The following is a 144,179-nucleotide window of genomic DNA, read 5'->3' as shown; positions in this document are numbered from 1 at the left end:
CATTTTCCAGAAACAGAAAACAACAAGAAGCCAGACCCGAGGGAATCAGGCCCTTGGTCAGGACAGCGTGGCCACTCCAAGGCCCTGGGCAAGGGGATCCAGCTCAGGGCCACCTGTGGGGCCCAGCAGGCACTTGCCCAGGCCCTTGGTCAGGACAGCGTGGCCACTCCAAGGCCCTGGGCAAGGGGATCCAGCTCAGGGCCACCTGTGGGGCCCAGCAGGCACTTGCCCAGGCCCTTGGTCAGGACAGCGTGGCCACTCCAAGGCCCTGGGCAAGGGGCTCCAGCTCAGGGCCACCTGTGGGGCCCAGCGGGCACTTGCCTCCCTCAGCTCTCACCCTCACCCTTGAAGGGGTAAACTGTCACTGATTGTGATGCTTAGTTTTTTATTATTTATTTATTTATTTATTTATTTATTTATTTTTTATTCTTATGTTAATCCCCATACATTACATCATTAGTTTTAGATGAAGTGTTCCATGATTCATTGTTTGTGCACGACACCCAGTGCTCCATGCAGAATGTGCCCTCCTCAATACCCACCACCAGGCTAACCCATCCTCCCACCCCCCTCCCCTATGTGATGCTTAGTTTTATATGTCAACTTGACTGGGCCACAGGATACCCAGATATCTGATTAAATCTTATTCTGGGCGTGTTTGTGAGGATGTTTCTGGGTGAGAATTGGTAGACTGAGTAAAGGGGATTGCCCTCTTGAATGGGGTGGGCTTCATCTAATCAGGTGAAGGCCAGAATAGCCCCAGAGGGCTGACCCTCCCCTGATTTACAGAGAGTTCTTGCTGCCTGACGGCCTTCAGACTGAAACATCAGCTCTTCCTGGGTTTCAAGTCTTTGGATAGGAAGTACACCATCGACTCTTCTGGTTCTTAGGCTTTTGGACTCCGACGGGAACTAAACCATCCGTTCTCCTGGGCTTGTCAACTCAGGGGCAGGTATGGGGCCTGCTTGTCTCCATACTCATGCAAGCCAATTCTGTATAATCTCTCTCCTGTCGGTTCTTTTTTGGAAGAACACTAATATACTGACAAGTTCAGCTCTCTCCCTGCACTACTCAGCTAATAGCTTTCTTTCTTTTTTTAAAAAGATTTTTTATTTGTTTGAGTGAGAGAGGGAGAGAGAACGAGTATGGGGAGGGGCAGAAGGAGAGAGAGAGAGAGAGAGAGAGAAGCATGCTCCCCACTGAGCAGGGAGCCCAATGCGGGGCTTGATCCCAGGACCCGAAGATCATGACCTGAGCTGAAGGCAGACGCTTAACAGACTGAGCCACCCAGGTGTCCCTTAGCTGATAGCTTTCAAATGAAGATGTTGCTTTGGGGTAGTTTTGAAAGACTCAGGCTGGTGATGATTTCAATGTCAAAGCAAGGAAGTGGTCAGTTTTGTTAGTGGCTTGTTATTGTGCCGATTTAGTGAATTTATGAATGGCAGTGGGGAGGAAGGCCTGCTCTACTCCTGTTTGGGGAACGGGTACTCAGTACTCCTCGTTCTGTGTGGAGTGTCAGAAACACAGGCATTACGGGGTCAGTTTTGTTCTCAGTCACATGTACGGTCTCAGACATTTCAAGACATCCCAATGCCTGTGGAGCTGGTAACATAAACTCTAAGGTCTCATGTGGTCCTGACATACAATGATCTTTCGACACTAACCCCAACCATCTATATAGCATCACTGACCAACTTGCTTTGAAATGGGAAAGAGCGGCCCCTGGGTGGCTCAGTTGGTTAAGCGACTGCCTTCGGCTCAGGTCATGATCCTGGAGTCCCGGGATCGAGTCCCGCATCGGGCTCCCTGCTCAGCAGGGAGTCTGCTTCTCCCTCTGATCCTCCCCCTCTCATGCTCTCTGTCTCCCATTCTCTCTCTCAGATAAATAAATAAAATCGTAAAAAAAAAAAAAAAAAAAAGAAATGGGAAAGAGCACCGGGTTCCGACCCCATGCCATCTTTCTTACCCAACTACAGAAATACTTCTTGGCTTGAAATCTCACTTCATATGTGGGCCTGAGGCATTATTATTATTATTTTTTAAGATTTTATTTATTTATTCGACAGAGAGAGAGACAGCCAGAGAGGGAACACAAGCAGGGGGAGTGGGAGAGGGAGAAGCAGGCTTCCTGCCAAGCAGGGAGCCCGATGCGGGGCTCGATCCCAGGACCCTGGGACCATGACCTGAGCTGAAGGCAGATGCTTAACGACTGAGCCACCCAGGCGCCCCCGGAGGCGTTATTTTTAAAGGACTTCAGACACTGCCTTGGTGTTGCCCCTGGATGCTAGGAGCAAACTTCTTCAGGGCACAAAGCTCAGCACCCTTAACTCCAGGAAGAGGAGGAAAAGCACAATCTCTGAACTAGTTTAGGCGCTCTGGGCGGTGTTCACCGACTCCGGTCAACTGAGAAGGCAGCTGATCAAATATACCAATTGTCCAGTCTGAATCCTTCGTTCTTTTTCTTGTAAGAGCCGCTAGAAGAAAAGCCACCCAACCCAACGGAGTGTTCGCCCAAGAGCGCCCGCAAGTACCGACACCGACCATTAGGTGTCACTGTTGCACACAATATGTACTGACCGGGGCTCCCGACCGTTGACCGCGCTCACACGTGATCCGCCTCTGGCTTTCTGCATCATCGCGGGTTCCCCAAAGTCTGGCAGTGCCCATCCTGAGGCCGGTAACCAGTCAACCGTTGGCGATGATTATGAAATATAGGGAAAACTTACCAGTACTTTGCACCCTGGCAGTTACAGCTCTTTGTGATGGCAGATGTAAAAGAGCCGGTATTTGGAGCAACTAGAAGGGCAACTAAAATCTGTTTTTATGCTGTATTTTTAAATTCACAATAGACTATGTCGAATGTGCAGGAAAATGACAGAGAGTATTGTAACAAACACTTGAATTGCTATCTTTGCTTCAGTGTTTCGCTTTGTTTTAAAGAAATGAAACCTTGCCAATAAGTTGTATCCCCATTCCCCGCTCTCCAGAGACGATCATGATCTTGGAATTGGTGTTTTTCATTCCTGTGCCTAGTTGAATGCCATCGCTATATTTATATGTATTCATAAACATTATATAGCATCTTTCTATATGTTTTTAAATCTGATGTAGGTATTTCCATTTCCATTATATCATCTGGCGAGTTGCTCTTACCACCTCAGCCATCACTTTCCATTTTGGAGGTTTATTCCTGTCGCTGTAAGTAGCTCTGATTCATTTATTTGAGTCACTGTATTGTATTCCATTGAATTTCTACGACAACCAATTTATAAAATTATTGGCTGTTTTCCTTTTTGTTATCATTGCAGATAAGGCTAAAATGACTATTTAAAAACTTTATTTAGGTATAACTTACATACCATATAGTTTATCCCCTTTAAAGTATACAATTCAATGATTTTTTAGTAAATTTACAAAGTTGTGCAACCATTACCACAGTCAAGTTTCAAACATTTCGCTCACTCCCTTAAGACCCTGGTGCCCGTTTATAGTCAATTCCCAACCCAGCTTAGGCAACTACTAATCCACTTTCTGTGCAATGACTGTTCTCACACAGGTCTCTGTGCTCACGTGCAAGAGTTTCTCTGTCCACCTAAGAGGGCAATTGCAAACGCCATGGGAACATGCATTTCAGTTCTCAAATTCTGCCTCATTGTGCTCTATGTGCTTGAATCAACTACCACTCTTAACCAGTGGTGTGTGACTTCTTCTTTGGCCACATATCTCTTTTGTCCTTTTCTTTAGTTTTGCTCTTTTCCTTGACAATCTGATTTTAGCCATACCATTGTTTCAATTTGCATTTTCCTAATTTCTATCTTTTGGTGTTGGGTTTTTGAGTTTCCTCTCCTGTGAATTGCCTATTCGTATCCTTTGCTCATCTTCTAATTACCTTTTTCCTATTGATTTGTAGCAGTCTTTTGTATATAGTGATAATTTTTTTTTCAGTTATATGCTTTGGAAATATCTTCTCCCAGTCTGTGGTTTATTTAAATTCTAGGGACTGGGGCACCTGGGTGGCTCAGTCGTTAAGCATCTGCCTTCGGCTCAGGTCATGGTCCCAGCGTCCTGGGATCGAGCCCCGCATGGGGCTCCCTGCTCCGAGGGAAGCCTGCTTCTCTCTCTCCCGCTCCCCCTGCTTGTGTTCCCTCTCTCGCTGTGTCTCTCTCTGTCAAATAAATAAATAAATAAAAATCTTAAAAAAAAATAAATTCTAGGGACTTCTGTTGAGCAGAAGTTGTCAATTTTTATGTAGCCAAATAATCAACAATTTCTTAGTGGATTGTGCTTTTCATGCCTTATAAGAAGCATCCCAAGGTTACAAAAATAGTCTTCTGTTTTTTCTTCTAAAACTTTTAAAGTCTTACATTTCACTTTAGGTCTTTAATCTACCTGTAATGGGTTTTCATGTGTGGTGAGAAATTGTTTTCTCCACGTGGACATGTTGTTCCTCTATCAAACCCTCTCCCGTGTCAACCTTTGTTTCTGGTCTCCCTATTCTGTTTATCTGTGCCTTTGCTAACACCATAGCATCTCCCTTATTATAGCTTTAGAGCAAGTCTTGATATTTGAATGTGACCAAGCTCTATGAGGGCAGGAATTGCTGACTGTTTTGTTAATGACTGTGTACCCTACACAGCTTTTCAAGCTAGAGTATACAGTGGGTGCTCAGTATTTGTCGAATGACTACGTGAACGACTGAATGAGATAGGGCAGGTCTCTCCTCTCTGTTTGTCTTTAGGAATGTCTTAGCTATATTTCGTCCTTAATTTTTCTGGATAATGTCAGGGTCAGTTGGTCAAGTTCTATGAAACACCTTACTGGAAATTTTATTATAATTTTTTTTGAGTTTATGGACTAATTTGTGGAGGACTGACATCTTGGTAATACTGAATCTTCCCATCTAGGAACATGGCATATCTCTAGATTTATTTAGGTTGTCTTTATTTTCTGTAGGAGTGGAGTGACTTGTCATTTTCTCTACAAAGGTATGCGTGCATGTGTTATTGAAATTATTCCTGGGTACCTTGTAGTTTTATTGTTATTACGAATTGGTTATTTTTTCTTTATTATTGGTGGTATTTATGTTTGTATGAACAAATCTTGAATTCCCTGAATGTTTTGTCTACATCTATTCGGATGATTACATTTTCCCCTTTAATCTGTTCATGTGCTTCTCTAATTTTTTAATGTTGAGCCATCTTTGCATATGGGAAAAGCCAGTTACTTTTCTCCATTAGTGCTGACCAAAAGAAGTTTCTGGGATGACGGAAATGTTCTGCTCTGTCCAAGAGAGTAGTCATTACACACATGTGGCCATTGAGCATTTGAAATACAGCTACTGTGACTGAGGAATCGAACTTTACATTTTACTTAATTTAATTATAAATCTAAATAGCCACACATAGCTCATGGTTGCTATACTGCACAAAGTCTAACTGTGTGTGTGGTGCTGGCCTGGGATGTAGCTTTGGCTTTATCTTCCCTGTTCTCCTCACTAGAATGGGCTCTTCAGGAAATGTGATGAACGATGAAGACTATCATTTTCCCTAGAGAAATATAAAAAAGCGACTGAAGCTGAACCCAAATCACGATGCACATGAAAAAGACACACGATGGCCGGATCAGCCACCACCCCCGAATCTCCTGCTCTGTGCTCCTTCTCAGGAGCAGGGATTGTGCTCTATCTCATTAGAACCGCATCCACTGAAGACCCTTAACATTGTTTTTTCTTTGGAAAATAATGTGCATGTGCATTGCATCATTAAAGAAATACATACTCATTAGAGGAAACAGGAGATACAGGAAAATGACTAGAAAAAAATCAACTGCTTAACGTTTTGGTGTACTTCCTTCTGATATGCTTTCAGTATAGAAATTTTTGTTGTTGGTTTGCAGATGTATAGTTGAGATCATTCTCCAGAGATAATTTAAAATTCTGGGTTTTTTCTTCTTGTAAAATTTTAACATGAGCATTTCCTCAGCTTATTACAAACTTTGTAAACATCATCTGTTAGAACTATATCTTTCATAGTGAGAGACTACAATTTACTTTTTTTTTGCTGTTATAAATATAAATATCTTTGGCTTAACGTGTTTTCACCATTTCAGAATTTACCCATAGTGGAATTATGAGACACAAGCAAAGTAATTGATATTTTAAGGCCTCCGATGCCTGTTGCCAAATTGTTTTCCAAAAGGACATGCAAATTCATACCCTCCCCAGGAATGCACGAGGACCTGACTTAATAACCCCCTTCCACCAGCAGCACCTTACCAGCAGCTTGATGGGAGATCGGTTTAAACTCCTCATCTTTGGTTAAAATGTTTGTTTCCTCTTTGGTGAACCATCTGTTCAAGCAATTTACTTACTTGGTCAGCAAGGTCTTAGTCTTTTATTTTATTAAAAGATTTATTTATTTATTGAGAGAACGAGAGCAGGGGGAGGGGCAGAGGGAGAGGGAGAGAGAGAATCTCAAGCAGACTCTCCGCCGAGCATGAGCCCGGTGGTGCGGGGCTCGATCCCAGGACCCTGAGATCATGACCTGAGCCGAAATCAAGAGTCTGACACTTAATCCACTGAGCCACCCAGGCGCTCCCCGCACCCCCAAGCTTTCTCAATAAAAAATTTCAGATGTACAAAAGTGAAGAATGTTACAACTTATACCTAAGCATCTACTATTCAGATTTTACAAATGCTGACATTAGCCATTAAATGCATCAAGTCTTTAAAAGGATGTGAATATTATAGATATGAAGTCCTCGTTCTGACTTTCTGAATCTTGTCATCTGTCTTCTCTCTCTGGGGGTAGCCACCCTTTTAAAGCTGACGTCTACCCTCATTTCTACTTGTTCATACTTGCACCACATACATAGATGTCTGAAAATACACACTATTTGGCATTTAAAATACTATATAAGCGGTACCAAATGCCAGATAATCCTGCTGGCAACTTGCTTTTGTCACTTTGCAACATAGCTGCGTTGCAACAGACAGCTTCGGTTATTTTAACTGCTGAATGGATTCCATGGTATGAACTTAGCCCTATTCACACACTGTTCCCCCACTGGTGGACATTTACGTTATCTCCTCTATTCTTCTTGCATTACAAAGCATTCACATTCTTGGCATGGGGATGAGCGCCCACAGGGCATCTCCCTAGAGTAGTATTGCAGACAGGACACATCCTCAACTTCTTTAGATTCTACTGACTCCTCCTCCTGCCGGGTTTCAGACCTGGTTTTCCTACATTCTCAACAAAAAGGTATTGGCAACTTTTCCACTGTTGCTAACTTGATGGGTGTGAATCTCATTTCCCTGTGGTTTAATCTATCTATCTATCTATCTATCTATCTATCTATCTATCTATCTATCTATCATCTATCTATCTATCTATCTATCTATCTATCTATCATCTATCATCTATCATCTATCTATCATCTATCATCTATCTATCTATCAATCATCTATTATCTATCTATCATCTATCATCTATCATCATCTATCTATTTTTCTATCTATTTTTACATTTTAACTACTTAAAAAAATTTCAATTCCAGTGTAGTGTTGTATTAGTTTCAGGTGTACAATATAGTGATTCAACAATCCATGTATTACTCAGGGCTCATCAAGATAATCCTACTCTTAATCTTCTTCTCCAATTTCACCCATCCCCCCACCCACCTCCCCTCTGGTAACCATCTGTTTGTTTTCTAGAATTAAGAGTATGTTTTTTTATTTCTCTCTCTCTTTTTTCCTTCACTGGTTTGTTTTGTTTCTTAAATTCCACATATGAGTGAAATGATATGGTATTTGTCTATCTCTGACTGGCTTATTTCATTTAGCATTATACACTCTAGCTCCATCCATGTCATTGCAAATGGCAAGTTTTCATTCTTTTAATGGCTGAATAATATCCCATTGTATATATATACCATTTCTTTTCCCATTCATCTATCAGTGGACACTTAGGCTGCTTCCATAATTGGGCTATTGTAGATAATGCTGCTATTAACATCAGGGTACATATATCCTTTTGAATTAGTGTTTTTGTATTCTTTGGGTAAAAAGCCCGTAGTGCAATTATTGGATCTAAGGGTAGTTCTATTTTTAAGTTCTTGAGGAAACTGCATACTCTTTTCCACAGAGGCTGCACCAATTTGCATTCCCCCCAGCCATGCATAAGGGTTCCCTTTTCTCCACATCCTTGCCAACACTTGTTTCTTGAGTTTTGATCTTAGCCATTCTGACAGGTGTGAAGTGATAGCTCATTGTGGTTTTGATCTGCATTTCCCTGATGATGAGTGATTCTGAAGTATCTTTTCATGTGTCTATTGGTCATCTGCACGTCTTCTTTGGAGAAATGTTTGTTCATGTCTTCTGCCCATTTTTAAATTGAATTATCTGGTTTTTGGATGTTGAGTTGCCTAAGTTCTTTATATATTTTAGATACTAACCCTTTATTGGATATGTCATTTGCAAATATCTTCTCCCATTCTGTCGGTTGTCTTTTTTGGTTTTGTTGCCTGTTTCCTTTGCTGTACAGAAACTTTTTATTTTGATATAGTCCCAGTAGTTTATTTTTGCTTTTGTTTCCCTTGCCTCAGCGGACTTATCTAGAAAAATGTTGCTATGGCTGATGTCAGAGACATTACTGCCTGTGCTCTCTTCTAGGATTTTCATGGTTTCAGGTCTCACATTTAGGTCCTTAATCCCTCTTGAGTTTATTTTTGTGTATGGTGTAAGAAAGTGATCCAGTTTCATTCTTTCGCATGTTGCTGTCCAGTTTTCCCAACACCATTTGTTGAAGAGACTTTTTCCCCATTGCATATTGTTTCCTCCTTTGTCAAAGATTAATTGACCATATACTTGTGTGTTTATTTCTGGGCTTTCTATTCTGTTCTATTGATCTATGTATCTATTTTTGTGCCAGTAGCATGCTGTCTTGAGGACTACAGCTTTGTAATATAACTTCAAGTCTGGAATTGTGATGCCTCCAGCTCCGTTTTTCTTTTTCAAGATTGCTTTGGCTATTTGGGGTGTTCTGTGGTTCCATACAAATTGTAGGATTGTTTGTTCTAGTTTTATGCAAAATGCTATTGTATTTTGATAGGGATTGCATTAAATCTATAGATTGCTTTAAGTAGTATAGACATTTTCATGATATTTGTTCTTCCAGTCCATGAGTGTGGAATGTTTTTCCATTTCTTGTGTCATCTTTGATGTCTTTCATCAGTGTTTTATAGTGTCAGAGTACAGGTCTTTTACCTTTTTAGTTAAGTTTATTCCTAGGTATTTTATTATATTTGGTGCAATTGTAAATGGGGTTGTTTTCTTAATTTCTCTTTCTGTTGCTTCATTATTAGTGTATAGAAATGCAACAGATTTCTGTATATTGATTTTGTATCCTGCAACTTTACTGAATTCATTTATCAGTTCTGGAAATATTTTGGTGGAATCTCTAGGGCTTTCTACATATAGTATCATGTCATTTGCAAATAGTGAAAGTTTTACTTCTTCCTTACCAATTTATATGCCTTTTATTTCTTTTTGTTCTTTGATTACTGTGGCTAAGACTTCCAGTACCATGTTGAAAAAAAGTGGAGAGAGTGGACATCCTTGTCTTGTGTCTTGTTACTGACTTTAGGGAAAAAGCTCTCAGTTTTTCCCCATTGGGTATAACTGTGGGTTTTTCATATAAGGCCTTTATTATGTTGAGGTATATTCCCTCTAAACCAACTTTGTTGAGGGTTTTTATCATGAATGGATGTTGTACTTTGTCAAATGCTTTTTCTGCATCTATTGAAATGATCATATGGTTCTTATCCTTTCTCTTGTTGATGTCACTGTGGTTCTAATTTGCACTTTCCTGTTTACAGTGAGGCTTAGCTCTTTTCTGCTGAGCCTTGGCTGTGTGTTTTCCATGTCTGAGAATTGCCTGTTTGTGACCTTTGCCCAACAAGGGTCTCTTACCCCTCTAATCCATTCTTTACACTTGCTGCCAGAGCAAGCTTCTAGAAAAGGCAGTTCTGACCAGACACCCACTCTGTTTAGCAGCCCTGGGCCTCTCTAAGCCCCAAACTCATAACATGGCCTCAGACTTGCACATCCAGCCAGTACCTCCCAGTGTGACCTTCGTGCAGGCCATACTCCCTTCCTCTCTCTGGACCCCAGGCTGCCTGGACTTCTGTCAGTTCCTCAGATATGTCAGGTTTTTCCTGCCACAGGGCCTTTGCATCACATTTCTCTGCTCGTGCCCCACATCCCCTCCAAACTCCTGAATTTCTCCACGCTCAGAACAGCATGGAGCTTCAGGGTTCCTTCACCGGTCACTGCCCTGGTGGCAGCCTCCCTCCTCCCGGGTCCTCACATCGCACCCCGTGAATCCAAATCCTGGGAGTCTGCTTGTCTTGTTTAGGGCAGGACAAGGCCCTGGGCTCACAGGTGCTAGATCTCTCCCCTCCTCTTTCCCCTCACTAAACGGGGGGGGGGGGGCACATCAGTCCCATCTCCTCAAGCTGTTGCTGGATACAAGTGGGTCAGAGTTGGGAAGAAAAGATACCGTTTCTAAATATATCAAGGCTGTAAGCTGTCACGAGATTTAAAAATACACATAATGACAAATATTCGCCCCAAAGCTGTCTGAGGTACCAGACTACTTGCCGTTCTCTTTCATGGCTAATGAAGACAGCTTTCTCAGAATGTTATTAAATCTCATCTACACTGTGCTTCACAACAGAAAAATCAAATCATGGTGCTGTGTGATTAATACTAGACCAAGAGAGCCTGAAAACCATGCAGCTTTTTTTTAAAAAAAGATTTTATTTATTTGACAGAGAGACCCAGCGAGAGAGGGAACACAAGCAGGGGGAGTGGGGGAGGGAGAAGCAGGCTTCCTGTTGAGCAGGGAGCCCAATGCGGGGCTCGATCCCAGGACCCCGGGATCATGACCCGAGCCGAAGGCAGATGCCCAACGACTGAGCCACCCAGGCGCCCCCATAAATGCAGCTTTGCCAACCTGCTCGACGTCCCCCCCACCAGCTTTCCTGAGATATTAGAATATTGTGTGAGTTTAAGCTACACAATGTGATGACTCGATTCTCTTCTATGGTATGAAATGATAACCATGGTAGGGCTGGTTAACATCTCTACTCACACATTTACCTTTTTTTTGTTGTGTGTGGCGAAAACATCAAAGATTTACTCTTTGAGCAACTGTCACGCATGCCACACAGTCTTGTAAACTAGAATCACCACGCTGTGCAGTAGATCCCAGAGCTTATTTCATCTCATAGCTGGAAGTTCGTGCCCTTTGACCAGCATCTCCCCAGGTCCCCCAGCCCCCTCCTTGGCTCAGTTTGCCAGCTTGGCTTTTTTGGATTCCACATGTAAGTGAGATCATAGGGTGTTTGCCTTTCTCTGAACTGTCTCACCTAGACGGGCTCCGTGTTGAATCACCTTGCTCCACACTGGCCAGGAAGAGCCGCTGTCTGACGGTCACGGTCACGGTCACGGAGCACCTCCTGTGGGAGCTATGGAAACCTGCTGTTCTTTGAGAGTCAGCCATCCTTGGAGCTAACGGTGGAGGTGGGAGGGGGCTTTGGCTGTGACAGCCAGAGAAATGCACCCTCAGATCCCTCACTGCAGGAAGCACAGATGACTGACAGGCCCAGCTGCTCCCCTCTGGGTCCACCGCTGTGTCTGTGCTGAGGCCCCTTTTCCGACGAGCTGCTCCCGGCCAGGGATAGCATGACGGGGGCACTCATTCAGCCCCTTTCCTGAGAGACAGATCTCCTCTGTTCCACAGCTTTCTTTCCAGGACCCTGAGCAAGTACTGAGCCCGGCTCAGCCCTCCTTCCGGCCCCTCTCTCCTTCAGGGGCCAGGAGCTGCATTGCCGTCCAGAGGTTCTCCTGCCTTGTCCTGCTTCTTCCGTCCTTATCCTCCACAGCTCTGCCCCCGGCTGCCTCTCTCACCCATCTCAGCACCTCCTTCTCAGAGGACCTGAACCAACACAAGTGTTGCCAGGAGAGGCCCAGGGAAACGAGAGGCAGTTAAGGACAAGATGGCGCACCCCCAGCGAGTAAAGAGGCTGCCATTCTGAGTGGCGTGTGAGGCAGAGAGACCCTGGTATGTGGTGGCAGCCCAGGTGCTAAAGATCCCACCAGTGGTGACACGAGGAGAAGGTCCTGGCGGTCAACCTGTCCTTCAGATGCGAAGACGGGAAAACGATGTCTACAGGGGGTGCATCATATCGAGGCCTTCCAGAGAGATCCCAAGGACTAGAGGCTCTTAATGAGGGACGGAGGCCGGGCATGAGAGCCAGAGCGCCTCTTTGTCTCCCGTAGAGCAGGAACTGACACTGCCGAACGGTGAACGCGGGACCTGTCAGTCACATAACTTCAGAGACGCTGAAGTACTTGGTCCAGGCAGGTCGGTCATGTTGCCAAGATCATCGCTCTGGCTGGAGAGCCTGGCCCACAAGCATGCGGTGGGGACCCCGGGAGGGATGTCTCCCAGGATGCTGGCTCTGCAGACTCCCCCGAACGCTCTGGGCTCGCAGAGGTGGCCAGCCCTTCCCTAGTGAGAAATGACATGTCCCTGTGCTGAAGACACTGCAGAGGCCTCTGTCCCACAGAGCCACCCTCACCCCTTCTCCTGCCTGGGAACTACGGTTCAATCCCAGCGGAATCTGGTTGTCTACAGACTGTACTTCACCAGGGAGAAAGATGATTATATCCCAAAGGAGCTGCAAGAATCAGCTCGTATACTGGCAGGAGCTAGGGAGGATCCCTGCCATTGGATTTTCGGGGGTTTGATTAAGGGAGCTAGGATTTAAGACTGGATAAGTAGAATTTATTGATTGGAGGCACTTTATTGGACACATTTAACACCCTAGCAAGGCCTCCAGAGGAGGGGGCCAAGTCCTGCTGAGTGGCTGTTAGGAGCGGCCAACTCTGAGTGAAGTGAAAATGCCTGAGTTGCCCCAGATGGTAAAGGAAGGAATACAGAGACAGAGGGAACTGGTCATGCTGGAAAACCTATCTTATGTGAGGCCGGAAGACCTGCCAGAGACAATGTTCACGGGAGGGCTCTGGGCTTCCCCAAGGCCATCAGGAATGCCCTGGTGACAGGGACTCAGCGTCACGAGGAAGTTCAGTGGTGGCTTTCCTCTGCAGCCTAGGGTGGATGGCAAAAGGGCTGGGCTCATTAGTATTCATTTTCCAGCCCCATGAAGTAATAGAGGTCAATGGTAGCACTTAACCACCAGAAGCTGGGAGTTTGCAATGACTACAATGACCAGCAAGAGGGAAGGGGTGGCCATGGGGACTTGGCCAGCAAGGAATCATGGAGATGGCTGGTAGAGCACAATGACCCTACAGCCAACAGGGTTGCTGCTCAACATCTGTAAGAGAAAAAGTCAAGAATGGAAGAGCAGAAAGCTAAGGGAAGTTGCCTAAATAAAGCCGTGGCCCCTTCTTCAGTTCCTGGAACAGAGTCTATTTTCAGATTTTCAACCCACTAACTGAAGAAGTGGCCGTGTCCCTAGGAAGAAGGATCCTCTACAACCATGACAAATATATACAGTAATATTCTCCTGGTCCTTCCCTAAAGGGACCTGTAGCCATTTACTCAGGTGACTGTATACTGGGAAAGAACAATACCCAGACATTTTGAGAACTATGGACACAGGATCTGAGTTAACTTTAATACGCATGATCTGAAGTGTCATTGTGACCCTCTGTTAGAGATGTGACTCACTGAGGTCAGATAATTAGTGAAGTTCTGGCTAAAGTCTGGTCTACGGACCTATCCAGGGATCATTTCCCCAGGCCCTGAGTATATAATTGGAATCGATACACTTGGTGGTTGAAGTCACCACCATATTGGGTCCTTGGCCTGTGGGACTTTCCCCTCTCATCCTTACCACCTCCACTCCCTGCCAAGAAAGTAAATAAAACACAGTATTGCATCCTGGGGGAAATGGTGGAGATTAGTAAAGCCATTGAAGACTTAGAGTGCAGAGATGGTGGTCCCCATCCTAGCTGCATTTCCTTAGCAGTCTGGTTCCTGCAGACACTGGCTGGATCCTGGAGTCCCACTGGAGACAACTGTAGTTTCAACTGAGTACTAGCCCTAATGTCAACTGTTGGGTCACATACAATACTCCGCCATAGCAATACAGGTTAATAAGGTCTCAAGGACATGGTATGCAGTCCCTGAGCTGGCAATGCATTCTTTCCTATTCCAGTTAGGAAAGAGGATCAGAAACAATTTGTAGTCATGTTGGATGGAAAATACTTATTTACGTTTTGCCTAAGGGCTATGTGAGCTCTCCTGCCTTCTGTCATGATTCAGTCGAAAGGAATCTGAGACGCTGATCCACTGCACTGATGATGTCATGCTGATCAGGGGGGAAGAGCAAGAGGTGACCAGTAAGCAGAAGCCTCGGTAAGACAGGCTCCCCAGAGGTGGGAGATAAACCCTATGAAGTTTCAGGGACTTACCACTTCAGTGAAGTTTTTCGTACTGGCCAGGGGCATGATCAGATGTCTCCTTCAAAACAGGGGACAAACTGCCGTATTTTACTTCATCTATTCCCAAGAAAACACCGTGCCTGATGGGCTCCTTTGGGTTTCGGAGGCAGTACATTCCACACTAAGACTCCCGCAGTCCGTACACCAGGTGACATGAAAGGCTGTCAGCTTGAGTCGGGTTAGGAGTGGGAAAGGGCTTTGTAGCAGGCCTAGGAGGCAGTGTAAGCAGCCCTGCTGCCTGGACCATAAGATCTACGAGACCCTGCGGTGTTGAAGGTGTCAGTGGTGGAACGAGACGCAAGGTAGAGCTGATGGCAAGGCGCAGCGGGAGACTCCCAACACAGACCCCCAGACTTTGGAGCAAGGCTATGTTATCCACAGCAGAGAATTATACCTCTTTTGAGAAATAGCATGGGGCCTTGGTTGTGGGGCACCAACCCACCATGCATCTAGAACTGTCCATTATAAGCTGGGTTCTGTCAGACCCATCAAATCGTAAAATCGGACGGGCCCGCCATCCGTCCATTTTTAGGTGGAAGCAATCCATCCAGGATCAAGGCCAAGCAGGACCAGAGGGCACGTGTAGGCTACATGAGCAGGTAGCCAGGCCCCATGACACCACCAGGAGCCCTTCCCCAGCTCACACTTAGGGCCTTAAAAAGGGGGTGGGTCCTATATGACCAGCAAAGGAGGAAGAAAAAGCCCAAGCTTGGTTTATGAATGGGGTCCGTTTGGTACGTGGGCGTGAGCTGAAAATGCCGGGTGGCTACTTTACAGCTGCACTCAGGGTGACCTTGAAAGACAGTGGAGAGGGAAAATCTTCCAGTGTGTGGAACTGTGAGCAGTGCAGCTGGCCATCCACTTTGAGTGGAAGGAGACTCATACTGATCGCTGGGCAGTAGCCAATGGCCTGGCTGTCTCATCAGGTGCTTGGAAAGAAAAGAACTGGACGATGGGAGAGAAGGGGGTGTGGGGTAGAGGCATGTGATGGCTACATGGGAGGGGGCATGAAATAAGATTTCTGCATCACACATTATGTCCACTGGAAAGCATCACTACAGAAGAGGCATTGAACGACCACAGAGGCAAAACGACTTAGTTGACATGGTCAGATGTTGTTATGGACCCCTCGGAACTGCCATGAGGGGTACACGAACGCAGTGGCTATGGCGGCAGTGATGGAGGTTACGCACATGCGCAGCAGAGGAACTGTCACCAAGGCCAATGGAGTTACTGGCTGCCTCTTTCTAACCTGTCAGCACTGGAGGCCAAAGTCGATCCCCTGATGTGGTCTGGTCCTTTTCCTTAAGGACGACAACCAACCCCTTGGTAGCAAGTCAACTACATCTGGCCCATTCTGTCATGGAGGGGCCAGCGTTCTTCATAAAGATAGATGCGCAGTCTTGGTGTGGGTTTGCCTTTCCTTCCTGCCCACAGAGCTTCAGCCGGCATCACTGCTGGGGGCTTCGGGAATGCCTTACCCATGAGCACAGAACCCACACAGTCAACATGAGACAAGGGGCTCCTCTTCTGGAGAGAGGGGTGCAGGAGCGAGCCTGGAGCATGAGCTCCGCAGGGCGGTCACGTACTGCACCCGGCGGAAGCAGGGGCCCGGGAGAAGCCTGTGGAAGCCCCCCCCCCGCACCCCCCGGCAGCCCCGCTAACACACGGGCTGAGCAATAGTGTTCGGAAGGGACAGGGGCCACCCTTCGGGAAGCAGCTCAGGCGTTAAGTCAGAAACCTCGACCGGCAGTGTCCCCAGCAAGAGCAGCTGGGGCTAGGAAACCGGGGGGGGGGGGGGGGGGGACACACAAGTGGCTCCACTCACCATCCCCACCCACGACCCGCCGGGGGGTTGCGTGCTACTCTTCCCCCAACTTTGGGCCCTTCGGGGTTGCAGGTCCTAGCAAGTCCCACTGACCTGCAAGGTACTGCGGTGGCCCAGCGGGGGAGGGGGCTCCCTCCTGATCCGCGGGGGGAAGAGGGGCCCAGGGAGGCCACGTGCGTGGGGCCCGGATGCTCCCCGCGGCCGCCTCGGGCCCTCTCCCGCGGAGAGGAGGCGCGGGTCGCGCCGCCGGGCCCCCCCCCGAAGACCTGCCGGCGGCGGAGGAGGGAGGCGGCAGCCCTGGTTGCGGCCCCCGCGGCCTCCGCAGGGACGGGCGCCGACCTCGTGCTCGGAGCCCGCGGACGGCGGCCTGCGGCGCGCACGGCCGGCCGGGGACGGCGGCAGGCGCTCCGGCCCCTCTGCGCCCCGCCGCCCCGTCCGCAGCGACGCTTCCCGCCGCCGCTCTCCGGCCCCCGGCCTCCCGGCTCCTCAGGCCCAGCCCACGGGGGCGCGGGGCTCCTCGGACGCTCCTCCAGCGGCGGCGGCGGGCGGCCTCCCGGCGGCCCCGCCCGGAACGTGCGCAGGTCCCTCCCGGCGCTCCCGGCCCCGGCCTCCCGCAGCCCCGCCGGCCTCCCCGCGCCTAGGCGGCCGGGGGCTAACCCGGGCGCCCCGGGCTGGGAAAGCTCTCCTCTTCGGCCACTTCTCAAGGGGTGACGGTCTACAAAGAAGTTTATGGATGTTAGAACAAAAAGCAGACTTTGAACCCAAATCGATTTTGCTTTATGCAAATTCAGCACATTGTTCTCGTTTTTTCTCGGTGCTCCGGATCCCTGAAAGGGTCGGTGATGGATTGGGGAGGGGGGGGGGGCGCGGGGCGGTGGCGGGGGAGGAGAGCTCGGAGCTTGGCATCTGGTGCTCCTTGGCCTCTCCTGGGCGGGATGCGGGCCCTCAGCGGGGCTTGCTTTGCTGCAGTTGCTATTGTTCGCGAGGATGGTGGGGAGGGGTCTGACTCAAGCTTAAGGCCCCAGCACAGCTAACATAAGTGGTGGGTGGATGCCCCCCGCCGGAAGGCCTGTATTCGCACGCCGTGGAGGTGATGACTTCACGTGGGTTTTCAAGCAGTCCCTCCTGGGATGGAATTGAGAGGGGCCGCTGGGGGGCGGTGGGGGGTATGCTGACGGCTCCGCTGGGGCCCAGGACCCTTCCCCCAACCCCCCAACCAACCGTGGCTTCCTCCGCTCGGCATTCGTGGCCTGTGATCAACATCAGGTGCTTTGGAACCCACCAGACCATGCTTGTGCCGTCTTTTGGAATTAAAACTTGAATCCTCTGCTCTACTAGTTTCTTTAGAGCAATGGAACTATCAGCCCTGTAAGAGAATAGTTCTGAAGGGAAAACTGAAAACAGCTTAAACTTCTCTCTGTAAAGTTTTTTCCGGGTGAGCAATGTTTTCAACTTAAAAATGTTCCCTTCTAATTATGCCTCTGTTTATTCAGCAGTTAGGAACGGTGCCACATAGGGCTCAGCTGATGAGAGACGCCCTCATGATGTGCTTAGAAAGCAAGAACGTGGAGCCCAAAGGAAAGAAACCACACGTGTGCTTTCCCCAATGCGGCATTAGGTGGGCAGGAATCCACTTTTTGAGATACCCTCCACACTCCCTTCCTTATTAAAGAGAATATTGATTGAAAGACAGAGGGAAAGAAAGAAAGAAAAAAAAAAACTGATGTCAGATTTAGGAATCCATCCAACTTAAAAAAAAGAAAATCAGATGCTGCTCAGCATACCACAAATGCAAGATACAAAGAGTGCACTATTTAGAGGAAAATGTACCAGCTTTTAGGGAACTATAAGGTCAATGCTCCTTACTTGCCCATTTCCTTTTCCCTCCCACTTCACCAATATACCACTAAAACCAGTTCTGAAGTGATTAAAAGCTAATGTTCTGGGCATTTAGTAACATCCCTTGACTGATGAGGTCTCTCTTATATCACAAAAGCAGAAGCCAGAGAGCATTAAAGTGTGTAGTTTTCAATAAAGGTAATGCTTGCTCACTTACACAAATTTATTCTTCTGAATTTCAGCATATGCTATTTAAGAGGGAATCTGAAAACAAAATATAACAAGACCACTCTCAAAACAAGTGGGTAACATATACAGAAGGGACATAATGAGGCAGATGGCATGATAGTCCAGAGCCTTGGGAGATCCCAAGGGTAACACTGGGTCTTGTTCACTCTTACATACCAAAACCCAGTATGTTTGGCACATAGGACTGCATTTTTTGAATGAATAAAAAAGAAATTAAATTTCTAAATCAAGGTTTAACTTGAGAAAGTCGGAACGTCTGATAGTTGCTTGGGCTTTGTCCGCATAAGATGCTTCATAGTGAGTGTAAGCAGAGGCATTAACTTTACATATAAGAGAATTACTAGAATTAAACATATTTTAATGAAAACACACTTAAGACTGGGAAAACTAAAGGTGGGTAGCTCCCTGGAGAATTCTATTTGTACTGCAGAATTCAAGCCACAAGAAGGCCTCTTCATGGTACATAAGTGCACCAATTTCACACTGAGCTCCCTAGAAGGACAAGATGACAACACAATGCTCCTAAACCCAGGATGACCTCACGCAGTTACCTTAATTCAATAGTATTACAGTTTGAGAAGAAAGCCAACCAGATATACTGGTCAGCAGGTATATAGTGGTGATAGAAGAGGAATTGGTATATATACTACTAATAGGAAGTTGTCAAATACTAGTTAGCAACAGTGTGGATAATGGAAATTCCCCAGTAGGATGATGCTTTAGATATGAAAAGGTTTTACCTTACACCTGATAATTACTAAGGGAGCATCTAGTTGGTAATTTGTTTTGTGTTTCTGCTTTTCCACTTACTTGCCTTTCTCATGGGTGTTTGTTCATCAGAATGGGGGAAAGGTATTGAAATATGTATCAGATGCTTCCCCTCCTAAAGCTTCTTTTAAAACAAATTTGTTATTTTAATTTACATACAATAAAATACATTAATATAAATTGCATAATTCTTATGTAACAAATGCATCCATTTATTTTTTTTAATTTAAATTTTGTTAGTTAAAATATAGTGCAATATTGGTTTCCGGAATAGAATTCAGGGATTCATCACTTACATACAACACCCAGTGCTCATCATAACAAGTGCCCTCCTTAATGCCCATCCCCCATCTAGCCCATCCCCCAGCCACCTCCCTCCATCAACCCTCAGTTTGTTCCCTATCGTTGGCATTTAAGGTTTGTTTCCCTCTCTTCTTTTTTTCTTTTCCCCCTTCCCATATGTTTATGTTTTCTTTCTCCCTCCCTCCCTCCCTTCCTCTTTCTCTGTCTTTTTAGAGATTTATCCATTTCAGAGAGAGAGAGAGAGACTGCACGAGCGAGGGGGTGGGTGGGGGGGGGAAGGGGAATCCTAGGCAAGCTCCACACTCAGCACAGAGCCCAACGCGGTGTGCGGTGTTCGATCTCACCACCCTGAGATTATGATCTGAGCTGAAATCAAGAGTGGGATGCTTAACAGACTGAGCCACCCAGGCACCCCCAAATGCATCCATTTTTCAAGGTTCTGACAAATGCAGACACCCATGGAGGCTTGCCATAATCAAGATGCAGAACATATGCGTCACCCCAAGAAAGTTGCCTTGTGCCCCTTTTCAGGGAATCCTATCCTACCGCTCCTGGGGGCACTATAGTTTTGCCCGTTCTATAATGTTATGCACACGAGGTCATGCAGATGTTCTCCTGTGTCTCGCTTCTTTCACCCAGCAAAAGGCATTGAGAGTCATTGATACCATTGCAGTGTTTGTTGCTTTTTAATGCTGAGTATTCCCAACATAGAGGCCGTAATCTGTTCATCCCTTCCCCTATTCGTGGATATGTGGGTTGTCTCTACTGTTGGGCTACTAGGAATACAGCCGCTCTCAGCTTCATGGACTTCCATTTTCATTTCTCTTGGGCCAGTTACTCAAATTATTTTCATGGCTCTTTTTACTTATCAAATCAAGCACACACTTACTCTTGCTTCACGGAATGGTTCAAATGACCCTTCCCTCCTGTACTCCCCTTTCAGCCAAGTGAGCCTGCGGATCTCTGTGGGACCCCTGTGGTTTCTGGGTTCCGCCAGGGCTCAGACGGTCTTCTGCCCTGTGGAGCATCTTCCCCCCTCTATCGATTCTCACCCGCCATTTGAGACCCCTCTCAAATGCCTCCCTTTCATGAATTGTCCTGGACTCAACCATTGGAAGTCATCTGTCACTCCACGGAGCTTTGACCCTCTGTGTTCAGCCCTTGCCTTATGTTCCATACGCCCTATAAAGTCCTGTGAAGTCATCACAGGGAAAAATGCCCCGATAGGTAGAGAAGGATTGGTTCAGGATGGATTGTTAACACTGAGAGAGAAACTAAAGTTTAATCTCAAACATTAGAAAAAATGGTTCTATAAAAACAACTGAATGAGCGAGTCCTAAACCACTGCTCCTAGGGCAAATAGAGGGCGAGGTTCCCACAGCCTCTGGTCACGTTTTCATCAGCCAGTCGATACACGACCTTGCTTTATATGTGTTTCTGTTTAAAAAAGATTATTGATTCACCAACACCGAACCCACAGGCCACGACACTAGGCCTTGGGCTGAACAAAGCGCATTTTCCCCGGAAGACGCATGGCAGCCTGCTCGCCCTCGGGAGCACTCACTACACAGCACCTCGGCGCTGTGCTTGGGGACCGTTTAAACAGCCAAATCGCCAACAAGCAGTACACCGATGCGGAAAGCGCGGCACCGACGAGACCGTAAACGCGGACCCTTGTTTAGAGCAGGAAAAGCCGAAGCAGGAAGGCAGAGCGTTGGCACTTGGTCTGACCTCAGCCCGGAACGTGAGGGGCAGGGGCCCCGCATGTTGCCCGCCCCGCACACGTCCACGAATGGCCATAGTGAGCCGGCAAATGCACAAGCCACAGAATCCGAGAACAGTGAGGACTGACCGTGTGTGCACACCTATTCCCCTTGCTGAGCTCCAAGGTGGCGGCTTTCCCTCCCTTGTGTGACAGGCCACCTGGCCGGTGGCAGGAATGCGCTCCTGAGAAGCATTTGAGGGAAGGAACAGAAAAATGAAGTTACGCTAGGTCGCTGAATGTATAAGGTGAACTTAAACTTATTGTGCGTCTGGTGCATGCCACGTCCACGTTGGGAGCAGGCTGCACGGAGGTGAACACGGAGAGGGACCTTGGCCTCCCCCGTCCGAATAAGATTAGGAAGACTGGCAAAGGAGGGAGAGAGGTAAAGTGTCTCCTAAAATAGGAAGACGATTCCAGAGACAGAACTCATCGCTCACTGTAGCCACCTTGGAATAAGTAGGAATAAACATCAATTTCGTTGAAAGCAGAACTGGAGTGAGACTGCCCCATGTGGAATTCTGGTCCCGCGTCTTCCCAGCTGTGTGACCCTGGGCAAGTCACTTACTCTCCCTCTGCCTCAGGTCCTGGTCTGTGGAATGGGGACACCATAACATCTACCACTTGGGCTCTTCTGAGGATCACACGAGCTCGTATCTGTAAAGCACTGAGGAGCGTGCCTCATGTAGCAGGCGCGCGTTGGTCAGATCTAAAAAGATGCATAGCGTCCAATTTATCTGCTGAAGCAGGTCCTATCAGATCAATCTGATTGTGAGAGAAACAGAGAAGTGGAATGTGAGGTAGTTACTTCTGTGTGGCCAGGAAAATGCGGTCTTGGCCACTCAACGGTGTGCCGAGATGTTCTGACCCCACGGCAGTGAACCACGGTTGGTCCTGAGGCGAGAATCAGCACGGCCATTCTGCTCAGCGCTCTGGTGAGTGAGGTACAAACCTACTGGAAAAAATGCCCAGATACGTAGAGAAGGACTGATTTAGGATGGATTGTTAACACTGAAAGAGAAATTAAAGTTAATAAAAGTTTATGTTAATATTTGTGTAGAGCCATTACAAAAAATGGTTCTATAAAAACAATGTAAAGTCAACAGTCAGGAGATATGAGCACTGATGGGTTGAAAACAGACAACAAGAGCAAAGAGCAGAGGGAGTGACTGGAGAGCATCATCCCAAGGTCAGCGAGGTTCCATGGAATCACTCTGAAATGCGCACGCAGGGTGCTGTGCTGAGTACCACGGTAGGAAACCTCCCGTGTGCCCCCAACACATGCGCGAAAGCACATGACACGCAAGTGCCAGGAGACAAGTGTGAAGCCCGTTCCCTACGTGCATCAGGATGCCAAAGGTCCCATGTCCCACCGGAGTTCATAAAACATGGTTAGAGGAGGCTCGCCACTATGTGAACGTGTATGAGGAACGAGGAACGGCTGGAGGTAGTTATTCTGTCTAGAGAAGACGAAGCCGAAATGTTACTAAACTGCACTTTGTGAAAATGACAGGGAATTTCTTTCTCAGCGTCATGCCTGTAGAAAACTGAGAACGAAGAATCAGTGAAACTCATTACAGTAACAAAATCCTTTTATTTGTGGATGGAGGAGTCTGTCAAAATGCTATGAAAACGAGAGCCTTGTACAACTCCAAGGGGGTCTCAAGATCTCCGCACTGCAGCAAATGTAGATTCCACAGCACAGATGCTCAGAAAAAAAAAAAAAAAATGACAGTTGGTCTAAAGTTTTCAGCGAGTCCTCCTTATTCTTTATTTCACTTGCCTTAGAATGTGGGGGCCATTTGTTTCATGTAATGTGAACCCATTGCATTTAACTGTAGGTTATTAATGGTTATGAACGGTAGGAGAGGTTGTGGTGGAGAGAAATACAAGTGGCAAGGTTCAGAAACTTAGCTGTATGTTCTTGCCATTTGATATTAAATATACTTTGGGATACTTCACGATCTTAAGAAAGAATACCTATTATTCACTGCAATGAGGTTGCACGGCTTGCTTCTCATTCAGTCGCTTAGTAGAGCTTGGCTGCTTAGGTTAGTGGCCTTCTAAGAATGTCTAGACTGTTCTGTGATATGTATCTGGTTCTTCAGCATGTGGGCTTGTGAAATAATTCTATTAAAAGCCAAAAAGGTAGTCATCATTAGGCTCCAAGCCGAATTGTATGAAATGTATGCTTGTTTCATGGTGTGCATCACACAGGAAGTCTTGGTCTCTGCTATTATTCCTTTAGTCAGAAGGCTGCCTTCTCACCTTTCTTGCTAAAGGGGAGGAGAGGGTTATTACACTGTTTGCATTTAATTTTCTTTTTTCCTTCTTCTCTTGACTTTTTTTTTTTTTAAAGATTTTATTTGACAGAGAGAGACACAGTCTAGAGAGGAACACAAGCAGGGGGAGTGGGAGAGGGAGAGGGAGAAGCAGACTCCCCGCTGAGCAGGGAGCCCAATGGGGGGGCTCGATCCCAGGACCTGGAGATCATGACCTGAGCCGAAGGCAGATGCTTAACTGACTGAGCCACCCAGGTGCCCCTCTTGACCAGTTTTCTCAGGAAAAAATATTCTCCCATATCCCTCTGCTTCAATTGGGAGATTAAAAAAAATTTTGAGAGGTGTCTTTGAAGAAATTATTTATTTTCCTGGAGAAATAATTTGTTATACTCCATCATAAAATGTACATTCTTTAGATAGCTGGACATACAACAGAAATATAAACACACCTGATCTTCAGGTCAGTCTTTGATAATTTTATAATCTTTGCAAAGCAACTAACCTTTTGACATTAAAAGGCAAGAATTTAATCGCAGTGACTGAAATACCAAATTCTGATCCACTGAGATGTCCCTAGCCCAATTCAGAGAAATAATCGCAAACTTACCGTTTCATTTACTGATACTGTTGAGAAAAATGCATCAAAGTCCATTCATTCAAAAACATAACCCAGTTTAAGGACAACAAAATTCCTAGTGAGAAGGGGTTGGCTCAGCTAGTTTCACATTCAGTGCCACAGTGAGGCGGGTTAAACATAATTAATATAATTATCTTCATTTAACAAGGCCGAGAAATAAAAGCAAAGAACTAATCTAGGGTTACAGGGTAAATCTAGGGAGATGCCCGAATTGGTCTTCAACTGTCCTGATTCTTACGATTTGAGTGGTCTATCTAGGGAACAAGGTGCCATGGTGTTAAAAATGCAAACACATTGAGTATAGAATTGATGAATCACTGTATTATACATCTGAAACTAATATAACACCACATGTTAACTCCACTGGAATTTAAAAAATTAATAAAAAAAATGCAAGTGCTTTCATAAACTTTCTAAATAACTAGGCAAGTCAGTGAACTATTATAATGTAACATGGCACTTCTATTTTTGAACATACAATATAGGAAAAAATTTATAGTTGCAAAGACAATGCATTACCAAGCATTTTTGTATGATTACACTTCCTTAAAACAAAACAAAACTACCAAAACACACTGGGGTAGGGTGGGGGAATCCCACTTCAACAAATATAAAGCTACAAAATTCTGTTTTCTTTAAAAGTCTTTTCTCTCAAGTTGCCTTATTTTCAGATGGAAGTAATAAAAATTAAAATGCAGCCCTAAACCATTTCATCTTCAAATAATACGGCTATAATAAGTGTAGCTTCTAAAAACTGGAGCCCAAAATATGTTCATTTGTCATAGAGAAATGTAAGTATTTTGTAATATTATAAGGGAAACTATGCTAATACCCAGCATGAAGATACTAAATCTGGAATGGCCCTTGGTGCCATTACAGATCCAACAGTCTTTTCCAAGGCAATTCAGCCGACTTCAATTACTCATGGACTGGACATTATTACACCTTACACCACTCACTTCTTAAACCCATCAACGCTCACTGGACGGTCCCATCAACATTCAGCTGGGATAGAGGTAATTGATGAAATGTCAGTGAAGTCTGCTATTTATAACGCTTCCATTGAAATACGTTTGAAGTTAACAGCTAATACGGTTTTGACTGTCCATGGATTTGATTTTCTGCACAATTTCAATTCTCTAATATAAAGTCAATTAATATGAGGCTACAGACTGGTCTAGATCAGTCATTTCAAAAAGTAAGTGGAAATTTTAAAAGAAAAATTAACTTTCGTATTTCCCACAAAAATCTGCAATACAACATGCGTCTTTGTAGGATGTATTAGTTATAATAGCAATACGGGCCACTGTGCTGTGAATATAAAAGTCTTCCTGAGAAGCCCAGGTTACATGAACTGCTAATTGCCCACCTCACCTTTAAATATAGAGCATGTCAGCACCCAAGGATAATTAGTGATGAGAAACAGAAGTCTATCGTTCTGAGGTTCTTCGTACCTGTAATTCTATTTTAGTGCAATAATTCCTGAAGGTGGTTTCCAGACCACCAGCCTCATATTCCTTGGCAAAGAATATTTCTGTCCCACTAAGTTTAAAAGACCAACGGAGGCAAGGCAGGGCTTTCCACAGTTATAACAAAGAAATCAGTGAATGCTACTTTGCCGTTTTCAAGCTCAGAAAAGCTGAGTGATGTTTTCTGAAAATTCTTAATATAAAGGTTCTCTCCAAGAGAAGCACCACTGAGATCCCCAGCACCTACACATTATGGAATAAAACAGATCTTAACTGAATGACTCCCCAGGCCAAATGGCCCAAGATATCCTGTTTTCAACGAGGTAAACTTTAAAACCCCCAAAAGAAACTAAAGGAAAAGCAGTAACTATGAAAAAGCAACATTCATTATTTTTGGCTCAGTTTGAAACACGGTCGCTCTCTTTCATTAGTTAAAAAGCTTGGGGGAACTGAGAACAATAATCCAAGAAATGCAGCTGAATGCCATGATGTCACGAGAAGACTCTAGAGAAGAATGAGTTTTCTCTGATTTCAATTAGCTATCAAATGTGCTGCTGGGGTATAAATTGTCTTCTATCCCACAAACTTTAAAAACAAGTCACAAAATCCACATTAGAATATAAGTTTTTTAATTTTTATAAATAACTTATCTGTTACAAAGATAGTTTACCCAGCTAAATCACAAAACCATCAACTCAAGATATCCAAATTACGTTTTATTAATAAAACAAGTAAAAACTGATTTATCAATCTTCACATAGAACTGCAGATGAAGCTGAAAAACAAGGCCTAGTTTTAAAACAAAATGCATCAAATGTAAGGGCTTTGGGTCTATGGTCTAATTAACTAGGATTGTCATATTTCTTCCCATATACAAGATGCAAAGCCCGGAAGTCAAGGCTTCGACATTCATATAGATCACCTGTAATAATCCTGCTTATTTAAAAAATATCCATTTGCAGACATTTACAATGGGTGACAGTCAACATTATCTCCTACCTTTTGCTATATTTCAGCACTTCCCTTAGCCCCATTCTAAGCACTGATATATAATTTCATAATTCTGTTTTTTAAATGCATACTGTTATTTCTTTTTCTTGATTTCATTTAGTTATATACATTCCCGATCATCTGAATATTTATTTTCCTTATAAAAATATATCATCAAAATAAAGAGATGCTTGAGGTTGCTTCAGTGTTCAAGTTTGCTTTTCTTTTTTCCAGCTTTCCTTCAGTTGTCCTAAATATGACTAGCCTCGTTTTATAAATACACATGATACTGCCACCAAGTCAGGTTTAGAAACGGACTGCCCCGACAGTAAAGCAATTACGCTTCTCCCCACACCAGGGCTGTAGGTTCTGCTGCTGTGGCTGGTTTTGAAAACTGTACTTTCCCCATAGTAATCTCTTGTGACAGTTCTGTGGGACACCAGGCAGATGAAGCAAGCTTAACCTTGTTGCTCTGTCAGTGGGTTAAAAATACCTTTCGTTTTAAGCTTCCCTGTGGAAGATCAGTGTGCTGTGTGACCCACTGCTGAAGTCAGCAGATATAGTGTGACTTAGAGAGACGCAAGTCTTGTAGTACATTTCCTGCAAGTCAGTGTGCAGCATCCCCACGTCTTCACAGAACATTGGCACTCACGAGGGCAGAGTAGAGTAAGTAGAGGAAAGTTATTTTGTGCACAGTTTCATTTCATTAATGCTTTTTTATTTTAAGGCATTGCTTCTCTCAGGTAAGGCTTAAAAAGGGACATGATCGTGCTTAATCACTAAAAGGAGAAAAGAAAATTAGTTAACAAAAGACTATTACACTATACATATAGAGATATAAGAAAATAATAAAGAAATCACTGAAAGCAGACTCGAGAGATCTGTACAGTAGGAAAAGCTTTGGGATATCTCACTGCACGTTTGTACAGACAATGCATGCTGCTTTCCTTTTCATCTTTAGGCCCCAGATGCTGGCTTCACAGAGTGGAGACGTTTCAGGGAAGACAAAGACGAGGCCACGAGTACCACAGATTCATGAAGTTCTTCCCCTACTCATTGGCACCGTGCGGCAGCAAACAGTTTTTAAATAGTTACATCTTGTTCCTTTTCTTCATGTTTGTAGTGTTTCACCGAAAGCTTTAAAAAAAAAGCCATCGTTCTATTCCTTCCTCCTGTCAAAATTCAGTAGTGACATGAGGGGGAAAAGGTCCTGGGCACACCTCGGCATTAGTATATTGAGAGTTATCCACAAGGGGCTACTGGTAACACTGTACGTGCTTAGGCAGCAGGCAACCGGCTCTCTCAGCAGATCCCCTTTCATGTGATGAATTTCAACTGCCCATGACATTAGACTGAGGTATCACTAGCTCTGTGGGCTGACATTTAACATTAGCACAACACCATCTCGTCACACCTTCAATTTGACAAAATCCTATGTAGCAGTGAAACTTTTCCCCTGATGACAGACTCGTTTCTTGAACTTCCAATGTGGTTTTAGAGCTACAGGGCCTTTTGGCTCAGAAGTGCCTTGGCATCTCACACTGTTCACAGCGGATTAAGGCTGGATGGTTCAAAAAAGTACAGGCGGTACAATTCCACTGAGCCCCCTCATCATCTTCTGTGTCTTGAGTCTTTGGTGTTTTGACGGTGGACCTTTGATCTGTAAGGAAGCAAACGAATTGTCTTAGAAGCCAAAAAAAATGGCAAAGTCATAAATGACTGGCAATGTGAAGCACCATCTGGACTGCACAGCACGGAGCAGCCTGTTAACCAAATGACACGTGCGCTCGGGTCCCCCACCTCTAGCAAGCCGGTGCTTCTCTGCTGGGGAACACCAATACGGACACGATGGCGTCACCTCACTGTCTCCTTTAGGGGGAGGAGGGCGTCATTTTCTCCAGTTGAGAACCGGAGAAAAGGGAAATCAATTCATAGGGGACCCAACAGCAAAGATTCCTGTAATGTCACCGCAGGACTGTGAAAAGGTGTCCTACCACCATACTGACAGTGAGCCTGTGCTTCATTAAAGTTAGATTTGCGTTCCCCACTGAAAAAGTACTTATATTTCTGTTTTCTACCAGGAATGGACATTTTTGTCAAATGTTCCCTGTTTGCTAAAAATGTAAGCCATGAACACCACAAATAAAAACAGAAAGATGAGCTAATTTCTAAAAACCTTAACTATATATCAACAATAGATTTGGAGAAGCAAATCAGTGTAAAGATTCTACCACTCTTTATTTCTCAGTTTATTTTAAAACCATATTTATTACAGAACACTTAGAAAAAACACTAGATTGAGGGCTGCGAGAATGGAGTTCCGGAGCTGGCTCTGCTGCTCACTCATGACTTCTCTGTTCTGTGATCTTAGATAAACCCACATACCCTCAGGTCTGAACTCTCCTATAAAGTGAAGCCACTGCAGCCTTAAGAGGCCAATGTTCTAGAGTGTTTGAAAGGATTAATGTATGTTAAATATAAGGAATAACTACATTCCTTCAAGGCTGTGTCTAAGATGAAATTACATTTATGGAACTACTTTTTTTTGAGGGGGGATCCCATTAGAAATTTAGGATAATATTCCTACAAATTAGTTTGGGGAGGCTTAAGGTAAAAGGAGCATGCATTGTTGGAGCTCTCTTGTCAAGGTTTACAATATAAAGATTCAAACGATGTTAAAACACTGTATACTAAAATTTGCAAATTCCACCTACTCTACTGAGTTGGTAACTAAATGGTATCTTTTCTGATAATTTAAAAGATAAACTTACTGTATCTAGTAGGCAAAATAGAGGAAATCAAGCTTTTATAACAAATCTAAAATAATTAAGTGATGTTTGGTATTCTGCCCTCTTTATTTTTTAAAATATATATTTTAAAGATTTTATTTGAGAGAAAGAGCATGTGTGCATGTGCACACAACTGGGGGGGTGGGAGACAGAGAAGGAGACTCCCCGTTGAGCAGGAAGCCCAACTTGGGGCTCTTGGTGCTCGATCCCAGGACCTGATCCCAGGACCCGGAGATCAACGACCTGAACCGAAGGCAGACGCTTAACCGACAGAGCCACCCAGTCGGTCCTGACCCCCTTTAGCAGCATCTTATTTACTGATTAGTCTTTTTTTTTTTTTTAATATTTTATTTATTTATTCATGAGAGTCAGAGAGAGAGAGAGAGAGAGAAAGGCAGAGGCAGAGGGAGAAGCAGGCTCCCCGCCTAGCAGGAAGCCTGATGCGGGACTCGATCCCAGGACCCTGGGATCATGACCTGAGCCGAAGGCAGACGCTTAACCATCTGAGCCACCCAGGCGCCCCATCTTATTTACTGATTAGTCTTAAGGAACACTTTATTGCAAAACTATCAACTTTAGGCATTGGTCATAATTTTTAGGCATCGTGACACTTTTTGCCACATTCAAGAGCAACTTGAGAATGCTATTTATAGAACAAATACTTTCTTTAATTGGGTAATATAATTGAGTAATAAATTTTCTTTATATTGAGTAATTTAAAAATATCTAAGGCTTATGTAAGTTAAAATATTTGAAAAATCAAGGATCTGACAATACTTAGGTAATATTTCTTAAACCACATTAAAATAAATACTTAAAGGGGCGCCTGGGTGGCTCAGTCGTTAAGCGTCTGCCTTTGGCTCGGGTCGTGGTCCCAGCGTCCTGGGATCGAGCCCCGCATCAGGCACCCTGCTCGGCGGGAAGCCTGCTTCTCCCTCTCCCACTCCCCCTGCTTGTGTTCCCTCTCTTGCTGTGTCTCTCTGTCAAATAAACAAAATCTTTAAAAAAAAAAAAAGTTAAAATTTTGACTTTTTACCATAGAAAATGATTTTACACTTCATACCTGGGAAACATTTTATCGAATGATTGTTTTAATCTGGGGATCCACCCTACTTAATAGAATTTTGGTCTCACTTAGGTGTTAGAAAACATTCCCACCTGACACATTTAAAAAGCTTCGTCTATCCTTTTTAACTACAAACGTTTTTAGGAAAGTGGACTATTTGTATTAACACTTTATTATTAAATACTAGCACCTTCTTCGTTATTTAAGTAGTATCTAAAGTAATCAATAGGGGACCTACATTTTTTTTTTTTTTAAATGAAAAATCTCCAATGGTTTTCTTATATCTGCACAATTGCATTTGGTACTTAAACTTACAAATCTTTTTATTAGAAGTATTTGGAAACCAGAATTTAAAGAGGAAGTTAGACTGCAAAGGATGGCTTGTGATTTCCACACTAATTTTAGCTGTTAAAAACAAAACAAAACAAAACAAAACACTGCAGTGTAAAGCAGAAGTGCAAAATTTTTTCTAACTAAATAAATCTCTATAAATGAAACTAATAATTCTCTATTTTAGCTGAAGGCAAAAATGTTTGATTCTCTATTTCTCCAAAATAGCATAAATAGATAGAAGCACACAAAAGCTTCTATCTTTTGTGAGAAAACTTTTAATAGATTTTTTCTTTTTTCCCTTTTTTTGGGTAATAATTGCCATATTTCATATTTGACATATTATAAACTTTTTAAATTGTAGTATAGTTGACATACAATGTTATATTAGTTTCAGGTGTACTGCAGAGTGATTCAACAATTTTAGACATTATACAATGCTCACCACGATGTAGTTACTATCTGTCACCGTACAGAGTTATTATAATATTGACTATATGCCCTACGCTGTACCTTTCATCCCTGTGACTTACCTATTTTATAACTGGAAGTCTGTACTGCTTACTCCCCTTCACCTATTTTGCTCATCTCTTCCCACCCCAGTGACCATTAGTTTGTTCTCTGCGTTTATTAGTTTCCATCTGTTTTGTTGTGTTTGTGTTTTTTGGATTCCACATGTAAGTGAAATCATATGGTATATTATCTCTCTTATTTCACTTAGCATAATACTGTCTAGGTTCATCCATGCTGTTAAGAATGGCAAGATTTCATCCTTCATTATGGCCGAATAATATTCCATTGCATGCACACACACCCCACATCTTCTTTATTCATTCATTTATCAACGGACACTTAGGTTGCTTCCGTGTTTTGGTTATTGTAAATAATGCTGCAATAAACACAGGCATGCATGTATCTTTTCAAGCTAGTGTTTTCATTTTCTTTGGGTAAATACCCAGCAGTGGAATTACTGGACTGTGTGGGATTTCTAATTTTTGAGGAACTTCCATACTGTTTTCCATAGCAGCTACACAAATTTAAATTCCCACAAACAGTACACAAGGATCCCCTTTTTCTCCATATCCTCATCAATACTTGTTATTCCTTGTCTTTTTTAAATTAAGTTTAAAATTTTTATTTGTCTTTTTGATACTAGCCACTCTGACTGGTGTGAGGTGATATCTCATTGTAGTTTTGAGATTGACATTTCCCTCATGATGAGTGATACTGAGCATCTTTTCATGTCGCCATCTGCATGTCTTCGCTGGAAAAATGTCTATTCAGGTCCTCTGCCCATTTAAAAATTGGATTATTTGGGGGTTTTTTTGGTGTTGAGTTGTATGAGTTCTTTATATATTTAAAATATTAATCTCTTATCAGATATATCGTTTGTGAATTATCTTCTCCCATTCAGTAGTTGCCTGTTTGTTTTGTTGATGATTTCCTTGCTGTGCAAAAGCTTTTTAGTTTGATAATTGCTTTTGTTTTCCTTGCCTGAGGAGACATATCTAGAAAAATGTCCCTAAGGCCAATGTCCAAGAGATGACTGCCTGTGTTTTAAGAGTTTTATGGTTTTAGGTCTTACATATAGGTCTTTAATCCATTTTGAGCTTATTTTTGTGTATGATATAAATGGTCCAGTTTCATTCTTTTGCCTGTAGCAGTCTAATATTCTCAATTTATTGAAGAGACTTTTTTTTTTCTCCATTGTATATTCTTGCCTTTGTTGTAAATTAATTGATGGGCACTCTATTGTTTCATTGGTCTGTGTCTATTTTTGTGCCAGTACCATATCTTGAAATCTGGGATTGTGATACTTCCAGCTTTGTCCTTTCTCAAGGTTGCTTTGGCTATTTGGGGTCTTTTGGGTTCCATGCAAATTTTAGGCTTATTCTAGTTCTGTGAAAAATACCATTGGTATTTTGGTAGGGACTACATTGAATCTCAATGTAGATTGCTTTGGTAGTACAGACATTTAACAGTATCAATTCTTCCAATTCATGAGCATGGTGTATCTTTCCATTTGTTTATGTTGTCTTCAATTTCTTTCATCAATGTCTTATAGTTTTCAGAGTACAGGTATTTTTTCCTCCTTGGTTAAATTTATTCACAGGTATTTTAGTTTTCTTTGATACAACTATGAATGGGATTGTTCTCTTAATTTCTCTTCTGCTACACTGTTGTTAGTGTATAGAAATGCAACAGACTACTGCATATTAATTTTGTATATATAATAAAATTCAACTTCAATGAATTCATTTATTAGTTCTAATAGTTTTTTTGGTGGAGTCTTCAGGGTTTTCTATATATAGTATCATGTCATCTGCAAATAGTGACAGTTTTACTCTTTATCAATTTGGATACTTTCCTTTTTCTTGTCTGATTGTTGCAGCTAGGAACTACCAGTTGAATAAATGTTGAATAAAAATGGCAAAAGTGGGCATCCTTGTCTTGCTCCTGATCTTAGAGGAAAAGCTTTCAGTTTTTCACCAATGATTATAATGTTAGCTACCGGTCTGTCATATATGGCCTTTATTTTGTTGAGGTATGTTCCCTACAAACCCACTTTGTTGAGTTTTTATCATGAAGAGATGTTGAGTTTTGTCAAATGCTTTTTCTGCATCACATTGTTAATGTGGTGTATCATGCTGATTGATTTGTAGATATTAAGCCATCCTTGCATCCCTGGAATAAATCCCACTTGATTGTGGCGAATGAGTGTATTGTTGAATTGCATTTGCTAATATTTTGTTGAAGATTTTTTGCATCTATGTTCATTTGGGATACTGGCCTGTAATTTTCTTTTTTTTGTAGTGTCTTTGTCTGGTTTTGTTTATCAGGGTAATGCTGGCCCTACAGAATAAATTTGGAAGTTTTCCTTCCTCTTATTTTTTGGAATAGTTTGAGAAGGATACTAACTCTTCTTTAAATGTTTGGCAGAATTCACCTGTGGAGCCATCTGGTCCTGGACTTTGGTTTGTTAAGAGTTTTTTGATTCTGGATTCAATTTTGTTACTAGTAATCGGTCTGTTCAGATTTTCTGTTTCTTCCTGATTCAGTCCTGGAATAGTGTTTATTTCTAGGAATTTATCCATTTCTTCTAGGTTGTTGAAATCCTGGCATAAAACTTTTCATAATCCTTTGTATTTCTGTAGTGTTGGTTGTTACTTCTCTTTCATTTCTGATTTTATTTATTTGAGCCCTCTCTTTTTTCCTGATGTGTCTGGTTAAAGGTTTATCAATTTTGCTTATGTTTTCAAAGAACTAGATCTTGGTTTCATTGCTCTTTTCTATTTTTCTTAAGACTCTATTTTGTTTATTTCTACTCTGATCTTTATTATTTCCTTTCTTCCACTAACTTTGGGATTTGTTCTTTTTCTAGTTCTTGTAGGTGTAAAGTTAGATTATCTGAGATTTTTCTTGTTTCTTGAGGTAGGCCTCTATCCCATAAACTTCCCTCTTAGTACTGCTTTTACTGCATTCAAAAGAATTTGAACCTGTGCTTCCATTTTCATTTGTCTCCAGGTTTTTCCTCTGTGATTTCTTCACTGATGCATTGGGTTGTTTAGTATGTTGTTCAGCCTCCACATATTTGTGTGTTTTCCCAATTGTTCCCTTGTAATGACTTCTAGTTTTATAGCATTGTGGTTGGAAAGATGCTTGACATGATTTCAGTCTTCTTAAGTTCATTGAGACTTGTTCTGTGGCCTAACATGTGATCTATCCTGGAGAATGTCCCATGTGTACTTGACAATATGTATTCTGCTGTTTTTGGATGAAATGTTCTCTATTTATCTGTTAAGTCCATGTATTCTAATGGGTTGCTCATAAGCCACTGTTTCCTTTTTTTTCTGTGTGGAAGATCTCTCCATTGATATAAGTGTACTGTTAAAGTTCCCTACTATTATTGTATTACTGTCAATTTTTCTCTTTATGTCTGTTAATATTTGCTTCATATATTTAGGTCCTCCTTTGTTGGGTGCATGAATATTTACAATTGTAATATCCTTTTGTTGATCTCTTTATCATTACATAATGCCCTTTTTTTGTCTCGTTAGTCTTTGTTTTAAAGTCTACTTTGTCTGATAGAAGTATTACCCAGTTTGTTTGCTTCTATTTGCATGTCTTTTTCCATCCCTTTCTTTTCAGTCAGTATCTTTAGGTCTGAAGTGAGTCTCTCGTAGGGAGCCTATAAATGGGCCTTGCTATTTTACCATCCAGTCACCCTATCTCTTTTGACGGGAGGATTCAGACCATTTACATTTAAATTTTTTTTTTTTTTTTAAGATTTATTATTTGAGAGAGAGTGAGTGAGGGCGAGCACACAGAGGGAGAGGGAGAGGGAGAAGCAGACTCCCCACTGAGCAGGGAGCCCGATATCTGAGCCGAAGGCAGACGCTTAACCGACTGAGCCACCCAGGCACCTAGACCATTTACATTTAAAGTAAAGTATCAGTAGATAGGTATGTACTTATTGCCATTTTGTTGTTTTCTGGTTGTTTCTGTAGTTCTTCTGTGTTCCTTTCTTGTGCTGATGACTTTCTTTAATGTTATGCTTAGATTTCTTTCTCTTTATTTTTTGTGTATCTATTATAGGTTTTTGGTTGGTGGTTACCATGAAGCTCATATGTAACACCCTAAGTATATAGCAGTCCATAAGAAGATGATGATCCCTGCAGTAAAAACACATTCTAAAAGCACTACATTTTTACTTTCTCCTCTATGTTTTATGTATATGTCATATTTTATGTCTTTTTATTTTGTGAGTCCCTTAACTAATTTTTTTTTTTTATATGGCTGATTTTACTACTTTTGTCTTTTAACCTTCATACTAAGCTTTATAAGCAACTGATCAACTATCTTTACCATATGTTTGCTCTCACCTGGGAAATTTTTTCATTTCATTATTTTCTTATTTCTAGTTATGGCCTTTTCTTGTCCCTTTAACATTTCTTATGAGGCTGGATTAGTGGTGATGAACTCTAACTTTTGTTTGTCTGGGAAATTCTAGCTCTCCAATTCTAAATGATAATCTTGCCAAGTAGTATGTTGGTTGTAGGTTTTTTCCTCTTGCACTTTGAATATATCATGCCACTCCCTTCTGGCTGCAGTTTCTGTCCCAAAATCAGCTGACAGTCTCATGGGGTTCTTCCTTATATATAACTAGTTCCTGTTCTCTTACTGCTTTTTAAGATTGTCTATCTTTAATATTTGACATTTTATCTTGGTGTGGTCCTATCTGGGCTCATTTTATTTGGGACTCTCTGTGCTTCCTGAACCTGGATGTATGTTTCCTTTCCCAGGTTAGGAAAGTTTTCAACTATCATCTCTTAAAGTAAGCTTCTGCCCCTTTCTTTCTCTCTCCTCCTTCTGAGACCTCTGTAACGTGAATGTTATTATTCTTAATGTCCCAGATATCCCTTAACCTACCCTCATTTTTTAACATTCCTTTTTCTTTTTGCTGTTCAGCTCGGGTGCTTTCCATTACCCTGGCTCTAGATGGTTGATCCATTCTTCTGCATCCTCTAATCTGCTGCTGATTCCCTCTAGTGTATTTTTCATTTCACTAATTGTATTCTTCAGCTCTGATTCTTTTTATATTTTGTATCTCTGAAGTTCTCACTGAACTCACCCACTCGTCTCTCAAGTTTGACGAGCATCTTTACGACCATTACTTTGAATTCTTTATCAAGTAGATTGTTTATTTCTGTTTCATTTAGTTCTTTTTCTGAATTTGTTTGTTTGTTTGGAGCACATTCCCCTGTCTCATTTTGTTTGACTTTCTGTATTTGTTTCTATGAATTAGGCAACAGAGCTACCTCTCCCAGTCATGAAGGAGAGGCTCTGGGTAGGAATGTCCCTGTATAGACTACATGTGCCTGGCAGCTCTGGCTGGCTGGTGGTAGCTGTAACAAGTGTGAGCTGAGTCCTAGGGTTCGCCATGCAGGGATGCCCTGGTAGGATGGCTGGAGCTGTAGTGGGTATCGGCTGAGCATGCACTAGTGTGCACTGCACTGTGGGCCACCTTGCTGGGCTGGCCGGAGCTCAGGTGGGCACAGGTGCAGGGCGCTCTTTTGGAAGAACGGCTGGAGCTGACGGAGGGGAAGAGGTGCAAGTCTTGCTGAGAGGGCAGGCTGGCTAGAGTGGCTAGACTCTGCTCCCATTGATGCTATCAAGGAGGTGGGACAAGGTAATCATAGCGCTTTGCACTTCTGACCCCAGAGAGAGTTCCAGTTTTCCCACCATTTGGTAGATGCCCTAGAGTTGGTATATGGGTTTTCTTCACTTATATTCTAGTTGCCCTTTATTTTATTTTTTAAAAAGATTTTTATTTATTTATTTGAGAGAGAGAGTAGGGGTGGGGCAGAGGGAGAGGGAGAAGACGACTCCTCACTGAGCAGGGAGCCCAGTGTGGAGCTTAATCCCAGGACCCCAGGACCATGACCGAACTGAAGGCAGACGCTTAACTGACTGAGCCACCCCGGCACCCCACTAGTTGCCCTTTAAATCACAGCTTTTTTGTGGGGGGGTGGGCAAATCTGTGCATGGGTCCCTCAATGCTCTCTCTCCCCTCTGCAGTTCACAGTGTAGGGGGTGGGGGTCCCATGGTTACTGTGTCTCCATCTCTCCTTCCAATCTCTATGTGGTCCTTCTATCCTTTGTTGTGCAGAAGCTGTTCAATCAGCCCTCAGTGCTTCAGGAGGAATTGCTCTATATGTAGGTGTAGATATGGTATGTCCATGGGAAGAGGTGAGTTTAGGTTCTTCCTATGACACCATCTTGGATCCCTTCCCTTGACACACTAAATTTAAGGAAAGGCTTCCATCTGTGCGTTCTACTGTTCTACCTTTCCTTACTTTTTATCTCCATGAAAAATTTCAAATTTATATAGAGAGAATAGTAAAATAAACCCTCATGTTCTTATCCTGCTTCAAATTGTCAAGACCAATCTTATTTCATCTATTCTCCACCTACCCTCCACCTATATACTCCTTCCTACACTCAACACATAAGTACTGGATTATGCTGAAGTAAAACAGGAATCTTTTTATAAGAAAAATTCTAGTTTTTGAGAGACTGAAAAGGTTATATTAAAGCAACTCATTCAGAGTCTGGAAATACCCACTTCGCTTATTTTAAGGAGCTAGGCTATGCCATTGTTTTCTTTATTCCTTTACTCAATTAACATCCAAATGGCATCCAGTATTTTAACCACTGCTTACTGTGACAAATGCCCTAATCTCACTTTGGCTCTGCTGTAATAATAGTTCACTGCATTCCAGCTAACTATGTTTAGGAACATTTAAATTAAAAAACAAACAAATAAACAAACAAACCCATGAAGATACAGTTAGTCCTAATCACTTTATATTTAAACAAAAATGAGGGAGTGAGGAGAAAAGGATACTAAGACTGTGCAAAGTCTTTTAACGAACCAAAGAGTTAGTAACATACCTATTCTTTCTTGTTCTCATTTCTCTCTTTATTTTAATTCCTAAAGTAAAAAAATCCACACACATATTTTGACATACCTTAGTTTCACGTGCATACAAATCTGATTATCAATGATATAAAATGATAGTAGGTAATAATTTTCAAAAATCATTCGTTTGAAATTCAGAGTATTGTGATTATACAGAATTATGCATAAATTAAACAGAAGGCTCACGAAAAATAAATTTTCCTAAGGTATTGTTCTCATCAGTTACCTAAATTTTAAAGAGTACAAATTTTTGCACCTGATTATTTTTTCCTAAGACTTGCTATTTTAGGAGTATATAATGAATCCTAAGGATATGCATATTACTTTTAAAGAGCTAAGTACATTAGACTTTTGCATCCTCCCCCATCCCCAGCATGTAAGTGAAAATAAGCAACTATCTTCCTAATGAATTCATCCACGAATGCCAAAGTTTGAAGCACTTCTAGAGTGGAAGGTTGCTAAAAACAGAATTTTCTAAAATCTTGCTTTTTAAAATGTAATGGTTTTCACACTTAATGAGTACACTAACCTTTGGGTTTTGGTGGCACAGGACCTACAAATCCAATATTGTCATAAAAGTTATGAATAGCGCTGGGATTAAAATGTGGTCCTGAAATATATAAAAAGTAAATATATCAATGTTTATAGCTCAAAAATATTTAATTTTATTTTTTAAAAAGCTAATATTTTCTTTCTAAAAAAGATCACAGTATAAATAGAAGAAATGCTTTTATTTATTTTGCACCTCTAATCTTAACATATAAAGATTTGACATATAAAGATGTCAAAACAGTTGAGGTAGGTATAATACAGTACTCACAACAGAAGTCTAAGTGGTAAATGGAGGAAGAGGTCAAATTAAACTGTTAGTAACACAGTAACAGAATTACAACTAGACCACTGTTCTATGTGACAAGTTAAAATAACTTAAAATTTAACAATTTAAAATATAATTTCAAATGATCAAACATGGTCTTAAGCAACTAAATACCTTGGCCCCAAATAAGTATTAAAAACCTCGCACTAATTTAATATAATGGTTCAGATGACAAAAGGAACAAGTTCAAGAACTGTAGTTGCTAGACCAATACTTTTAAACTATGGCATCTTCAGTGAATGTTTCAAGATACATGATTTATTAAGGTTTTAAAAGAAAATACAACATTATAATCTTTCAGTTTGATGGATTTTCAGCACACACTTAAAAGAGTAATTAAGGACTTCTTTTTTGTTGGCTTCCTTCTCTTATCCTGTCTTTTCTATTTCATATATTTCTGTTATTTCCCTAACTTCAGAATTAGGTTTAAGTTATAAAATTTCCTTTTAGTTGTCTGTGGAACTGAATTAAATTGTCAAGATTTTTTGCTACAATAACCAAGTACTGCTTATCACTAATAGCTCAAGCTTCCTAATAAGCTATCATTGTTCTAAAAATGTATAGGCCATATTTTTATTCCCTTCTCTATTTTATCAATTAAGATAGTGCCATTAAGGTGGGGATGTCTTTTTAACTATGATCTTAAAAGCATGATTCTTGAAAGGTAAAAGGAAAGAAGGGAAATAGGAAAAAGACATGAGTACCTATATTTTAACCAATATTAAATATTATACATGCTACTAATATATTACAGCAATACTTTTGACAATACAGCCATACTAATCATTGTCTTTCCTTAACACGAGACTAAAGCAGGTTTGAATAATACAAATTTTATCAAATTATTCATAAACCAAATACATAGTTTCTTTTGGAAGAGGGGGCAGGGAGAAAAACCCAATAGTTTTTTAGTACTTTCTGGCTCCAAAGTCAAATCTGAGACAATAAGATTATAACTGATAAGTTTGTTTTCAGCCACAGGAAAAGAGTTGATAAAATTAATACAATGATTTCAGTTGAAAATGCACTGAACTTTACCTCGGGCTTGAAAAAGATCAATTTCTTTGGTTAAGCAGTCAATGTCAATCTGGAGTTGTCTATTACAACTTCTCAACTGCTGCATTTCTTCGAGCTGAAAAATAATTCCGTGTGAGAAGGATCTACGTTGAATTCTCTTGTCATTAGTTAAGAAAGAGTGGAGTTTGGCAGGGGAGGGTAAGGGCAAAGAAACAAGTGTGAATTAAGAGCATTTCTAGAAAACCAGATCAAACTTTTATACTTATGACAGACTGCCTATTCTCATGTTCAAGCACAGAGGTCACAAGAGTTATAGAAAGACTTACTGAAGGTATTTGGGATATGGAATTTGATCTTTTCAGGCGCCTTCTAGTTAGATTATTTTCCATTTCATTGACCTCAGATTTTAGTTTATCCAGCTTTTTCTTTTGAATCTCAAGTTCTCTTTGAAGTCGTTCCATTCTGGCCTTCTGGTGTACCAACAGAGCTGCAACACATATTAGTAAACATGAGGACCCACCCACTTTAGTCAATTAACCTTTAAGCAGCCTTGGTAAAACAAAACAAGTAAATATTTCTGCTACAAACAAGAGCATGTCAAGATACCTTAAAATAAACTATTCTGAGTATAAATGTTTACAGTTTCAAAATTTTTAACTTGAAAATTATTTTAATTATTCAAGCAGACAAATGTTGCTACTTGTTTAAAATATTTTTTAAAAAGTGTTCAGATAAACTCACTTTATGGCTAAGGACAGTATTTTTAGTATTACTTCAGAGAAGTAATAGGTAGTAGTCTAGTCAACTAATCTACTAACTATTATTTAATTCACATCTGACCCTCTGAAAAGATAAGAAGCCTGACGTGTTTGGACTCTGCATAAGGTATTCTAATATGGACACTTTATAGACATTTCACAAGGGAATGTGGGTTAAGCTAAATCCATTCTGATGTATGCAACAAATAAAACAGACTGATTTCAATCCACATGAATGTTAACATTAAATTGTTAATTTTTTTTTTAAGAGAGAAAGAATGCAACCATGTGAGCAGGGGTGGGGGAGGAGAGGAGGCAGAGGGAGAGAGAGAATATTAAGTAGGTTCCACACTCAGCACAGAGCCCAATGTGGGGCTCAATCGCAAGACCCCAAGATCATGACCCTAGCCAAAATCAAGCGTTGGACACTTGGGGCACCTGGGTGGCTCAGTCGTTAAGCGTCTGCCTTCGGCTTGGGTCATGATCCCTAGGTCCAGGGATCAAGCCGTGCATAGGGCTCTCTGCTCCGCGGAAGCCTGCTTCTCCCTCTCCCACTCCCCCTGCTTGTGTTCCCTCTCTCGCTGTGTCTCTCTCTGTCAAATAAATAAATAAAATCTTAAAAAAAAAAAAAAAAAAAAGAGTTGGACACTTAACCAACTGAGCTACCCAGGCTCTCCAAATTGTGAAAAATCACAAAGTAAAAATGATACCACTTAGAGAAATCACTTATATTTTATGAAAATATTTTCCTAAGATTTGTTTTTGTTTTTTTTTAGAAAGAGAGAGAGAGAGCACAGGGTAGGGAGGGGCAGAGGGAGAGGGAGAGAATCTTAAGCAGGCTCCATGCTCAGCGCAGAGCATGACATGGACCTCGATCTCATGACCCTGAGGATCATGATCTGAGCTGAAATCAAGAGTTGGATGTTTAACCGACACCCAGGTGTCCTTATTTTCCTAAGATTTTTAAAGAAAGAAATTATGCAATCAATCTTGTAGCATGAATGATAAACTGCTTGGGAAACCTTATTAAGCCATAAAAATCAGTGTATGTTCTTGTGATTAATCCTTGGACAATGTAGGCCTCTTTTTTAGTATACTGAACTGGAAGTGAAGATACCTGTATCTACTTCTATAAAAAGTCAGCGTGGGATGATTTTACCATGAGAAAACAGGTGGATTTAGAAAAGTACAATTAACAACCTTTAAAAATGAAAACTAGTTACTAAAATGTAAAACTCAAGTAGATTAAACAGATTAGGTTAATGCTGAACAGTCAGATGAATCTAAAAAATAAGAAAAAGGCTATGGCATATTAAGGTATATTTGGGCCATTCAATCTAGTAATGTATTCTAGAACCAGAATTAGGGTATGGAGTGGGAGAGGCTGTTAGGCTCAAGTACTTAAAAACTAACCTTAAATAGTAGATAATTTTTCCCAACAAAATCTGACACTGTTATAATCCATAGATGCTTCCCTCTGTAATTCTCCTTTCTTATTTATTGGAAAAAATAAATACTAGGGCATAAATTAACCTTTCTCCCATTTTAATATATATTATGTGACTGCAGAGAGGTGTTTTTGGAGATAAACATGTTCCTGGTTGAAAACTCGCTGTTTCTTTGTTACTTTCCTATCAAGCTTTAATCAATTTGGCTTATTTATCTGAACTGCAGTTTTATTCCTCTATTTCCAAAATATTAAGAATTCTACATTAGGGTTTGTTCATTCTCCTAAAAAAAGATGAGGATGTGGGCTGTTATTTTTTGAGTGGGACACAAAGAGAAGAAAAGCTGGAGGCAGGACTGCAGTAAGAATGAAGGACAAAGCAAAGGAAGATGAAGAATAATATACTTCCCTTCATTTCTAAACTCCAAGCATCTACCAACAATGTGTCTCAAGTGGCATTACTTAGAAATTTGTGATTTTATTTAAAAGTAGCATTTCTTAAAATTAATACTCAAGATTTTCTCCCTAATGACTAAATTCAATATTCTCTAATGACTAAATGATGGTTTATTATTTATGCTGAAATTATAAAACAAGATATACATTTGTGGTACTATTCAATATTATATTATGAAGCAGGGATCAGAACAGATTTCCCGAGAAACTGAAATCCAACTTATAACACATCTGAGTGATCAAAATTTATATTGTGAGGGCAGAGAGAGAACCTCAGGGTGAGAAATTATTATGACAATTATCCCAGGCTAGTGATTTCCTTGGAGTGCCTGGCAGAAGCAAATGCAAACTGCTCTGTCAACCCACTTCCACTACCAGGGAGCTATTACTATGGGATCCATACAGAAAAAATCTCAATGAAGAGAAGCTCTCAGTAGAAAAGTATGACCAAAAAAGAAAATGATCTACCATGAGAATCAGTGGCCCAGAAAGAGCCCCCCAAACTTAAACTAAAAGGTAGCTTACAGAATAGGAAAAGATATTTGCAAATGGTGTATATGATAAAGGGTTAGTATCTAAAAACTACAATGAACTTATAAAACTCAACACCCAAAAAACAAATAATTCATCCAGTTAAGAAATGGGCAGAAGACATGAATAGACATTTTTCCAAAGAAGACATCCAGATGGCTAACAGACACATGAAAAGATGCTTAACATCACTCATCATCAGGAAAATACAAATCAAACCACATTGAGATACCACCCCCACACCTGTCAGAATGGCTAAAACTAACACAGGAAACAACAGATGTTGGGGAGGATGCAAAGAAAGGGGAACCCTCTTACACTGTTGCTGGGAATGCAAACTGGTGCAGTCACTCTGGAAAACAGAATGGAAGTTCCTCAAAAAGGTAGAACTGCCCTACAATCCAGCAAATTGCACTAGTAGGTATTTACCCAAAGGATACAAAAATACAGATTCGAAGGGGGTACGTGCACCCTGATGTTTAAAGCAGCATTATCAACAATAGCCAAACTACGGAAAGAGCCCAAGTGTCCATCGACTATTGAATGGATAAAGAAGCTGTGGTATATATATATATATGTATGTGTACACACACACACACACACACACACACACACACGTGGAATATTACTCAGCCATCAAAAAGAATGAAATCTTGCCTTTTGCAATGATTTGGATGGAGCTAGAGTGGATATGCTAAGCAAAATAAGTCAGTCAGAGAAAGACAAATACCATATTTCACTTAATGTGGAATTTAGGAAACAAACAGATGAACATATGAAGAGAGAAGAGGGTAGTAAAAAAGAGAGAGAAAGAGGGTAGCAAACCATAAGAGACCCTTAACTACAGAGAACAAACAGAGAAAGGCTGATGGAGGGAGGTAGGTGGGGGATGGGCTAAGTGGGTGATGGGCATTAAGGAGGGCATTTGTGATGAGCACTGGGTGTTGTATGTAAGTGATGAATCACTAAATTCTACTCCTGAAGCCAATATTACACTATGTATTAAACTAATAGAATTTAAATAAAAATTTGGAAAGAAAAAAAAAGGAAAAGTACCACAAACAACCTCTAGAAATGAAAAATAGTGAAACGAAAAAGTCAAACAGATTAAGCAGCAGATTAGACATAGTCAAAGACACAGTTAGTGACCTGGAAGATAAATCTAAGATCATTACCCAGACACATAGAGATAAAGCGACAGCAAACATGAAAGGGGTTAAAAAAATCTCACATAAATCTAAAAAGAAGTTCCAAAAGGAGACAACAGAGGCAAAGGAGGAGAGGCGAAATTCAAAGAGATGCTTGCTGAAAATTTTCCAAAACTAAAGAAATAACAGAATCCAGAAGATCATGGCATAATTTGATCTAACTAGATTATCAGAGCATGGATGAATAAATACATTTTTAGATAAAGTTTGGGGGAATCTATCAACCACAGATTGCTGCTGAAAGAACTACTAATGATGTTTTTGGTAAGAAGGAAATTAATACAAAAGGAAAGAATAGATGGATAAATCCAAATAAAGTTCTAACTCTAAAACAAAGGAGAAAGACCACGGCAGTGGGTGGGGTGGCATAAATTGCTTAGAAAAAAGTAAAACTAAAACATCAGAAAATAATAAGAAACTGGAAATATAAAGATCAGAGAAGCATTCTTTCTTTCTTTTTTTTTTTTTTTAAAGATTTTATTTATTTATTTGAGAGAGAGAGAATGAGAGAGAACACATGAGAGGGGATAGGGTCAGAGGGCAAAGCAGACTCCCTGCCGAGCAGAGAGCCCGATGCGGGACTCGATCCAGGGACTCCAGGATCATGACCTGAGCCGAAGGCAGTCGCTTAACCAACTGAGCCACCCAGGCGCCCGATCAGAGAAGCATTCTAAGGTCTTAAAAGTATTTAGGAAGAATACTCTCAAATGTTGCTAAACCAAATATACATGTTAGGGGTGCCTGGCTGGCTCAGTCAGTGGGGCATGTGACTCTTGATCTTGGGGTTGTTGAGTTCAAGCTCACTACTTAAAAAAAAAAATACTACTTAAAAAAAAAAATACACACACACACACACACGTTAAATATTTAGGAATCACTACTAGAGAAAGCTAAATAGAATGCAGTTTCTAAATTAAAAGACCAAACAAAAGGAGAAATAATAAAGATCTGATTAAACTTAGATGGCAGGAAAGGAAGAAAAAAGAAATAGAAAATAAAAAAATTATGACAAGAATAATTCCAAATATATCAGTAATCACAACTGCAATTTAGTTAAATGTATTTGTTTAGATACAAGAGATTTGCACATTAGATTTTTAAAATTTAGCTATATGCTGTTCATAAGAAACACATTTAAAACAATTCACTCACACATGCTTTTAATATATTGAGAGCCTACTTGTGAAATCAATGAACAGGCAAAAATCCTTGCCCTTGTGGAGCTTACATTATAGAGGTAGGAGAGATGGGTATGTGTGTGTGTGTGTGCATGCAAGAACAAGGCTCTAAACAAGTGGTCAGCAAACTATGGACCACTGGACAAAAACGGCCCACTGCCTGTTCTGTGAAAACAGTTTTACTGGAGTACAGCCAAGCTCACTTGTTTACTTATTGTCTGTGGCTGTTTTTGTGTTACAACAGCAGAGCTGAATAGCTGTGACAGAAATTGCATGGCTTGCAAAATCATACATAGTTTATTTACTATTTGGCCCTCTATCAGATCATGTGGAGACTTGATCATATTAGGAAGTTTGAGTAAAAGGGGGCCCATCGTAGCACAGAAAGGTCAGGAGTAAAGGACTAAAGTAAAATATTTTGCGCTTCGGGTACCACTCTCAGAGACACAAAGTAAGAGCAGCCAACTGCTGGGGACATTCCAAGTTTGTGGTACACTGAAAGCAATATCAAAACCTGAACCCAGCTCTGCTCCTGACTACACAGACTCAGCCCTTTCGCAGAAAAGAGATGTGTTCTTGTTTCTGGGTGTAAATACTACTTATCCTAGTCTCTTCTGTTTTTTTTTTTTTTTTTTTTTACGCACAGTAATTGGCATTCAACAAGGAATTATGAGACACACAGAAAAGCAAGAGAAAAATCCAACTTATCACCAAGAGATATGGCAATCAACAGAACCATACTAAAAGATGACCCAGATGCTAGAACCACCTGACAGGGAATTTAAAAATAACTGTGATTAATACGTTAAAGGATCTAGTTAAAAAGGTGGACAACAGGCAGGAACAAAGAGATAATTTGAGAAATGGAAATTATAAAAAAAAGTCAAATGCTAGAAAGTAAATACGGCATCAGAGATAAAGAATTCCTTCAACAGACTTACCAGCACACTGGACACAGAAGACTCAGTGAACCTGAAAGACAGAAATTACCCAAACCACAAAGATAAAAGTGAAAAAAAGAACAAAGCATCCAAGAGATGCAGGAAATATCAAACAGTCTAATATACATGTATTCAGTGAAAAACAAGTCAGAAGAAATATTTGAAGAGATAATGGGCAAATATGTGATAAAATTAAGGAAAGACAATAAATCACAGATCAAAGAAGCCCAGAGATCTTCAAGTAGTATTAAAACAAAACAAACTAGACATATCATAGTCAAACTACTAAAAACCAAAGATACAGAGAAAATCTTGAAGGCCACTAGACAAGTGTTTTTTCTTCTCTCTCTCTTTTTTTTTTTAAAGATTTATTTATTTTAGAAAGAGAGAGAGAGGACATGTATGCGATTTGGAGGGGGACAGAGGAAGAGGGAGAGAGAGAATCCTCAAGTAGACTCCCTGCTGAGTGCAGAGCCTGACAGGGAGTTTGATCCCAGGACCCAGAGATCACGACCTATGCTGAAATCAAAAGCCAGCCGCCCAACTGAGTGACCAGGTGCCCCCACTAGACAAGTCTTGAAAGTGACATACCAGGTGAATATAAAATTGAAATAAAGCAAGTGTAGTAATACTCATTTCAGAAAAAAAAGTTGACTTTAGGGCAAAATATGTTATGAGATAAAAAGGCTTCTTTACTTAATGAAAAAAGGGGGGGGAAGCTAGATCCAACTTAGTTTTGAAAACCATAGAAGAGCATTCAAATTTATTTTCCAGTGAAGGCATCTCAGAACATACATTCCAGGACAGGGGCTGAACACTCTCCCAGTCACAGAGAGCTCCATCAGTAATCCCCAATATGATATTTTTAATGTTTCTCTCAAAATAGGAAAGTAAACCACAGAGTTGAGAGCTACACAGAAGACCAATATTAGTAGGAGATATTCTTTAACAACAGGCAGAAATCTGATTCAAAAAAGACTTAAGAGAAAAGAAGGAGCCAGAGCTGCTGAAGGTTGTGGGATATTTTGAAGTTAAAGAGTAAATTCTTCAAAATATTTCTGAAATAAGAAAAATACTACCTCCCTGGGAATTTACAAAGAGAGGAGTTTTTACAATGGCTAAAGATATGGCCTGCCTTTGGAAAATGGCAAGATATATCCTATAATTAGACTGAAGCCCTAAAGTAAAATATTGTGAATCCATGGTCTCAGAATTTATGAGAGATTTCTTTCCAGTGAAAACAAAATCTTAGAGCAGAGTTATAATGACTATATTATTTAGAAATGACAAATGTAGTTTACAGACTATTCAGGATTTCTTAAGTATGTCTGTTAATTATAAAATAAAAAGTGCTCTGAAGATAGTAGGAAAGAGATATGACCCTCTATTTCTTAGCAATTCTTTCTTCTAAGTGCCTGGATTTTTATGTGTCTAGTTCTCTTTCATTTGTGGCTTGAGATTTTTAGATAGAAATCTGAGAAAGATGAATGACAAAGAAAAGAGGGGTGTCAAGGTGAATCACTATGAAAATACAGCTAGAGCCAATGAACTCTTTTTCTTTAGTTGTGGTCTCCCAATTTTAACCTTTACCATATAAACCATTATACAGTACGTATCCATTAAGAACCATTATTAGATTCAAAATGAAGAAACATAATTACAGTGTTTTTATAGACACTTTTGCTCTGAACCAGGCTCCGCCTAATGAGTTAGCTTTCAGTCCTTCATTCTTACATATGAACCAATAGCCATGGATCACCATACATTTCAGGAACACCTGAAATGTAAAAGATCTAGATAAAGAGAAAGACTAAAACCAGATTAAGCACAGATAATTCAGGAGATAGACAAAAACTTAAATCCTAATTAGCTTCATTAAGAGATCTGAGATATTCATATACCCATAAAACAATCTGCTCTGAGAAAGGAATTAGAGAACTAGCTCTTAGAAATTAAAAACATTATTGCTGAAATGAAAATTTCATACATGGGTTGGAACAAAAATTAAGGAAGTATACTCAATTACAGAATAAGAACGATAAAGAGGTAGAATATTTGAGGATATAATGATGGGAAATAGAAGGCTGGTCTAGGATGTCAAATAGCTGAATAAGAGAAGTTCTAGAAAGAGACAATGGAGAAACTGGGAATCAGGAGGGGATTTCCAGAACTGAAGGGAGACACTAGCCTTTAAACTGAAGGAGTTCACTGAATGTGGAACAAGGATAATTTAAAGAAAAACCTAAACCTAGATAATAATTGTGTCTATATATAGAAGATACATATATATTTTATATCTGTTATAAAATGTTATGTAGTTATTATTTATATATCTGTTATATATAATATATAGATGTTATAAAATATATTTTATAATATACAGATGTTATAAAATATATATAAATGTATGTATATAAGTATGTATACCTTGATAATATCACCATATATGAGTAAACTATAATAAGGCATTGGTAAAGACTGTGCTTTAATTTTATTTGTGATATTTGCCTTGTAACAGTATTTCATTCAGCCAAAAGCACATTAATTAAATTTTTACTATTCTGGAATCCAAGATTTTCTGGATTGGATGTGGAACCCAGTGCAGGGCTTTAACTTACAACCCTGAGATGAAGACCTGGGCTGAAGAGTCAGATGCTTTAACCAACTGAGCCACCCAGGCACTCCCAAGATAATTGTAATAGTAAAGGAGCTTAAGTTAATTTCTATACTACCTGTTCAAAGGGCATTAAATAATACCATCAGTAAAGTGTGAAGGAAGGAAACAAAGTTGAACTATTTCAAGAGCTTATATTTTATTACTTTGTATTTATAAATCAGTATCCCACTAAAGGAGAAACTTTGTTAGATGAGTTCATTTCATTTCACACTTGGAAAAATTCAGCATTTTAGATTTTTCATTAAGTACATCTCTCAACTAAACCTCAAGCTCCTTGAGAGTAAACACTGAATGCAATTTTGTACCACAGGGTATCTAGTATTAAACCCTGACAATTGTAGGCACTTGATAAATATCTGTTAAATGTAAATAATGACAACAATTTGACTTTTAGTGAATGAGAGAGTAAAATACTAATTTTTGGTCCAAGAAATAGAAATATTGATAAAACAAAAACGTGAAACTTATTTTAGAGCCTCCTTGTTTAGTTTTAGTATTTATCACTTAGCACAACTGAATACATTTTGAAATATGGCAAGACTTTTAGGTTGCTCACAATGCAGAAAGGTGGCTTTTTTTAGTATATGTGCTGCCGAAACGAGCACGAAAGGTGGCTTTTTTTAATATGCTAGTTCTACCAAGGAAATAAAATAACTGATGTATTTAACATCTCGATCACACACTGACTTTGTTTTCTAAACCTACCTATCCACTTTACCTTTGAAATACACAAAAAGGAAGGACGAATAATGGAGAAAAAAAAATTCAGTACCTTTTAAATCCTCTTTCAGTCAAAATTACATTTTAATAGATAAAGGTAATTTAAGCATGCAACTCCCTCTTGTGGTTGTTAAAATAAACATTAGTTAATTCAAATACTAGGGCCCTTAAACCACTCCTCTAGGCATTTTTTTTTTAAGCCACAGTTTGAGAAAGCTTAGTCTTTACCCAGCTTTTGTCAACTTCCAGTGAACGATGGAAACAATTTCTTACTCAACTTTATTTGTAATTAGAAAAACACATTTCAAGTTTCAGATGTAGTGTTAGCTTTACTAATTTTAGGTATTTTATAGTGTAAATAACATCTAATTTCTCCAAAAGTTAAAAAAAAAACGGGAGGATGCAGTGTGCATATTAAAAATACCTTTGCCACTGGAAAATGAACAGTTATTTATGGATACAAAGATCTTGGGCTTATTATAAAGAGAGAGAGAGAGAGAGGAATTTGCCATTGGAAACATAATAGGTATTTATTTCTAATGTCTTTTATACTTTTGTCTGTCGTGACAATTTTATATGCCTAAGTCAGGTACATGCCTAAGTCACTGTACCTAACAAGGTACAATGTTAGCTTCTAAAATAAATCAAGACTTTTCTAGACTGTAACTGTTGACAGCAGGGGTATTTGTTTTAAACGCCAATGTGTAATTATTGTCACTTATTTAGTGATGGAGTCACAAAGGATTCAGAGATGGCAATTACTCATTAAAATAAACATCCTGATGTTTTCATCTATTTTGTCATTTTTAAGGAGAGTCTGAAATCAGATCTTTCAACAGTGCTGCAACTGGGCCTGTAATCTGGGCAACAGAAATAACAAAACTATGAGGAATGATGCTTAACTCCTGTAATTATTTTTAAGAAACTTAAATTATTTATACTTCATATTAATAATAGGTGAGTATGAGGCTTCTGCTAGATAAACACCTTGTTGGCCTAATTTGTATATAAGTAAGATTCTAAATGCAATCTTATAGCATTAAGATATAGATACGTCTAAAATTTTTGTGTTAGAGAAAAAGAAAACCAGGCCCTAGAGATACCAAAAGAGCCTCCAAGAAATACAACTGGATGAACCATTAAAGGAACTGGGGACATTTATAGCTTAGAAAGGCTTATCCTTTTAAAGGGGGATATGGTAATTATTTTCAAGTTTTTGAAGGGTTGCCAGAGGAAAGAGAAATGAAGGCCAGTTCAATATAGTTTCAAAGAATATCGCTATAATTTAAGAGAAGATATGTGCAAGATTTCTGGTCTTTTGAAAACTTGGAATGTTGTGAAGGGCTAGTTTCTAAATAAGACATAAAACCCAGAAACCAGAAAGAAAAAAAAAGATTGATAAGTCTGAATATATAAAAGTAAAAAAAATTATAAAACAAAAAAATTTATCAAGTTAAAAGTAATTTAAAAAAACCCAGATATCCCGCAACAGGCAAGTTCACAAAATACAAACGGCTTAAAAATTAATACATGAAAAGATGCTCAACCTCACTCATATTTAAAGATGCAAATTTTTAAAATCCAAAACAATACATTTTTGCCTACCAGACTGACAAAGATGTATTCTTTTTTTCAATCACCTACATAGTGATGAGTAGGGGAGGGAAGAAGGAAAAGAACATTCTTATAAATGCTGCCAAAAGTGTTCCCTATTTACAAATATGAGAGTATAAACTGGTAGACAAAGAGTCTCAAAACTGGCAACATGTTCTGTGGTAGTCATCGGTGTCCTTCACCAAATATTTCTGGCTCTCTGCCTTCCAGGTATGTATGGTAGAATTATGCCTCCCCATTCTCTAGCAATCAGATGTGGTTAGGTGCGGTTCTGTAACTTGCTTTACTAAAGAGTAACATGTCAGGGTAGAAGCTTAAGGAGTCAGTACTGATTTGCTGTATTTCTTTTGTCTTGCCTGAACAATCATGGAGGCATGGAATGGAGCCTCCCTCAACCTGGGTCCTTAAGTGAGGATGATAAAGAACAAAGCCCACCAGCTATCTATAGTGGCAAGTGAGCTAGAGATAAATCTTGGTTGTTAAAGACAGTTTGTTACTGAAGCATAACCAAGCCTAAATGATGTATCTATCAAAATTAAAAATACACATATCCTTTGACACAGCAGTTCCACTCCTGGTAATCTCTTCTGCATGTCATACTTGGACATGGGCATAAATATGAATGTACAGGATTTTTACTGCAGCAGTTTGTAAAAACAAGAACTTAAGGTCTATCTATCAAGAAAGGCCTGGTTACGGATTATGGTACAAAACACCATGCAGCCATTTTTTAAGAAAAGAGATCTATCTGCACCTGCTGACATGGAATACTCTCAAAGAGACAGAGACAAAAAAAATGATAAAAACAAAAAGCAAAATGCCATATTTCATTTATAAAAAGAGATGTAAATATATATATATGCTTGTATATAAATATATGCTTATATATAAATACATATATATATATATATATATACTTGATATACAGTTTCAGTTTTTAGAAGAATAGAAAATGAAATATTTGTGAATAGCTCTTGGTTGTCTCTGGTGAGGGGAACTTTTCACTATACAACCTTTTGTTCTGATTGCTTTTTTTTTTTTTTTTTAAATCAAGTACATGTAGGGGGCGCCTGGGTGGCTCAGATGGTTAAGCATCCACCTTTGGCTCGGGTCATGATCCCAGGGTCCTGGGATGGAGCCCCATGTCTGGCTCCTGGCTCAGCGGGGAGCCTGCTTCTCCCTCTGCCTCTCCCCCTGCTCGTGCTCTCTCTCTCTCTGTCTCTGTGTCTCGAATGAATAAAATCTTAAAAAAAAAATTTAAAAAAAAATCAAGTATATGTAGAAAAATATTTTAGTGCAATTCCTACCAGAATCCCAGCTGACTTCTCTGTAGAAATTGACAAGTTAATTCTAGAATTTATAAATTATTATTATAAATTTATATGTTCTTGAAAAAGAACAATGTAGAATTTACATCTCAATTTCAAAACCTACTACAAAGTAACAATAATCAAGACAGTGTGGAATAAAGGCAGACATACAGATCAATGAAAAATAATTAAGAGTCCAGAAATAAACCCATGTGCTTATCGTCAACTGATTTTCTATGAGGGTGCCAAGACCATTCAATGAGGAAATAGAAGTCTTTTCAACAGATGGTGCTGGGATATCTGGATAAGCCGCATGTGAAAGAATGAAGTTAGGTCCTTACCTCATACTATTATATAGAAATTAACTCAAAATACATCAAAGACCAAAATATGAGCATTAAAACTACAGAACTCTTTGGAGAAAACATAGGAGTAATTCTCATGACCTCTGATTTGGCAACTGATTCTTAGATATGACACCAAAAACATGAGCAATGAAAGGAGAAACAGCAAAATAAGTAAGTTGGACTGCAGCTAAATTAAAAACTTTTGTGCCTCAAAGAGCACCATCAAGAAAATGGAAAGACATGGGGCGCCTGGGTGGCTCAGTAGGTTAAGTGCCTGTCTTCAGTTCAGGTCATGATCCCAGAGTCCTGGGATCGAGCCCCGCATTGGGCTCCCTGCTCAGCGGGGAGTCTGCTTCTCCCTCTCCCTCTGCCTGCTGCTCTACCTACTTGTGCTCTCTATCTCTCTGTCAAATAAATAAATAAAATCTTTAAAAAAAAAAAAAAGAAAATGGAAAGACGGGGGTGCCTGGTTGGCTCAGTTGGTAGAGCATGCAACTCTTGATTGCAGGGGTCATAAGTTCGAGCCCCACACTGGGCGTAGAGCTTACTTAAAAAAAAAAGAAAAAAAGAAAGTTCACAGAATGGGAAAAATAGTTACCAATCATATAAGAGATTTACACTTAGAATATACAAAGAATTCATACAACTCAATAATAAAAAGACAAATTACCCAATTTAAAAGGGGCACAGGATATAGACATTTCTCCAAAGAAAATACATAAGTGGCCAATAAACACATGTAGTTATCCTCAATGTCATTAGCCATCAGAGAAATGCAACTCAAAACCACAATGAGATACCACTTTATAGTTACTAGGATGGCAAGATTCAAAGTCAAACAATGGCAAATATTGTTGATGATGTAGAGAAATCAAAATCCTCATATACAGCTGGTGGAATCTGCCAAAAGGTGCAGTCACTTTTGAAAACAGTCCGGCAGTTCCTCAATGGTTAAACATAGAATTACTATGTGAATCAGGAATTCCACTCCCAGAGAGTATATGTTCAAGAGAAATAAAAACAAATGTCCACAAAAAAGTGTAATGAATGTTTACAGTAGTATTCATAATAGCCAAAAGATGGAAACAACCAAATGTCCATCAAATGAGGAACAAACAAATAGTATATATCTATATAATAGCACATTATTCGGCTATAAAAAGGAATGAAGTACTAACACATGCTACAACATGAATGAACTTCTAAAACATTATGCTAGGTGAAAAAAGCCAGTCACAGAAAACTATTATGTAATTCCATTTATATGAAGTGTCTAGAAGATGTAAATCTAGAAGTAGATGAGTGGTTGCTTAGGACTAAGGCTGGGGGTACTGGGATAGGCAGGTGATGGCTAAAGGGTGTGGAGTTTCTGAGGTGACAAAAATGTTTAATATTGTGTTTATGGTGGCATGTAAGTAACTATACCAAAAATCATTGATTTGTACACTGTAAATAAGTGAACTTCATGGGATTAACTCTATTTTATTAATGCTATTAAAATAATGACTAAACTTTTTAATTGACTGAGCCACCGAGGTGCCCCACGACTAAACTTTTTAAAAAAGAATGAAATAGATTTGTACATGCTGAAATGCAATGATCTTAAGATGTTAAGCAAAAACTGTGTATGTCTCTCTACAATGTTCATTATATATACCATAGGGTATGTATAGATTATAAAACCCTGCATATGTGTATTTACATATGCCCATATATGGACAGTGTATTTGCATTATAGAAGGGGTGTGTGTATGTGATTATGATGACAAGGAGGATAAAGATGGCTAATGGAGGTTACCTCCGAGAGTTTAGTAGTGGGAGGGTTGGTGGGAAGATATAGGCAGGGGCTGAAAGGAGACACATTTTTATTCTATCTTCGTTTTTTGGGGGGCTGAAATTTCTTTCATCATATGCGTATGTTGCATAATACTTTTTAAAGAGGTCAGTTTAATACAGGAAATAACTTGCTAGGAGGCAGAGTGTGGAGTGTGCTTCTTCAGGTATGCAAGCATGTACAGAATGGATTTACACTTACTAGGGACCTTATAGGACCAAGTGTTGGATGGGCAAATGGCCTGGATAACCTTCGCAGAATTTGAGATCACTTTTAAAGTCTCTTCCAACCCTGAGATTTATTTCAAATTAAAAAAGGTAGTTAGTCTTGAGATTGGGAAGAACCTATGAAAATTCTGTACAGGTTTGATATCAATTAAGCTTAATTTTGATTCAATTACTTAACATAATCTCAAGGTCAACATAGTAAGTCAACATTCTAAAAAAAGGCATTTCCAATCAGCAGATGCATAAAATAAAGGCAAAATGCAAATTTAAAAATTTGAACTAACTGAAGTTATATCTCCTCTTGAAAAGAATATTTAGCCCTCTCAATTTTTGTCATGATTAAGCATTTTTATTAAATCTTGTTAGATAGGAAGGTGTTGTGATTCGGAGAGAAGCATTGGTAAAAAAAAAAAAAAAAAAGACAAGGAATGAGAAACACAAAGTCCAAGAAGCTAATTTCATGTCGTAAGTTTTCCTATTTATTTTCCTAATTTAGGTTCAAAGTCAAGGCTACTGCTTAACAATACGATAGGACCATAAATATATCTGGAAAAAAAGTACTGAGGTATCATTAAAAATGTTTATGACCTTATGTATGTAATTTTTAACACTGCACAGATGGATTTCTGTAGAAATAACAGAGAAGGAAAAATTTTTGGCAGCAGTGGTAGTTTGTAAGAGCTTCTGGCATAGAAAGCAAGCCCTTTCCCTCCCCTGCCATGAAAACTGGTTTGAATGAGTGAAACATTTGTTCTCCATATCCATAGAAATTGCCAGTGTTACTAAAAGCATACTTCTATGAACAGAAAACACCAGAGAGTCTCAGAATACAGTGAATGATCAGGTATTTACTGGTATTTTCAGAAGTTACGTAGAGTCAGGTAGTATGACTCAAGGGGGGGGGATGAGGGGGGAGAGATGTAGCTATTTGGCCACACAGTAACCTTTACTACTGCTGAGAAATTTTCGCTTCAATATTTGTTCTTCTTAGCAGGTAAAATAAGAGTCTTCTTCATATCCATAGACTATGAAATGGAATTTCTCTCTAACATGAATTTGTCTTTTCTCTTGGGCACTCATTGGTGTCTCTGATTCCTGTGGTAGTTTAAAGACTCAAATGTAATTTATTTCCTTTCGCAGTGGTGGTGGGAGACTTGGTGACGAAATGAGCAGGAGAGTGGTAGAAGTTTCATTAATTTACCTCTTTTTCCTCTGCTCATTCTATAGCAGAGAGCATATCCAACAATGTATCTTTTATAAACATAAATTCTCATTTTTGAAATGTTTTATTGTAGATTTTAAATGTTAGATGAAATATAAATGAAAAATACTGCATTTTGTTTACCAAACTTATTTATGTATGTTCCCTCCTCAGTTTTTGAGAAAAATATTTTCCTAGGACTCTATACCTGGCACAGCTTCTTTTCCTACTCGGAAACAGTATGTTCCAGGAGCTTTGGAAAGATCAATTTCACTGCAGGAGGCAGAGAGATTTCTTTTCTCTTTATTACCCACACCACACAAATCAGAGTTGAGAAAAGATGCTTGCTTAAATATCAGTATTATCTGGGTTGCCGTATGAAGTACGGTAGTGAGTGCTATATAAACTGTAGAGCAACACACACATGTAAGGTAACATCATAAAAGATGCATTTGCAGAAAAGAACAATCCTCTGATCTTAACAGAACCAAGTCAAAGACACACTCCATCAAGACTTTGTCACTGGATATGCATAAATCTGGGTCAACAACGGCAGTTCCGTACGAAACAGAAGGAAACAAGATGAAAGGCTGCAAAACAGGACCTCCCCCAATACAGAGTGCATGCAGAGAGATAATACACGGATGCACAGCCACATGAAAGTTACGGAATTCCACAGGTACGTAGATATGTTTAAAGAAAGTGAGTGTAGTTGTTTAAACTGTCTGAAGGCTGTTAGTGAAGAGAAGTAATTTGAGTGGCAGATTCTGAGGAACCCTGCTATTTGCTATTTGGGTAGGCTTTGAGCTCTCAAACCAGAGGCTTCACTCATCAGTGTTTTTTTTCACCTTTAGGTGCCTTTGGAAGGTGCTCCCCATACCACTCCAGGGTATTACTTTATTTTTCAAGTTGTTTTCCTAATTACATCTGTATGTTGTGATTTCTTTCCCTATAGCTGCCTGTTCTTGTTTTACTTTTTATTGAGTGATCTTTTAGCTTCACACTTCTTAAACTGGGGAACATGTGGCCCCCACAATGATGTACCAGGGGTTATGTGAAGCTATAAGACAAACTTAAACATCCTTCCAGAGGGCTTCTTTTGCAAATGTGGAAAGATGTTACAGTGCTGCGGTTAAGAGTGTGGGCTCCATTGGCAACTTCCTAGGTTAGAATCTTTGACTCTGCTATTTGTCCTTTGGCAAGGTTCTTACTTACCCAGTCTGTTCATAAGTATTTTATTTATTTACTTATTTGGGTGGGGGGAGAGAGAGTGGGAGAGAGCGCAGGGGGAGGGGCAGAGGGAGAAGAGAATCCTAAGTGGGCTCCATGCTCAGTGTGGAGCCCAGTGTGGGGCTCGATCTCATAACCCCGAGATCATGACCTGAGCTGAAATCAAGAGTTGGATGCTTAACTGACTGAGCCACCCAGGTAGCCCCTGTTCCTAAATATTTTAATCTGAAAATAGTAATAATACTAATGTCTACATTATAGTTGGTTGTGAGGAATAAATGGGCATTCAGAAAATTGCCTAGCACATAGTAAGCTTTCAGTGTATTATGTATTATGTATTAGTTATTATATGTCTTAATATTAGATTATTCATTTCCCCCCTCTCTAAGCAAATATAAGCAAAAATGGAGATAGGAATGCTGGGTGGAGATTAAGACACGAAGACCAGAGATAATCTCATGGAAAAGGTGAAGGTGACTTTTGAGTAAAGATCTGAAGGGAGTTAATTGTGGATTCTGGGAGAAGAGAATTTCGGACAGAGAAAACAGCAAGTACGAAGATCCTAAGGCATGCCTTCCATGTTTAAGGAATAGCAAGAAGGCCAATAGGGCTGGTAAGCAGAAGGAAAAGAGCTGTGGGATGGGCAGTGGGTCATGCAAGGCTTCACAGCTTTTACTCTGAATGAAAAAGCCATCATATGCAGAGGAATTATATAATCTGACTTATGTTTTTTAACAGTGTCTCTCTGGCTGCTTATTTGAAAGAAGACCATAAGGAAGCAAGAGTGAAAGCAGGTAGGCTACTGCAATAATCCACTTGAGATGATGGTAGCTCAGACCAGAGTGGTGGCCATAGGTGGTAAGGAGAGAACTCTTAATACACCTTGAAGGTTAGAGTTGACAGATTTTACTGTCAAATTAGATGTGAAATATGAAAGAAAGGAGGAGTCAAGGGTGTTTCTGAAGTATCTGGCCTAAGCACTAAAAAAATTAAGTTGCCATTAACTGAGATGGGAGGACTGATCATAGGAAGAGTAAGCTGGGGGAATATCAGAAGGTATTTCAGATACAGAAAATTCGAGATGCCTAGTGAACATTCAAATGGACATGTTAAATAAACTGGCTTGAAATTTGGGGAATAAGTCTAGGTTAGAGTTACAAATTTGGGAATCATTAGCACATAATATTTATTTATTTATTTATATTGTTTTTAAAAGATTTTATTTATCTAGAGAGAGAGAGAAAGAGAGCACACGCGCATGTGTGTGCAGGGAAGGGCAGAGGGAGAGGGAGAGGGAGAGGGAGAGAGAGAATCTAGGCAGATTGCGCTGAGCGTGAAGCCTGACATGGGGTTTGATCCCATGATCCTGAGATCATGACCTGAGCAGAAATCAAGAATGGGACGCTTAACTGAGCCACCCATGCACTCTGGCATTAGCATCTAATATTTAGAGTCATGAGGCTGAATGAGATCACCTACAGAATGGTACAGACAGAAAAGAGAAAAGGCCCAAGGATTAAGCTTTGAGGCTTTGATCTCATTTCTTTGAGAAGTGGAAGGATAAAGAGGTAAGAGCTGAGGGAGGGAGAACCAGCTAAGAATAAAAAGAGAGGTGGAAATTCTAGAGTAGTATCCTGAAGTCAAATGAACAAAATGTTTCACAGTGAAGAGGGTGCTTGACTGGTAAATGCTGCTGATACATACATCAAGGAAGATGAAGGCTGAAAGGAGACTGTGGGTTTTGTAACAATGCTGTCACTCATGACCTTGACAAGAGCAGTTCTGGGTGACTATAGTGGATAAAATCCTGACTGGATTAGATTCAAAAGAGAATGAGAGAAACTGGAGATAGCAAGTTTAAGCAACACTTTATATTCACACTCCAGTTAAAGGTGATTATGTCTATTTCAACTGAAAATTCCCTTTATCAAATTATCTTCATACAACAATTTACTCTCCATTTAAGAAACAGCAACTACCTAAATACAGGAAATCTGCTATTTGCTGGAAGGAGAGAAGGAGAAGAGGACTGTGGGAGAAAAACAGGAATTAAATATCAGTGAAATAAATAATAGTATATTAAAATTCATGTATTGCCTGAAACTAAACAAAAACGGGTCCAGTTTTAGCACAATTTCTAGTGCAATCGGAATCACCCACGGACCTTTAAAACACACATGCACACCTAGACCTCACCATTCAGATTCTAACTGAGCAAGTTTGGGATGAGCCCTGGGCATCCTTATTTGAAAGCTCCATAGGTGTTTATGAAATCTGAAAGCATCACAGCCCAGCTTGAGTTGAGAAGCACAAGAATACAGTAGTTTAAACATAACAATCAGACTCCTCTGAGAAACTCAGCAGTAAAATCACTATTTTAAGAAATTTTTAAAAGAACAAGTGGTACTAGTGGTCGTACAGGGCTGCATGTTGCAAGGGGGTGATAATCTATTCTTCTCCAACCTACAATACTTGGAACAGCTCGCTGCGGATACAAAGATGACTACGATATGTTGTTGCTCTAAAGGACTCTCAGCCAATCTACAAACCTGCATCAATATTCAAGAAAACAAACACTTAACCTCCACTTTCATATCGGAAGGAGTTTAATGGTTTCTTACTGAAGATTAAGTAACTTAAGGGACCAAATAAAACACATATGACAGAAATTATCTCTACTTGAATTAATACAGATATAATTTAGTATTATGCCAATATCAACTAGTCTATTTCAGAAGAGGATAATCAAATGAGATAGACTAACTAATGTTTTTATCCACAATTCCAAATAAAGATAAAGGCTGCATTAACTGATGTTTAAAGGAGGCTGAAAGAAACAAATATTGAGAACAGAACTCAAAATCTCTCTTAGAGGTAAATTATTCTAGGACTTGTAAGAAGTTAGATTTTGATATAAAATAAGACTAACAATGTTATATTAGAAAAACGAAAATACTTGAAGAATAGAGAAATCGCCTGGTCAAAGAAGGCAGATTTACCGACTATACGAGGCCACTAATATCTTACTAAGATGTGTTTTTATGAATTTTTATTCACAAAAATTTTAAAGAGCAAGTCAACATCACCACAGAGAAGAGAATTAACTGAAAAGAAAGGGTTAAAACATTAAGAAAGTAAGCACACCAGGATGGATTATACTGAAGATGTAATAACCCTATCCTTCAAACTTTTAAGTTATATGATAGTAAAAATGAAATTCACAATTTGTATGAATACTCTGAGGTTTTAAAAGTAGTATGATTTGACACTTAAAAAAAGATGAAATAATAATACTGAGAGCCATTTCTACAAGTAAAATCAAAGGTACACCAATAAGCCCAGCATGGAAAGTGACCCCACCTTCAGGATTATTACCTTGAGTGTAGGCAGCATCATCAGATCCCATACTCAACTTCCGTGCTTCACTTATTCTATCCACATGTGCTAAAGTAGGGTCCGTGAGGTGCTGAATATTCTCTGTTTCTACATAATGATCAGGATGGTTTAGAAGATTTGTAAGTTCAAAGGTAGGGGACACCACCCCTGGTGAAACTGCAGGGGGTTTATTAGGAGAAACTGTAATTTTGAAAGTATATTTTGTATTGGGTTGAGTGACCACGACTCGAGGAGAAGTTGCAGAGTTATTGCCTATTGCTCGACTTTTGGGAGGGTGGTGATGAATAAAGGCAGGACCCATGCTCACTTGCCCAGACATATTCCTGGAGGCAGCAGATGCTCCAGAGTTTGTGGATATGAAGAGGGTGGGCTGATTCCGCATGATCTGTTCATCTCCTGGGGCGGCATTAGCTGAAATATAGACCTTGGGTTGACTACGGGACATCACCTCATCAGTATTTGGGGGACTGGCAGCTATGTAAACAGTGGGCTGATTTCTATTTAAGGTCTGGCTGTTGACTGAAGAGGAACTGCTGGAGGTTCGAGGTCCAGAAGAACGCAATTTTGAAGAGCTGTTTCTTTGTGGGGGTTCAAGTTTGATTTCAATCTGGTTTTTTCGAGGTCCTGTTGAAATATTCTGAATGTTATATTGGCTATGGGCAGAAGACTGTGAGCTACCAGATGAATGAATTGTTGGTGGCTGTGGAGTAGTAGGTGAACTGATGGGCATGTAGACGTGAGAGGTCTGGTGGCCTTGCTGGTTTGGCTGCTGGGCTGAGGTATGTGACATAGGATTAGATGCAGGATAAGTAGTCCAGGGACCAGGTTGTGAAGGTTGATAGACTTGTTGAGGGTTCATAGGATTAAACTGAGATACCCAGCCAGAATGCTGTTGCGTCTGCCGAGCTGTGCCACTAGGAGTTGTAATGTAAGGCCTAATATAGATAGAATTTCCCTGTGGACTGTTAAGTACAGGTGGAGGGACACCATGTATGTGCAGAGATGTGGGAGTATTACGACCAGTCTGGATATTTGGGGCTAAAGTTACCATAATGGGATTAAATCTGGGCGTCTGCTGAGAAAGGTTAGATGTTCCTTTGCTGCCTAACTGAAATCCAAGATGTGGTGCTGAATTTGAAGTACCAGACGCACTAGACATTCCAAAAACATTAAAGCCTTGAGGAACTTGAGCTGGTGCTGTCTGTGGCTCCTGCTGAAAGAGTTCATTATTGGACTGACCACCTTGAAGTTGTCCGTCACTGATGCTGTGCGTCAGAGTCCTGCTTCCATTCATTCTATTTCCTTCTCTTCCATGGTGGTAAACATTCTGTGACTGCAAGTCCAAGTTGAGAGAAGTCATGTGATTTCGGAGGCCAGAAATTCCAGAGTCATCCGAGAAATTCAAGTCTCCTTCACCATAAAGATACCTTGTACTCTCTTGAGAGAGAACAGCACAGCAAGCATCCAGGTTATTATTATTCTGTAAAACAAAATGAAAATAGCTTGATGTTAACCACCTTCTGGTTGTTACACTCTCATCACTACTAAAATAGTACGTGATTAACGAGTGATTAGTTAATACAATTCTAACAGACATATTTGAACCTTTTTATTGAGAAGAACTATTTTTTTGTGCAAATGCTTGAATTACAAATCCTCACTACTAACATAGTGGAAAAGCTCTCTAACTAGCAATAGCTGACAGCAAACCAAGTCACTGTTCCGTTTAAGGAGCTATTTTACAGTAAAATGGATTCATGCAAATACAGTAAAAATTATAACCTAATCAAAAATATGATTTGAATGCTGAACAAAACATAACCATTAAGTATTATATTCATTAGGCATATAATACTATATAATTAAATGTTTTGCACATTCAAGTGCTATATGAATTGTTTTAAATTAATGACCTTTTAAAAAATGATATGTAGGGAGCGCCTGGGTGGCCCAGTCAGTTAAGTGTCCAACTCTTGATTTCAGCTCAGGTCATAATCTCAGGATTGTGAGATCAGGCCCTGTGTCGGGCTCCACACTCGGCACAGCGTCTATTTAGGATTCTCTCTCCCTCTCTCTCTGCCTCACCCCCGTTCGTGAACGCTCTCACTCTCTAAATAAACTCTTTAAAAAATTACATATGTGGTATTTAAATAGAAAAAGTCCTAAAATAACACAACAAAGTCATCTCAATTCATTATATGCTTCCTCTAAACTCAAGGTAGCACATAGAGCAACTGAGCTCCTATCTCTGCCTTTAGATAGCACCATATAAATCTACTCCACAGAAATGAAAACAAAAACAAAAAAGCAACCACATTATTTCTAAAGAATCCTCAAGAAACTGACCAATCACCAGTCATAAATCATCCATAAAAATATTTACTGAACATCTAAATTATGCATAGTACTCTGAGACTGTGGAAGACTCAATGACATATAGAAACAAAATTTTCCCTAGAAAAGTTTTGCAACTCAATTAGACAAACCATGGATTTCTGAAAAGGTAACACTATTAAAACATGACTATGTGCCAAATAATAAGTGGTTTCTAAGTTCAACAGAGAGTTAGTATTGTAGACTACCGTACACAGAACTGTGTTAATAAGGGAGGCATAGTCTGATGGGCTTCGTACACAGTAGTATATGCAGGACTTGAAGAGGGAAAAAGGACTCCTAGTGAAGGGAACGGCATGAGTAAAGACAGATTTTAGTGTGATAATAAGTAAAAGCATATTCTAAACAAGGTTAACTGGAACAGATTTAGTTGGAGTTAAAGGTTTGTATCGGAGATTTTGTGGAACAAATATTAATAAAGCAGATTGGGATTAAATACAGGTATATCTCATTTTATTGAGCTTTGCAGATACTGTGTTTTTTACAAATTTAAAGTTCGTGGTACCCTGCACTGAGTGAAATTTTTTTTTTTTTTTTGCATTGAGCGAATTTATTGGCACCATTTTTCCAACAGCATTTGCTCACTTCATGTCTCTGTGCCACATTTTGGTAACTGTTAGAATATTTCAAACCTTTTCTTTCTTTTTTTTTTTTTTTAAAGATTTTATTTATTTATTTGAGACAGAGAGAATGAGAGACAGAGAGCATGAGAGGGAGGAGGGTCAGAGGGAGAAGCAGACTCCCTGCCGAGCAGGAAGCCCGATGCGGGACTCGATCCCGGGACTCCAGGATCATGACCTGAGCCGAAGGCAGTCGCTTAACCAACTGAGCCACCCAGGCGCCCCAAACCTTTTCATTACTATTGTATTTGTTAGGGCAATCCATGGTCCACTGATCTTTTTTTTTTAAAGGTTTACTTGTTTATATGAGAGAGAGAGAGAGCATGCAGGAGAGCACGAGTGGGGGGCTGGGCAGAGGGAGACAGAGCCTGACTTGGGGCTCGATCCCATGACTCCGAGATCATGACCTGAGCTGAAATCCAAGAGTTGGATGCTCAACTGACTGAGCCATCTAGGCGCCCAATCCAGTGATCTTCGATGTTATTACTCTAATTGTTTTGGGGTGCTATGAACCATATCCATGAAGATGGTGAACTTCATTGATAAATGTTGTGTGTATTCTGACTATTCCACTGACTGTTTCCCCATCTCTTTCCCTCTCCTTGGACTTCCCTATTTTCTGTGACACAACAATACTGAAATGACCCTAATTAATAATAATAATGATGATGATGATGATGATGATAACCCTACAGTGGCTTCTAAGTGTTCAAGTGAAAGGAAGAGCTGTACCTATCTCAATTGTCAATCAAAGGCTAGAACTGATTAAACTTAGTGAGGCATGTCAAAATCCAAGATAGGCCAGAGCCTGTTGTAAATGCAAAGGATTTTAGGTTCTTGAAGGAAATTAAAAGCGCTACTCCAGTGAGCACATGAATGATAAGAAAGCAAAGCTGTCTTATTGTTGATAGGAGAAAGTTTTAGTGGTCTGCATAGAAGGTCAAACCAGTTTCACCATTCCCTTGAGCCAAAGCCTAATCCAGAGCAAGGCTCTAGCCTCTCTTCAATACTGTGAAGGCTGAGAGAGGTGAGGAAGCTCCAGAAGAGAAGTCTAAAGCTAGCAGAGGCTGGTTTATGAGGTTTAAGGAGAGAAGCCATCTCCATAACATCAAGTGCAAGGTGAAGCAGCAAGTGCTGATATAGAAACTGCAGCAAGTTACCCAGAAGATCCAGCTAAGATAATTAGTGAAGGTGGCTACACTAAGTAACAAATTTTCAATGTAGATGCAATAGCCTTATATTGGAAGAAGATTCCATCTATGACTTTCATAGCTATAGAGAAGAAGTCAATGCCTGGCTTCAAAGGACAGGCTCACTCTCTTGTTAGAGGCTAATGCAGCTGGTGACTTTAAATTGAAGCCAGTGCTCATTTACGATTCCAAAAAACATAGGGCCCTTAACAATTATGCTAAATCTACTGTTTTTGCTCTATAAAGGGAACAACAAAGGCTGGATGACAGCACATCTGTTTACAACGTGATTCACTGAATATTTTAAGCCCATTATTGAGACCTACTGCTCAGAAAAAAAGATTCCTTTCAAAATATTACTGCTTACTGACAATGCACCTGATCACCCAGGGAGCTTTGATGGAGATGTACAATGAGATTTATCTTGTTTTCATCCCTGCTAACACAATATCCATTTGACAGCCCATGGATCAAGGGGTCATTTAGACTTTCAAGTCTTGTTATTTAAGAAACAAATTTTGTAAGGTTATAGCTGCCATACACAGTGATTTCTCTGATAGATCCAGGCAAAGTAAACTGAAAACCTTCAGAGCATTTGATTCATGGGAAGAGGTCAAAATAGCAACATTAACAGAAGTGAGGAAGGAGATGATTCCAATCCTCATGGATGACTTTGAGGGGTTCAGGACTTCAGTGGAGGAAGTAACTGCAGATGTGGTGGAAAGAGCAACAGAATTAGAAGTGGAGCCTGAGGATATGATTGAGTTGTGTAATCTCATGATAAAACTTTAATGAATGAGGAGTTACTTCTCACAAATGAACAAAAAAAAAGTGGTCTTTTTGAGATGGAATCTACTGCTGAAGATGCTGTGAAGATTGCTGAAATGACAATAAAGGATTCAGAATATTACATAAACTTAGTTGAGAAAGCAGTGGCAGGATTTGACTGATTCCCATTTAGAAGTTCTCCTGTGGGTAAGATGCCATCAAATAGCATTGCATGCTATAGAGAAATCGTTTGTGAAAGAGTCAGTTGATGTAGCAAAGTTCATTGTTGTCTTATTTTACGAAACTGCCACAGCCACCCAACCTTCAGCAACCACTATCCTGATCAGTCAGCAGCCATCAACATGGAGGCAAGACCCTACACCAGCAAACAGATTGCTACTCACTGAAAGCTCAGATGATAGTTAGCATTTTTTAGCAATAAAGTATTTTTTAATTAAGGTATGTTCATTGTCTTTTTAGACATAATGCTATTGCACTATCAATAGACTATAGTATAGTGTAAACATAATTTTTATATGCACTGGGAAACCAAAAAATTCACTTGACTTGCTTTGTTACGATATTCGTTTTATTATAGGGGTCTGGAACCAAACCCACAATATTTCCAAGGTATGCCTATAATTAAGGATTTTGAAAAATGAGTCACACTAACGTCTGGACTCTGACATAGGCAATGGGGAGAAGCCACTTAACATGAATGAACCGAGAAGTAAAGACACAAGGGCATTTTGGGGAGGCAGTCTGTTGATACTCAAGATGAATGGGAAAGTGAAAATTTCTTGACAACACCACCACTGGAAGACATGAAATTATGACTGTTTGATAGTGGACACAAATTATGAAAGACTACAAATAAACAATGGATACAATTTGGCTATGAGAGAGAAAGAGCCTTCAAAGAGGGTTGGAAGATTAGAAGTCTGACAGAAAGAGGTCAGTTTTAGACATAAAAAAGATGAATAACCAAGTTAAAATGTCTATAGGTGGTTTGATAGGAGATAAAATCTAATTAAAGGAAACTGAACTACAAAAGGCATCTTGAAGTCTTGTTAAGAAATGACAGTCCGCAGTTCGAATGGGTAATGCAAAAACAAAGTTAGTAAGGTTTGACTTTTTTCCTCCCAACCTAACAGTTCAAATCTCTCATGCTATAAAAATTCTCTTACCCTATTCCTAACTCTGAATTGATATATATTAGTTTTTGAAATAAAATTTAAAAATTCACCACAATCTTTATCAACCAATTACTGTTATTACAGTTAGATTCTTGCCAAACCTAATTGGTGCTTTTTGCTTCAAGCTAACTTTATTGCTATTTCTGTAAATTCTCCCTACTAAACCAAAGCTCACAAAGACCTCATCTTCTCACCTCCTCTCGGCCAACATCCCCAAATTAAAATGTGTATTGTCTACTTAATCCAATCCCACACTTCCTTTTTAAAAGCAGATACTCATATTTACAAAGTCTTCCTCCTTAATTCTCTTGAGCTCTCAAAAATCCCTTCAATCCTTTATAAAATCTGATTTATAAAATCTAATATGTTCTAGTCCCAGTTATGCTAGTAACTCACATGGCCTTAGGTTATTCACCCTCTACAGACATCACTTTCTTAGCCACAATAGGATAAAAGAAAATGTACTTTTTATTAAATTTATTTAAAAAATTTAAAACATATTCAAAAATAAAGAGTAAACATGATAAATTCACCTATATTCATCATCCAGCTTTAACAATATCAATATATGGCAAATCTTTTTTCATCTAATGGATGTGCCCCAGCTTCTCCCCCCACCAAGCTAGATCAAGTCTCTGACATTATTTCATTTTTATCTGTGAATACTTCAGTATGTATCTTTTAAAAATAGGGACCTATAAAAACATAACCACAATGACAATATCATACCTTAAAATATTCAATACTTAATATCAGCTAATATCGAAATAGTGTTGAAATTCCGATTGTGTCATAAATGTCTTTTTAGTTAGTCTGAAAGAGGATCTAAGGAAGGTCCACATATTTAATTTGGCTGATATGTCTCTTAAATTTCCGATAATAATTAATCCTCCCCTCTTCTAAAAACTTTCTGGTCATTTGTTGAAAAACTTCATCACTTGTGCAGCAGAATTTCCCATCTAGACTGGATAGGTGCACTCTGTGGTGTCAATATCGGCTGTATTTCATTGTGAACTAGTAGTTGTAACTCTAAGTGTCAGCAGGTTCATGTATGAATTTTTGGCAAGACTCTTTATAGGGTCTGTTTCTTACTGTATCACACAAGGAGACACAATGTCTGTCTGTCCTTTTGTGATCTTAAAGCTGACGGGCAGATTCTGATGTTATCAGCCTGATCCAGCTAATGATTTCAAGCAGTTACTGATGATCACTTTAGAATCTTTATCTCATTAGGGGTTGCAAAATGGTGATATTGGTGATATCCCAATTATAAGATTCCTTCTTTGTGTATGAGCTGCAGTTCTTCCTCAAAGAACTTGCTCTCTTCAACTATTTAGTACTCTTTGCACAGAAGAAAAAGGATAAATAAATTCTCTCTACTGGTTTTTTATAATAACGAATTGATGCCCTTAGCAACCTCTAAAAGTTACTAAGATTTATTTTCAGTATCCTCATAAACTCCAGTTATCTTTAACATTTTGATGTGTATCAACTGATTATGGTCATTATATCCTATCTTTAGGCTGGTGGGAATGATTTCAAGTTGGCTCATGTGTACATATGACATGAACCTAGTAGTCTTTCATAGCTTGTTTTCTGATATGACAAGAAGTCCAAAATCATCTTGTACACTTCTTATCCTAGACCTGGAATCATCTATTTCTCAAAGACACCCCAATTACTTTCAGTGAGACTCCCTTTAAGTGTAACAAAAGGCGTGGGATAAGTTTCTAAAAGGTTGAAAATCATTGCTTTTTTGTATATATGCAAATCTGCATTCATTCTCTTCAAAGCTACAAAAGGTCTGACTCATTATTTCCAGTTCCTCTTGCATTTTTCCCCAAGCTTCTTGCACAGACACAGAGATTACAGATAGTATCAAAATATCTCCTAGGATCATCCTTCTCTAACTCTGATTCATTCACTCCTTCAACCAATTTACTGAGCTTCCATTAGGCAAGTAGGAAAGAATACAACTGCTGCTAAGGATCTCATGGTCTAGTAGAGGACATTAATGTGTTCACAAATAAATATAATACAGACTGACAGGTGTTTTAATAAGAATATGATAAGGACTATGGGTGGAGGTCATCTGAAAAGGTTTCAACTAAGGATATGGTACTTAAATACTAAGTCTTACAAATACTGAATGCACACAACTAACACATTGCTTTGAAAAGGAATAGCAAATTTTAAACTTACAGATTAAATTGTCACTTTAAGAGAATTGAATAATTCAGTGGAAAAAAAGGAAAAAAGTCAGAGTGTCAACTATGCAATATTTTTACACTATTCTAAGATTCAATTATCAAATATAAATAAAATTTAAAGATATGAGTTACACCTGCTGATATTATTGCCATCTTAGAGAATCCACAGCACAAGGAAATGATATAAGTAGTTCCAAACAAGAATCTGAGCAATAAATAAAGTCAAGAAGAGAACAGAGGGTAGATACTTCTGTTCTTCTCTCAGGAAGCAAGATATTTAAGAGCAAATATACAAAGTGGCAGCACAGCATGATCCTTTGATGACTAAATTTCTTATATTTTCTATACCACGGTTTTTTCATCTAGAAAAGTTCGGAACCAGTATTTTATAGGGAGGCTCTCTCCAGAGAAAGGACAGAAGCCTACCCAACTGAGGAAGGGAGAGCAGCTCCCAAAAGAAAAGTCTGTCACCAAGTAAGAGATGTTTGGAAGTACATTTAGAGGTAGCTAAATTTACTTTTACTTTAAAAATATCTCCCCAAATTTGGGAAGATGTACACCCTAGCTGTATTCCCAGAGGAGGCTTCCCCATTCCTTTCTTTAACATTTCTTGTTATATCAGCTAAAACCCACATTACTTAGATGCCCAGAATGATTATCAACTCAATTTAAAAGAATGGTAATTTGCAAGCAAAATGGATTTCATTTTAGTTATCACTAGATGCTGGGAAGCATGCCTTAGGGAGGTCTGTCTTTGTAAAACCAGATAAACACGGTGAAAGTGTTATTACCAGGTACCCAAAAGAAATTCAAAATCATTTATTTTCTTTTTTGGTAAAACTGAACACATGCTTACTTCTTACATTTTAAAAAAGTAGGTAATTCATTTATACAGATCAAAACAATAGAGAAAGATATATGTTGAGATGTCTCACTTCTATCTCCATCCCCATCTGGCCTTTTCCCTCTTGCTCACTATGGATGACTATCTTTTATTAATTTTGTTTTTAATCCTTCTGGTATTTCTTTATGCAAACAAGGGCAAATATACATGTGAATATTTACTCCCCCATCCTCATTTATTATTTTTTTATTTTTAAAAGATTTTATTTGAAAGAGAGAGAGAATCTGTGTGTGTGCACGCACATGAAGCAGGGGGCAGAGGGAGAGGGAGAAGCAGACTCCTCGCCAAGCAGGGAGCCCCTTGTGGGGCTTGATCCCAGGACCCTGAGATCAGGAGCAGACCCTTAACCGACTGAGCCACCCAGGCGCACCCCCATCCTCCTTTATACATACTACCCTGCATTTTAATTTAATACACCCTGAAAACCATACTGCAGCACTCTATTTTTTTGAAAATAATTTATTTATTTATTTATTTATTTTTTTAAAGATTTTATTTATTTATTTGAGAGAGAGAGACTGAGAGAGCGAGCACATGAGAGGGGGGAGGGTTGGGAGGGTCAGAGGGAGAAGCAGACTCCCTGCCGAGCAGGGAGCCCGATGCGGGACTCGATCCAGGGACTCCAGGATCATGACCTGAGCCGAAGGCAGTCGCTTAACCAACTGAGCCACCCAGGCGCTCTGAAAATAATTTAAATAATTATACAAAATGCTCCCAGTTAAGGTTCTTCAAAATCTCTACAGCTGTGCTACTGGGAAAGTGTTCTGGACAGTTCTTTCATATCAAGTCTTACAACATTTTATTGAAGAACTATATTATTTTTCTATTTTTCAGTGACTCACTGAACTCTCTCGGTATAATGTTATTTTATTTTAAAGTCTATTTGAAAAGTTAGAAAGAGGTACCTGGGTTCTACGGGGAAAACACCCCCCCCCCCCAACTATCTCTGCTCCTCCCCATACTTCTGACTCCAGTCATTACTTTTTTTTTTAACTTTTCATTTTTTCTTTTACATACTATATCAACTAATGTGGACTACTGATTCATTCACCAAATATTTATTATAGGTCTTCTACTATTATTATTGTTATTAGTAATGGCTGCTAACATTTACTGAGCACTCATTATGAATCAGGTATCCTACCAGTTGTTTTATCTGCATCATATTTAATTCACTGTGAAGTTTTTTATTCCCACTATACAGATGAGGAAAATGAGGGTCAGAGAGGTTAATTAAATTACTGCTAGTAACTGTTAAAACTTGAACTCCAGTCTGTTTATCACCAAAACATATGCTATTTATTATTTAATTTTTAAATTTTACTTTTACTTATTTCTCCCCAGTTTTACTAAGGTATGATCGACAAAAACGGTATATATTTAGGCTGTACAATGTGATTCTTTAAAGGTAAATACAATGTTACAACTTAATATATTTATACATTGTGAAATGATCACTAAAATCAAGTTAATAAATGCATCCACCACTTTACAGTCTTCCCCCACCCCCAAGTGTTTTTTCAGTGGTGGTGAGAACACTTAAGATCCACTTTTTGTGAATTTCAAGGACACAATACAGTATTATTGACTCAAAACATATTCTCTTAAACACTATACTATAGAAAAAGCCAGGCATATTCAGAGAATTCCAATCAGTTGAGGACGTCTGCAGCACAGGGTGTGAAGAGGAAGGACTAGGCAAGAGACCAGGCTGCAGAAGAAGGCAGGATTCCAGATCACAGACCTAGTATGCCCTACTCACGATACATGAACTTTATTCTGAAGGGTACGGAAAACAATCATGAGGTTTTTAGGCAGGTAAATACATGACAAAATCTGCATTTAGAAAGACACCTTGGCAGAAGTGAGGTGGATAGACTGGAGAGACCAAAACTGGATTAAACTAAAGGCAGGTAATTAAAATGTACAGATAAAAGGTGATAAGGGTGTGAACAAAATGTAGTCACTTGGCATCAAGTACAGGTGTTGAGCCTTTAAAAATTTCATATAATTTCAAACTTTAAAAACAATTTGTCAAGTAAATATATCTGAGCCCAAATTACCTTTTTATATCTCTATTTTAACAAGCTGAAAGATAGTTTTTGATGGAAAGATTTCTAGTTTATCAAATGAGAAGGCACAACTATCACTAAATATTTAGAATTATGGATTTCTAAAATTGTACAGACAAGAAAAAAGTAAAAATTTATTAGATGGTTAGTGACAGTATTTGGAAAACCTACAGATTAAATTAAAAAATATAAAAACAAACTTTCTTCTTTAGAATTGGGACCTGAGGCATTGTTGAAGTCAAATTCCTCTGTTTTCCAGACAAGCAAACTAGAGTATAAAGAAGGCATATTACTCGCCAAATCAGCTTGGGGTGCTCATTTGGGATTAGAACCCATGTTTCCTGACTCCTTATTTAATGATTTTCTCACTTTCATATGAAGATGTGGAATTTAAAAACATTCTGGCAAAACAGGTGGGGGAAAAGTGAAGCAAGCTCACAGTAAGTATGGACCACGTACCAACACTTTCTATTGGGTTCCTGTTTAGTCCTCATACCTACTTTACAAGGTAGTTTCTGGGAACCATCACTGGATCGGTGGTTCTGAACCCGGTTCTGGCATATTATCTGTATGCCAGAGAGCCGAAATACCTCGTTTAAGTAGGCCACCTAACTATGAGACACCAAAGTTCATTTCTTTTCATCATAGCACACTAATGCCAACAAGAAGATAAAAGAGTTTTCTTCCAATATGAAAAAAACCACCACCCAGGTTTACATGAATGAGTTCAGAAATCGATGCACACTGACCTGTAACATGCACCTGGATACAACAACTTCAGGTACTTCAGGGAATTTTTGTCGCAGGTCATGTAAAACCTGAAAATCAATTTGGTGGCTTCCTTGGGCCATTCGTATATTGCCTGATCAGGACTATTTGTACAGTAGGCAATTCTAGGCCTTAGTGGAAATAGTACTCATCTCTTCTGTCCAAGCATTTTCTGTGAAAGAAAGAAAAAAAATTTTAATGACAACTGATTAGAGAATGAATATTGTTGTGAATTTAAAATTTCAATACATAGGGTACGTGCTTTAGTAACTAACATTTAATGTAAGTTATCAAAAAATTATTTAGTCCTATAAGGCCTTCCAGATGGTTATGTCTTTTCGATTTATAACTCTTGCTGGCAAACTTTTAGACTAATTCCTATCTATTTGTATGCTTTATGATGGCTGTTCCAAAAGGCTTTTAAGAAATTATTGTCAAGGATGTCTTCCCTCATTCTTCTAAAAGGGGAAAATGAATAACTTTCTGACATTTTTCTTAATAATCTGAGGACAGCCTGAGGTGCATAATCTTATTTACTCTACTTAACATTTTTAAAGTCTGGATCCTGATAAAGTCTGGTTTTACAAATGACTTTGCATGCTTTGTCTAAAAATGATCTATAACCCAGTATGTTTGATACCTTAACTTTCAGATATACTTAATCCTTAAATATGCAATGAATTCATCCTCAGGAGATTAGTAGCATTTTACTCCCTGTTTTTAATAGAATTAATATTTAAAAAATACTAACGCTTGAGCCTCAACCCCAAAGGTCCTGATTTAATTGGTTGGGGAGTAGCCTGGGCATATGGATTTTTAAATCTTCCCCAAGTAATTCTCATGTGTGGCCAAAGTTGAGACCTACCTAACTTGATTTTATTCTTAATGCAAACCATGTTTAATCTTGAAAGCCTCTTTGGGATATAAACAGTATGTAAGTATATTAAACCTAAATAACATTAAAATATTTAACTATCATGCTATTTTCTTAATCATTTCAGTTTCTGATAAATTTAACAATAAGACAATCTCTTTCAAACAGATTTCTTATGTGTAGTATTCTAATTTTGCTAACATAAGCTTAAAAAAAACACAGACCTGTAAACTCCATGAATATAGGCATCAGGCCCTCTGTCCCTTCTTGTGTAGCTAGCACTGTGTCGGCAGTATTCAGTGCAACAGTATATACGAAAGTATTTTTTACCAAATTTAGTTATGGCGGAACTCCTGAATCCTCAACAGAATAGAAGCTCATTTAGATATGCATAGTAAAGCCTTTCAGCTTTTTATTATTATTTAATTAAATTCCTTGATTCGTTCATCTATGTGACTTCTCATAGGTAAGAGCTACAATGGGTTAGAGGAAAAAAGAGAAGTACTGAAAATTAGTAAATGATACTTAAAAATAACTGAAGGCTGTTCAACTTGAGAAAGCCACCCTTGACTCCACCTCAGCTATCAGCTCATTTCTCTGCCCCTTCCCTCTTCTGGGCTACAACTACTTGAAAGGGTTGTTTATACATAAGTATCTTCCCTTCCTCCCTTCTAATCTCTTTTAAACCTACCCCAATCAGGCTTTCCCAGTTTTTGTCCACTGAAACTATACTCATCAAAGCTGTCGGAGAACTTCAGGTTGTCAGACCTAACGAGTAGTCCTCAGGCCTCATCCAGTGATAGCTTAGGACTCGGTCAACCAATCCCTCTTTAAACAAGGGCTTCACTTGGCTTCCGAGATTTATACTCTTCTGGTGTTTCTCCCACCCACCGGGAGCTCCTTCTCAGTTCTGTCAGATCTTTCTTTTCTGGACATCTAAATGTTGGCGGACAATGGAGTTCAGATCTAGGGTTTCTTTTCAACTATACCTACTACATTCCTCTGCAGGGTCAGCTCATCCAAATATACTGCTTTACACAGAGGCTTTGCAAATTTATTTCTGCAAGGCCAAGGGAGCTCTCTCCCTTGAGTTCCACACTAATATAGCCAGTTACCTGCCTGACATCTCAAACTCACTTCAAACTTAGCATGTCCAAAATTAAACTCTTAATTCCCCCCATCCAAACCAATCCCTCCAGTCTTTCTCATCCCAGTAAATGGTGCCATCATTTATCCCGTTGATCCTTCTTTCACATCCCGTATCTAATCCAGCATCAAGTCTCGTTCACTGTATCTGCAAACAATATGCCGAATCTGACCACTTTCTCCCACCTGTTACTGCTCTTGCCTGAGCCAGCACTGTAAGTCACCTAGAATGCCTCTGCAAAGGTCTCTTAACTGGTTTCCTCCCTGCCTTCACTTTCTGCTCCACCCCCGCCCCTCACTCTGTTGAGCGAAGTGATCTCTGTGAAAAGTAAATCAGGGCAAAATCCCCTGCTCAAAATCCTACAACACAAGGCCCCTGGCTAACTCCCACCCCTCAGACTTTTCACTTCTGTCACTCTCCTAGTTCCCTCAGTTCTGGCTAGTTCTCAAAAAAGCCACTCTGTCCTCCCTTAGTGTTTTTACACTTGTTGCTCCTTCTGCCTGGGACATTTTATCCTCAGATACTTGCATGCCCCCCCCCCCCTTACTTCATTAAGATCTCTGATCACGTTACTTCCTCAGAAACAGCTTCCTTGACCCATCTCCCTAAAATAATGCCACAATGGTCTCCCCCCATCACATCCTCATACCCTGCTTTTCCTCACAGCAGTTGTCAATACCTGATATGTATTTATTTTTTACCTATCTATCTATTCCCAAAATGTTAACTCCATAGGATCAAGAACTCTGAAGTTCACTGCTACATCCCCAGGACCTACCTAGGTCAAAGATGCAACATTTGTTGGATGAAAAGAAAAGAAGGTTTTACTGTTTCTTTACATGGTTTCTTCATATTATTTTGCTTCTAAAACACATTTCAAATGATCTAGATTTGGAAATTTTTACACAATTTGAGGGAGAGGCAAATAAATTTTCACTCTAATTGAGTCAGACCACCTTTACTAGAGGAGGATGAATCATGAATATAAATTTCAACTGATTCCATCATTAAAACAAATTTCCAAGATTCTTTGTTCAAATGTACAACTGTATTTTAGGGATTCCACTTCCTGTAATGGCTGGGTAGCTCCTACTAGATCAGTTCTCTCATAAACAACTATAAACACTAGACAAAGTATAAAAACAACTACTTGAGGGCAGAAAGCATAAACAGCAACAGAGGGATGGTGGGGAGGAGAAGGGAGTCAGTACTTAGAAGGTAACAGCATGGGGTGATTTTCCCTTTTTTAAATGGCATTTAGCCAGAGAGCAGGCCCCAGCTGGTTTGGTAGCTGAAACCTAGACAGAAAACCTACAGCCCTACTTGCTTAATGAACCAAAGGATAGACTTTGGCATAACCACACCAGCTGAAAACCTAGTAAGGTAAATCACAAGAAGAGAGGAGCACCAAATCCTATGTATAAATTCTGCACACATCTCTGATCCCCAAACTACACATATGTGAGATTCCAAGCAGCCCGGCCAAAGCTAAAATAACTGAGATTTCAGAGTTTGCAGTTGGGAGTTCAGCCAAGTTAACTGCCTACCTAAATGCAAGCAAGCAAACCAACCAAACATCAATGCTCACTACTGGAGGAACACAATAGAATCCAGAGTTTCTACACGTCCTTTTCTTAAGAAACACGTAAGGAACGGGAAAAACTGACCCATACTCAAGAGAGAAGGCAACCAAGGGAGAGCAAGCCCAAGATGACCCAGATGGTAGAATGATTAGCACATAAGGATTCTAAAGCAGCTACTTTATGCTTAAAGATGTGAGGGCAAATATGCTTGGATCTCAGATAAAAAAAAGCAAATGAACAGAAACTATATTTTAAAAAAAGAGAGAGAACCAAACTCAAATCAAAAGTGAAAAATAAAATGTCTGAGATAAAAAATTCACTGGATGGATTTAACTGCATATTGGAAATGACAGAAGAGTCAGTGAACTTGAAGATAAAGCAATAGAAATTGTTCCAACCTGAAGAATGGAGAAAAAAAAAATGACCGGGGGTGGGGTGGGTGAGGGGAGGAAGAGAATCTCAGGAACCTGTGGAAAAATATCACAAAGTCTAAAGTACTTGTAATTGGAGATCCAGAAGCATAGGGGAGGGACAGTGGGGTAGAAAAGAACTATTTGAAGAAATACTGACTAAAAATTTCCCCAAGTTAGTAAAAGATATAAATTTACAGATCAAGGAGATCTTGATCACCTCCCCAGACACCCTGGTGACTGCTTTTGGTTGGGGATCATCCCACACATAAGGCAGAACTCCCAACTGCAAACCCCAAGTTAGTAAAAGATATAAATTTACAGATCAAGGAGATCTTGATCACCTCCCCAGACACCCTGGTGACTGCTTTTGGTTGGGGATCATCCCACACATAAGGCAGAACTCCCAACTGCAAACCCCAAGTTAGTAAAAGATATAAATTTACAGATCAAGGAGATCTTGATCACCTCCCCAGACACCCTGGTGACTGCTCTTGGTTGGGGATCATCCCACACATAAGGCAGAAGATGGTGGCTGCAAAGACAACAAAAAAGTTGCTGGAGTCAATCAACTCTAGGCTCTAACCTCTCATGAAAAGTGGAAAGTCCTTGCTGGGGCAGGAGCAGACTCTAAAGATGATCAGCAAGGCAAAGCAAAACTGGTCGCCCTCTGTAACAACTGCCCAAGCCTTGAGGAAATCTGAAATAGTACTAAGCCGCACAGGCCAAAAATGGTGTCCGTCACTACAGTAGCAATACTACCGGATTGGGCATAGCACGTGGAACATTCTGCCAGTATGTGCTGGCTACCACTGATCCAGGTGATTCTGATATCACTAGAAGCATGTTAGAACACACTGGTGAAAAGTAAATCATGCAAAATGTTTAATAAAACCGGCCAGAGCTTGTTTGAAACAACAACAACAACACAAAAACAAAGAAAGATCCTACTGAAGAATATCAAAACCTAAACAGGCTAGACTCAAACCTTAAACAGGAAAAGCCCAGGAAAACCACACATAGGCATAACTGTCCAACTGCTGAAAATCAAAGAAAATGTTGAAAGCAGCAAAAGAAATGACAGAGGGGAACAATTCCAATGTCGACCTGTCATCAGAAACTGTGGAGGCCAGGAGACAGTCAAATGACAAAATGTAAGTGTTGAAAGAAAAAACATCAACCCACATTCTATATCCAGCAAGGGAAACTTTAAGGACATGGCAAGATAACTGTTTTTAATGTAGCCTTTGTGGTGAGTAAATAAATTTTACAAATAAATTCATTGCTGAAACAAACAAACAGCAGGTGGTATTTAATTTCAAAAGGAAAACCATGCAATATAACTTAATCTGGAAAATTATTTCTAATAATAAATGGAAACATATTTTCTTTTTTTTTTCTTTAAAGATTTTATTTATTTATTTGACAGAGAGAGAGACAGCGAGAGCAGGAACACAAGCAGGAGGAGTGGGAGAGGGAGAAGCAGGCTTCCTGCCAAGCAGGGAGCCCGATGTGGGACTTGATCCCAGGACCCTGGGACCATGACCTGAGCCAAAGGCAGACGCTTAATGACTGAGCCACCCAGGCGCCCTGAAACATATTTTCTATAGTTAAGATGCAACATGACTGCTCTTTTGAGAAAATAAAGAAATCATATTTGCTAGAAATGTTTCTAGCATCAGGTGCAAACTTTTGGCACCTAAACTGTCACCACCTCAAATGATGTAGGAAGATTAATTTCTTAAGAATTCTAAATAGTAGCAGAATATATACACTACTGCAGAATCTAACAGTAAATATACTGGAAAGCCTTATAAAATGTGCCTTATTCTTTCCTTTCTTAAAGAATACGTAAACAATTTATTTCTGACCCCTCAATAATTATCATGACTGCAGAGTACCAAATATGGGAACATGGCTCACTGACACCTCAAGCTCTGATAGTTAGCAAGTCTTCACATTCACCATCATTTGTCATGGTGATTTTTTCCAGGACTGTAAGAGTATGTAACACAGCTGTTTAACTGTACCCAGAGTTTGTCGTTGGGAGTTCCCAATTAAAAAAACAACAAAGAGAAAAGCAACAGGACTTACAGGTCTGATCAAAATTTGGGCATTTATGAGGCAACTAGATATGAAGAGTATTTAAAATCGGACAATCACCCTCTAATTATCCACAACCCATACATTTAAGGAGTGCCTAGAATACAGCAGATAACTGTGCTGAAGATACAAGTAGGAGTCGTGCCCTTGCTCTCCAGGTCACAGAGGTTCCTAGATTAGAGGCACACCGACCCAAGTTTTTAATTCAGATAGCTATTTGAACTTGCGTACTAATTTACCTTCTGTCTGCCTCCTGCTGCTAGCTCAGTCTAGCTTGTTGCTACCGTATTTGTTTCGCCTCTTTCATATTCAGCAAGAGATTGGAAGGGAGCATGGTACATGAGGAAAAATTGTAGAGAGCAGATAGCAAGAAAAATGTGGGGCCCAAGTTATGATGTGCCTTAGAGGCCATTAAAATTTGGAAGTTTTATTTTCAGAGTAATGGGAAGCCACTGCAGATTTAGGCTCAGAGGCAGGGAAGGAGACCTGATCTAGAAATCATGTATGTATGAAGAATGGCTACACTATGGAGAAAAGGGTAAAATATAGGAGAAGCCCTGTTAGAAACCACTGCTGGAGGCTAGCCAGGAAATGCTAATAGCTCATCCCTGTAGAAACAGCAGTGGAGGCTGAGAGGGAAAAACTGAAAGGTTATTTAGGAAGTAAAAATTAATAGAACTTGTTGATGGATTAAATATTGGGGTGAAGAAGTTGGTGTCACGACCGGTTTCTGATGTGTAAATGATACAACAGGACCAAGAAAACAAAGGGGTAGGTTACAGGTTTGGTTTTGAATGCGTTGAGTCTCGGGCACCTTTAAAATACCCAAACAGATATATCACAGAAGGAGTAGAGATTGATGGGTCTAGGGCTCAGAGAGCAGGTCTGGGCTGCAGATAAACATTTGAGAGGCATCTTTGGTTCTGACATTAATTAAAACCTGAGTGTAGATAATCCTACCATATAATTTAAGAACACTTGAAGAAAAATATTGTTGGTTATATTAAGTATAAAACATTATACAGCCATTAATTTTTCCCTAAAGGCCAACATTCCTTCCAGCCTAAACAACTAAACAGCATATACAAAAAAATGATTTTAAAAAATCTTAATCATCATTTGTCCAGGCAATATTTTAACATGACATATCCTATAATGAAAAATTTAAATAAAATTGTAAAGACAAAAACATGTACACAGTTTAAAAGCCAAAGAGTACTACAAAATTTATCAGGGAAACAAGCAACTTCCCTCCGTCATGCCTTCCTACTCTTATTCTACTCTATAGAGTAACCACTGTCAACAATGGGCTGTTTCTCCACATTCCTACACAAGGTGATTATAGGATTATTTCTTGATTTTCCAATTTTACACATTGTCTATGGATTTCCTATTGTGGAAAATGAAGATTTAGCTTTGTAATTCAGTTCCCATATACACACACACAACCGTGCTTCTTGAATCCTATGCCCATCTGCCCAATTACTTATTTCACAATTTTTGCTTAAATCCGTATTTAGTGTTTCTATTACTTTTTTTGGTAAGTAGTGTTAGCCTAGCCACTTGGTCTATTATGGAGAATGAGCTCTATCTCCAAGGTGCTTTCCCACACTAGCATTTGGGGAAGAAAAGTGTGAGAGTTCTTAATGAAAAAACCGTAGAATATTAATCATATGTGACCAAAAGCTAGTTTTCCATCAAGTATAATAAACAAAGCTTTTGCAATTCTCACCCTACAGGAAATGAGGAAAAGGGGGTGAAATGGGGTGAGGTGGGATGAAGGGGAGACACTACCATTCTACTGAAGTTACAGATTTAGGTGAGATATGTTACTTTCTAGCAAGCAAACTGCCTTGATAAGATAAACAAAAACCCTAAAGCAATGACTATGGAGATATGAAAAAGTGTATCAAAGATTAAGGTTGACTGTTCCTGACCAGGAGGTACCAAAGTAAATGATGGAGCAAACTTTTAAAATGAAAGGAACAAATGATGAGATCCAACTTTTAAAATAAAATGAGTAACTCGTAATGTACCTTGTATAAGCTTGACAATCAAAGTACTGGCTTTTACTATTAAAGTCTTATCAAAAAAAGACATCAGTGAATAAATTAAATGTCACTCTGAGATAGGCTTAAAATTTTCCCAAAAAGTAGAATTTCAAGAAACCGTATTCTACACTTTAGCCATTTGTTTCCAAAATTTTCAGGCAAAAGAGCATGTTAATGTTTAAAGGCAGAGTAACACTGCTAAATATTTCAACCTGAATTCTGTATTAGTGGGCACTGTCCATTTAATGAGATAAACAAATGAGATAATGTACATAAAGTGCACAGCATTTGACACATAGTGGTGGCTGCTTAAGTATAAATTCCAGGATGCTATAATTTGTGCTCACTTACTTATGAAATTGAATCTGCCACTTACGTACAGTGTCTTCTTGGGCAAATCATTTAACTTCTCTGTGTCTCAGTCTCCTCATCTATAAAATTGTGATGATGGAGTAGCTATCTCATATTATTATAAAATTAAATGAATAATACATGTAAAATAATTAAAAATAGCACAGAGTAAGTGCACAATAAAGTAGCCTATGTAAGTGCTAGTCACTAATACTATCATTTCTTCTTTGTAAAATGGGGAAAACAGCTCAAGGAATTTTAAGGATTTCACACAGTGAAAGTAAATTGCATTGCACCTGCCTGACCTGTAGCAAACAATACACACTGGTAGTAATTTTCATTCTAAATACCATGAATTCCCACAAAGTACAAAGGAACAAAACCTCAGCAAAAACACGGCTGCATGCTACCCTGGCTGTAGAATATCGAGAAAGCTGACTGAACCTTTGAAGCCTTCCCCTTCCATGTATATGGACAAATACCTTGTGTAACTAAAACTCAGGCAAAGCTCCCTGAGAAAGCAAACAGTACTAGGCTGTACATGAGTGCCAGATAAGTGGTATAAACTGTGCTGTATGTGTTTAAAGGGCTCTCTGGGCTGAGGGAGAGAATGGGAGGCTCTAGAATCATGGGTACTTAACAAGTTTAAGAACATAAAAAAGAATGAAGTGTTGCCATTTGCAACAACATGGAGGGATCTGGAGGGTATAATACTAAATGAAGTCAGTCAGTCAGAGAAAGACAAACACCAAATGATTTCACTCATATGTGTAAATTAAGAAACCAAAGAACAAAGAAAAAAAGAGAGAAACCAGAAAACTCTTTAACAATACAGAACAAACTGGTAATTACCAGAAGGGCAGTGGGGAGGGGGAGGGGTGAAATAGGTGAAGGGGATTAAGAGTACAGTTATTGTGAGGAGCACTGAGTAATGTACAGAACTGCTGAATCACTATATAGTACACCTAAAACTAATCCAACTGTATGTTAACTAAACGGAAATTAACATTTTTTAAAAAAGTTAAAGTATGAGGCAAGACAACCAAATAGGAGGCAGATCCTGGAGATGGTGAATCAGTCACCTATCTGACTAGAAGAAAGGAGGGATAGAAGGGAAGAAGGGGATTCTGAAGCACGAGTTTGGGGTGGGGAGTGTTACAGGAGAAGATGAGAAAGGCCTTTATTATAGAAGACCTTCCTTGAGAGACAATAACACTAAAGTTTTAATATTATATAAAACTATATACATATTTTATCTTTGCCCCATTCTTACATGATTGAGTTTTATTGGAACAAATTTAATTATTCTAACAAAGAAGAATGTAGTTCATATTGAATATCAAAAAGAAATAGAATGAAATATATACAACTACAATTCACTTCTCAATTGCATTAAGATTCTCCTTTAGCTTATGGACCAGAAGGTAAGGAGGTCTTCCCATTTTAACATATGTACCATCTCAAAATTTAATTCTGCTTAATAACCTCGAGAGATGGTAATTTTTTCTGTAAACAACGGAATCTTGAGTGGGACAGGATCCCAGGAAATTATCTTGTAAAAGTATACAATTTAAAAAGTTAGAGGAAAGCCTGTTGCCCAGTAGACTCCTTTATTAGACTTCTCTTTCATCTACCTAATTTTATTTCTTAAAACCAAACCTTGATGACAAACAAAATTCTTTACACAAGTCCCGTTAGTCCCAAAGTGGAAAGACGACCTTGTTCACTGCTGTATCCTAAATACTTAAAAAGTGTAGGCCAAATAGTAGACGCTCAGTAAATATTTGCTGCAATAAATCTCCGTCTATCAGAAAATGCCTAGATTTTGAAGACTACTATAAAAAGTGCATCTGTCTGTCCAGACAAGTGTTTCCCTTACTCTCAGCTGTAAGTTCATGCTGCTGTACTTGTCTGGAAATTCAGAATCTGTCCTAATGCAACTGATGTAATAGGGAACAATTTGAGCATTAAGTGAATTTTGCTGTGATTTCGCAAGAAACACTAGCTGAACACAGAAAAACCACACTCAGCTGAAACAAGTTGTGTGTGAATAAACAAAATGTAAATATGAACACACTTTAAACATCTGCCAGCCATCTCAGTTCACCCTATCTCCGCATGGTCCCACCTATCCACATCTTGTGTTACAACTTTCCTTCTGATTTCAGAAAACCCTTCCTTGACCACTTCACAATAAAAAGCTGCCACATCTATGCTCATTTCCATAAGCAAACTTCAGAACTTTTTCAAAGTACAACATTTGTTTGTATATTGTATACGAGTACATATTTCTTAATCATTTAACATGTGTAAAACTATTCTGTCATTTTTTTAAGGTTCCTATCTTTTTTAATTGTTCTCTGATAAAGTTTTTGAGTGTTGCATCCCAAATTCTGCTTTTTCCATAAGCCCTGTGGTTTTTTCCCCATGATTTGTATAGCATGGTGATTTTTAGAAACACATATGTTAAATTTTAACAGAACTGTCTGTACTGCAAAGCCCCTCTGACCTCAACAACTGTGAATACTAACTTCCCCAGGATGCCTACTGGAAAGGCAGAATGTTTCAACTTATCTCTTTGTTGTCAAAATGATATTAATAGTTTCTCATAACTAATTACAATTTGTGTGTCTTCTGTGGATTGGCTGACATTATCAGACTGTGCAGTGAGTTATTCTTAAAGAGTATCTTCATCAGAGAAAGAAGCACTGATAGGCAGTAATAGCTGAAAGATGCTATAATTTTTAAAATCAAAGCAGATTTTGAAACCTTTTAGCCTCAATATGATTTCAGAATTAAACCTTAAAAAATATATATATATATATATATATATATATTCCCTGCCTAATTACATACACTATTTTAAATACCTTTTACTTTAGTGATAGATTACCTAAGCATCTCATCAAATGCTAGTTAGGTAACAGTTGATGCACTTCACATCTGATTAACCTCAAAAGAATTTGCAAATGCCACTAATTGAACATGAAAAATTAAAAAAAAATTTTAACAGCAAATTATTAGAATTCTATCTCTTGGAACATGATGTTACAACTTTACTAAGGCAAAACAGACCCCACCCCCAACCAAATATATAATATCAAGTTATTTTCCTAATAGTTAAAATGCGGTAACTATAGGGGTGCCTGGGGTGGCTCGGTCGTTAAGCGTCTGCCTTCAGCTCAGGTCATGATCCTGGGGTCCTGGGATCGGGCCCTGCATCGGGCTCCCTGCTCCGCGGGAAGCCTGCTTCTCCCTCTCCCACTCCCCCTGCTTGTGTTCCCTCTCTCGCTGTGTCTCTGTCAAATAAATAATAAATCTTAAAAAAAAACAAAAACCAATAACTATAGCTATGTAATTAAAAATCTAAAATTCAAATACTATCACCATTTAAGCCTAAAGACAAGATAATTATAATCCATCTTTAGCATAAATTTCAGCATGAAACAGTGGTAATATTGAATCATTTTACATAGCCAGTTATTTACAAAAATAAAGTAACAGAAACATACCAAATCAGTCATCTAAATGCTACTACTTTAAATTAGCTATCATGTTCAGCTTTTGTGTTATTTAAAAGCTTGAAAGGAGCAAAGAATCATGTTAGCAGAAAATCGATTCCTCAACTTTATACCCCTGCAATAATTTACTTTGTAAAGGAAAAAATAAACATCAAAGGCTAAAGTACATAATGATCCACACTACCTCCTCCTAAAAAGAAAACTTCCCAGTTTTTTCATTTAATACATTGCATCAAGTCCATGAATGTTGGCCATTTCTTATGGTTAAAAGGCTTACCAGTTATAAGTTCTTCTAAAGGAATGTGAAAGTCAGCCACACTTGGCAATTTATGTATTGTGGTTTTGTGGTGAGTGCTACCATTTTCTAAGGATCAAGAAAAGCACAATAAATCTAAGACAGAATGGTTATAATTCATCAAAACATATTATATAACTAACTACCTTGGGTGTATTTTCCAATTCATATCTAATTTTTCCCCAATACATTAGGGCTTTAAGATGGGAGACACAAAGTTATTTTTCAGTGCCCCCCTTCTACTGTAATTTTTGGATAATCCATCCTGTGCATAAATATCTTTAAAAGAAAACATGATATAAATAAATGATATGACAATAAGTTCCTATTATGGGTAAGAAGGAAAAAGAGAGGATAAAAGAAAATGAAAGCACTTGGAAGGACCGGTTAGCATCTTATATCAACCATAAACATTTGTAATGAACCAGTGAACTCAATGGCATGTGAAGATTATAATAATCTGGTTAAAATATTAATCTAAAACGGCATCTTAATATGAAGATTCAGAGAAAGTTATGAGAAGTTTGATCAACTAATCCCCATGCAGTTCCAAACACTTACTTGGCCCCATGTTTTTGTGGTACATCGCATATAACATCACCCATCTTCCTTCTAATGTCATGGCCCTCAACTGACTTTTCCCCAGAGTGGACTCCTGACCAGGTGCTGGATGTCTGTGTGTGTTATAGCATTGGGTGTGTGTCACAGCACTGGGTGTGTGTCAATTATGTTCATGAATTACATATAGTGTAAATAGATAGGTATCAGTGATCTCTTAATAACAAAAAATTTTAAGAACTAACAATAAGTTAAACTGGCAATTTTAAAATTATACACATACACTTGATTGGTAATATAACTGCGCTGAATGGAGACTGCTAAGCCTGCTAATGGAGAAAATACATGAAAATTTATTTGTAGGGCGCCTGGGTGGCTCAGTCGTTAAGCGTCTGCCTTCGGCTCAGGTCATGATCCCGGGGTCCTGGGATTGAGGCCCGCATCGGGCTCCCTGCTCCGCGGGAAGCCTGCTTCTCCCTCTCCCACTCCCCCGGCTTGTGTTCCCTCTCTCGCTATCTCTCTGTCAAATAAATAAATTAAAAAAATCTTAAAAAAAAATTTTTATTTGTAAAGAACATTTAAATAAAATATTTCATTACTATAACAGTACTCAGAACCTTAAAAAGAAATTACAGAGAATTCAAAATGAGCAAACGTGAAATTGGTAAAACAGTATTAAATTGAATCAAGTCTCTAAAAGACAACACAATGCAATAATTTTGTTTAGTATATGCCCGTCTTTCAGATATTGCACTTTGAAACTGTTGTATATAGTTGGCTATTAGTCTTGTTATAGTAATGGTGAATGAATTTTTTAATTAGATAGTCAAGAATAATCTCAGGGGACGCCTGGTGGCTTAGTCGGTTAAGCGTCTGCATTCGGCTCAGGTCATGATCCCAGGGTCCTGGAATCAAGTCCCACATCAGGCTCCCTGCTGAGTGGGGGAGTCTGCTTCTCCCTCTCCCTCTGCCCCTCCACTCTGCTCATGTGCTCTCTCTCTCTCAAATAAAATCTTTAAAAAAAAAAAAAAGAATAATCTCAGAACTGTACAGAAACTTTTATCAGCAAATTTATTATATATAAATCTATTTCACAATTCTCCAATTTAGATACTCTTAGAGAATATTCAATATTTTAAATTGTATAGTGTAATTAAATAAAGAACGAGAAATCTCATCCTACAAATACTTATCCATAAATCAACAAAGACTTTCCTAATAGAAAATTTGAACTGAAAAATATATAAAAGTGACGATCCACTTAACATTTTTATTTATGATAACCCATTTTCTAATTTATCGTTTTTATATTTTTTCATATGTATGATATACTTCTTACTTAAGCTTTGTTGAGTGCCTGCTACTTACTCTACACTATAGTGGGTGAAAATATTAAAATTAATAAAAGCACAGTTGCCTATGTTCAAGAAATTTACATTTTAGTAGGGGAAGATAAACATTCAATAAATAAATGTAATAACTGAATGGTTACAGATACAAGGTGCAGTAAACAGGGGAGACAAAGGAGGGGCCGGTCAATTTTGAGGGAAGGGGAGGATTTAAGGAAAGGATTCATTAAACAGGGGATACCTAAGCTGGGTCTTAGAAGATAAAATGTGTTCACTAGGTAGACAGGTGAGAGGGAAAGGTATTTCAGGCACAGGTAGTTGCCTAGGGAAGGATTTAAAGGAGTGAAATGGCGTGCAAGTTCAGGAAGCCATAGGTAGCTGGCTAACATTGAAGTGCAGGGAGAAAGACTCACAGACCATGTGATGAAAGATGAGGCTGAAGAAGTAGGGTAAGGAGGGGCATATCACACAAGATTTTAATGGCCCTCCTCTGCATCATACACGCTGCATCCCACAAGTCAGCAAAAACAACATGCCTCTCATTTTCTCGATGTAGGTGATTTATCTCTGAAGTTCCAGGCCCTGCCATGCCCCAGGGGGAGGTATGTCTTCAGACAGCAACAAACACTGTGCCATTTACAGGTGTATAAGCTGCAGTGAAGGTTAAGGGGAAGAAGTGCCTAAAACTTAGACACTAAGGAAAGGCAGGAGAAACATCACAAAGAATGTTGTGCTTGAGTTTAGTCATTAGGAATAATGAAGGTCTTACAGGATATCTCTGACAACTGTTTGTTTTGGGGGAAAGGCCATGAAAGAACATGACAAATCTGAAGAATTATGGCTGAGTGGAGCAGAAAAATAAGATAAGGTTGAAAAGGTGGGTAATTTTTCCAGTGAAAACTGTACAGATTCCTAGTAATGTAGAAAATACATCTAAGAAAATTCTACTGGCCCGAACCACTTTTTGGTCACATTCATGTCTGGGATCCACTCCACAAAAACTGCCCACGACATGCCAGGCACTGTGCTCTAAATATGCAAAGATGAATAAAATACAGCCCCTGCTTTTGAGAAGATTATAATCTGGTAGAATTCAGATTTATACTGGATTTCCCGTAAGCACATATCCATTATCTCACTTTATCCTTCCCACATGTGAGGGAAAGAGGACAATTGTTAATACCGTTCCTTTTAACGGAAGAGAATCATGGATACACACACAGTTCCCACTAAGTCAGTTGCAGATCAGTATTCTAAGCCAGCAGTTCACAACTGGGGTGTCACCACCATTGTTACTGCAATCAGCTGTGAGGTGGGCTGAATGAAATCTGTTACAAATAATAAAGTATGTGAGGTCTAGCTCTTTATCTATATAAATTAAAGCATTTAATCTAGAGACAAACACATGCTTAAAGAGGAGCATACAGTCACCTTAGTGTGTATTACTAAAAACAACCTGTACTGAGGCATGAATAAGTACATTACTGCAGAGCAATATGAAGGAATACCATGCAGCTTTTTTTTTTTTTTAAAGATTTTATTTATTTGACAGAGAGAGAGACATGGCAAGAGAGGGAACACAAGCAGGGGGAGTGGGAGTGGGAAAGGGAGAAGCAGGCCTCCCGCGGAGCAGGGAGCCCGATATGGGGCTCGATCCCAGGACCCTGGGATCATGACCTGAGCCGAAGGCAGACGCTTAACGACTGAGCCACCCAGGTGCCCGTGTTTTGGTTTTTTTAAAGTGGAGTAAGATTTCCAAACAATTAAATGGAAAGACCTTTAAGACTTTAATGAATGAAAAAAGAAAGATGCAGAATCCATGTATAGGGATACCCTTTGTGGTTAGGAAAAAAAAAGATATAAAATAGATTAAAAAAGATTATTATATGAATGCATAGGAAAGGTTCTGAAAGAACACACACTAATTGGGGGCGCCTGGTGGCTCAGTTGGTTAAGCGTCTGCCTTTGGCTCAGGTCATGATCCCAGGGTCCTGGGATAAAGTCCCATCTAGGGCTCCCTGCTGAGCGGGGAGTCTGCTTCTCCCTCTCCCTCTGTCCCTCCCCCCCTGCTCATGCTCTCTCTCACTCTCTAAATAAATTAATTAAAAAAAAGAACACACACTAATTATTTTGGAGAGGGGGCCAGGTAAAGGGACACATGAATGGAAGACGATCCATCACTACTTGTATTCCTACATGGGTAGGAGAGTAAGAGTGAGTAGAATAATTTGAAAGTAACTGTACTTAGCCAACCATATACACTTCCAAATAACTTCAGCCTATGTTATCTATGCTAAAGCTGTTACCGTTATAGTTAACAGCTGCAACAATTATCACTTTTCCAGACGCTTGACAGATGAGATCTACAGTTACATTTTTTTTTTTTTAAAGATTTTATTTATTTGACAGAGAGAGACACAGCGAGAGAGGGAACACAAGCAGGGGGAGTGGGAGAGGGAGAAGCAGGGAGCCCGATGTGGGGCTCGATCCCAGGACCCTGGGATCATGACCTGAGCCGAAGGCAGATGCTTAACAACTGAGCCACCCAGGCGCCCCTACAGTTACATTTTGATTTAAACCTTATGTATGGGCTTTATGTTTAGGTGCATGACTATCTCTATGCTCAGTCCTGTTAAAAAAGTCAGACCCCCCCCCTTTTTTTTTTTGACCAAAGGCTAACTCAATGTCAACTAATGCTCAGCTCTCAAACTGGGTAAGAAGTATTCATCCACCAATGGGATAGTTTAATTGTTTAAAAGAAAGAGGTAGGGGGTAGTAAAAAAAAGGTTTATTGTTACTTTGTTAAGAGTCCCTCAATAAACACAACACTCTTGTAGAAAGTTTTCACACATAAAGGTGGACAAGAACACTCTTCTCTGAGTTTATAGTATAATCACTATGGTTTAGCATTACTGGGCCAGGTCCTGTGCTAAATGCCTAGCATGTATTATTTCAGTTACTTCTCACATTCCCGTAATAAGGATTAAATGAGAAATTACAGGTAAAACTCTTCACACATAGTGTCTGGTACATGTAACAATAAATGTTGTCCTTAATTAGGTATTATTACTGCCTAATCTGACTTCATCAAGTCAACCCTTACTCTACCAGTCAGCTTTTCAAAAGACTCACCTACTTAAGTGCACCAATGCTAAGAAATCTTCAATAGATTCCCATTACCTACTACTGAAGTCCCAACTCTTTCACCTGACATTTGAAAGCATGCATGACATAGATCCAACTTCTATCATATCCCGTTCACTGTTGTCTAGGCACACTGGACTGCTCACAATTTCTAGAACATGTTATATACTTTCATTTCCATAACTGAGAAATATTCTTGCCATTCTCTCGAAAGAATTCTATCTATTCTTCAAGGCTCGGTAGAAATGTTACCTTCCCCACAAAGTATTCTTTCTGGTATTCTCCAGTACATGGTTCATACCACTATTATGGTACTTTTTTGGTATTACTTGTCTGTAAGGTCACTGAAAACCAGGTTTATTCATTTCTGCATACTTACTGTACCTAGTACAGTGTTTTATACAAAAATTGCATTCAGGAATGTAGAAAAATTTCACCATTACTAATAGCCCTAGTGATAACTAATAAGACTTGAAATTCAAATGCAGTTCTCTCTTGAATTTCCCCTCCAATTCCCCTGACAGCAGTAATGATCCTATAGTAACTCTGGCAGTAGCTCCCTTTCCAGTCCTAATTTAACACTCTATGAGATACAATCCTTTCAATACCAAACAAATCATGTGGGACATAATCAGTGACCCAATGCTGAATACACTGGCTGATATTAAATTCATTATACATTAACAATGGAGGAGAGAATTTTTAAAGCACAAGTTAGGATATTAGAATCATCTTTCAAAATCACAGTTGGGATATAAAATTCCTCTGTTCAATTCCTCTGAATTGAACTTTAAAAACAAAAGATATGGGGGGTCACCTGGGTGGCTCAGTTGGTTAATCGTCCAACTCTTGGTTTCAGCTGGGTCATGATCTTGTGGATCATGGGATTGAGCCCCATGTCAGGCTCCACGCTTGGTGGGGAGTCTACTTGGAGATTCTCTCCCTCTGCCCCCCACCTCAAATAAATCTTTAGAAAAAATTAAAAAAATAAAAACAAAAGGTATGTATGGCTATCCACCCATTTAGTAAATAAAGTCACCTTTTATGGATTAATCCTGTTTCTAAATCTATACAAATGGGTAAAAGCAGTAAAAGCCTTTAAAAGCTAACTGCCCTCTGACCTCTAACCACCCATAAGTAGTTTTTACTCCGTTAAAATCTAAGGGAACAGGAAACCTCAGTTTTTGGTTGTGTTGTTATATTCCAGGACAATTCCAACTACTATGACTTTCTTATCTGGTTAATTTTGAACAATTAAATAAAAATACAGCAAATATTAGTTATATACTTACATTTAAAATTCTTCAGGTAAAAAGTACTATATAATACATTATCTGGTTCTATTCAGAAATCCTATGATTTCCAATTACTGAAGAATATATTAACTCTCTGTGAAGGTGTTTGTAGTGTAGAATAGTTGAGAGAACTAGGATCATTTATTTAATTCCCTGTACTACTTATACTATATGTGAACCTCTTAAAGGAAGATAGTTTTGTTGTCATTAATGTTTACTTTTCAATGAAGACCAGAGTATTTTTTGTACATTTACAGGGCCTAACTGAATAGCATTTCAAATTTATTTTTCTTAAATCGTTTTTTCATTACTTTGCTACTACTAGCGAACAAGTTAAATTAGAAATAGTCAGGCAAAAGGTATGTTAAAGTCAAGAGTAGCTGCATGTTACCTAGATGTTAGGAATGTTACTAAACTTGAAAGCAAGAGGACCACAGATGTTGAAAGTAAAGTTTTGGTTATTATAGATGTCATAGTAAGGCAGTTATGCAGGCTAAGTTTGACTGGTGCCATGGACTTTAGCATACCTGGAAATAGAAAAATTCAAATTGTAGCTGTTCTTGGTTGGCCCATTGCCATTTTTGTAGCTTACAAATTTTTAATTAAGTAACTGCAGTGAGCTCATCTCTACTGGATACTTCTTTTCCAGGGCAGGTCCAGGAACTGGGTCTGGAGCCTTGAAAGCAGAAGAGAAACTAGAGTAAACTAGAGGTAGGCAGAATAAGAAATGTGACCAGATAACATTATGAGATCTAATAGCAGTGAGGTAGTCCCCAGTGTGTCTCACATAAAATATTATGAGGTGGAAAAAGGATCTCTTAAGTTCCAAGATACCAGAAGATGCTATTTACATTAGTTAAGTCACTGTCTTACTTTACCCAATTCTACTCTATAGACTCCCAGTTCAGATACTCAAACAGTGGCCTATATGAAATCTATAATGGCTTTTTGCAACAGACTGTCCAATATGGGACCACAGAGTATAACAGAAAGAGAAAAACAACAAATCCACTTTCACTGGTAAAATTAAAATTGTAAAGTCCTCATTTTCAGGTCAATTTGCTCCTCTCTCACTATCTTATTTCCAATCATCTTCTAACTGCTCCCCTAATTTCCTACAATCAATTCTCAGAGGTTTCTTAAGAAATGCATCCAAGCAATGAACTGAATTTCAGGTTCCAATTTTTAAAAATACTTGGTAATTCTTAAAGTGGGAGGCAAAGAACAGCTCATAAGATGTGGTTCGTAACCACACTGGAAATTCTTTTTTCCATTACCAAAATAGATTCAATTTTTTTTTTCGTCTAAATTCGTTAGGTCCATATTAAAAAAAAAAAAAAAAGGACACTGTAACTACAAAGATTACAGAAATGGTAAGATATTAGAAATAGTAGACTGTTGTACGAGGGCCTGGAAACGATGTCCTTATGCTTGGTGAATTGGCACCCGTAGGAATTTCTCTAAGAAACAAATGTCATAGCAGTCGAAATAAATTGAATGCCTCTGCTGCTGTCAAATGATGGCAGACTGTGAGAACTGTAACAGGACAAAAAAACAAAACAAAACAGTGAAGAGGAGGATTCAAAGAACTTAACTCCCTGCATTTCTTGTGACTAGCAACACAACAAAGTGAAACAGAATCAAAGTAGTTTTTAAGAAAAATGTAAATTTCCCATCTTTTGTGATGGCATGTTGTCAGTGAAAACTTCTGGAAGGGACAGATCCAGGTTCAAATCTGGTTTCAGGATGGCCTTGGACTAAACTCTAAACAAATTTCTTTTCTATTAAGTGAGATACCACACCCTACCTTACTGGACTGTCAAGAGAATTAGCTAAAGTATAGAAATACCTAACAACCCGGCACACAGTGGGTATTCAATACATTTTTCTGCATTACTACAGAATGAAACACACTTTTTTATTCTAAACATATGGGTATACTTAAGTTTTCATTTTTATATATGCTAAAGCAACAGCTATGTAAAACGCTGTAGGTTTAAATAACAGCATCACATCCAAAGAGATATAACTGATTTATCAACATTGATTTCAGAACAGCTATAAAGGAGATGTGTGAGAGAGCTCAAGTCAAGAGCTGATGATGAATAAAAATGAAACAATTTACTTTTAGGATATAAACAGAATCAGTGGTAAAGAAGGAGACATGTAATTCTTCTCCCTACAAGTAAAGTAGAAAATATCTTTGTCCACACACTCTTGTTAAAAAGTTATAGATCTAGGGGCGCCTGGGTGGCTCAGTCGGTTAAGTGACTGCCTTCGGCTCAGGTCATGATCCCAGGGTCCTGGGACCGAGCCCCACGTCGGGTTCCCTGCTCCACGGGAAGCCTGCTTCTCCCTCTCCCACTCCCCCTGCTTGTGTTCCCTCTCTCTGTGTCTCTCTCTGTCAAATAAATAAGTAAAATCTTAAAAAAAAAAAAAAAAAAGAAGTTATAGATCTGGAATATGCTATACTTTAAAAAACAAAATGATTTCCATGCATGATATAACTTGGTCTTTAAGTCAGGAAATGCTTTAAGGGCAAAGAAAAGCTTACATCTGGGCAATAATTTTCCTCTTACTGATAGAACTGTGGGTTCCATACAAAATTATTATTTACCAAATATGGCTCAAAGATCAGATTACACCTTCCCTAGCATTACCAAGTAATACAGCAAGTATCAAAGTAACAAGGATTTAAAAAAAGATTTCCTTAAAATCATTCTATTCACTGCTACAACTTTATTTCAAAACAGTTTTTAAAAGTTAACATGGAGGGGCGCCTGGGTGGCTCAGTCAGTTAAGCATCTGCCTTCGGCTCAGGTCACAATCTCCGGGTCCTGGGATCGAGCCCCACATTGGGCTCCCTGCTCAGCAGGAAGTCTGCTTCTCTCTCTCTCTCAAATAAATAAAATCTTTAAAAAAATAGTTAACATGTAAAGTATCTCATTCAAAACACACTACAATCTACTTAAGAGATGATAAGATTAAATTCAGTCTGTGTATTCCCTAGAAGGCAAAAAAAAAAAAAAAAAGTATTTAAGAATGAGGATTCCCATTCATTAATCCATATAGATGGACTTTCAGTTTAAAGACCATCAAGAAAAATACTTCAAACAATTACTGTTTTTATAACCAGCTGTCATAATGAAATCTCATTACTCACAGTAATGTAAGTAGATTACACAGTAGTGTAAGTAGATTCTTTTTGTCTTTTCCAGATATACAATGTCATCTATAAATAAATTTGCCTCCTCCCTTTCAATATTTATTTTGTTTTTTGGTCTAATTACGTTGGACAGTATTCCAAAGACAATGTTATAGAATAGTTAATGCCGGCCAGATCTTTTTGATTCATGACTTTTAAAAAGGAATTTAGTATTTCATCATTTCTAATAACAAAATGTAGACTTCTGGTCTGAGACATGCAAAATCTTACATCTATTCATTTATTCCTGTTTCACAAAGGATTATTAGGAATAAATGCTGATCTTCCCCTTTTTGTTAACCCTCAAGATATTCATAACCCAGTTCCTCACCTACTAACATGAAGTTATTAATACAGTTCTACATTTATACATTGAATTCTACTTCATTACAGTATTATTCTGTTAATGTAATGGTAGTTTCTATCTGATAGTTTTATTAAGCATTTTTTGAACCAACTTTTGTGAGATTGGTGTGTCATCTTTTACGCTCATATTTTATCATCATGTTATGCTGGCTTTGTAAAAAGAACTGGGAATCTTACCTTTTTTTCTCTACACTCTGAAATAGTTATCTAGGGCTTGAAGTTTTAAGAATTCAATGGTAAAACCTCCTGGGTCTGGTGCTTTTTGCAGGGAATAGTCCGTTACTAGTAAGACCATCATTTTCATCTATGGCTCCAGATGCTATCCCCCTTCGTTCACATCTTGAGGAAACCCACACCTTTCTTTTCAATCTCTCCCTTCAACCTATGAACGTGTTTAAGTCTCAACCATCTTAAACATACATCCATGTATATACTCATACCACAAAGTATTTCCTTGCCAGTTAAGTCTTGTCCAGCAAGTATTTATTCACAAAGCTATTTACGAAAATAGCTACTTTATTCAAGGCACTGAGGAAAGAGAATGAGCTGTAGTTCCTGCCCTCTGCCTCTTCCTCATCAACTGAGAAACACAAACATACAAAAAACTGCAATAGCAATGTAAGGAATGAATATGCTATGCTAGGCCATCTGTCTCTTACCATCCATGCCTTGCGAAACTTCTCTATTGAGTAGTTATACTATGTCTTCAATCTTGTTTTAATCTGCCTCCAAGTTTCCTCCCTTGATAATCGTTTTATTCAGATCATCAAATACAATAATCTTTTCAGGATCCTCATCCACCATTTTGCAGTAACTCCACAGAATATCTTAAGTTTTACTGGGTACTTTCTAACTCATTGTATCATTTGATCTTCGTGAAAAAGCACTGAGAAGGCTAGGTAGTTATTCCTCTTACTCTGCAAGGTTCAGAAAATTAAGTAATACACTAATTATCAAAAACTTCAATCGGTGGCAGAGTGAGGGCCAGAAATGTATTTGTGGCTTTCTAATTTCTGGTCCAGAGTTCCCTCCTCTATGTTGTATTAACCTGATTGACTGATTACTAACTTGAATGATTACTGATCATTGTTTTCTTGAAAATTTTTTCTGGTCAACAGTGTACACATTCTTCTAGTTTCCTAGGATTGTTATTTCTAGGCTTCTTAACATTTGTCAAAAGGATGCAGGTGCAGTGGGACACTCATCCTTGCTTGTCTTCCTCAGGCATCTCAGCTGCACTCACAGCAGAATCAAAGGACAATCTCCTTTAAGTTCTAGTTTAATCTTTCTCTTCTACTTGATGAAACCTAAACATTCAGAATCGCACTGACAGCAGAATCAAAGGAGAATCTCCTTAAAGTTCTAGTTTAATCTTTCTCTTCTACTTGATGAAACCTAAACATTCAGAATCGTAGAGATTGACATTGAAAGGAGCCTTATGTATTATCTAGTCCGACATCCTTATTTAATAAAAACACGAAGTTCGAATTATCTAAGAGCAGAATCTGAATAAAGGCTGAAGACAAAATTTGCCTTTTAAAACTATGAACCATAAAGGAAATGTATACATTTATACACAATAGATTTAAAGTAATTAAACTAATTTTAAGAGTAATTATTGAACCTTATTTCATTTTTGTTAGACTTCTGTCCCTATTTCTAAGAGATTTTACTTACATAACAATAATATGAGTCCATTTATCAAAGTAGATTTTAAAAAAATCACAGAATGGCAATAGTTACAACCTACTCAATTCTATATATTCATGAATTATCTATATTCCAGATTTTTAAAGTGAACTGGGAATCAAAATCATACCTCTGCCTATGCTAATGCTTCCCTCCTAGTTGCGGTCATGACCCAGTCTACGAGGAAGGAAGACCCCACTAGGCTGCTTGCTGCAGAGCATTTAGAACAGTGCCAGGCATGCGGAAAGCATTCAAACAAAACACGTCTGCTACCACCACTGCTGTAACAGTTACTACTACTGTATATAGTCACATCATTAGAAACATGGCCCTACCAATGATTCAACCACATGCGGGACAAGTACCTCACTCTACTTCTTTCGGTCTATTTTCCAGGTTTTGTTTTGGTGAGCAGGGCCACAACCCTTAAATATCTAGGAACACCTCTTCAACCACTCTCAACCTTGAAGTATTTTCATGTCTCAACACCACAGTCATAGGTTGTGAAAATTAAGAGATCATTTTAAAAGGAAATTTTATATTCCACTTGTAAGCTTTGAATACTTGAAAAATAAAAGGGAAGTTTAAACTTAAACTCCTCACCAAAATAGTTTCCTTCTTTAACTTCCCATTTTTATCAGAAATAGTAATTCTCTTTTTAGCCTGAAAACTAGTCTAAATTCTTCTCCTGCCTTTCTATACCCCTCTTTCTTTCCAATCTTAACCATTTCATAATCAACATTCCTCAAAACACAACTCCTGAGACTCTCCTCACTGGATGTATTAGTCAATACAGTCTACAATCACTTCCATAGTTCTGAAATCTAAAAAGCTCTGAAAAGATTTTTTTCATGAAACTTCATGTCAAAACTCATCTGGACAGGGTGACTGACGTCGGAGGAACATGTGACTCCTGATCTCGGGGTTGTAAGTTTGAGCCCCAGGTTGGGTGTGGAGATTACTTAAAATCTTAAAAAAACAAACAAACAACAAAACCTCATCTGGTAGTGGCAAAAAACCTGCCTTGAGCTGACTTGGGGCTACTTACAGGCTTTATAGTTAGCCTACTGACTGTGACTATTTCCATGTTTCACTGCAGAAATATTAGTGTTTAATTACTGGGCGATGCCTCAGACCTTGCTGGGGGGGTGTTACAATAATATACAATATAAATACCATGCTTCCTTTCTAAAATCCAAAAAAATTTTGAATTCCAAAACACAAATGGCCTCGGGTTACAGATAAAGTATTGTGAACCTATACAGTATTATTTCAGGAATCCTGATTTAGGTACTCTATTCTTAACTTTGTTACTTTCCCTTACTCCACTCCATGCATTTCAGCTCCCATGTTTACCACCAAGCCCTTTAAGTTCTTTCTTAATACCTCTTGGTATCGCCAATTCTACTCCACCTTTACCGCTACCCAATCATCCCACATCTAAATGACCAGACCCATAGCTTACCTCCCTGCCACCACAGTCTTCCTGCTTGACCTATCAAGTATAGTACAGCAGATTAAAAATGCTCCTATATAACCACTTTAATAAATATTTCACTCTTTGGCAAAACAACTTAATAAACTGCAACAGACACATGAAGAGTATAAGGGTAACGAATGTGGGATTATAGACAAGTTTTTGTTACCTCGTAAACTTTATCAATAGCTGTAAAATAAAGAACTTCCTCTCTTTTTTAAACTTAATGAAATTAAAAAATTTTTCAAGTTAACTTGTATTTATTCTGTAATTAAAACAAACAAATGAAAAACTTATTAGACTCCTTCTCTACTTACCATTTCAACTAAAACTCTTTGGTATGGTTTTCAAGGCCTTTTCCCATTTGGTTTCACTAGATCTGGTGTCACTGACCCCTTTGGCAGTCTGAAGAAGGCTACAGATATCCTCTCAGAATATTTTTAAATGCATTAAATACAGTATACAGGATTACAAAGAAAGTCAATTGTACTAAAAATATATTTTTTAAAAATATGAATGGTTTTATTTTTTTTTTATTTTTTTTATTTTTTAATTTATTTGAGAGAGAGAGAATGAGAGACAGAGAGCATGAGAGGGAGGAGGGTCAGAGGGAGAAGCAGACCCCCTGCTGAGCAAGGAGCCCGATGCGGGACTCGATCCTGGGACTCCAGGATCATGACCTGAGCCGAAGGCAGTCGCTTAACCAACTGAGCCACCCAGGCGCCCTATGAATGGTTTTAAATGCATAAATGATTACAAAGAAAAGTAATTATACTGAAAATTACCAAGTTTCTTTTAAAACCTATATTTGTGATATGTTAATATATATGCTGCTTTATTAGCACTCAACAAAATAAAATCTAGCAGGTTTTGAAGTAGTAATCTACATAAACTTTATTTTGAAGTAGTAATAATAACCATAATTTTGAAGTAGTAATCTACATAAACTATATTCAGAAATATCAACAATTATAAAGTAATATGAAAATATCTGTGCTTTACTATTAGTACATAGGCACTGCTAATACTACTGTGCTTTACTGCTTAAAATCCTAATACAGATCTTCCTTTAGTTATGATGGGGTTGCGTCCCAACCCATTGTAAACTGAAAACATTGTAAGTCAAAAATGCATCGAATGCACTTAACCTACGGAACATCACAGGTTAGCTTAGCCTACCTTGAATGTGCTCAGAACACTTACAAAAGGGCAAAATCATCTAATACAAAGCCTATTTTATAATAAGGTATTGAGTATCTCATGTAATTTATTGAATAGTGTACTGAATTGTGAAAAACAGAATGGCTGTTTGGGAGCAGAATGGTTTCATAAGCATATTGGTGGTTCACCCTCATGATTTTGTGGCGACTGGGGGCTGTGGGTCGCTGCCGCTGCCCAGCATACAAGAGTCCGGTACTGCATATTGCTAGCCAAGGAAAAGATCTAAATTCAAAATTTGAAGTATTATTTCTATTGAATGTATATCTATCTCACTTGCACCATCAGAAAGTTGAAAATTTTTAAGTTGAACCATTTTAAATAGGGACTATCGGTAGAAGGAAATGCTAAATTTCAGTTACAGGTTCCTGTTAGTGAAAACATAAAGACGATTTTTTTTTTTCTCATCTAAACAGAGGGATTCCGTTAAATTCTATCCTCAGACTCCTTTAGTTTCATGGAGCCTGGAATAAAACTCATACTAACTGCATCTACTTTCATTTCCCACTAGTCCTCACACCCATAGGAATTCTGTCAGGCTTGTCTGAACATGTTTAACCCAGCTTTCTTTCCTGATTACGCTATTGCCCCGGCTTAGAATGTCATTTCTCCATCTCGATGCTTATCAAAATCTTAACTACTCTCCAAAACCAATTCAAGTTTCATCTCCTTCTTGAATTCTTTTGCTACTGCTTCAGCCCACATGGATTGCTCTATTCCTAGAATTCCCACTGTACCTGTGGGTCAACGCTTCACGATCCAACATTTTTCTCTTACAGTTTCACTTCTATGTCTCTTTATCTAGGTTATAAGATCCCTGGGGACATGGGATATGTCCTTGTAATAGGATATATCCTTGTAAGTAAGACACTGCTTACATATAATAAAGGCACATAGAATGTACTCAGTAAGGAGACTATTCTCAATACATCATTAGATCATTTGTTTGAAAAATTTAAGTATACAAGAAAATACATCAAGAAGGCCAAAAATTCCACTAAGCAGCTAAAAGACAACATAAATTAAGTTTAATAGTTCACTTCAATCAAAACCTAGATACCCCTACTATATTAAAAACTCAGAAGCTTATTTACTAAGTAGTAATGAAGTCCAAGTCATAGATCAAAAAAGGAGTGCTAAAGTAGACATAAAACAATGATTTGTTTCAAAAATATTTGCTAAGCACCTACTACATGCCAGGCACTATTCCAGATTCCACAGATTCAATGGTAAAAAAACAAAGTATCTCACATAGGAATTAACTGTTAGACCTTGGACTAGAACCCAGGGCTCCTGACTCTCATTCTGAAGCTCTGAAACAAAAAGCTACTTCTATCTTTCAGAACAGGTTAAGTGTGGAGCAAGGGGAATGTTCCCTATTTCAGAAGGTAGTAAATCATATAAAACATTATAAAGAAACTTATTTAGAGCTATTAAATGTATACACAAACACATATGTAAGTAAAACTATGTAGTGTATATATAAGTAATATAAAAATCTCTGTACATAAAATCTATAAAAATATTTTGGGTTAAGTTTCAATTATCTTATGTAGCATATTTATTACCTAATGAAACCAGATGAGGTGTTACTCTACTCATTGATTAATGTTTTATTCACAAACACTTCATAAAGTTTTGTTTTTCTTCAAAGATCTCTACCAAGTTGACTACTTATTTCAAAAAACATAAAAACTTATGTACCAATATCCAAGGGGTTGGGTGGATGTGGGGTAAGGTGGTAGTAGTGATGGTGGTAAATATAATTCTAAGTAATTTTTTCATTGGAGGGAAGGGTCAAAAGATGAGGATAATGGGAATGTGGGTAGGAAACAAGGAGTTGCTTTCCACACATTACAAATTCTCTTGTTGATTATAACCAAAAAGAAATTACTTTTCCTAAAGGGAAGGTCTTAGACCAATAGTAGTGGAATGCAGAGTGAGTGAGGGTGAAGGCTAGCAAGAGCCAGGTGCGGAAGGACTGGAACAAGTAAAACTAACAGCCTGACAGTGCCATGCTAGGCACCCAGAGTTATCCCGTCCAAAACTTAGCTCACTGCCTTCCACCCAATAATGTACCTCTATGTCAATTCTTAATAACAGAGCATGATTCTGAAGCTGGCAATTTCAGGGTCTTCAATTGTTTTCCTCCCTGTATACAATCAATAGCAAAGTTCCACTGATTACTCCCACAAATATTTCTTGCATTCATCCCCCTCTCTATATCCGCAATGTCCTTGTTCAGGTGTCTGATACCTGGACAATCACAGTAACACAACAGTCTCTTATCTGATGGCTTATTCTATTCTTAGACCTTGCTAAGCTGTATTTCATAGTGGTAACAAACTTTCTAGCTCTTAAAACATAACTGGATTACTCACATTCCTCCCCAAGAGAGGTTAACAGGTTTTGCAGAATTAGACAGTATTGAGTTTCAGTAGAAGGTGGTGACACTGATCTAGGGAATTATGGAAAACGTGCTAACCAGGAAAAGAGACTTGAAGACCAAGAACTTACAACAAAAGAGTCAGAAGAGTTAGATAAAATTCAGGAAGGAGTGGGGTCAAGAAAGCCAAATGAAAATAAGCATAACAATAATGATTATAGAGTTTTAATATTTTTTTGATAATAATTTTTTGGTTAATTTATAATGTAAAAATTTTCTATAAACAGCCAACATTTATTAAGCACTTATTATTGCATCAACAATATCAGAGAAAGCTTCTTCCTATAAACTTTATTAATTTGTTACAAACTAACATGACATATATATGTATATATAGATACATACATACATATATATACACATACATGTACAAACACACTATGGATCTGGAAATAAAATACATCACTGCAAAAATAAATATCCTCAAGGTACTTAAATCTGTATTGGAACAATAAAGGCTCAGGGTATTTTTGTCTTGTAAAGCTTAAAGGAATAAAAGTATATGAAAATGCTTTTGAAAGTATAATTACTACTGAAAAGAAAGTTGGCCTATAAATCTACCATCTACCTGGAAATGGGGAGAAGGACTAGTAAAAGACAGATTTTTTAAATGCGTGCAGGGAATTTCCTATGAGACATGCTACTTTGGGTTAAACTCTAAGCTCAGCCTACTGTTCGCAATGTGTGCCCCATTCAATACAAGAAGTCTGGGCCAAAATTGAGATGATTTTGCATAAATCCATTACCACAAGGAAAAGAAGAACAGATAATAATAGGCAAATTTGTGCCTCACTAACTTTAGTTAGTATTGTTGCTATGTGCATTCTGTAGGAGTATAACGTTTGTTTGAAAGCATCAACTCAAAATGTGGTACTCGGACGAGACCTGTGACCATAACCCATACTCTGGAAATCAAAAACTCATTTACTTTCAAAAGCAAGCAAGATTACTAGCTCTAAACTTTAGTCGTGTGTATGTGTGTTCACTTATTCATTCACAAATACTTACAGAAAGCTTAAGTGCCAAGGCACTGTACTAATGCTGTAAAAACTTATATTTAGTGGGAGAAACTGAAAAGTAAACAGAATATTATAACACAATATGGTAAATCCTACAATAGAGGAACTAAAACAAAGTGCTAGAAATATATGTTATCGATAAGAAAATATTAAGTTAATTAGTTACAACAGAAAAGACTGTGACAGTTAAGACGTATTTTCTGAAATACCTTTATATGAAGTCAACACATCTGAATGGAACTCAGAAGATCTGTCTTTTTACCAGTTCTGTAAATTGAGGCTCACCCTCTCCCTTTACCGATTTATTTTTGGGTCTAAGTCAGAAATCGAAGTCTCTTCCTTGCTACCTATTTTGCATCCTTGTTTTCAATTTTTGTGTTTGATCTGTCTCTCTGGCTGTCCTGTTTTTACCTACAAGAGAAATATTGCCACAGAAAGCCTATAAGGCATTTAAATAATAGTGTCAAACCTTTTTCACAATACACATAGACGTATTTCCTTTTATAAAGGTTCAGGACAAACCTCTGAAAATAAGTAAGACACATGTGTCTATACTGCTATTACAGTCATCTTCCTATCAAATAAGCATGGTTAAATACATCATTACAGGAAATAAATAGCCCAATCACATAATAATGTCAGATACACAACAGCAGGCTGATAAACAGAACCAATCCATATTGAAACTTGGTAAAAGTTCTTCATGTGGTAGGAAAATATGGCATTTTGCAAATAAACCTTAGATAACAGACAGTAAAAAGAAAAAGGTTACTGGTACAATTTTTAATAAATATGACTATAAATTTCTCATACATCAACTCAATTGATAACTCTCAAATTTCTATTTCTAGTCTGGATCTCTTGCTGGAATTCTATTTTATATACCGAATCACTTACTTGATATTTACAAGTCAAAAGGCCTTTCAAGTTAATATGTCCAAAAACAAACTCTTACTGCCCAGCCCAAACCTGCTACTTCACTGTCTCCTCCAAGTCAGTAAACAGCGACTCCACAGTTCCAATTACTTGGGCCAAAAATCTTAGGAGTCATCCCTGACTTCTCTTTTATGCCTCAGATCCAATTCATCACCAATTCCTGCCCACACAAGGTTTGAAACATATCCAAAATCTGACCTCTTCTCACCCTTTCCTGTTACTACTCTGGTCCAAGCCACTATCATCTTTCATCTGGACTACTGTAATAATTTCCAATATGGCTTCCCTGCTTATAACTTTGCCCCATTCCCACAGTTTATTCCACACAGCAGCCTCAGTGAATCTTTAGAAAGAAAAGTTACCATCAGTTTAACAGTTTAATGAAGAAAAATATGATCCTATTAATTGATGTAGAAAGAGCACTTTATAAAATTCAATACCCAGTCATGATAAAAATTCTTGAAATAGAAAGGAAACTTTCTCAATCTGATAAACAGCATCCACAAAAAACCTACAGTTAACATATACTTAATGGTGAAAGACTGAATGCATTACCTCTAAGATCAGGCACAAGACAAGGTTGTCTGATCTCACTACTCCTATTAAACACAGTACTGGAAGTACTAGCCAAAGCAATAAGACAAGAAAAGCAAATAAAAGGCACACAGATTGGAAAGAAGAAATAAAACTGTCTCTGTTCACAGACACATTAGAAAACCCATGGAATCTGTAAGAAAAACCTTCTAAAATTGTTTAGTTTACCAAGGTCTAAGGAAACAAGGTCAACTAACAGAAATCAATCTGTTATAAACTAGCAATGAACAACTAGAAACCAAAATTAAAAACACTATCATTTATAAATGCTCCAAAAAAATGTACATAGGTATAAGTCTAACAAAACATGTACAAGGTTTCAGGTTAACATGTCCAAAAACAAACTCTTGACTGCCCAGCCCAAACCTGCTACTTCACTGTCTCCTCCAATTCAGTAAACAGGGACTCCATAGTTCTAATTGCTTGGGCCAAAAATCTTAGGAGTCATCCTTGACTTCTCTTTTATGCCTACACAATGCTGAAATGCAAGAAATCAAAGACCACCTAGATGTAAGGATAGATATACTGTGTTCACAGATTGAAAGACTCAACAAAGTAAAAATGCAAATTTTCTTCAAATTGATCTATAGATTTAATGGAGTTCTGACCAAAATCCCAGGATTTTTGGCAGGATTTTTGTAAAATTTTATAAATTTTACATGGAAAGGAACTGGAATAGCTAAAAAAAATCTGAAAAAAGGCAAATTAAACTGAAGAAATTTTACCATCTGATTTTAAGACTTACTATATATAGTGACAGTAATCAAGATAATTACTGATGGAGATACAGACACAAAGATCAATGGAACGGAACAGAGAATCCAGAAATAGACCCTTACAAATACAACCATCTGATTTTTGACACAGGTACAAAAGCAATTCAATGGAGGAAGGATATAATTTTTCAACAAATGGTGCTGGAACAACCTGGACATCCATAGACAAAAATGAACCTGAATCTAAACTTCATCTTAGGGGTGCCTAGGTGGCTCAGTTGGTTTGGTTAAGCATCTGCCTTTGGCTCAGGTCATGACCCTCGGGTCCTGGGATCAAGTCCCACATTGGGCTCCCTGCTCAGCAGAGTCTCCTTCTCCCTCTGCCCTTCCCCCTCCCCCTGCTTGTGTGCTCTCTCTCTCAAATAAAATCTTTTGTTAAAAACAAAATTCTTGAAGAAAAAAACCACATCTTAAATAAAAATTAAGTCAAAATGGGTCATAGATCTATATATCCAAAATGTAAAGATTTCAGAAAACTTAGAGAAGAAAATTTGGGATCTAAGGTTAAGCAATGAGTTCTTAGCCTTGACAACAAATGCACAATCCACAAAAGGAAAAAGGGTAAGTTCGACTTCATCAAGATTAATTTTTTTTTGCTCTGCAAAGGCTAACCAAGAAGATAAAAAGATAAGCCACAGACCAGGAGAAAGTATTTACACTCATATACTTGACAAAGCATTTGTATCCAGAATATTTAAAGAACTCGCTAGATTAAACAAGAAGAAAAAAAAATCCCATTAAAATATGAGCAAAAGACGTAACAGACACTTTACTGCAGAGGATATATAGAGAGCAAACAAAGCACATGAAAATATGTTCAAAATCATTTACCATTAAGGAGATGCAAATTGATGCTTTGATAAGCTGCCACTACAAACCTAGTAGAATTTCTGAAATAAAAAATACTGACAATACCAAATACTGATAAGGATGTGGAGAAACTGGATCTTTCATATATTGCTAATGGGAATGTAAAATGGTATAGCCACTGTGGAAAAGTGGCAGTTTCTTATAAAGGTAAACATGTATTTACCACACAACCCAGCAAATGCATTCCTGGGGACTTACTCTAGAGATGAAAATGTATTTTCACAAAAACCTGTAGAGTTTTATTTTTATAAACTAGAAACTCAAAAGCCCTTCTATCAATCAATGGTTAAACAAATTGTGGTAGATCCATACAATGGTATACTTCTTTGGCATTAAAATAGAATCAACTATTGATACACACATTAACTTGGATGGATCAAGAGCATAATGCTAAGTAAAAAAAAAAATCTCAAAAGATAATATAATGGATGATTCCATTTATACAACACTCTTGAAGCACCAAAATTATAGTGATTGAGAACAGATGAGTGGTTGCCAGGGGTTAAGGTTGGGGAAAAGGTATAACTATGTAAGGGTAACACAAAGGAGTTTCTTTATGGTGATGGAACAGTTCTAGTTCTATATCCTGACTGCGATGGCTACACGAATCTTACATATGATAAAGGATATACAGCCATACATATACAACGTGAACAAATAAACATGTTCTAAAAAATGAGGGTAAAAAAGGCAAATAGATCATGTCTTAAAACCCTTCAGGGCTTCCTATCACATCCTGAATAAAATCTAAACTCTTTATTACAATCTAAAGATACTACATGAAATACATCCTTGGATCTCATCTACCCTTCCCCTCTCTCTCAGCCCCAACTACGGTGGCCGCCTTGCTCTTGGAACTTGGCCAAGTATGCCCCCACCTAAAGGCCTCTGCACTTGCTATTGTCTCTCTTTGGAAAGCTCTTTCCCTTTATCACTTCATCAGGTACCTACTCAAGTGTCATCTAATCAGAGAAGTCTTCCCAGTCTTTCCCCAATAAAGTGGTATCTTCCTTCTCTTTTCTCTCCACAGGAACCTTGAAACGAACAAAAAGAACTCAAATATGTTCCTCACCTGTTATTGCCCTGGTATGTTATTATGCTGGTAAACGACAGGCATTACACTATGCACTCAGGTACTCAAGCCAGGGCATCTGTGACCATTACCTTGTTTTACTTCACACTCAGTATTCTCTTCTCAAATTCATTACCTACTCCTCTCTTTAATCATTGCCTTAATTCATTAATCCAGTTCCTTATCCAAATACGTAGTTATAAGGCCTGCCCCTCCCTTCCAAGCCTGGCTCTTTTCTAAATATTCTGTACACTACGGCCAGAAAGATCTTTTTAGAATGTTAATTTAAGCACTTGCCTTCCATCATTTTTAGACTAAGGCAAATCTACCTTACAGAGCACACAGTTATTTTCATGCTCTGTCTTCTAATTTTCCACCTCATTTCCAAATAACACCTCACTAGTGCCTATGCATGGTGAAACTACTCAGTTACTAAAGGTGTGGGGACTTTCCTCCCTCCATCCTTCACACATGTTGTTTTCTCTGACAGAAATGGCCTCTCTTCTCCCAGCTCGTATTCCTTGTCTGACATACGCTCAGATTAAGCATCACCTTTCCTATGAAGATTTCATTGTCGTATCCCTTTATCCGTCACTGAGTCAAACACTCCTCCCATAGATTCCTTAAGGGTTTTATGTTTAACACTACCACTGCATTTGTTACAGAACAGCCTATCAGCTTGTATACATGTCTATTGAAGGCAAGACCTCTATATCTTATTCATCTTTCCATCTCTGTCACCTAGCAAAGTACCTAGCACATAGCAGAAACTCAAAACTATTGGATAAGTGAATTAGGTTGACTAATAAACAATGAAGAGATGAGACACAGTGGGAGAATGAGTCAGGCAAGATTCCCTGGGTTAGCCAACTATTCTGCACAGGTGTGTCATAGAAGGCATTTGAAACAAATTCTGTGGAGTGTCTGTCTGTCTTTGATCACGTGACAGCCTATAAAAGTTGGAAGTACTAATCGTGTAGCTTGGTTTGGCTAAGATCACCAGTTCAATTTTCCCATGAACCAGCTACCTTCCTCAAAAGAGTACTTCTTGTTCCACTTGCAGACCTATAGGAATTGCTCTGAACAGCAATCCTGTAAATTCATGCCATTGTTCATGAGGGGAAAATCTCCTGAAGAGAATGAGGATGTCTCACTCAGGCTGACCAATTACTTCACCTACAAAAACCCTGAAAAAGAAAAAAACAAAAAAACCAAAAACCCAAAAACCAAACCTCAAAGAAAGAAAGGAAGAAGGAAGGAAAAGGCAAGCTGGCCAGCTTAACCATACATGTGAATACATTTTCCTATGTAAAAAAGCAGAATTGTCCATGTGCAAATGGAAGTTTATTTTTCCATTTCCTTAGAAAATCATCATAAAGTGGCAAACAGTACTTAGTTAAGTACCATTTAGGTAAATGCTAGTTATAAGGTAAACAGCAAGTTGCTCTTAGTATCTGTATTTCCACCAACTTTTGTTTGACAATGATATCTTAGGTTATCTCCTTAAGTACTTTTTCTCTTCAATTCTAGCAACTACTTAACTGTGATGCCTACATACATCTGCTTCAGTTCATGTTTATCAGGTCACTAATTGCAACTATACAATCTGCTCAATGGATTAAAATGGAACATACACTGTGTTCTGAATTCCTTTCAAAAAACAAGTGGTTTTTTTGCCTATATTACTGTCTTCTCTAGAACTATTTTCTAGGGATGACTTAGCACCAGTAAAAACCTATGATCAGGAAATGCTAGTATGAGAGACAGAACCGTCCATAGAAAGTCGAGAATATATATGGAAGCAAGTGTCTTATCTTTATACCATAGATTTGAATGTAATTTTTAAAGGTAGACTTCTTCAATTTAAATTCTTATGGAATTATTGATCTGCTACATGTAAGATGAACTCTGTTGCAAAGGGCAAAAAAGCAAAATTAATTTGCTGACCTAATTATTACTGGCATTAGGTGACCCACCTGAAAGGTTCTGAAAATGTTAAATTTTTAAAATAATGGTATTTGAGCAAAACAAAAATGGTCTTTGAGGAAAACAAAAAGTATATAAATAATCCTACACACTACATATTGACTTTGCTAAAAGAAAAACTATTTAGCTATAAAAACAATACTGAAAAGACCTATACTTCATAATCCTCTCTGCAATAATGTTATTTATCTAATGATTAATGGTTAGGTTTCCATTATTCTTTGTGCTTCTGGCTTTATTATACAGACTGCACAAAAACTACATGTGTGTAAGAGTAAAGTGTATTTATTACCTCTAGGGTTAGAGATTTCATATACACACTACAAAATGTTCTAAACATACTTTTTATTCATTCATTCATTCATTCATTCATACTGTTTAACTGTAACCACAGCAGCTGGATTTACATTTTAGTAATAAGTTATTTGTATTACTTATAATACCAGGAAAAGTTCTGAAGTTTACTGGGTGATTGATAAACAAATGGTATTTATTAGTATGTTAAAATATTATTTATGCAGATAGCACTTAATACTAATTAGGAGAGCAAAATATTCTACAACATTCACATTAATTCACTCAATAGATTAAGATAAAAAACTTTTAGGAAAAATCAGCAAAAAGTCACAGTTAATCCAGTAATAAACATCAGGAAAATTAGCACTATATTCCTTTTGAATGTGAAATACAGACACAGAAAAGTATTATCAAAGTAACTAAAAAAAATATTAACTAGGAACTTAAAACAGAAAAGGTACAAAGATCATTTTACGTAAAGTAGCATCAGTTTTATGGTATTATATTTAACCTCATATTTAAGGTGTTTTCAAATATGATCCATGCCAATTTTCTAATTAGAAAGAACTTAATTATGAGCACGGACTATTTTCAAATAGAAAATGTAGGCTTCTTCAGAGGAAAGGGTAAGGAAAATACAAAGAAATCACATGCCTACTTTGTGATTAAAAATGATGATGCTTTGTTTATTTCATCTTTGGTCTAAAGAGGAATAGTAAATTAAACAGTAGAGAAATTATTTCCTTTTCATTCTATTTGTTGAGGAAAAATAAAGTAAGGTACCCCCAAGGAAAAACCTAACAAAGCAAAATTCCAAATGTAAAATTACTACCAATTATTTAAGCTATATGTCTAATGTAACTAAAACAAGAATTTGCCTTGTTCTATTTGAAAGATTAATACTTCAAAAAATTAAACTTGACTAAAGAGAAGGTGCTCAATATGAAGCTAACATGAAAAAGTTACAGGGAAGAAAAGCTACCTTGAATAGCACAGGATATCATAGGATATATTTTGCATTTTGACTATTTATTGACGCCTACTAGGTTCCATGTTGGTACAGTACTAACATAAGAAATACAGATAATGTAGTTAAAACTACCATTCAAGACATGTATTAGTATACGTTATTTTTCTAAAGAAAAGTCCTAGGCTCAAAGAGTTTGAGTGATTAATCTAAGGCCGCATACTTATAGCCAGCAATACAACCCAGCAGTTGAACTTGGGCTCATCTGACTTTAAAGCCCAGGTCTTTTCTTATTAAGCCTCAGTGAACCTCACCATGGAAATCTTAAGATATTTAGTTAAAGGGGTAGAGATTGACAAATTGACAAGTTAAGAGAGACCAACTCAAAATCAAAAGTAATATTTTCTTCAGTTGCTGACAGAATTAAAACTAAGTAAACTCCCCTCATCTCCTCTTTCTCCAGTTCATATCAGAATTACTGTTTTTGTTGATTTGTCTGACTAAGCCAAACTTGCCTGGTGTGAGAACCATGTTCTCTGCAAGGTCAAGTTGCTGATTTCAAGTTTTTGTTTGTATTGGCAAGTATTTTCTCTCATTGATAGGGAATGGAAAATCATTCACTGAACTGCCATTGGCTCTACACTGATGAAACAGGCAGTATCTCCGGCCTGCCCAGCTGGCAAAATGACAAGAAGCAAACCTGTGACGTGCTCAGTTTTGCTAACACCTAAAAGGTTAACATTAAGATAGGCCAAAAGAAATTTTCCTTAATATAAGTGTTAAGAGTAAAACTTTAAGCTAAAACTCAAAATAATATTTTCTATTAATTCAGATAGAAGTATGGTTAATAAACCAGGGAATAAGTAGAATTTAGTAATCAAAAGGACTCCTTCACACACTTATTTTGGGGAGGGGGCAATAATTTGCTGTCATTCTCCCAGAACCTGTCTTCTGCACCAGCCAAACAGGCAGGTTAAATGGTCCGAATTACCCCCCCAGAAATGTTCAAGACTTTCCTGGTAGCACTAATCTCTGTAATATATCTAGGAATGTGGCATTGCTTTGACTTACTGTTTTGGCAAGATTGGGTGGGGGGACCGGTTGCAGGCATCACACACTTTGATGGATTAATTCTTTTGAATAATTTATTAGTTACAACCAGCATTCATATATTTCCACCAAAATCTTTGTTAAATTCTACATTACTCTTACTTCTCTCCTGTCTCTTTCTCTGCAGGACTTTCCCAACCTCTATTATTTGACTTCTGTGACTTATACTAGGACTGTTTTTGTTTTTCTTAAGTGAAACAACGATGCCACTTTCCTTAACAACACAATTAAAATACTAGAAGTTCTTACAATGCCCTCATCTATGTTCTCCCTGTTTCTGGATAAATCAGACTTTCTTTCTGAAGCCACTCAAACTGACACTTTGTAGGAATATTCCTTTTTAGTGGTAGGTTGTTACAGTTCAAAACAAGCAAACAAAAAACCACAAGAATATCGAAATACTCAATTGTATGTATTTCTAAAACAGTATTGTAACACATCAAATTTGAATATAAAGCAATTTGCTCCTATATATCTTTGAAGAACATTTTTTAAAAAGCCAAGAAATATTTTATATAAATGACTGCATGTCTTAGAACTTGAGGAAATCTTAGGTTTTAAGAAAGCTAAAATTACTATTCATTAGGCAGACGATAACTTGCCACAGAACAGGAAAAAGCTGGCTGATGCTAAGATTTAAACATGAAAAATGGTTACTGTTAAAGTAGGGTGGGGTGGGATGTTTTTTCTGTGAAAACACCAATATTCCCCACATCATAAGAATGTAACAACGTGACTGAGCCATTTAATTCATAAAGCCAGTATAATTCTATAGTTTCATTGAAAGTGCCTTAAAGAGAAAGATAAACTTGTCTTTTAACAGTTAAGGGCATATAATTATGCGTGAATTTTTTCTATTCTTTTTATAAACAGTGCTGTTCACTTTTTCACTTGAATGTCAACAACTTCAAAGGAATAGGTTAATAAATGCCAATCTAGCTGCAAATAACGGATTTCTTCCTTTCAATTTCTATGGTATTTTTCTAATTTCTGGTTAGATTCAAAAAAATGGCATTCAGGAGACCTTGCCTGACACCTCAGTCTCTGCCTAAACTAGAGATTCAAAGACTTAAGCCCAGTAGTCACTTTTCAAACTCAGAAGTGGCTTACCACCAAAATGAGTTGTGATACACAGAAAAACTAAGAACCATTCAACAATTAACACACAATATTTTTTGAGCTCTTAAGCAGAGACCAACCACTGAAGATATGGTGAAGTCAAGACTGAATGAAAATAAGCCATGGTCTGTCCCTGAGAAGCTCAGTTTGTAATCTTCCAGAATAAAAATGAAAAACAAATACTTCAATTTGATTGGCTACTCTCCCCTCAAAAAAACTCATCAACAATTTGCACTTTTATCTTTGTAAAAGTTTTCCTTAATACTTTGTGAATTCTTTGGATTATCCCCTTCACACAAGAGAGTAATAAATAATGAAAAGAGCATTTATCAAATGCTTACAATATGCCAGGCTGTACTAAATGTTTCACAACCATTTGCATAAATTGGAATCTTAATACACTATTGTGTGTATTTGTCAAGATGCTGAGATCCAGCTCAACCTTAATAAGCTATGTCACAATGTTGTCACCAGAAAAACACTGTAGATTTACACCTGATATCACATTGACTAGGCAAGTGTACCAATTTCCCAGACAGTACTAGTGACTCTAAGTTACAGGTGCATTTTAATTAACCTTATGCTATCAGACAAGAATGTTGCAGTTTAAGTGAAATATATATTAAACAATGACCCACAGTGTTAGGAGAGCTTCTTGGAAGGGTCACCAACTTTAACTATGTTTGTTTGACAGAACTTTCTGAGAAGCAGTAAACAAAAATGTTACAACTTACCCAAACCCTTCTATATAGCAGATAATTGATACAAAATGTATAATTTGTAATCACATCAACCTTATTGATATTACACTCCTTTTAGAGAGAAGAAAACAAGTTCAGAGAGGCTACAAAATTGTAATCCTCTGCAAATCACAAAGCTAGTCAGTGGCAAAACCAGGATAGTGGACTCGATTTTCTATTGAGGGACAAAGCAGTTTTCTGAAGTACTAACAATAGGAAACTGCTATCATTGGAAACTATAACTCTAAAGTACAAACACAGTTGTGTTCCCAAGTTATAAAGTATATTCTTAAAGAAAACACTTATGTAAGTTTTTGTTTTTGAAATCAAGGATAGTATCAGTCAGTTCTGAAAACAGCAAATAAACAATGTCCATGCTCCAACCCACTTTTCTGTTTTTCTCCACAGTACTTTTTCATCCCAGACATACTACATTTTACTCATTTGTTTTTCACTACTAAATGTAAACTAAACAAAGGACAGAAATTTTGTCTATGTCAGTCACTGCTGCCATCTCCAACATCGCAAAGGTCCCTGGCACATAGTAAGTGCTCAATAAATATTTGTGAAGTGAATGAAAGCTTGGCACCCAGTAGGCATCTGGTACATATTAGTGTCTTTTTCTTTCCTTTACTATGAAAGAAACACTAAAAAGATATTAAGTTCTTGAAGGTCAAAAAAAATTCATCGCTCCCTTGATAACCAAATTTTGAACTGAAACAGGTGATTAGAAATACAATAGATTAAAATTTTACATTAAAAATATTAAGCAAATAGAAAAGACACTCAGCAATTTATCAAGCATCAAGAGATAAGGGGGGGGTCTACATAAACTGTATTTTGAAAAAATGCACTTTAAAGTGTCTAGACTTTAATCTATTTTCATAGGTATGTTTTGTTGATATTAACATCTATGATTTTAGTTTGTGGCAATTCTGACTTGGATCTCCTGAAATATCAACTTGTCAGCTGACACTTTTTACTGTGCTTTTAACAGTAGCTCATTCCTTTTTTGAGGATTAAGAAATTAGAAACTAAGCATATTCTGTAAAGTGACTCAGTAAAAATCAGAGTGAAAAGTGTAAATGAAATGCTTAAATTTAATGCTAGAAGGTCAGTAGTATTATTTGATATTAAACACTGTGTTTTGAGGAATGGAATATTTAGAAAACAAAGAAAAAGAAAGCCATTCTTAATCTATGACTCCATCAAGATCACAGTCAGGTTTAGTGGTCAACAAAAGAGAATGCTGAAAGTACAATACTAGCTACCCTAAGAGTACTTTCTCAGGTTTTTTAGCTTTCTGATTAAGCAAGTGTCCTTGATTTTAAAGGACCAGAATCATAAGAAATGAAATATTAAACTACTGTAAAGTGTTTTCAAAATATGAGCCAGAGGTAAATAATATGAACATACATACATTTAAATTTCACATAATTTCCTTACCACTTTGATACAGGTTTATTTCATTTTTTAATAAAGATTTTATTTATTTGTTTGTCAGAGAAAGAGAGAGAGCACAAGCAGGGGGAGCAGCAGGCAGAGGGAGAAGCGGGCTCCCTGCGGCATTCAACCCCAGGACCCTGGGGGATCATGACCTGAGCCACAGGCAGGCGCTTAACCAACTGAGCCACCAGGCATCCCTTGATACAGAAGGCTTCAAATAAGATGACATACATATGGTCAGAGTCTTTCAAAAGATTCAGAGCAAATCTCCTTAGTACAGTTCAGCATGATCATTTTCCTATGCTTGGCAGCCACCACTACCAACATCTACATATTTCTAGCTCCCTAAAACTGTTCATCTAATAATCCCTTATCTTCTCATTACTATTTTGCCCCAATCTTCACATTTGCCTCTGTAATTACCTTAAAATCCTCCTATTACAGATAGTCCCAATCTCAGATGGATCAAATAAAGATGACATAAGTGAAACAAAGGAAAAGTGCTACCACTGTTCTCTGGGTCATGGGAGGCTGGCCAGGTAGAGATATAATAGAATTGAAGCCTTTCTGAATTACAGTTTAATTTACAAACTTTACATACTGGAAAGATTATCAGATACTTCTTTCTAAACGATCTATAAAAGACAAAAATTCCCGCTTAAAGTTATGTTGATGATTGTTAAAAAAATAAACTTTTAGTCTTAATCAGTTTATGTATCTTAAAAAATGTTTAGAAAATTCAGACATCCCTCAAGGAATTTTTGGCATGAAATGCTTAGTTTCATGTAAATGATCTACATTATACCTATTTTTCAAAATGCAGTGTGTTCACAGATATATGTGTACATTTCATCCTGAACAGTATTTTGAGAAAAGAATTTTCCTTACAGAGAAAATGACAAATAGAATAAACTTTCATTTGTATCATGTTAAGACAATTACCCATGTTACTAATACTAACGAAGGAATACTCATTAACATAATTGGGGATCTGGTTAGTGTCTACCTAACTCTGCAGAGTTTAAAAGCCTCATTTCATTAGATGTAATAATTGTATGCAAGTCTTAAAACAATCCTTAGTTGAAGGCAAATCCTTCTTTCCACTACAGAGAGGACCAAATATAGATGTTATTTCAATCAAACAGGACTGATTTAAGTCAAAATGTATTTTTCAGGAAACTGGTTATCAGATGAGACTCCCATCATTTACTTTTTTTTTTTTTTTTAAAGATTTTATTTATTTGACAGAGAACACAAGCAGGCAGAGTGGCAGGCAGAGGGAGAGGGAGAAACAGACTCTCCACTGAGCAGAGAGCCTGATGCGGGACTTGATCCCAAGACCCTGGGATCATGACCTGAGCCAAGGCAGCCACTTAACCGACTGAGCTACCCAGGTGCCCCTTACCCACTTCGAAATGAGTTACAAAAGCACAAGCTCTACTACTTGACAGTTCACTAAAGAGGGGTGAATAACTGCAGTTCATCAGTGTCCTCTGAGAATATTTTTAAACTCAGAAAGTTATTCCATGTACCCAAGAGAAGAAATGAAATAATGGTGTATATTCAGTGAATGACTTACTCATCTAATGAACACATTCAACTTTCAGTTGATTCTTTAAAGATTTAAATCATAAGACCCTATATTAGAAACTGATTAGATTAAAAAAAAAAAAAAAAAAACCCCAACAGAAGTTCTGAATCACTGGAATTTTTGTTCTATTTCCTGTTAACATACTGATGGTACCATCACTCAATATATTTGTTCCATACACGTTTTTAAATGCTTCAGGATCCCTTTTAAACTAACTTGGCCCTAATTTAATTTGTAGCTCATTTATCTGACAATTCCTTCCATTGTTTCTAATATAAGTGCTCAGCCAAAACGTACAAGATGAAAAGCATGTCTTCCTTTATTAGAAAATGCAATGCTTTCAAACTAAAGTTTCAAACTGCAGGGTTTATTAAAACCAGTCACTCACTGTCACAAAAAAAGGGTGCCAATACTCTGCTACTGTACGAAGAAAAGTGTGGCAACCAGTTAATACTGTAAAAACTGAAAGCAAAAATTCTATTCCATGCCCACCAAAATTCCCAGCCAAATCTGATATTGCATAATGAGCAACATTCTCTTCTGAGTGAGCTAAAGCACAGACCAGTTCCTTTTATAAAAAGTGAATCAACCTGACCCTAAAATTTGACACTTTACAAACTTACCTAAAACGGACAAAATGGATGCAAAATTATACTACCTCACTGTTGCCTCGAATAGGAGGACCTTAGCGTTCAAGAACTTTCCAGTGAATAAAAAGCTCTTAAAAACAGCCTCGCACTGGGGACCTGAATTTCATGAACTACTCAGAAACCCCTGTGAAGCTGCAAATTCCCTCCGCTCTCCTGGAAACCCCTCTTATCAGAAACATTTGAAGAATTTCTCCACAACAATTAAGCGGACTTGAAGAATGGAAACCTAACATCTCAAATATACTATATATGGAATGAAACGTGGCCAAACACATAAATACAAACTCACACGGTCTCTGAGACTTTGGTATACAACTCTGCCCGGGCAATCCGACAGCATCAGCAACAGAAAGATACACCTGTCACCTGTTCAGCAATATCCAGACCCTTTCAGCCTCCCTGCTACAACCCCAATCTTAGGGTTGGAGGTCGTATGGACAGAACACTAGAATTATCCAGTGAAATCGAGGGGGCCACATAATCACAGCGGGGCTTGCTCCCCATTTCAAGAAGGCTGCAGAAAACCAACACTGCAAAGGGAGCGAAGTTCTCCCCTCGTCCCCGCACAACTCTTTCAGTCTCTCCCCCCAACACCCTCGCTAAGTCATCTTTATCTGGACCACGGCTCCCCAAAAAGGAGTTTTCCTTTCCCCCACCCCCATCTCTCACATGCCTGAGGGGCGGGCCGGGGGCACCGGTGCAGGCAGGGGCCCTCCCCACCCCCTGGCACCCTCCCCTACCCGGGGCTCTCCCCAGCTCCCGACTCCAATGAATGCCCCCCTCCCCCTACACACATACTCCCCGGAGCCCAGGCCCGGCCCGAGGCTCCCCACCCCCACCCCGTCGGGAGGACTTGGGGGGCCTCCCACTCTGCCTCGCCACTGGGGGAGGAAGGAGGCGGAGGGAGGGAGAGTGAGAGGAAGAAGCGGACGCCCCGCAAGGGCCCTGCGAGGCAGCAGAGCCCCTTCCAGACGAAGGGGGGGGTGCGGGGAGCTGAGGGGAGAGCCGGGACTGGGGATCCCGCCGAGGCCCGGCAGTGCTGTCCGTTTACCCTTCGCCGCCGCCGCTTCCCCCTCCTCCTCCTCGGCCGCCGCCGCCGCCTCTCCCACTAGGGCAGCCGTCTCCACCGTCGCCGCTGCCGCCTCCACCACCACGGCTGCCGCCAGCGCCGCCGCCGCCTCCGATTCCACCCGGCAGGGGGGACACCTCAGCCCTCCCTCCCTCCCCGCTCAGCCCCTCCGATCGGCCGCCGCCGCCAACTCCCTCCGGCCGCTGCCGCCGCTGCTCGTGGCTGAGGGGGAGGGGAGGAGAGGGGGTCGGGCTGGGTCGCCCCGCCGGCGGCTGCTGCAGATCAAAAACGCTGGCTGGGTGGCGTCGCCGCTCCCCGCTCCTCGGCTCCGGCTCGCTCGGCCTCCCTACCTCCCTCTGCCCCCACCCCCCTCGCGCTCGCCTGCCCTCCCCCCACCCCCCCAGCTCTCGCTCGCTCTCGCCGCGGCTCCGCCAGCCCAGTGCAAATCAAAATACTGTCACACAATATGGCGGCACAGCCGCCGGCAAACACCGCGAGATCTGTGGCCGCTGCTGAGGCGGCGGCTGTGACGAGGCCTCCCCCAGCCGGCCGGCGGTGGCGGCAGCGGCGGCGCGGGGATGCTCTTTCTCCGCCCTGCACCCCTCCCCCGACACTCGCAGACTCCACGCCCGCCTAGGGGAGGCCGGAGGGAGAACGCTGCTCCGCGACGCGAATTGGCGCTGGCCGCCGCCGGGGCAGTGCAAGAGGGGCCGCTGGCGCGAAGAGCTCGGGGAGGGCCCGGGATCCTACGTTTTTAAGTCCCGACCTCCCAGACTTTGGAGGGCTGTGTGTGTGTGTGTGTGTGTGTGTGTGCGTGCGCGCGGAGAAAGTGCAAATTCCCCCACTCCACGGGGGCCGGTAGCAGTTCGCGCTGAAAGGCGAAAGGAGCTCCAGTTCCGCCTGCACGGCCCGTCCGGAAGCGGGCGGCGGGGCCGGCGCCCGCCGGGTGGGGGCCTTGTGCTCGGGGCCGCGGGCGGCCCCGGCGCAACGGTCGCCCCGCGCCTCCCGTGGGCCCGGGCCGCCGGGGCAGCAGGTGGGCCCGCGGCGGAGGCGGCGGCCGGCCGCCGTTGTGCCGGGACACACCCCCTTGGAGCCCGGCGGCGCCGAGGCTGCCGGCTGACGGGGGTGACTGGGGCCGGAGCCCCGAGTCTCTAGAGTATGTGGGAGAAGTCCTGGAAGCCTCGGCACTCCCACCGTCGAGACTTGAAAAGAGTCGGACTTTAAATTTTCTAGAGCGCTTAAAAAAAAAAAAAAAATCTAAATGCTGCAAGGGTTTTGTTGTTTCGATTTTATTTTAATTGCACATTCCTAGAAGTCCTAGAAGCAGAGCCAAAGACACTTTAACTTGGGGGGAGAAGGGGAGACTTGTTTCTATCTTCTTAAAGAAATATTTGTTTAATTTCCCCTGGGGGGGGGGGGGAAACGTGTTTAACCCTCAGACATTTCTCACAATGTAAAATATTTATTTAAAGATTCTAGTGCTTTCGTGGTGTCCAAAACACTACGGCATTTTTCTGTCCCTGTCCAAAATGTCCACATCCCTGCCAGTTTCTTCCTTGAAACAATTCTTACTTATTCCCCAGAAAAATCCTGAAGGACCATTTTTATTTTTGTTTCCAGAATGAGCGCTATAGCTGTAGTGAATTTTTTTTTTTTTAATATTTTTTAAGAAGTACAGGTTTCTATACAGTTAAGGGACTTTTCCCAGTTCCTTTTTCCCCACTCATCATTTAAAAATACCTGTAATCTTGGAATAAAGAACCAACTCAAAACCTTTACCATGTCAAAAGCCAAAAGTACTTGTTATTTACAATATCAGAATTCAAGTATTTTCTCTCCTGTTGATATCATTAAGAGATGTAGAAATAAAAAATGGAAATACTATAGGTTTAATTTATTCACTGGTGGGTAATAAAAAATCACCAGACCTTGATACTTTTAGTAGTCCTGTCTGATGAATTATTTCCATACTTAATGTTAAAGTAATTGAATAAATGAGTTTAGAGAAATTGGATCTATTATTAAGTAAATTTCACTTGAAACCACTAAAAAGCACAAAGCCAACAACTTCTTGAAATAGTAGAATTGTGTGTTTTATACAAAAATATTTTTAGAAACTTACTTAATGAAATAAATGTGTATTTTAATAGAAACAGAATGCTTTATAAACATGAGTATGGTAGGTGTGAACATACATTGAAGAGCTTTAACCTGGATCTAATTATGAGGAAGCATCAGACAAACCCCAAAAGAAGAAAGTTTTATAAAATAACTGGCCTGTATCCTTAAAACATTGTCAATGTCGTAAAAGACAAAACAAAACAAGGCCGCAGATTAAATGAAACTAAAGAAACATGGCAATTAAATGCAAAATGTGACCCCGAACCGGATCTTCTCCTGGAGCAGAAAATTGCTATAAAGGAATTATTGGGATAATTGGTGCAGTTGGAATATGGACTGCAGAGTAGATAAAACTACTGTATCAATGTTAAATTTCCTGAATATGGTATGTCCGAGAATATCCTTATTCCTAAGAAAACACTGAAATATTAAAGGGTAAGTGGACATTATGTATGGGATTTTCTCCCAACTGGTTCAGAAAAAAGAAATTACACACACACACAAACACACACATGCACACAGACACATCTCTCATGTCTCCCATACACATACACAATCTTTAAAAAAAAATTTAAAGATTGGTGAATCTAGGTTATTATTTTTATTAAAGAATCAATTGTATTTCTATTGAGGTTGGAATATGATGAAAAAGGGGTTCCCTTATAAAATAAGGAATTTAAAATGAGCCATAGGGAATTTGAAAATACAAGGATTTGAAAACACAAAACAGATTGATTTCTGGAGGATAAAAGAAAAGATATTTTCTTTTTTGGGGTCTATAATAGAATTATAACTTATTTTTCAAAGATGGTTTAACTGTTCTCGTGCTTGAAGGTGGTGGAGTGTATTGTCTGTGTGTGTGGTAAAAACACCATATAACATAAAACTTACCATCTTAACCATTTTTAAGTGTGTAGTTCAATAGTGTTAAGTATATTCACATTATTGTACAACAGAGTTGTAAAACTTTTTCATCTTGCAACATTGAAACTCTATACCCAACTAAACACTAAATCCCTCTCCCCTCCCCCAGCCCTTGGCAACTGCGGGAGTATTTTTAAATTCTAAGAAATGCTTAAATATTTTAAAAACCTGGTGAATATGGAGATTTATGTGCTGTTCTTGGAAATTTCTCACTAAGTTTGAAATTACTGCAAAATTAAAAGTTTTCAAAAACAAAGAGCTTTAAACTACAGAGTTCTGCTTGACGAAGAGAGTAAAGTTGGAAGGTAGACAGGTCAATAGAAACAGATCCTTTTAGTATGGGCTAGCCATTGTATCTCAGTAACAGGTGAGAGTTTTGTCCATTCAGCTTACCCTTCTTCCCCATTTAATCTACTTGAATTTAGAACAAGAATAGTTCGGAACCCTTACTTATATACTGTATTTGGTAAATGTGATTTCCAAATTTAACGATCTAATAATTATTCAGTGTCTATTGGCCACAAAGCTCTGTGGAGAAAATAAGAGAGAATAAAATATACTGTGCCTTTCCAATGCTCTTTGTAGTGATTAGAGAGAAAAGAGACAAAATCCCTGTGCTACATTCAAGAGCCTTTTAGTCTAGGACTATGCTGTTTGATACAGTGGCCACTACATACTTGTAGCTATTTATATTCAAAGTAATTAATTGAAACAAAATGAAAAATTCAGGCCATCAGTTGCACTAACCACATTTCAAGTGCTCATTAACCATCTTCACAGAAAATTCCATGGAACAGTACTGGTAGTAGAAGAGATTATGCTAGATAAATAATACCAATTCAAGGTAGTAATAAAGACCATAGAAGTTTAGGGGAAGGAGAGATTACTTTTCAGGGGGTGGAAATAGGGAAGGGATAGCTTCAAGAAGAAAATTGTATATGGACAGGAGTAGGTGGAATAAGAGTATTCCAGGGAAAGAAAAGCAGGAAGAAAGCAGGAAAGGGAGAGGTACATTTGAGGGATAGTACTTAATTCTGTGTATCTGTTACACGAGGTATGGAAAGCATAAAACCACAAATGCTGAGCTGCTGAGTCTGAACTATTCTCTAGGCAATAGGAAGTTACTAAAGGTCTTTGGAGAAAACCAAGGACATGATCAAATAGTTCATTAGGAAGGATCATCTAGCAGCAGGTGTATGAAATAGATTAGGTTTGAAGGCATAAAGATCACATAGCACTGCAATAGCCCAAATTAGAGATAATGACGAATTGATATAAAGTGGTCTATCAGTAAGGATGTTCTCACTGGCATGTAACAAATCTCAATTTAAAATGGATTAAGCAATAAGGAAATTAGGTCTTGTAAATTTGGATATTGTAAACTAGAGTAGACTTCAGGTTTAAAAGATCCAGAAGCTTGATAATATCACCAAAGACCAAGTTCTTTCCACCTCTGCTCTGATGTCTTGGGTGTTGGCATCATTGTCTGGCTGATGGCAAGATGGTAATGGCGGTCCCAATGATCATATCTCGAAGTCATAATGTCCAGAGGAAGAGGAGAGGTCTTCTTAAGAAAGGGAAAATGTTTCCCAGAACCACTTTCCCACGCATACCCCATCTTTTAGGCCATAATTGAATCCCATGCCCATTCATGAAACAGTTCCTGGTTTATATGATGGAACAAGTATTGAGGAGTCAAAGACAGAGAGATGAGAGTCAAAGACGACTCAGGGTTTAAGCCTAAATGACTACGTACATAGGAAGAGGAAAAGTTGTGGAAGGAAAGATGATGATCTTCGCGATAGTCCTTCTAATTTGAGATGCTAAAGAGATATCTAGATGGAGATGATCAGCATCTGAAAACATGAGACTGGAGTTCAAAAAGAAGATCAGAGTTGGGGATATACACTGGATGTCATCTGCAGAGAGAAAATAAATGAAGCCATGAGATTGTCAAAGGAGAGGAGGAGTGGAGACGGTCTACGACACAACCCTGGAGGATGAGGTAGAAACAGGGAAAGCAAGAGAAGTAGGCAAAATTGGACTATATATAGTACAGAAATTAAGGAGAATGGGTGGAGTTTCAAAAAGGCCAAAAGTGTTTAGTGCTATGAAGAGATTCAGGATGATGTAGACTTAGAGGCATTGGGTTGCTGACTAGAAGGTCATTGTGACCTTTAAGAGAGGTGTTTTTTTTTGTTTTTTTTTTTTTAATAGTAATGTAGGAGCAGGTAGATTTCAGGAGTCAAGGAATGAGCAGATAGGTAGGTTAGAAGTATGAAATACAGACTCTTCTTTCCAAAGGCTTGGTAGTCATGAAAGGGAAAGCTACATGAATGAAAATGTTTATAGCGATATTTACTTACATGAATAAAAATTGGAAGGAACAAAAATTTCTGAATATACTATAATTTTAAGAATCAGGATTTGTGTAATCAATTGTGTGTGATGCAGTTATTTAAAGTAATTATTATGATTATGGAACAGTATGGAAAAATTTTTATAATATTAAGTGAAGGAAGAAGATAGAAGACTTTTAAAAAACACACATAGATTACAACACCCAAAAGCATACATGCATATGTATATAAAGATACTATGAAATAATCATAATTGTCTTGGAGTGGTTGAACAATGAGTTTTCCAGATTTTGTATAATGTTACAGCGTTTTATAATTAAAGCTGTATATGCATATATTTAAAAATATTAGATGGTAAAGACAGTACAGTAAATGGGGGAAATGTAAGGTTGAAAAACATTTGTTTTTGCTTGTTTGTTTTGCTTTGGTAGGAAATAAGAGACATTTAACTGTGTTTATCTGCTGAAGGGAACAATCCAAAGAACAGTGAAAGACTGAAGATGGAAGAATGAGGTGATGATGCTTGAGCATGCAAGAGAAGCCTAGGAGATTAACACTGAAGGCACAAAAGGAGAGTGTGAACTTTTTAGGAGAAGGGATATTTTCTGAGACAACAATAAACAAGAAAGGAAGAAAATTTCCCCCAATGTGTGTGTATGTGTGTGTGTGCATGCAAATTGAAAGTTGATTCTAATATTTATATGGAAATATAAGGGCCTAGAATAACCAAGATAGATTTCAAACAAGAACTAAGTTAAAAGACTTATACTACCAAATTTAAAGACTTATTAAAAGACTCAGTAATTAAGACAGTGTGGTATTGGCACCAGGATACATGAATACACCAAAGGAACATAATAGAGAATCCAGAAATAGAACTGATTTATGACAAAGGCGCTGCTGCAATTCAGTGAAGAAAGGATAATATTTTCAACAAATGGTGCTGGAGCAATTGGCTACTCATATGGAATAAAAAGATACTTGATTCCTACCTCACACCATATATAAAAATTAATTCAAGACGGGTCATAGACCTAAATGGGAAATTAAAAACAAAAAAGCTTCTATTAATCAAAGGACACTATCAAGAGAGTGGTAAAGAGAGAATATGTTTCAGTACATATATTGACAATTGACTCACATTCAGAATATGCAAAACCCCCCCCCAAACTTCTGGGTAAATCAATAAGAAAAACCAAACAATGTAATTTTTTAAATGAGGAAAAGCTCCTGAAGAAGTATACTACAAAGATGACTTCCAAATGGCCAATAGGGAGGAAAGTGTTTAATATAATTTCTTATAGGGGAAATGCAAATTACAAATCACTACCTGCCTACCAGAATGGCTAAAATTTAGGACTGACAGTGCCCAAGTGTTGGCAAAGAAAGATGGAGAGCAACCTGAACTCTCATGCATACAGATGGGAGTGTAAATTGGTTTATCCATGTCGGAAAACTCTTTGGCAGTATCTACTAAAGCTAAACATATGCCCTCTCTATGACCCAACTGTGTTAGTTTATTTTATGTGTCACTTGTCTGGGTCAAACATTATTCTGAGTGTTTCTGGGAGGGTGTTTTGGGATGAGATTAACATTTAAATTGGTGGACTTTAAGTAAAGCAGATTGCCCTCCATAATGTGGATGGGCCTCATCCAATCATTGAACGCTTGAATAGAATAAAGACCAACTCTCCCCCAAGTAGGAGAAATTCTCCAGCAGATGGCTTTCTGACTTGAACTGGAACATCAGCTCTTTCTGGTTCTCCAGCCTAATGGCTTTTGAACTAAAACTGTGGCATTGGCTCTTCCTGGGTCTTCAGCCTGCCAGCTCATCCTATAGAATTTTGAACTTGACAGCCTCCATAATTACTATTATTTCTTTTGTCACTTATAAAAACAGGTAAATTGGACTTCATAAAAATTAGAAACTTAAGAATATATTCAAGAGAAATGAGAATATATGTCCACACAAAAATGTGTACATAAATATTTATAGCAGCATTATTCATAATAGCCGAAAAGTAGAAACAACTCCAAAGCCCGTAAAAGGATAAACATAATGTGGTATTTCCATCAATGGAATAGCATTTGGCAATAAAAAGGAATGAAGTACTGATACATACTACAACATGGATTAACCTTGAACATGTTATGCTAACTGACAGAAGCCACTCATAAAAGACTGCATACTGTATGATCCTGTTTATATGAATGGTTCACAATAGGCAAATCCATAGACAGAAAGTAGATTAATGGTTACCAGGAGCTGGAGAAAAGGGAGGAATTTGGAGTGACTTAATTGGTATAAGGTTTCTTGTGGGGATGATAAAGATGTTCTAAAATTATATATTGTGATGGTTTCATAACTCTAAATATACCAAAACCCACTGAATTTTGTACTTTGAAAGGGGGAATTTTATGGCATATGAATTATATTTAATAAAGCTGTTACATATGTAAAAAGAATGAATTACTGATTAACAAAATAGGTATCATAGATATTCTGGGAAGAGAAAACAGCTAGACACAAGAGTACACATTGTATGATTCCATACACGTGAAGTTTAAGAACAGGCAAAACTAATTGATGGTGATATAAGTCAGACTAGTGGTTACCTCTAGAGGACACTGGGTAAGGAGTTTGAATATGGGGAGTCATGAGGAAGCTTACTGGAGTACAAGAAATGTTCCACATCTTGATCTGGGTTTTTTAACTGGTGATTGTTTGGATTCAAACATATGCAAAAATCTATTGAGCTATACAACTAAAATTAAGTGTGAGTTTGTCACTTTACCGAATATATTTTTTACTTCAATAAAAACATTTACAACAATGAAGAAATATGGATGACAATGTAGAGAACTTAAGCTCAGAAAGAGAGAGACAGGGGAGGCTGGGTAGCAGAGTCGGTTAAGTGTTCGACTCTTGGTTTCTGCTCAGGTTGTGCTCTCAGGGTCGTGAGATCAAGCCCTGTGTTGGGCTCTGTGCTCAGTGTGAAGGTCGCTTCGGATTCTCTCTCCCTCTCCCACTACCCCTCCTGCTCATGCTCTCTCTTTCTAAAATAAATAAATAAATCTTAAAAAAAGAGAGAGAGAGAGAGGGACAGTAGAAAGGTTGTAGGGCTCTCCAACCTTTCAGATATGCGGAAAGCAAGGTCTTTTGCTCTGAGTCAGAGTGTTGGATAAGGGATTACAAATTCATGCAAAGAAGATAGTGATATGAAGGAAGAGAATCACTCATCCATTTTTGTCTTATCTCTTTTAGGATAAATAAGGTGGCTTTATGTGCACATGCTCTTATGTGTATGAAATACGGTATGTATGTGTTGTGTGATGTCACTGTGGGGAGAAGCACCAGACACTGTTACTATGAACAATTTAAAAATTTATTTCAGGAAAATAATAACAATGAAGTCCTGGGAAATCAACAGTCTTCTTCATTTACTCAGCTATTCTTTGCCTCAGGACTAGACCTGAAAACAGGAGTTAGAACGGCTAATCTCATCTTTATCTCTCCCTGCCATCATGTATCATAGACTCTTTAATAGAAATATGTGTCATTCAGAAAGATTTCTGTCAGCATGATTAGCAATTGTTTACAATCTGTAACAACAGTCACCTATCTTTAACGTGGGCATGGGTGCTCAGTATTTTTAAGGCTCTTCTTTACCTTTAATAAAACCAGTGTTTAAAAAGTCTGTTATTTTCTCAACCACTTAATAATGACAGTTTTTATTTTTGAGACTAGATTGTGATGCAAAATCTTATTACAAATTATTCCTGCTATCTTATATGGAATATGGCACCTTGATACATTGCGTGATGTGCAAACGGGTAGGAACTCAAGGCACACTAAATGTATCAATTCTAAGCCAATATTTATTATACAGTGCTTTACAATTTACAGTTTTTTTCACATACATTATCTTCTTTGTTCTTCACAGCTTCTTTTGTTATATACATTATTAGTACCACCACCAATTCACAACTAAAGATCTTAAGGTAAGAGTTAAATGACGTACCCCATCTAAAACAATTAGTAAGTGAATAGTGAGGCTTTCAACAGATCCTCTGACCACATATCCCAGGATTTTTTTCATCATACCATCATATAAGACATATTCTCTTTGCTTAAACAATTTATAGTGGTGATAATAATAGGGTGAGTAGTTTAAGAGAAACAAAGTTACTCTGGGAGTTCAGAGGAGTTGGAGATCACAGGAAAGGTTCTTGGAGATGATGTTTCAGAGCCTTGAGGAAACAATGGGTTTGCAAAAAAAAAAAAAAAAAAAAGGAGAGCATTTCCGTGCATGTGATGGCAGAAGAAAAAGTATAGTCAGAAAATCATAGAGAATATTTTGGGAATACTAGGTAGTTTGGTTTTGCTGAGCTGTAGGAAAAAAGTAGGATAGTGGTAGGAGACAAATACAGGAGGCAGTGGTATACCATTCAAATTTTATGAACAACGGAATATAATTGGTCTGCACTTTGTCTATTCTCTCAGGTACCGGAAGGGGAGAGGGAGGTGGGTAGACCAGAAAGCTGACTATTTCTGGGTAAAGGGATAGAGAACATGAAGAAACCTGTGGCAATGAAAAGGAAGAGTCAGAAGCAAGAGAAATTGCAACAGTAGATTTTTAAAAATCACTTTAGGCAAATGAGATAAGATGGGGGTGAAGAGGAACAAAGTTATCAAAGAAGGTGATGTGATTCTGAGCCTGAATAACGGAGAATTATCATCCTATTAACAGAAACAGAGAAACATGGTGGAGAAATTGCATTGTGGGAATGGTGAATTAGATTTTTAATGTGTTGAACAATTATTTTAGTTGTCCTGGGGACCCTCTCAAGTTTTCTCTATAATTCAGACGTATAAGGATGAGAAGTTCAACTTACAGAGACTATAATGATCAATAAATGTATGAAAATGTATTACCTCATTGGTAATAACGTAAATACAAGTTAAAAAACAAAACAAAACAAAGGAGACATTTTTTTTCGGCCTATCAGATAAAGAAAGATTGAAAAGACCAACTATTCAGAAATAAATGTAAGAAATATATAGGATTTATAAGAAGAAAATTAAAAACTACTGAAGGGGGCGCCTGGGTGGCTCAGTTGGTTAAGCGACTGCCTTCGGCTCAGGTCATGATCCTGGAGTCCCTGGATCGAGTCCCTGGATCGAGTCCCACATCGGGCTCCCTGCTCGGCAGGGAGCCTGCTTCTCCCTCTCCCACTCCCCCTGCTTGTGTACCCTCTCTCGCTGTGTCTCTCTCTGTCAAATAAATAAATAAAATCTTAAAAAAAAAAAAAAAAAAGAAGACCCAAGAATCTTAAAAACAAACAAACAAACAAAAAAAACTACTGAAGGACACAAAAGAAAATCAGAAAAAAACAGAAATAATATATTCTTGAGTGGGAAGACAATATTTTAAAGATGAAAATTGTCCCCAAGCTTATAAATTTAACTCAATCACGATCAAAAGTTGACAAAGTGATTTTATTTTATTTTTTTGGTTTCTTTATTATTTTTAGTAATCTCTTCACCCAACATGGGGCTCAAACTCATGACCCCGAGATTAAGAGTTGCATGTTCTTCCAAAGGAGCCAGTCAGGTGCCCTGACAAAGTGATTTTAAAGAGCATTTGGATATTTTACTAAGTGAATCAAATAACCAGGATGCAGAATAGTGTGTATATCATGCTACAATTTGTGTAAAGGAAAGGGAAAATCACACACAAGCACTGGGGAGGAAAATGAGGGCAGTTGAAGTAAAGGGGAGTGAGCAAGAAATCTCCTTTTGTCCCTCCTCCTCTTTCTGATTTAGAAAAATGTGAAAGCATTGCTTACTAAAATTAATGAGATCAATTGAGAAGAATAGCTAGAACAGTTTTTAAAAGGATGAGTAATTAGGTGGGGAGCAGATTGGGACATATTCTACTGGACAAAAGACTTGTTCCAAGGATTAAATGAATGAGCATATGTAAAGTGTTTGCAACAGTTCTTGACACGTGTAGTGTGTTTGTAAATGTTTGTTGTTATTTTTATAATTTTCATATGGGAAATACATGACTCAGATATTCATCTATCATAAGGAATATATCGATAGATTTTTACTATATGAAGCTTAAAGACTTTCGGATAGAAAAAAACATTCTTAAGAAAATACGAAGAGAAACATGAACTGGGAGAATTTACTTACAACATATATGATGGGCAGGGTCTGCCCTGCATCAGGCATCACACTAAAATGCTGGCTGTGTGGTATTGAAGATGGTCTCGGCCCTCACAGAATTTAGAGTCTCTACAGACTAATGTTACTATCCCTAACATACAAAAGGTTATTGGGAATCATAAGGAGAAAACCCCACAGGCCAGCAGGAAATGGACAAAGGTCATAAACAGATTATTTTTAGAAGTATTGCTAATGGTCAATAAATATAAGAAAATAAATTCATTTTCCATAGCCAATTGCACTCAAAAACAATGAGATTTAATTTTTTGTTGTTGATTAATGCTACAGTTTAAAAAAAAGAGAAACCCCAGCCTTGGCACAGTGGAGACAGAGGTATTTTTATAGCCTAGGAGTGGGAGTAGAATTGGTATAAGCATCCCACAAGGCTGTTTAACAACATGTATTGGAATTTTAAATACGAAAACTGCTTGACCTAACAATTCTGCTCCTAGGAAGAAATAATTGGACATATATTTGAAGATGTATGTTCAAGGATGTTTACTTCAACCTTCTTTATGATAGTAAAAAAATAGAAAACAACCTTGGTATATGTTAATAAGTAATGAGCTGGTGCTTTGACACAATAGAATATAATGCAATGATTAAAAAGGATAATGTAGATCTATATACCTTGAAACCAAAAGATGCCACAATATTATAAATAGTGAAAAAGGTAGATAGACTGCATGCCAGATTATGAAAAATACTCTGATCACATTTAAAACTGTGGGCACATGCCTGAATGTGGGTATGTTTAGAAAAAAATCTGGAAAGATAGACTTCAAAATATAACATTGGGTGGTGACATTAGATACAATCTTCATTTTATTTTTTATACTTTTTTGGTGGTATTTTTCTAAATTTTAAACAATGAATATGTTACTTATACACATACAAACAAAATAAAACTCTTCAATAAAAACAAACACATTAAACCATGTTTCCTAAATATTTTCCTTCAAAAGTCCTTCAGGAATAATCTTTGCTTAACTAAAGCCATGACAATTGAAATTTTTATTATTGGAACTCTCAGGGTTTGCACATTCATATTTTTTCCTGTCCTAAGTCAGTAGGGAAATCTTTTGTAAATAATAAAATATTTCAAGAATTTGGAACGAAATGACAATCACAGAGTACTGACCTCATTCCACGATGGTGAAAAAGAATTGAAGAAAAAGGAATCTTGACAGGGCAGCAGACAAAAAGTCTGAGCAGCATTGGCCTTAATTTGCAGTAGGTTCTTTGGCAGGGCTGGGGGTGTAGTGGAATGGGAGAGAGGTTGCCTCTTCCTTGGTTTGCCATCCTGCCTTAATCTTGCCCAACGTGTGTAAATTTCCACATAAATCAGGATTTAGGGTGCCATAGAATTCCTCCCCTTGCCCCTGTCACTCTTCTCCCAACCTTGCTGAACCTGATCTTATTTGCACTAGTATCTGGACATTAAGTCCTCTCCACTCTGCTGCCATTATTGTACTAAGGTGGCTGAAAAATCCTTAATTCAACCCACTCTTTTCTGAGACTCAGGGCCCTAATGCTTATCATATTTGCAACAGAATCGCTCGGTGACTCACAATGCTTTTCATCAATGAACAGAAAAGACCTGTGTCTCAGCCTCAGAGTTTGGGGCAGGAGGAGGGGATGTCCTCTGGGGACTGTGGGGTGATTGTAAAGAGTCAGTGATTTCACAAAGGTCCCAAGTATGGTCTGAAAATGAAACAGACAAAAGTATAATTGCTGTTGTGTAGAGGGCCACCTTTTAAGACACTTCGATTAAAAAGGAGTTCTTATTCTCAAAAAGTTTACAAATGACAAAATTCAGATAATAAACTTTGTGGGGTCTCTCCGGGCTTCCTATGTCTGTGTACGCAGAGTACGGGCATTCCCTCTCTACTTCCTTGCCCTGGAGAAGCCCAGCAGAAATGTGACGCCAAGCACATAGTAAGTTTTCAGTAAGACAATTTCGTCCGAATTTTATAGACCTATAGAAGAGTACCCCCTCTTCTTTCCCTTCCTCTTACCTTCTCATCAAGCAAAATTCCTATATAAATTCAAAAACAGAAAGAAAACTAACTTTTGACATTTTGGGGGGTTGGTGGTTGTGGGTGAGGAGAGGCCCTAGATGGATACTCTGCATGTTCCTAGACCTAATGATCGGTTTACTTACTAGAAAAATTCACGACATTTTCTAAGCATTTTTTCCAAAATAAACGTTGAAATGCTTGCTATTATAAAATGGAAAACCTTATGAATGCCGAAGAACTTTATAATAATAAGTTTATGTATCTGAATTGGGGGAAAAATGACATGTTAAGGAAATACTTGTAGACTCCAGTTTCAGCTACTATAGCAGTTCTTTAAATAAAATCTAAAAGAATGTTACCTCAGATTTATGAATAACTGCTTTGTCTATGTTACACTCAAAGTCAGCATTTCACTGAACTTTGTGTTCTATTGTTTTTTTCTTCGAACTACTTTCCTTTCCACGTGATGTCAAGATTCTTAGTTTCTAACAGCTCATCTATTAACAACAAAGAACAGGCAGGATGTTGGAGATAAGGAAGTGATTAGGAGGTGCTTTTATACGTTTACTGGTTCCGAGTCTGGACGGTCTTGTGAGATTTGGATGGAACTCTTAGAAAAAGGAAATACATTCAAGGCCACAAGCGTGAGCCAAAGGGACATTGTGGGCTCAGGTAGCAGAACTTGACGTTGGATGATGTTAGTAATATACACTCCTGCCCCAACTCCACCCCACTTATACTAATCATCAACATTTCAGAACTATACTTGAACAGGAAGAAAGATGTTCTGTTCGTGACAAAATAATTTTCAACATTTTCACGGGTGTTTCCGAATCTGGAAAGACTACCATACTAAGCCACTTTGAAACAAATGAGTCTAGGCCTTTAGGTGAAATGATGAGAAATCTGGTGAGCTCCTGATCATGGTAAAGCTGTGCTGTTTTCCACAGAGAAACCAGGTGCATGTTATTAATTTGTAAAGTCGACTGCTTCCATGAGCTGAAGGTAGAGCACTGGGACCTAGCCTTTTGCTCTTGTGCCTACCATCTTTTCCCCATTTTTACTTATCAAAAAGGGACCTGTTTTTATAACATCTGCCTCTGATGCACCAGGATATGCCCAACATTTGAAACTCCAAAAAGAGAGTTGATCCAACTGAAACAGATACTTGAAGATTGGATGCTCAGACTTCTGTTACTGAAGGAATAGGAAAAGCCAGCAAGAAACTAGGCTGTCTGGTAAAACCCACTGTGCCCATTGGTACAAATGGAGATGTGATCACTTTTTTATAAAAACCAAAAGCATCTTTCGAATTAATGAGATCTTGGGGCACCTGGGTGGCTCAGTTGGTGAAGCGTCTGACTCTTGATCTCAGCTCAGGTCTTGATCTCAGGGTCGTGAGTTCAAGCCCCATGTTTCGCTCCACCCTGGGCATGGAGCCTACTTAAAAAATTAAATTAAATTGAATTAATGAGATCTTCTTTAAGCTGAGAGAAGAATTTGAAGAAACCACACTAGCTGGCCAGAAAACTGAGAGTACAGTAACCTTAGATAATGACTCCTTGATTCAGGTGCAGGCCTGGGCTGGCAAGGAGATCCCTAGAAGGAGAAAGTTGGTGGATGGGAAAACTGGGGGTGGAAAGTACCATGAACAATGTTACCTGCACCAGGACGTATGAGAGAGTACAAAAAACTGGGGCTCAAACTTTAAAGCACTCCCAAACTGTGATCCAAACAGTTGGGACTGTTTTAATAAAATTCCAAAGTAAAAGAAAAAAAAATTGCCCGTTCCTTCAGGGTCTAGATGAAATGCCACCTCTGTACCAACCTCCCTGGTCCTCCAGACAGGTGTCCTTTCTTCACCATCCTAACACTTGCTTTGTGCCTTTCTCAGGGCACTTCCCAAGGTCCACTCCTCTCCATTCAGATTCCTGCTTCCTTCATTTCGCTGATTCCTCTTTACCCTTGTACCTGCCATGGACCCTAGCATAGGGCTTACACAGAGCAGGCATAGCAAATGTTTCTGTGAAGAAATGAACAAACGGATGGATTCTTTAACCAATCTGGTAAAGTGTAAAATTAGGTATAAATGACTCTGTCACTGATTCAACTGAATTAGTAACAGGTAAAGGTTTACGTTTTTATATTACACAGTAATACCTACTTATTGTAGAAATTTAAGAAAATACAGACAAACCAAAAATTGCCTATATATACTCGTTCTATCCCGAGAGAGCCACTTGTCCTACTTTTTTCTATTATAAATACACCTAGATATATGTGTATATACGTAATGTATACACACGTGCACACACATACACATATATGCATATGTGTATTTTTTCTCCAACCAAAATATAATAATGTGCTATATTGTTTTGTAGCCTGTGTTATTTCAGGTTCTGCTAGAAGTAGACACCTAGATAAGATTTTTTTAAAAGATTTTATTTATTTATTTGAGAGAGAGAGAGAGAGAGAGAGCAAGCACAAGTAGGTGGAGGGGCAGAGGTAGAAGCAGACTCCCTGCTGAGCAGGGAGCTCGACACCGGAGCTTGGTCCCAGGACCCTAAGATTATGACCTGAGCCGAAGGCAGATGCTTAACTGACTGAGTCACCTAGGTGCCCCCAGACACCAAGATAGGATTAAATACACATGAATTTCACAGGAAAACACCTCTAAGAGAAAATGGGGAGGGAGCTGGGAGGAACTGGGCAAGGCATCAGACCGTGGTGTCCAGTGAAGGAGAGAGGGACAGGAGGTTGGGTATGCCATGCCATGTAGTCCAGGGAAAGTTCAGTAAGTGTCTGAGGGAGTCCTTGCATAAAAATTGGCCAGCAGAGGAGTCCCATGTCTTAGTCACCCTGTCAGGTTGTCACCGGGTGGGAGCAGACACGGAGAGAGTGGCCTTGGGACAAATGTTACGATATTTCAGAGCACAGCCGGCGAGACCCTTCATCGATTATACTTCCTGAAGTTGAAAGTTTGCTGTCAGAATAGTCACCCTTCATTATGAACATGTTTCCAAACCACAAAATATTCATCTAGAGTGTTTTAATAAATATTTCTATTTCACAAGTAGTACAAGTAGTGTTTTGGAACACTGGAAAATAAGCTGAAAAAACATAAAATTTACTGAATAATTCTAAACCTAGAATTAGCCACGATTAACATTTTGATGTATGCCTTTTCAGATTAAAAAATGTGTCTTCTTAATTATATGTATATATATAATATATGCCTATATATTTGTGTGTATAATGTATACGTATACACACACATACACACATAAAATATGCACATATACATATGATCATAATTTGCCAGCATTTGTGGGAATGATGGTATCTGCTCTGGAGCCTGTCTTGGGCAGATCTTTGAGTGACTGTATGAAACAGAATAGGCTGCAAATTCAGAGAAACTGATGGGTTAGCAACATACACAACTTTAAGACATGATATGTGCCAAAATGATTTCCTTCTTGGATTTGAAAATAAGTTTCCTTTTATACGTCTTAGTCCAAACTGTTTTACAAATGGAACTTACAGCTTTGTATTAAATTATATATGAATATAATGGGAAAATATGCCTTAATCCTTGAAAGTTTCTTTCCATTTTCCCAAATAGTGGCTCAGTGACTACTTCATGTAATAGCTTTATAAAAGTGATTTGTTTTGAAATCGTAAAAATAAGATTTCAAAGAATGTTAATATGTTCAGTATAGTGTTTGCTGACAAGTATTCCTTGAATACATAACACTCTTTTTAGTCACAATGTACATGACTGAAGTTGGAATATTATATGGAAACATTCAAATAAAGATACAGTTCTTATGACACAGAACGACTTTCAGGTGATAAGGCAAATAAATAAAAGGAGATTTTACAATGTGGACTGGCATTCATTGAGTTAGGGTTCTTGTAAGAACATGGGTTCTTATTTCTCCTGACCATGTTTTCTTGATGAATATTTAAGGGTAATATGCAGAAATGACCATTTCATCCTCTTATTAACTTCCTGCTGGCCTTCATTGTAAGAAATTTCAAAAGTTGAAAACATAATCTATGTAGAGCAGCCTTCAACAACCTCAATGTATAAATAAGATTACAATTACCTTAATACTCTAAATTATAATGGTCCCAAAAACCTGGAACTTCATTAGCAGCCTTCCCCCACTGCCCACACCCCACCCCCAGATTATTGTAGTTTCCCTGTTACTGTCCACTAGAGGAGAGAGAACTCAAATGCCCTTTGGGGTTAAACTGTAACTGTTGGCTTCTTGCCATGCCTTCTGGTTTTGGTTGTCTCAAATGCCAGAGATTTTTCCACTGGTGTCTTTGGTGATTTTCTATGGTTGCTGACCACCCTATCAAGAGCCCCCACTGTCCCACAGAGATGTGGCTCTGGCCAACCCCACTGTGGACCTTTGCCAGTTAACCCTACTCATGATGAGTTCGGGAGTGAGGGGAAGGTGGCCTCTTGTCCTCACTCAGTCTCTACCCTGGTTAGCTCATGGCAAAACTTCCCAAGCATGGATTCATTTTTGCCAAGGTGCATCCAATGTACTTGGGTGACTAAGTCAGGATCTTTCCTTTTCATGCAGCAGGATGCAAAGTCTGGAACATTCCACCCCAATGACGTAGGCCTTGAAGCTAAGGATCCTGGGTCTTGACTCCTTCCACCCTCTTTCAGCCTTCCACCCACTTCTCCCTGTCATTGTCTCCTTAATTCCCTGCCAGAGCCCCTGGTCTGACATTGGGTCTGACTTTTAACCCAAGTCAGTGGAGGGGGTGGAGTGGGATGGGGTGAGGTGGGGTGAATGTGGTAGTGGGGGGTGACGTGGTTTCAGACCTGAGACTGACAAACAGTTCTGTTGCATAACAAGAAACTATTCTCAAGGATTAACATTCAGTCAGGAAGAGGTTGAAGGAAAGAGAATGATCCTAAAAAGAGTCACTTTCAGTCCTGTATTGAATTTTAGAATAATCCACAGAACTGCAGAATTTTATAACTGGAAGGGATTTTAAAAACCATTTCATACAACTTCTTCATTTTACCTGTGCAGAAACTAAGCAATTTGCTCAAGGTCAGAGTTATTGGTAGAACCAGCTCTACAATCAAGATTATCTGACTCTAGGCAATCTTGTGTCAATGATTCAGCCAACATGGCTTACTGATCAAAGCTATTCTGTCTGATTTTTCCTAACATGTGAGGGAAATAGTGCATTTTAGTTCCCTCAAGTCAAACATATAGATAAGGGCTTAAAAATTTAATCGGAGTAATTATTAGCACATAGACATTTTAGAATGAATTCCTCTTCCTTGATTCACTCACAAATTATCAGAATTACAGGATCTATCCTCAATTTATTCTCTTCCTAGTTCTATACAAGATACTATTCCTATAATGTTAATACTTACAGACCAAAATTTTTCAGCAGTTAAAAAAAAAAAAAATCATTCATCTTCATCCAGAAGCTTCATCTTTATCTAGCAAAGACATTATCTAGTTTACCCAGCTTCATTTTTATCTAGCAAAAACCTGGGTATAGGAGATATAATTTCCCTTTAATTTGCACTGCATCATCAGTCTTATTAACTTCCTTTCTGATGTGAATTATAATGGCAGCTGACAATAGACACCAGTGTAATTACTATTTTCTCTTGACCAGAATTAAATATTTCAAACCAATATTATATTCATAGATGAGAATTTCCACTAAAATCAGACAGTCTTAACATAGTTTCTTCCTTCCATTGTGATACTTTTCATTTTCTCTTTTGTGTGAAATACATAAAAATGTTTGGTTTGCTGTTCAGTCAAGGAAAAAAAATCCCTATATTCATTTAGCACGAATTTAGCATGAAAAAAATTCTTTAAGCAAATCCCTAAGGAAAAGTTATGATTGATAGTAATAATGGAGCTAAGCATATTTTTTTAAATTAAAAAACAACATAAGTAGAAGGAGTGTATTTAGTCAGTTATGGAATTAATCCTTCTAGCTGAGATTATCTTCAAAATTCTCAAATAGGCTCTGTCAGGTGGGAGAATATAATATCATTTTATGGGATTTGCTCCTGAAATGAGAAAAATTAGTGCTTTCCTGTGTGTTTGTGTGTGTCCTAGATTTTGTAAAATGTCTTTCACATTTGAATTCTTCCCTAGAATAACCTTGAAGAGTAAATACCATAATCTCCAATTGATAAATAAGAAACATTAAGTTCAAAGAGCTTAAATGACTGTTTCAAGGTTGTACATGTAGTAAGTAGTAGAATCTTGATTTAAAATGATGTCTTTGATTTTAAAACTACATGTCTTACCCCTAAAGAAAATGCATTTCCAAGGAATAATATGCATAATCTCAGAGATATATAGAACAGTGGCTATTTTAGCACAAAATATTAGAGCAGCTATGGACATAATCTCCTGAAGCCCCCTAAAATTGTTTAATTTTGTCTTTCAAATAAATTGTGACTTAGTACCAATGGTTTCTTTGGGTGTTTTAAAAGTTGGTGGCCCTAGTTTTTAGAAAAAACAAAGTAAATTGATAATCATATTGTGAAAGATAAAATAATTGTTTTCAGAATTTCCATTTTTCAATGTATTGCCACAAAAAGCCACATATGTTTAACTAAATAGGGAATATGTAGTATAGTAAGAAAAAATATTAAGCAGAAGTATCATGAATTTCATGAACATCATTAATTATTTAAAAGTGTAGTCCTTCATTAAAAAATATCTTGGTTTAAAAATTATGTAAGTTGTACATGCTCACTGAAAAAAATTAAAACAATGCAGCAGAATATGAACTAAAAAGTTTACGTTCCTATTCACACTCCAAATCATTGTTTGTATGTCTGTATCTGGTCAGATCTTCTCAGAGTCATTCGTTTTTAAAATAAAAAGGAACAGACATGACAACCAAATATAATGCATGATCCTTGATTAGATTCTGGATAAAAGAAAAGGATAGCAAGTCTATAAAAAAAAGCTATAAAGGGTATTATTGGGATGATTAGGAATTTAAAATTGATTCTATATCGATTATGGTATTATATCAGTATTAACTTTCTTCAGAGTGATAATTGTTTTGGATGTGGAAGAAAGTCCTTGTTTTGGGGCACTTGCTTCTCCCTCTCCCACTTCCTCTGCTTGTGTTCCCTCTCCAGCTATCTCTCTGTCTCTGTCAAATAAATAAATAAAATCTTAAAAAAAAGTCCTTGTTTTTAGGGGACACATGATGAAGTGTTAGGTGTGAACTGTCAAAATGTCTACAAACTCCCAGCTGAAAACAACTAAAAGGGGATACAATAATTAAAAGATCTACTTGAAACATTGACGAGATGACAGAACAGTAAGAAATGGTCAGATCAAACATGGAAGGACAATGAAAAGAAAGCAAGAAAGAAGTCAATTTTGCCTGAGGTCATTTTGTGATCCTGGAAAATTAGAACAGACTCATTTTAACAGACTTGAGGACCTGAAAGACAAATGTCAAAGTCTAGAGCTTGCTCAAGATGGGGAGCCAGACCAGTGAAGGTACCTACCATAAGCTGAGATCTCAAACTTGGAGCAAACCCCAAGTGAGACAACCAGCTCTATTGAAATCTTCTGGTCAGCTTGAATTCCTTTTGATCTTCAGGAATTTAACATTGAATTTGGTACAAGGTGGTCTTGGGTTGGTAGCATGTCACTCTTAGTAGAAGCAAGCACAAATCCTTTCTGGAGAAAAGTGCCTTCACTTTAAGCCTCAAATTATTTCTATAAATACAAATGCAGTACATGGTCAAAGATAACCAGGCATAGAGATAACTGAGAAGAGCAATCATGGCAGATTTGAAACTATTAAATATAATTACCAGAAGTAGATGAATTACATAAGTGAAAATTTTAAACTTAGTGGATGGTTTTAATACTAGATCAAAAGCAGCTAAAGATAGAATTGGTAAACTGTATAATAGGTCAAAAGAAATTATCCTGAGACCAACATGGAGAAATAGGAAGAAAGAGAACTAGAAATACAGAGGATGCCTAGAGAAGATCTAACTTGTATTTAATTGGAGTTCTAGAAGGAGAGGAGAAAGACAACAGGAAAGAGTAATATTTAAAGAGATAATGGTTGAGCAGTTCCTAGAGCTGATGAAAGAACAATCCACAGATTATAGATTCCTTAGCCAGGTAAACAAAACCAAACCAAACCTTCACTTAAAGTCATTATAGTGAAATAGCAGAAGACCAGTGACATAAACAAAGTCTTAAAGGCAAGCACAGGGAAGAAAAAAAAAAAAAAAGACATTATCTTCAAAGGAGAGATAGTTGGGCTAACTAAAGTCTTAGATGGCTTGACTGGCAGCTCTACTAAACATTTATGAAAGACATAAGTCAGATCTTTCGTAAATTCATCTAGAGAATCTTGAGTCTATTTTAAGAGTCCACCATAACACTCACTCATGACGAAAATTCTATTCAACATTTTCCTGGAGGTTTTGGCAGCACAATAAAGTGAGAAGGAAAAAATTAAAGTATAATGACTAGAAAGGAAGAAACTAAGCTGAAATTTAGATAATATGATTATTCACTTTTCTGTATCTGTGTTACAGTTCAATCTAACAAGGTTAAAAATATCATATACAGTATTTGAATAGCACTTTATGATTTTCAATGCTGTCTTACATTAATGGTCATAATTTGATCATCCTAATTCTATGAGGAAGGTTCAGAGAGGTCAGGTCACAAGGCTGGTTGGTGATAGAACCTGCGTGACAACTCAGGTCTACCAACTCTTTAAGAGCTTTTCTAGTTTGTAGGCATTTTTACTATGGTATACATTTTATTAACAATTGTCTATAAAGCAATCCACTTATTCCCACGATCCTGAGATCATGACCTGAGCCAAAACCAAGAGTCAGATGCTTAACTGAGTGAGCCACCCAGGCGCCCCTATAGTAGAACACTTTTATGGTTACTTTTTATATTATCAGATGATATAAATGAAGTCATATTGTCTGTGAAAGGATCTGATAACATTTTGAAAGATATCATAAATTTTCTTTTTTTTTTTTAAGATTTTATTTATTTATTTGAGAGAGAGAGAATGAGAGACAGAGAGCAGGAGAGGGAGGAGGGTCAGAGGGAGGAGAAGCAGACTCCCCGCCGAGCAGGGAGCCCGATGTGGGACTCGATCCCGGGACTCCAGGATCATGACCTGAGCCGAAGGCAGTCGCTTAACCATCTGAGCCACCCAGGCGCCCCATAAATTTTTCTTTAAGAGAACGTGTTAAGCTTATATTTAAAGGACAATAAATTTGAAGAGTTGACATGAATACTAATTTATTAACTATCTGAAAAGGTATTGGGGCCCTGCCATATATGCCCTTCTCAACTCAGGCTGAAGGTACCTGGAACATCTGGTCTTTCATTCATTAAATTCAACATTCCAGTGGAAAATGCTATTGGAATGTGCAAAGATTCAAACAACAAGCCAGGACAGCTGCATCTGAGACAAGTTTTATTTTGAAACCAGAAAACCCATGCAAATAAACAACAGCAACACACATAAGAAGTGAATTAATGACAGCCTACTGGAGATGACTCAAAAAAGAAAAAAATCCGATTGCATTTTCCAGACTTCTTCTAGGATTAAAAGAGGTGGGTTAACTCATCATCCTGAAAGAGACGGTAGATTTATACAAAACAAATTTACACTACATTACATATGAGAAAATGTTTCAGAACATTTTATAGTCCATGATTTTTTTCTAAATAAAATGATTCCATTTACTTTTCACCACAAATTTCTCCTCCCCATCCCCCATCCTCTCTGTCTCCAGTTCTAAATTAAGAGAAAGAAGGACAATTCAGAAGTTTTCAAATGCTGTATTGTCATTAGTAAGCCTCCAAAAGGAGGCCCCGCGGTCAGGAAGCCTAGCCTGAGAAGGCAATTTCTGGAGTTCACATGGTTGTTTTCATTGGGAAGTACAACTTGGTTGGAAACTCCCAACCTGCCAACTTTTCAATCAGGGAATCTAATAAAGATATGTGCCTGGAAAAATTAATTTATTCATCTGCTCAAAAAAATTATCATTTAATTCTCATATATTGAGTAACAATGAAAACTTTTGTAATTAACTTGAGTTATATGATATTTTTATTAAAGAAAAACAAAGGAATTTAATTAAGGTTAAGAATGTTAAGGAAATAGGTCATATGATTTGCTCTGAAATAACTAACTTTTGAATAAGCTCATTGTTGCTTAATTAAGGTATATTGATTTGTAGAAACTTCAGAGGTGTTCTTGGTCCAAATCAGAAATATGCTGGATTTCTTACTATGTAACTTTTGTGCTTCTTAATTTACCTGTTGGAACACTGTCAATAACAGAGTTTAGTGTTCTTTCAAAAATAAATTTTAATAATTGGTTTTTCCTCTCTTTGAAAGGAACCTACTTGGTTTATTTTATGCTTTTTCTTAAAGTAAGCAAAAATTCTAGAAATGCTACCGGGCATAGTCTCATTGTTTAAACTTGCTACTTTATAGCCAAACCCTTAATAACTTTAACTGCATCAATCACTGGTTCTAAAATTTTGCTCTTTATCTTGACTTGTCCAGTACTCATGGACTCCTGATTAGGAAAGTTTCCTAGGGGTGCCTGGGTGGCTCAGATGGTTAAGCCTCTGCTTTCCCCTCAGGTCATGATCTCCAGGTCCCGGAATCGAGCCCCGCATCCCACGTTGGGCTTCCCGCTCAGTGGAAAGTCCGCTTCTCCCTCTCCCCCTGCTTGTGCTCTCTCTGTCTCTCTCTCAAATGAATAAATAAAATCTTAAAAAAAAAAGAAGAAAGTTTTCTGATGCCAACGTTGATAGAGTTTAATCTGTGATACAAGGTACTAGGAAGTGAGCTTCATTGGTCCATGCTGTCAAAAATTTACTAAAACCCTCACTCTTTACAGGACGTTGTTTTAATCAGAAGCATCATGCTTCTGTCTAGTAAGTCAATCTGTTTGCCGTCTCTACTCTTTTTTTTTTTTCTTTTACAGATTTTATTTATTTGAGAGAGAGAGAGTGCACAGGTGCCAATGAGCTGGAGGGAGGGGCAAAAGGAGAAGCAGGCTGCCCTCTGAGCGGGGAGCCCAAGGCTGACGCCTAACCGACTGAGCCACCAGGCGCCCCCCATCTCTACTCTTCAATTCTGAAAAACCCAGTTGCCAATCACTTCCTCTGGGAAGGCTGCTGAGATTACCCATTTATGTTCTGGATTTATGTTCTAAATTTATGTAATTTTAAGGAACATTCATTGGTATGTTGCCTTATAACTTGTTTTCTGATGATTTAGTTCTTATGACCTATCTTCATAGTTAGACTGTAGACCTTGATGATAGACCCTGTCTTCCATTGCTCATATGACCAGCAACATCGCTGAGACTAGCACTCATTCACCTAGAGAGCTCAAATAATATTCCCAATGATGACATCAAGTCACACTAAAATTCTGAAGTGGTCTCTGAATTATCAAAGGACATTTAAACTGAGCTTCACCCTGTACTCTGATTTTTTGAAATTTGACAGTCTCTGAATGACGAATGTATGCAGTCACTGTCAGTACACGGAGCATGCTATCCCTGATCATTCTGAATAAATGGAAGTTTACTATGTGGTGTTCTGCATAGAAGAGGAACTTAGGGATGGTGCTTGATTTTAATAAAATGGAACGAAACCCCCCCAAAGAAGAACATGCTTTAAAATTTGATTCTCATTATTTTATTTATTTTTTAAAGATT

The 144,179-nt window shown here is 38.5% G+C and overlaps 1 protein-coding gene across 6 annotated transcripts; it reads right to left on the bottom strand.

The window, feature by feature from the left end:
* Positions 1-24,877: 24,877 nt before the first annotated feature.
* On the bottom strand, positions 24,878-119,114 carry TAB2 (TGF-beta activated kinase 1 (MAP3K7) binding protein 2). Of its 6 annotated transcripts, XM_064598206.1 has the most exons (9): positions 118,726-119,114; positions 92,628-92,776; positions 85,737-85,823; positions 73,401-73,591; positions 61,277-62,777; positions 40,549-40,709; positions 40,244-40,337; positions 38,858-38,938; positions 24,878-28,320 (listed from the first exon to the last, which is right to left on the bottom strand). In XM_064598206.1, the coding sequence occupies exons 4-9, from the start codon at positions 73,500-73,502 to the stop codon at positions 28,178-28,180; spliced, it is 2,082 nt and encodes a 693-aa protein (XP_064454276.1). In that variant the 5' UTR covers positions 73,503-73,591; positions 85,737-85,823; positions 92,628-92,776; positions 118,726-119,114; the 3' UTR covers positions 24,878-28,177. The 6 variants fall into 6 exon arrangements, with proteins under 6 accessions (XP_064454276.1, XP_064454274.1, XP_064454277.1 ...); XM_064598204.1 differs by lacking the exon at positions 85,737-85,823; XM_064598207.1 differs by lacking the exons at positions 85,737-85,823; positions 92,628-92,776.
* Positions 119,115-144,179: the final 25,065 nt, after the last annotated feature.

The sequence above is a fragment of the Mirounga angustirostris genome, unplaced genomic scaffold, assembly GCF_029215605.1.
Source record: "Mirounga angustirostris isolate CCGP_5_RB_7025 unplaced genomic scaffold, mMirAng1.0.hap1 SCAF_8, whole genome shotgun sequence".
In the NCBI taxonomy this organism is placed as follows: Eukaryota; Metazoa; Chordata; class Mammalia; order Carnivora; family Phocidae; genus Mirounga; species Mirounga angustirostris.
This window is presented reverse-complemented; position numbering and strand designations above follow the sequence as displayed.

Excerpts from the sequence above, each read along its gene's own strand:
- TAB2 (XM_064598206.1), bottom strand. The coding sequence starts at position 73,502 with ATGGCCCAAGGAAGCCACCAAATTGATTTTCAGGTTTTACATGACCTG. Across the intron at positions 40,710-61,276 it reads TGATGCTGCCTACACTCAAG|CTCTGTTGGTACACCAGAAG; the intron begins GTAATAATCCTG and ends TATGTGTTGCAG. Across the intron at positions 28,321-38,857 it reads TGTGCCACCAAAACCCAAAG|ATCAAAGGTCCACCGTCAAA; the intron begins GTTAGTGTACTC and ends GCTTCCTTACAG.